The 144,179-nt window shown below is 43.7% G+C and overlaps 4 protein-coding genes across 5 annotated transcripts in view; 1 reads left to right on the forward strand and 3 right to left on the reverse strand.

Moving 5' to 3' along the window:
* Positions 1–19,674, reverse strand: part of WDFY1 (WD repeat and FYVE domain containing 1) — a 23,803-nt gene extending 4,129 nt beyond the window's left edge. The window contains exons 1-12 of the mRNA XM_075268886.1: positions 19,534–19,674; positions 16,012–16,079; positions 14,220–14,293; positions 13,124–13,178; positions 12,788–12,938; positions 9,430–9,542; positions 4,900–5,026; positions 4,333–4,438; positions 3,720–3,821; positions 3,490–3,620; positions 2,325–2,433; positions 1–1,677 (exon numbers count right to left, since the gene is read on the reverse strand). The exon at positions 1–1,677 is cut by the window's left edge and continues 4,129 nt beyond it. Coding sequence (XP_075124987.1) covers positions 1,618–1,677; positions 2,325–2,433; positions 3,490–3,620; positions 3,720–3,821; positions 4,333–4,438; positions 4,900–5,026; positions 9,430–9,542; positions 12,788–12,938; positions 13,124–13,178; positions 14,220–14,293; positions 16,012–16,079; positions 19,534–19,667 — 1,230 coding nt within the window. The 5' untranslated portion in view covers positions 19,668–19,674 and the 3' untranslated portion in view covers positions 1–1,617. The remainder of the gene's footprint in view (positions 1,678–2,324; positions 2,434–3,489; positions 3,621–3,719; positions 3,822–4,332; positions 4,439–4,899; positions 5,027–9,429; positions 9,543–12,787; positions 12,939–13,123; positions 13,179–14,219; positions 14,294–16,011; positions 16,080–19,533) is intronic.
* Positions 19,675–30,670: 10,996 nt separating this feature from the next.
* Positions 30,671–66,514, forward strand: LOC142196917 (dysbindin-like). Its single transcript, XM_075266896.1, has 4 exons — positions 30,671–30,793; positions 55,291–55,426; positions 62,033–62,170; positions 64,658–66,514. The coding sequence occupies exons 1-4, from the start codon at positions 30,671–30,673 to the stop codon at positions 64,852–64,854; spliced, it is 594 nt and encodes a 197-aa protein (XP_075122997.1). The 3' UTR covers positions 64,855–66,514.
* Positions 66,515–75,524: 9,010 nt separating this feature from the next.
* POLR2D (RNA polymerase II subunit D) lies at positions 75,525–81,425 on the reverse strand. Its single transcript, XM_075266739.1, has 4 exons — positions 81,336–81,425; positions 79,134–79,314; positions 77,499–77,594; positions 75,525–76,780 (listed from the first exon to the last, which is right to left on the reverse strand). Exons 1-4 carry the CDS (start codon positions 81,406–81,408, stop codon positions 76,702–76,704), a joined length of 429 nt encoding a protein of 142 aa, XP_075122840.1. The 5' UTR covers positions 81,409–81,425; the 3' UTR covers positions 75,525–76,701.
* A 2,532-nt stretch (positions 81,426–83,957) lies between these two features.
* Positions 83,958–107,213, reverse strand: AMMECR1L (AMMECR1 like). 2 transcript variants are annotated; one of them, XM_075268891.1, is made up of 7 exons: positions 107,094–107,213; positions 96,398–96,724; positions 95,744–95,854; positions 92,874–92,988; positions 90,647–90,737; positions 88,663–88,759; positions 83,958–87,496 (listed from the first exon to the last, which is right to left on the reverse strand). In XM_075268891.1, the coding sequence occupies exons 2-7, from the start codon at positions 96,709–96,711 to the stop codon at positions 87,385–87,387; spliced, it is 840 nt and encodes a 279-aa protein (XP_075124992.1). In that variant the 5' UTR covers positions 96,712–96,724; positions 107,094–107,213; the 3' UTR covers positions 83,958–87,384. The 2 variants fall into 2 exon arrangements, with proteins under 2 accessions (XP_075124992.1, XP_075124993.1); XM_075268892.1 differs by having other exon boundaries at positions 107,084–107,213.
* Between the last annotated feature and the right edge of the window lie 36,966 nt (positions 107,214–144,179).

Genomic DNA, 144,179 nt, shown 5'->3' on the forward strand with positions numbered 1-144,179 from the left:
TGCTGAATGCATAATGAGGATGTCATGGAGGATGTCAGATCATGTGGGACTGTACGCCTTGACAACCTCTTTAAGACTATGGGATGAATAAAGCCAGTTGACAATTGCAATCCATTCTGTACACATAATAGTGAATCGCAAGACCGGACATGATAGTCTTATTCTCAGGGATAGTAGCTGCGCTGCCTATGGCAGTCACCATTCGCTTTATTCTTGACTGTTCTGCCACCTAGCAACTAGCTGTGGAGGTAAAAGGAGAAATAAAATGTAACGCTTTAGATTGAGTGACCCTCTATAACATGCCCGGCACCATCCCAATATTAAATGGGCAATACATAGTATAGTAGTTTAGAACTTGGCAGAGAATATAGAGCTCCATAGGTTCTTATCCCCAATGACTGGAGGACAGGACTTGATCTTTATTGCAGATGTAGTGGGGAAGGTTTCTACTTCAGCAAGCAACTTCTCAACCTAAGACACTACAATATCCAGAAAATATAGTTTTACATGAACTACCATTAATCAGAGATAAACGCATGCCTCTTGGAACATCTATACATGGTAGATTTCAGTGTAGCAAATAAGTAGAGAAGTTGTGGACGACACATCGTGCTGACATATTATTAATAGACATGAGCGCGCTCATCTCTAATTATTAAGACATATAGCAAATGGAGTATTAAAGGGGCTTTAGGATAGGTCATCAAAATCGTATCAGTGGGGGTCCAGCGATCCTGGAAAACCCCTTAGAGAACACGTCCTGCAGATTTAGGAAATTTCGAGAATTTAGGCCTTTATAATAAGCAGGTAAAACAAACAGGATTAAAATGACAGATAGAAAGAGGTATTATCTTAGCAAAACCTGAAGACTTAATAAAGGAAGTGAACGTGTATGATTTCAGTTGGACGTTTTTCCATTGCGATATCGGGACAATACATTTCAATCAAAACATCAAACACCCACCTAGAAATCAGCCCGATAATGTAATAACTTCACAGTTAGGTAGAACGGAGCAGGTTACAAATATACTTCATCTACATTTGTTACCCAGCGATTAGGCTGATACTATATAAACTACATACAGTAGGCTACAACTGACATCACAAGCACTGGCATATAACCAACATATAAACCTGTACGTACACCCTCAGTGTGCAAATTTACTGGACTGTGGACTGTATATACACTTAAAAATATCTGTGAGGTCTATTGTAAGACTTGAGGGCCTTTGTAAAACAAAATAAGGTGTCTGAGCTCTTAGGGTGACTTTTGAGGTAATCCAATTTGTTTCACAATGAATACCATTGTATAGGCAGCAATGAAAGGCTGCTGGATCCATCTTACACAGCTGGAACTCCTCCCGTTGCTAGTGATCATATAGTAAACAGCTTGTAATAGTTCCAGCAGTGTTGGCTGAAGCATAGTTAAAGGTAATGGTGCGCAGGTATGTGGGAATTAAGGCACCTCCTCCTTGTTTGGGAGAGCTGTTGCATTGCTTTGCTTCCATACGTACAAAAGAAGCAGAGACGTTATGGGCAATGCCCAGGATGAGCCGATGTGCACGTATGGAGCAGTACATAAGGTGCTTTCTTCTGGACAAAACCAAGTCAACCGCATCAACGGGGAGAAAAGCCAGTTGCCAAACTGCAACCCACTGTCGGTGTCATGTCCCAGATCTACAAGAAATGTAATATATATTAGAAATAACCCAACATATCTCTTCAGTAAAAAGGGGATATTTTGAGATCCGGACACTTAAAGGGGTTATCCGATTCCTAACATTAATGGCCTTTCCATAGAATAAGCCATCAATATTAGATCTGCAGGGGTCCGACACCCAGGACTCCTGCAGATCACCAGTACGTGGTATAATTTACATACCGGCAGCCGAGCTACTCACTGCAGCGCTGCCACGTAGATTTCAATGGCACAGCACCGCAGTACCTACACTCGCTGCTACAGTTTGTACAGAGAGGGAGCAGTGACACTCATATTAATGACCTATCCTAGGGAAAGGCCATCAATGCTAGAAACCGTATAACCTCTTTAACTGCCTTCCCCCCCCCCCCAATAATATGGGAACTGCACCATGAAAATTACCTTTTGTGCACAAGGCAATGCATGCATGTGATTAGTTTAGGTTTCCTATCATGGGTAACATCCTGCTGGCGCACATGAATGACCTGTTTCTATTCCTCAATGACAAATGGCGTTTGTAGGCGGGTTAAAGTACCCGATCCCCAATTGGGGATCATGGCAGTTGATGGGTTAATGTTAAAACATACAGTATGTCTAACATACTAAAAAAACAAGAAAAACATACCTTGACTAACCGATCTGTGCCACACGTGACCATAAGCCCCCTAGAGATATCCATAGTCATAAAGCAGATGTTGTGTTTGCCCTCATGGAATGTGGCCAATGATGTTCGACTGAACAAATAAAAATTAGAGGCAAAAGGTTTTCTTATTATTACATGCACAACTAATACTATATATAAGAATATTTTCTATTCACATGAGTAACAGTATAGACGTCGTCCAACTCCCTGTATATCTCACAATATACACACAGGAGTTCATCTGCTCCATGATGTCCATTTATTTCCCCTTAAAATACAATTAGGCGTATCCTATAGACATATAAGGAAAATGTTTGTTTTTGTACCGTGTTAGCCAGTGGTTATGAAACCACCTCAGAATCCAGTCCAAAAAAACGGCTAGTCACAACTGGATTCCAGTGTAGCGCATACAGTGCACCGGGATCCAGTCGCGGCATTCCGCTCCGGATTAGGCCCAAATGAATCGGCCTAGTCGGGAGGGAGTGTCACGAGACGGACGTCTGCGGCTGAATTAGCCACAAAATCTGCCTGAAGAAAGGGCAGGTTGCTTCTTTTTTCCTGCGAACGGGAAAAAAAATGTTTGCGGAAAAAGTAAATGACCTGTTCTCATTGAAGTGAATGGGAGGCGTTTTTTTTTTAGCAGGATTTTGACGCTGATTACGCATCAAAATGCTGAACAAAAAACTCCTGTGTGAACTTGGCCTAAGCCTAGATTCACAAGCAATTTTCACCAGTGAGAATCAACAAGCACTGTATTTCCTGGCCTGAACAGTATGTAGGAAGAGGAACGCCAAGCATAATAGTCCTCTATGCTGCTAGGAGTCCCTACCTCCCAGTGACATACTGTCCCACACTAGAACTACAAAACAGTACATGACTGGGAGGCCAGGACTCCTCGCATTATATGTGACTATTATACTAGAAGTCCTTCTCCCGGCATACTGTTCAGGCCAGGAAATCCATTGCATACACAATACATGGATGAAACTCTGTTGTGTTAATCTAGATTTAGGCTCACCAGTAAAAGACACCAGGGCACCCCTTGGTATTTAAGGTTAAAACAGGTTTCTTTATTAGGAACAAGTTAAAAGACAAAAAAAACTGACATGACTGAAACAAAAAACATGCAGCCTTTCAGAATACTCACTCCTCATCTTTTATGCTCTCATAGCAGGCGTCACAGACCCGCACCTGGAACTCAAAACCCATAATAGGGTAACTGGATCTCTTGGAGCTGCACTTCCCACAGACTGCCTGCCCACATTTCCTGCAGTGATGCTACACAGACAGAAAATGGAGCACAAAGCCAATTCAGAGAAGTACGATACAGACATTTTTGTCAAAAGCAGTCAATGTCCTCTTTTCCCATCCCATTACCTGGCGTAACCCCAGAGTCCTTGTGTCCCACATCTGCTTTATGTTCCAAAAAAAGGGTTGGGCACACTTCTGGCAGGAGTCACTTTCTAACCATTGAGGAGCCTTGAATACAGAAAACATGGGAGAGTTTATTTTGTGAGTGTACTAAACACTTTTCAGACACTATGGAATATATAGGGATCCATTCCCATGTGTCAGACCCGTACGCTATGCAACCTGTTTACAACAAGATTTTAGGCTGTGAATTCCACACGGGCATGCAAAAGCTTAGCCCCACTGGTAACCCTATGTGGATCAGCAGCCCTTCAAATTGCACATCCATGGCAGAAATCCAAGTATCAGTCAACAGATCCTCTAGTAAATAAGTGCCTGGTTAGGGTGTGTTCACATGTGTCACATTTAATGCTGTAACAAACTTTCATAATATGATATTTTATGGCCTCATGAAAGAAGTCGTTATAGTTCCGCCACACAGTGACTGTGTACAATACTCTATCAGAAATAATTCTGCCCTATTGTCATGGACTGTATACAAAGACAATAATGAAAGAGTAAGACATATATTAAATGTGCAATAGTCAATGACCCAAAATGCACTGAAGTGTTCTGTTACCTCCTCCCTTTCGATATCCATATTCCAAACACAGATTCCACCATCGGCTGAACAGGAGACCAGCTGTCGGGTAAGTTGCAGATAACACAGACCTTGTACCTTATCACTAGAATAAAGAGGACATACATTATATACCGCCTTGACCTTCTAATGCACAGCCACTCTCCATCACTATATACATTTCTGTTACCTGTGAAACAACATGTCACTGAGTACAGGAGCAAAAATCCAATAATATATGATAAGTGACATTGCATCTTTCAGTCTGTGAAGCACAGATAATACGCGCTATGGACAATGACGTCCGTTGGCTTCACGCTCAGGTTCTTTGCTTCTTTAAGTCATTCAGTCAAACGTTGCAAACACGTAAGTATTGAGTAAGTGAACGTCATTCAACATCTTGAAAGTAGTTACTGAACTAAATTAAATGGACTTGGCGTATGGCCAACCAATGGTTGAAACTCTCATTGCCATCAGATAAAGCTCTATTACTTTGAGCAGTAATACTCCAGTCATGGTCACTCAATAAAAATGATATGACAAAGCATTGATCTGTAAAATGCTTACTGGTGTCCTTGTAGGATTAGTGTTCGTCCTTGCCTCCCGCCAATGTCCCACAAGATAATGCTGTGATCCGATGAGCCCGAAAACAGATATCGCTGAACGGGATCCCAGTAAAGACACGAGATGCTGCCTGAAAGAAGAAAATAAACGTGGCACAATGAAGTTAGTGCACGTCAGTAGTATGTGTACAGGGCAAGATCAGATGGCACATCTGTAAATCCCTTCACAATCCAGCCTATGTTTGTAGAAAACATCGATAAAGAGCTCAGGATTAAAGCGTGCGTGGAAAAACAACTTTAAAAGACTAATAAACCTAAAAATGGATGAAAAGTGTACACCAGATATATAGTTGTCCTCATAGTTTTGTCATTATCTGGACACCAACAGTAGAAATTAAAGGGGCTCTATCAGCAAAATCATGCTGATAGAGCCCCACATATGCGTGAATAGCCTTTAAAAAGGCTATTCAGGCACCGCTAATGTTATTTTATACCCCCTGCCCATTTTAAAATAAAATTATAAAAACATATATGTAAATCATACCTGAACGTGCACGCTGGGCGGTCGTGCACTGTCCGACGTCATCTTCGGTCCCTCCTTCCTCTTCTTTCGTCTTCCTGCGACGTTCTCCTGTACTGGCTCGTCTACGCCTTCATCTTCTGTTTTTCAGGCAGGTTGTGGTCAAATCTTGTGCGTGCGCAGTAGCGCTCCCTCCGGAGCGCTACTGCACATGCGCCGCCGCCATTTTTGTTGTAGTTCTAAGTATCCTTAGAACTACGTGAGCATGCGCAGTACGCTCGCGAACGTCTTCATATCCGGAAGAAAAGAAGTTGAAGGTGGAGAAGAGCCAGGATAGGAGGAAGTCGCTGGAAGAAGAAAGAAGAGGAAGGAGGGACCGAAGATGATGCCGGAAAGTACACAACCGCCCAGCGTGCACGATCAGGTATGATTTACATATATGTTTTTATAGTTTTGTTTTAAAACGGGCAGGGGGGTTAAAATTAGATTAGCGGTGCCTGAATAGCCTTTTTAAAGGCTATTCACATATATGTGGGGCTCATACAACATAATTTTGCTGATAGAGCCCCTTTAAAGATGAACAAGTACTATTCAAAACAGCAGTTTCGAATAGCACGCACTCATAGGAATGAATGGAAGCGGTCGGTTAACCCCCTACGTGCCGGCTGCGTCCATTCACTCCTATGGGTGCATGTACTCACTGTACTAGTAGAAATCCTGCAGATAACACACAGGGTTAATCTCCAGCTGACTTGCTCCATATTTGGTCAGTGTTGGGCAAAGTATGGACCTTCATGATCATCTGTCATAGTGCGGTCAGTACACAGCAGTAGGTTCCTGCTCCAGTCAGTTGTCTTACATAGGAGAAGAGCAGACATGGCGTATAGTTTTGTTTTTTTTCTCTATAAGACACAAATTAGGTCCAATGGAAAGAGGCGATGAAAGAAGAGAGTGTTCGGATATTTTTTTTTTTATTATTTATGTTCTGCATTAATAAAGTAACATATATATCGGTCTTCCATAGATTGCATAAAAGGTCATAAGCAAAAAGCTTTCAGCAAATTAGATTTAGTACGGATATTCTCAACTAAATAGTATTGCTTAGCAGGTTTAGGATATACCGGTAATAACCAGGCAAAACTTTATTCCTACTAAGCCTAAATAATCATTCTAGTGAATCAGTCAGGGCAATTTGGGAGACTAAACCACTCACATGTCCTTATAGACCACAGGTGTAGTGCCCCTAAATGGCCTGTAATAAAGCCACCTGTTTTACATTGGCAATTGTTTTGAATTAAAAAATAAACCCCAAAAACCTCATGGGAGGAAATGATTGTCTGAAGTTATGACAGCCAAAATGCTATGAAAAGTGACATTTCATGACGGATGCAAAGGACACTATCTGATGGTACTGTATCTGTTTTTGGATCAGATCCATGTAATGGACCAGTTAAAAAATACAAAAACCTTAAAGGGGCTCTATCATTGGAAAAAGTCATTTTTAACTAATCACATCCTTGCATAGCCTTTAGAAAGGCTATTCCACACCTACCTTGAGTATGTATATTGCCTCAGTTGTTTCTGAATAAGTCCGTTTTTATCCATATGTTAATTAGACTGGTGCACGATGCATTGTGCACCCCCTTTGCTATTGTTTCCTATGCACAGGCTGCTGCTGATGACTCAGCTTCCTGTTTGCACACACACATAGGAGATAATAGAAAAGACAAGTGCTGCTGGGAACTTCCTGTGCTGGCTGGAGGCTATTTAGTATATGAATAAAAACGGACTTATTCAGAAACCACTGAGGCAATCTATATACTAAAGGTAAGTGTGGAATAGACTTTCTAAAGCCTATGCAAGGATGTGATTAGTTAAAAATGACTTTTCCCAATGATAGAGCCCCTTTAACATCAGTGAGGATTCGGACTTCTGTCCAAAAAAGGCAGAGTAAGGAACAGTCCCAGAAGAGGTGATACAACGTACCAAATGTTGAAAAACATCTCCAGCAGGCGGCAAGTAGACTAGAGTAAAGCGTATGGAGTAGGGCTGGAGTGTGAAACCAATGCATTAGAATTTTACATTGGGTCTCACGAAATGTTATACATGTAGATGACTTGGCTGCATGAGACCAGTTGACCTGCCATTAACCGGGTGAGATCTGCCTGCCAAGGGCTTCAGTTCACTTAGCCATGTATTTGCGAGCAAAGGGGGTCTGTCCCTTTGGAGACGAGAGAAGCTTATACGTCTGAGATCAGGCCCTCTGTAATGGTAACAGCTGGGCATAATCTCTCAAATGCCATAGGGATGGAAACCTGCGTGGGCCCCAAACAGAGTGGTCATAAAATGTGCTATCTGCTGATAATGGAATCATTCAGAGGTGGATAAGTGCAAAGTAGAAGTAAAATAATCAAAGGGTCAGTTTCAAAGTCGATGGATCAATCAAGTCAGTGACATGGAATAGGCCAAATCTACTCCAGGGGTGCGCCATAGCACCTGAAAAGACCGAACTCCCCCTCCACACATACATACTTTGGGAGACGTGGGTTAAAGAGGAAAGAAACCATGGAAGGATGTTGTGAGGCCAGAACAAGTCTGTCTTTGTTAATAGACACAAAAGACCTGCGCCCTGCATTATTATGTCTGCTAAAGTAACGCACATGTGACGAATTTGGAGAAAACTGACAACAGTTCAAATCCCATTGAAATCAATGGGATTTTTAATTGATTTATGACAGATCTGTTAGTGTCCATTGTTAGCATTGTGTAAGGGACAGCACAACTGTAGTGTGAACGTCCCCTAAGAGTATTTTTGGTTCTGTGCTACTAAATTATACAAATGGTTGAAATTTGCACCACAATCCACACTGAAAGCTACAAAGAAACCTATGAAGCAATATTTTTTCCTCCCCCCTAGATTTGCTGTTGACTAGAGATGAGCGAACACTATTTGAAACAGTAGTTTCGAATAGCACGCTCCCATAGAACGATGCCGGCATGCAGGGGGTTAAGTGGCCGGCCTCCGGCAAAGTCTGCGTGCAAACCGCTTCCATTCATTTCTATGGGAGCGTGCTATTCGAAACGGCTGTTTCGAATAGTGTTTGCTCATCTTTACTGTTCACTTAAAGAGGACTTTTCATGGATTTGGGCACATGCAGTGTTATATACCGCTGGAAAGCAGACAGTGCGCTGAATTCAGTGCACTGTCGGCTTTCCCGATCTGTGCCTCAGGTGAAGAACTATCGGTGCCGGTACCGTAGCTCTTTACAGTCAGAAGGGCATTTCTGACACTCTGTCAGGAATGTCCTTCTGCACAGCAACGCCTATCGCGCTGTACTGTATGAGCGGGCAGGAACGCCCCCTCCCCTCGTGATAATACTCGTCTATGGACGAGCACTGTGAGCAGAGGGAGGGGACGTTCCTCCCCGGTCACACTGTACAGTGCTATAGGCGCCGCGAGGCAGAAGGACGTTCCTGACAGAGTGTCAGAAACGCCCTTCTGACTGTGAAGATCTACGGTAGATTGGGAAAGCTGACCGTGCGCTGAATTCAGCGTACTGTCGGCTTTCCAGCGGTATATAACACTGCATGTGCCCAAATTCATGAAAGGTCTTCTTTAAAGGAGTATTCTCATCACAGATGTTTATTGCATAACCACAGGAGTACCACCACAAAAATCTCACAAAGCAAATATGGAGTTGCTAGTAAAACAACAAGCTTGCTCCAAATAAAAAAAAAAAATAAAAAAAAGTGAGCCCATAAAGTATATTTTATATATCTTGGAATGGGCTGAAATCTGTTACATGGACCTTTTATGGCGGATATAGATTTTACCACAGCATAGAAATGAGTTAAAGGGGTATTTTCAGACTTTTATGGCATCTATGGGACATTCATCTGTCGTGTCTGCAGTGATTGGGGAGGTAGCCACATGTTTGGCTCTCTCCATTCACCTCTACTGGAGTTCCCAGAATAATGGAATAAGTGCAAATACCCGCTTTAACCAGAAATTACCTTCATGACCCTTGAGGGTGGAGATGACAGAACAGCTGTCTTTTTCCAGTTTCAGCAGTGTAATCTGGCCAGAGAAGTCTCCGACAAAAGCATAATTTGTTTCTTCATCGTACCTGTACAAGGTTTGTTAAGGATTATCTGGCTTAATACACACAAGGTACACATAACACAAAAGGATCTTACTGTGAACCAGGATTGTTGAGTCATGTCTGAGTCAAGTATTGCGGATTTCCCACAGCAATTTGCACAGAAAGTTCACAAAGGTTTCCTCTGCAGAGTTTCTGCTTCAATTATACCTATAGGCAAATCACCAGCATTTCCGTAGGTATGATTGACATTATGCAATTTCCAAAACCGCAAAGGGTGTCTGCTGCGGGTATTTTACCTCAAAGTTGGGGATAGGATCTGCTAGAATCCCATCCACTTTGCTGTGACTGTATAACACTGCATTTATCTCCACAGCGTTTCTGTGACAAACGGCGGCATTTATGCCACGTGGGGCCCCGGCCTTAAGTGAGGTCAGACGAAAAAGTCACAGAACCCGGCGCCAAATTAAATGACTATATTTTACCATTCTCAATCGCATATACTGTATATAAAAATTAGTTTCTGTCTGTCTGTCTCTTCTTTATGCTTCACCAAACGACTGGACCACTCTTCACCAGATTTGGCACACAGATACATCAGGTGTCCAGGGATGTTTTGCACCAAGTCTCAACTCTCTTGGACGTACCATTCCTGAGATCCAGTATTCCTAAAACAAGGACCTGCATTATATAAATTTTATAATGTATCTTATTAAGGAGATCTGTTTCCTTCCCCACTTACGAAGTTGTTCTCCTTCTCTGTATCTTTAATCGGACTGTTGTATACATTATATTTGAATCCCTATTCAGTCTCACTCACACAGCTCCATGGAGAAGGGTGGGGTGGAGAAGGATTCTCCTGTGAGCAGATTAAAGGGGCTCTATCATTGGGAAAAGTCATTTTTTAACTAAGCACATACTTGCATAGCCCTTAGAAAGGCTATTCCACACTTACCTTTTGCATGTTAATCCCCTCAGTAGTTTTTGAATGAGCCTGTTTTTATTCATATGCTAATTAGCCTCCTCCGTGCACCCTGGAAGTCTCAGAGAGCACTCTCCGCTATGTGTGTGAAAGCAGGGAGATAAGTCATCATCAGCAGCAGCCTGTGCTGTACACACAGAAGAGAGAGTGCTCGCTGAGACTTCCGGGGTACATGCTGGAGGATAATTAGCATATGAATGAAAGCGAGATCATTCAAAAACTACTGAAGGGATTAACATGCAAAAGGTATGTGTGGAATAGCCTTTCTAAAGGCTATGCAAGTATATGTTTAGTTAAAAATTACTCTTACCAATGATAGAGCCCCTTTAATTGATTTATTGCCTCATTCTGTGTACTGGAAGCCTCTTATTTGCAAACCTAGCAGTGTTAAAAGTGTACCTTATTAGAGTGTCTTTTCTATCCCACCCCTTCGTAGACTAATATGAAGAAAGTAACTCTGCCTGAAATTGATAAAGAAAACATATTTCTTTAAAAGAGAAACTTTTACATCCTCATTGATGTGTGGTATTCTATAATGCTAGAAAGCAGACAGTGCGCCGAATGGAGCGCACTGTCAGCTTTCTTGGTATGCTCCTGGAGCTGGAGATATTGGTGCCATTAATTTCAGGACTGATATCTCCAGCGCACTGTTGGATTTCTAGTGGTATTTAATAATGTACACCGATGAGGACTTGAAAAGTCTTCTTTAAAGTTTTTTATATTCACCTGTACCATTCAGGGCTCGTTCACATCTGCGCCCGGTCATCGTTCTGCAGGTTTCCGTTTCCCGCACAAAACAGGGCAGGAGACAGAAACCTGCAGGCATCTTTCAAACCCATTCATTTGAATGGGTTTGAAAAGTGTGCAGCTGTGAGCGCCGCTGAGACGTGTATGCAGAAGACGGAAACCTGATAACTGAGTGCTGAACGCTGGTGTGAACCCAGCATAATTTATGCAAAGTTGTTTATAACTGGAGGTACGCTGCAAGAACCAGCACTGTCAAATAGGAACCACAGAAGACAGAATGCAAGGTGCTCAAATTATAAAATTAATATTTCAAGAGATAGTAAAAGATTAACTAAAAACAAAGATAACCACAATCATATGCGACTGAGTCACCAGAAAGTATTTACAACCCATGTAACTCCTATATTTAAAGTGAACCTTTTGAGTGAATTCTGCATTCTATTCTGAGAGCAGGATCTCATAGTAGAAGAGAAGCTGAGTTTTGTGATACATAGGTTTATACCATAGGAGGAGAGAAGATGAGCTCTGTGTTATATAGGTTTATACCATAGGAGGAGAGAAGATGAGCTCTGTGTTATATAGGTTTATACCATAGGAGAGAAGCTGAGCTCTGTGATATTATAGGTTTATAGGATAGGAGAAGAGAAGCTGAGCTCTGTGATATATAGGGTTATATGATAGAGGGAGGGAATCTTAAGCTCTGTGATATGTAGGGTTTTATGATAGGGGGAGAGAAGCTGAGCTCTGTGATGCATAGGTTTATATGATAGAGGGAGAGAAGCTGAGCTCTGTGATGCATAGGTTTATAGGTTTCGGAGCAGGATTTCTGACTAGAAAGATAAAAATTTCACATTAAATATACTTGAACAATACTTCTAGCACTACTGTACCTGTTCTGTGAATTTCTGTACTGCATATTTAAAGGAGTTAGCCAGGATAAGAAAATAAAAGGTATATAGTATTTTCTCATAAAATATGCCTCTCTGGTATTACAGCATTTACATGAATAAGACTTGGCTGCAATATCAAGGACGGCCAATGAACAAGAGTGGTATTTTACTTGTAAAACAAGTAAGGGCGGGTTCACATCTGCGCCCCGGTCTCCGTTTTCAGGTTTTTGTCTTCTCCCGACAGGAGACGGAGACCAGCAGACAGTGTCCGCCCGTAAGCGTTTTGTGGTCTCCGTGGTGAAACCGTTTTTTTTAAAACCGGACACAAAGTCCTGCATGTCCGACTTTGTGTACATTTTTATAAAAAACAAAACAAAAACAACTGTTTCGCCGCGGAGACCACAAAACGCTCACGGGCACTCATGGGCAGACACTTTGCTAACCCATTCAAATGAATGGGTATGAAAAGTGACTGCCGGTTTCCGTCTCCTGTCCAGTTTCTCGGGCAGAAGACGGAAAGCTGAAAGCGGAGACCGGGCGCAGGTGTGAACCCGCCCTAAGACTTTTTTATTTTTAATAAACAATGCTTCAAGTTAAACTATTATCATCATCTTTACATTCATTCTTAACCCAGTGACCTGTGCAAAAGATACTGTAGGCAGGACGCCCAGGAGGAGAACGCGTGCCGTCCCACCAGTGATCCGCTCTGAGTGCACATCCAGGTGAGAAATTTATCATGCCCGGTGCTGATCACCCATTCAGGGCCAGGAGAGAAAATGATTTCTGTCACACGGCTTTGATGAGCTGGAAGGAGTAAGCACAGGCAAATATTCAGCTGCATATTACCAACTGCAATAAGAGGCATAAGTACATATAACTGGTATTCTTTACTAAACTTACATAGGGCAAATGTGATCTACAAATTTTCAACTAATGTCCTTCTATATGAATGTCTAGTAAAGTTTTAACAACAAGAATAGTAGGAATACCTGGGTACGTCTTCACAAAGTTCATTTTGTTAAAGTCATCAGAGATCAAAAACTCCTGCACATGAAGAAATATATCATAAAATATTTTAGCAAAAACGGTATAATAATGAAAATAATGCATAAAAATGTAGATGAGAAATTTGGAATCTTCATCAAAATGTGTTACATAAAATGAAGGATTATATCAGGGGGCGTTCACACTTCAGCCCGTGTCTGCCCGCCTGGTCTATGTCCTATGCCCCAGAGAAACTGCATATTACAGCTTCCTGCATGTCTGACTTTGTGTCCAGCCAAAATAACGCTTTCCCCGTAGAGAGGCTGTACATGGACACCGACGGTTTGCCTTTAAAAGCCATTCAAATGAATGGGTTTTAAAACGGACCGTTAGGAAGCCGTCCCCTATGCCGTTTTTCTGGGGAATATAACGGAGACTCGGCGGGCAGACACGGGCGCAAGTGTGAATGCCCGCTCAGACGTAAAGAATGACTGAAGGAAGTTACAAGAATACGAAGTATACATCATTAGGTTAGAAACAGCCCTTTAAACCCCAAAATAAGTGTAATATTTCATTCGCGCAGTCAAGGTTTGGCACGTTACAATCTGGAGAGGATCGTAAATATATTAAAAGTATCCTGGAAAATACAATTTTTTGCATCCACTCGACTTCTGAATTCATCATTTCAATTACTTGCCCAATCCCTATATGCATCTCTCATCACAGTCTCTAGAGACTACATTTTCTACAGAAACCTATACCCTTTAGCCCAATTCAGATAGCCAGGTTCGGCTAGGAAACAGAGTCCATGTGACAGCCATATTTTCCAAACCAACTATGGCTTGGCTGAACCAAACTCACTACATCCTGCAATGCTGCGAGTCCCAGTTTGACTATGGAGCTACTGTCTCATACTCAGGGTATCCTTTCAGTATGGGACAGAAGACCCACAGCTGGGCTGCATTTATAATACTGCAAGTTCAGTACAGCTAAGCCACAGATGGTCAGGACTGTGTTTTCCAGATCAAACATGTCTGAATTGGCCCTTATATCCAGTACATTTCTGTTTAAAAAGGAGCCAAAACATACAAAGGTACTTACCACAACAGCCCCACTATCCTGCCCCACAAAAATCCTTCTACTCTCATGGTGGTATCTCAGAGCTGAACAAGGCGCTGAAATAAAACATAATGGATATGTTAAGATAAAAAATAAAGTTCATGTGAGAATGCCGAAAGTTTACTTTCTTGTTGTGTGTGCAAGCAGTAGATTTGATTTTAACCCCTAAATGACTGCCATTAAAGGGATTGTGCCTTTAAGGATACTTCTCCACTGGAAAAGAGATAAGTGCCTGGAGTTATGGTCCCCGGGTCCCCTCAGCAATCAGGAGAACGGGGGAGGACCAAAAGCCTCCTTGTAAATGGAGCACCAGTACCTGTGTGTGACCGGCACTCCTTATGCTACAGTACCCGCAGCCCCGTAGAAGTGAACGGAGTGAATGGATTGCCAGTCACACCAGCACACTAGTGTCCAACTCACAAGGAGGCTTTAGGGAAATTTTTAGTCCCCAACAGCACAGTGGCTCAGTGGTTAGCACTTTAGCCTTGCAGCGCTGGAGTCCTAGGTTCAAATCCTGCCAAGGGAAACATCTGCAAGGAGTTTGTATGTTCTCCCCGTGTTTGCGTGGGTTTCCTCCGGGTACTCCGGTTTCCTCCCACACACCAAAGACATACTGATAGGGAATGTAGATTGTGAGCCCTATATGGGACACTGACTGACAATATCTGTAAAGCACTGCAGACTATGATGGTGCTGTATAAGTAAGCATAATAAATAAATTCTCCTGACCTATCTATCACCTGTGGGGCCAGTTAATATGCTGGGCTCTGGTGACAGACTCCTTTCAATATTATTTTAAAAATATACTAAAGTAATAAAAAAATAAAGTAAATAAAAAAACAAAGCAAAGCAATTTAACAGAAAATACATTTTCTTGAGCTCACAAAAAAAGGGGGAAATAAAACACACAACTCCTACACTTATTAGGTATCCACATATTCATAATAAGAATGAATGGAGCAGTTCAGATATGTAGCCCCATACAGTGCCATAATAAGAATACTACTTCGCCTACATAACACAAGCCATCATATAGTCATTAAACCTCAAACAGTACCCAGTCAATACAGGGTAAAAAAAAAAATAAAAAAAAATCAACAAATGTTTACTAATTTGAATATTCTGTAGCAGACATTTCCTGATCCCAAATCGGCAATTTCCTCCGGAAACATGCGGAGATCAAGCCGGGTAACAAAGCAGCGCACATTGTTATTGTCAGATAGCAGCAGTCTATAGACAGGGTTTCCAGAATCACACTTACCACCGAGCAATACACACACACACACACACACACACACACACACACTAGTATCTGCCTTATTTACACAGCCAGAGAGGCAGAGCTAATATTTACTGTGACATGTATTTCCGAGCCGGCTCCTACCTCCTTGTGGCCAACTATCAGTAACACCCCCTCCTCCTCATTCCTGACTATCCTAAGCATTGGTCATCAGTTATAAAACCCCTTTCATAAAGAGAGTAAAGGGGGGACAGCAAGGCTGAATATGTTACTATTATGTTTGATCCATATTATAACTAACGTATCCTAAAGAGAGCCCTGGCAAAAGTAAAACAAGTTCCCCTTTTAGATGAAGGGGCAGGGGAGCAACTGGTTTTGTGGATCAAATATACTGCACATACTGAGCAAAGAGCAAGAATAACTACATACGATATTAGAATCCATACAGTATAAAAGATCTGGGAAACACAGAAGAGTGCAGACTCATTATTACTACATTGTGGAGGATCAGGAATAACAGACTGGAGCACTTACATGACATGGTGTGATAGATGCTTGGCCAGTACTGCCCGCTGTCTCTCTTCAGCCATACTCGCAGTGTCCTAAAGATACAAAAGCCATTTATTTATACAATGAAGCTCTTATCCTTACAGAAATAGTCCAGAAATATTTCTTAAAATTTGCTACACGGCAGAGGACCCTGTAAAAAAGATAACTCATCTTCTAAAGGTTCTTCTGCTGCAGCGTTGTGAATCCAGTCCTCAGAGTTTACATTCCCTATTGGACTAGAAGTGGTGATGTCACATTCATGGTTCACGTTACTGCTCCGCCAATCGCTGGCCTCGGCAGTGACACTTACATGAACGAAAACAGTAACTCCAATTGGCTGCACATGAAAGTGACGTCATCACACCTGTCTGTCAGCGAGCAGACCCTACTGCTGGAACAAAGGGACCCTCAGAAAGCGAGTCACCTCTTTTTCTTCTGTTTTACAGGGTTCTCTGGATCTATAAAAGGATGAAGCTTCTCTTCCAAAAAGCTCCACCACGGCAACAACACATTTTTTACCTATACTATGGTACATGCTAATCGCTAGGACCCCCATTGTCTCTACTAAAATACTACGCCATTCCCTAAACCGTATACAAAAGAAAATGTTTGCTGCTCTATAGAATATACCGTGGATTTTCTGCTTCATTTTATCTATATGCTTATATGGCTTTATTAAACTATACAAGATGTTGGTTTTCTTCTTATTCCTACTTAAAATGGCCACCTCAGGGTACGTTCATACATAGAAATTTGGAATGGGTTTTGAGGCGAATTCCACCTCAAAATCAGCTCCAAGTGAGATTAAAATTATATGCCATGCTCATAAAAAAATAAGCATCAAGCTCAAATCTTCATGTGGATTTTCCAATTGCAATGAATGGGAGGCAGAAAAAAAAATACCACCTGGCCAGCTTGGAATTAGACGCAGAATTCGAAAATTCAGCAGCGATTTGATAAAATGGGAAAATTCTGCTTCTGAATCCCCGAAACAGAATATTTTAGCCTCTATACATTCTGCCATGTAAACCTGGTGTACTGACATTTATTTGCTGATATGCACAATAGCAAGAATCACTCGGATGTACAAGAGGATCCAGGTGCTCTAACTGAGCATGTGTGACCAGCAGAACTGGGTACAATAAGGGTATGTTCACACGGGAGAAAATGAAGAGGAACGCTTCTTCATTTTCCAACACCGGCATTTACGCCGCGGTCTAGTCACAAGGGGATGCTGATTCAGTGCATTAGTATCCTTTGTGGCTTCCCACTGCTGATTAGGCCCGGATGAATGGGACTAATTTGCAGGGAGTCTTGAACCGCGGTGTCCTGCTTCTTTTTACTTTGTCCTGCTGCGATCTTACTGCAGTTTCCTGGAGGAATCTGCACCAGATTCAGGGGCGAAATCCACGTCAGATTCCTCCATGTGAACACAGCCTAAGAGGATGTTCTGAGAGAATCAAAACACCAGGGGGCGCCATAAGTATGTAGCAACAATATGTAGACACAAGTATTTCTTACGCTAGGTTCACTCCTGCGTTCTGGTCTTCGTTCTGTGCTTTCCGTCTTCCGCATGCAAGACGACGGAAACCACAGACCGGGTCCGGCCGTGAGCGGCGGTGAGCATTTTATGCTCTCTGCCACGAAACCGTTTTTTTTAATCCGGACACAGAGTACTGCATGTCCGACTCTGTGTCCGGATTAAAAAACCCAGTTTCGCGGCGGAGAGCATAAAACGCTCACGGCCGGACATCTTTCTCACCCATTCAAATGAATGGGCGGGCATGAAAGAGTCCTGCAGGTTTCCGTATCCTGCTCTGTTTTATGCAGGAAATGGAAACCTGCATAATGGAGTGCCGGGCGCAGATGTGAACGAGCCCTTATCTGATTTAAGCTGATAACTAACAATACTTATTCTTGGTACAGCCCCTTTAAATAGGTTACAAGCCATCCCCTCTTATAAACACTTTTTGTAGTGCCGTAATGAATTCTGATACTTTCTTCTTAGTATATCGCCCCCCACTGTGGTTCTGACAATACAGAAGCAGTGCCCTTGACATGCCTAAGGGAAAGCAGACGACATATAAAGAAGATCACATGAAAGGGGGTTAAGGGTTAAGTGTGACTCCTCACATGTTATGAATTATACAAGAATCCCTTGTTCTTCAGGGAAGAAGCACAACACTCTCTTTATTCTCAGACATTTATGTCTCATCAATAGGGTAATTAAAAAACACTGAGAAGACATTGTTATAAGTCTCCAATGGTTTAAAAAACAGGATCAGAAATACCCGAAATAGGAGCGAGATAAAGTAGTTGTGTATCACATATGTCACTCTCCTGCAGCATCACAAGGCTTTCAGTAAAGCAGAGGGATTCTCTACATAGACGTGACCGGGTTATCTCAAAGCACCATTCACACTAGATGGAAATTTAATTAGCTAAGCGTTGTATTCACCAATTATAATCTGAAGGGCACTGGGGTGATATGCGTCAAAATTTAGACAAAAGTCCACACTATTCCTTAGATTCAGCACCCACTAGTGTCAGGTGGGTGGTCCTCTGCTGGAGCAGATAACCTGGAACCACCCACATGATCGGGTTTTGAAACTAGCAGCACTGATTGCTCAGTAACTGTGGGGGCTAGAGAAACAATTCCAACATATCATTGCCAAAACTAACACAATGTGCGGTGTAAATCCACAGCCTTGGCTAGTTCTGGACTCTTTTAGAGTGGAGGAAGCACGGCAATCTCTCCATTCACAACAGTCAAGAGATAAGAGGTCAGGGGACCCCTTTTCTCAAGATAGGTGTGGGTCCCAAAAGTGGAGTATGACCTATACATGTTGACTATCCCTATAAAATATCATGCACTTTGCTGCTACTGTAAAACACTGGATTTTTCACATAAAAATTCCACAGCTTTACAGGCCTGTATGATCATTCCCTTAAAACCTGCACTAAAGGACAATTTGCAGGTAAATACATTCCAGAAGACGTCAGGCCCCTCACCAATTCTAGTGAGAAGACGTATTAGCTCCTGTCCTCCAGCAGCCCCCATCACCATATGGCTCACACAAAGAGAGCAGTGATATGTAAACAAACCCCAGGCTCAGTGTCATGCCCACAGCTTTGTTTCCCAGCACCAGGTGCGCCCTCTGCTGGTCTCTATCACTGCATTCACCAGTGATCAATAGAAACCCTAGCAATATAACGCTGCTAAGCAGATTCCGGGCTCTGCACCGCAGCCAATCAGATTGCAGTTCTCAGCATATCAATCCTTTTCATAAATGAAAGCAGAAGCCTGATTGGTTGCTATGGACAACCTCTCGTTTCCTATGCACTAGTTATCACAAAGCTCCCCCGGGTTTCCCTGCACAGTTGGGGCTGCCCTCGGGCCGGGGCTCTGACCCCGCACACTTTAAGGCAGTGACGTCATTAGGTGATACAATAGCTCTCACCCCACATTAGGATGACTAGCGCCCTCTCAGCCCGGAGTATAATTACCGGTCTTCGCTGACTGTAATGACGCCGTCCTCTCGCGGGATGAGGCAAGCAGAGGTCACGTGCTCCCGGTGCCCGGGTATCTTCGTAAGGAGCACAGGGCCGTGAGGAGACCGGGAGTGGATCTCAGCCGCCATCTCGAGTCATGTGACCTGAGCAGGACCGTAGCCGTAATACATGACATAGCAGTGCACCATCACAAGGATTCACCGTATTACCTTGTGTAGAGGCGCCTCCTCTCTGCTGTAATTACTGAAGTATGATTATGAGAGCAGCGCTCTGAAGGGTGTAATGCAGTGACAAGTCCAAGTACATGGGGGGCGTCTTCTAGAACATTTAGCTACAGCATTGTATGAGGGGTTTTATGATCAGTTGATCAATTGACCTGCAGATTCAGAAATGTATTATATCAGGGTTGTCCAACTCCAACCTACAATAATAATAATATATTTTATTTATATAGCGCCAACATATTCCGCCGCGCTGTACAATTTGTAGGGTTCAAGTACAGACAAGAAAGATACATTACAAAGAAAGTCATTTCACACAATGGGACTGAGGGCTCTGCTCGCAAGAGCTTACAATCTATGAGGTAGAGGGGGTGACACAAGAGGTAGCAGGGGCGACAATGCTTATACAGTATTCAGACAATGCTGTAATAGAAGTTACTGTCATTACACAAACATAAAACTTTATGAGCCGTCACCAGTCATGTCCTTTAACATGTGGATGGAGCTTGGACAGATAAAGTTAGCATGAGATAGCATCATATCGTTTGGAGTAATGTGGGAGCGGGGACAGAGGAAGGTTAAATTTAGGGATTCTAATGACAGTACGGAAGGGTTTACGTTAGAAATTGTGATAGGCCTGTCTGAAAAGATGTGTCTTTAGTTTGCCCTTGAAGCTGAAGAAATTGGGAGTTAATCTGATTGTCCGGGGTAGAGCATTCCAGAGAAGTGGTGCAGCTCGGAAGAAGTCTTGTATACGAGAGTGGGAGGTTCTGATAATAGAGGATGTAAGTGTTAAGTCATAGTGAATGGAGAACACGGGTTGGGCGGTAGACAGAGATGAGGGAGGAAATGTATGGTGGTGCGGCATTATGGAGAGCCTTGTGAATGAGGGTGATAACTTTATATTTTATTCTATAATGAATAGGCAGCCAATGTAACGACTGACACAGACCCGAGGCATCGCTGTAGCGTCTAGACTGATAGATGAGCCTGGCCGCTACATTCAGAATAGATTGTAGAGGGGAGAGTTTAGTGAGGGGAAGACCGATTAGTAAGGAGTTACAGTAGTCAAGGCGAGAATGAATCAGAGAGAAAATAAGTGTCTTTAGTGTATCTCTGGTAAGGAAAGGGTGTATTCTGGAGATGTTTTTGAGGTGGAGGTGACATGAGTGTGCGAGTGATTCAATATGAGGGGTGAAGGAAAGGTCTGCGTCAAACATGAACCTGAGGCAGTGGGCCTGCTGCCTAGGAGTTATAGTAAGGCCTGAGACTGCAATGGATATATCAGGGACAGATCTATTAGATGGTGGAAACAGTAGTAGTTCAGTCCTGTGACTTGAAACCTATGACCTAGAATGGCTATGAATGCAGTCCAACAGAAAATTGTAAACTTTTTTGCATGTATTAATGGCGGCCAGCGGTTTCTGATGCGTCATCTTCCAGATGCTCTTGCGATTGTCAAGCTCTCACCACCTCCACCAACTCCAGCTCTTTGGATCCTTTAAAGGGGCTCTATCATTGGGAAAAGTCATTTTTAACTAATCACATCCTTGCATAGGCTTTAGAAATGCTACTTCACACCTACCTTTAGTATGTAAATTGCCTCCGTGGTTTTTGAATAAGTGCGTTTTTATTCATATGCTAATGAGCTTCCAGCCAGCACAGGAAGTTCGCAGCAGCACTCGTCTCTGCTATTATCTCCTATGTGTGTGTGCAAACAGGAAGCCGAGTAATCAGCAGCAGCCTGTGCTGTATACACCCATAGGAAATAATAGCAAAGAGGGTGCACTATTCATCGTGCACCAGTCTAATTAGCATATGAATAAAAACAGACTTATTCAGAAACCACTGAGGCAATTTACATACTAAAGGTAGGTGTAACCTTTGTAAAGGCTATGCAAGGATGTGATTAGTTAAAAATGACTTTTCCCAATGATAGAGCCCCTTTAATAGGCCCTGCACTTCTGATTCTGTCGCGGTAGTTGGAATTTTTTTGTTGAGGCCTGACCAAGCAATCATTTCTGTTATTTCAAGGACTCAACATGCTGAATAGGCGCTATCAGGTGGGTGGTCTCAGACTATCTGCTCCATATCAGGGCCGCCCACATGACATCAGACTACTTAATTAGCATATTGGATGCTTAATATAACAGCACAGATTGCTCAGGAATGGTGGGGACTAGAGAAAATTCCAACTGTACTGGAATTATTGAGTGGCACCTATTACAGAATGCAACAAGTTGGAGTAAGTGCAAGTGGTGTTAGGTCCTTTTTAACCCCTTTCTGACATCTGTTATGACAGATGCTAGGTGTTTAATGATAGTGGCCACTCTGAACAAGAGTGGCCGCCATAGCCACTGAGTCTCCGCTGCATTGTAATTGTATTTGCTGACACCCCCCAAAGTCAAAAAATTCCCCACAGGCCTGTGACTAGGCCAATGCAGGATGACTCACATGCGACAAGATTGTGGGAACTGTCCTGTTTCAGGACAGAGGCCAAATGAAGGCTCCCAGGCCTGTCATCGAATTACAGCTATTGAGGTTGGTCTATGGCCAGCCTCAATAGCTGAGTAGCAAAAGTCCCATAGACTGTAATACACTTATATTGCAGTCTATGGGATATTCAATTAAAAAAAACAAAAATAAACTAAAAATTCTAATCACCCCCCCCCCTTCCCTAGATTTGAAATAAAAATAAATAAGCAAAACCAAACATATTATACATTACCATGTATAACATAAGAACATAAAAGAAACATCACTCACTTCACCAGGCCTCTGCCACTTCTGTTCCTATGCTACTCAGATCCAGGGTTAGTCTGTACTTCTGCAGCAGCCATGTTGGGGGAGGCCAGGAGTAGTAGTACCTGAAATGGTCAAAGTGGTTAAAGGGGCTCTATCAGTAAAATTACGCTGTATGAGCCCCACATATTCCTGAAGGCTATTCAGGCATTGCTATTCTTAATTTAACCCCCCCCCCCATTTTAAAATAATACCCTAAAAACGATTATTCAAATGATACTTACCCGTGCACAGTGGGCGGTCGTGCACTGTCGGACGTCATCTTGCTGTCACGCCTTCCTCTTCTTCCAGTGACATCCTCCTGTCCTGGCTCTTCCACGCCTTGATCTTCTGTTCTTCCGGTGGCTTGTGTTCAAATCCCACGCGTGCGCGCACGCTCCGGCGCCATTTTTGTTGTGGTTCTAAGTACCCCTTAGAACTATGCTTGCGAACTTCTTCATTCCGGAAGAAAAGAAGATCAAGGCGTGGAAGAGCGAGAATAGGAGGGTGTCGCTGGAAGAAGAAAGAAGAGGAAGGCGTGACAGCAAGATGATATCCAACAGTCCGACAGTGCACGACCACCCACCATAAGTATCATTTGAATAATCGTTTTTAGGGTAATATTTTAAAATGGGGAGGGGGTTTAAAATAAGATTAGTGGTGCCTGAATAGCCTTTTTAAAGGCTATTCAGGCATATGTGGGGCTCATACAGCATAATTTTGCTGATAGATCCCCTTTAAAGGCTCAACCAATCCTTCCAGTTCTCCTGGGCTAGTGCAGTGCGGAGGGATCCTATAGAGTACCAAATGGTGATAGTAGTGCTTCTAATTGGGCACATAGAAATAGTCAGTTATCTTACATGTGAAGGAAGTTGGAGTGCCCATGATGGTCGTACAAAAATAAGATGTAGAAGACATAAGGTATGCAGGAACTGTGTAACTGGCAACTTGTACTTGACGTAGAACAGCATCCAAGTTAGGGGCAACATGGTTTCTCAGTGGTTAGCACTGCAGCCTTGCAGTGCTGGAGTCCTGGGTTCAAATCCTGCCAATCCAAATTTGCCAGGAACAACATCTGCAAGGAGTTTGTAAGTTCTGTGTTTGCGTGGATTTCCTCCCATACTACAAAGACATACTGATAGGAAGAAGAAAAAAAAAGTATATATGGGGCTCACAATCTACAACCCCCCCCCCCCCCCAAAAAAAAAAAAAAACAGCATCCAAGTTTGAAGGTACAATACTTGTAATGTTACCACTGTAAATTGGGCATGAGCTGGCAGTTGGTATATGTGTCTTACAGTCTGTGCTTACCTTACTGAGGTAGTCTCTACATAAATTTGTGTACCCCCCCTCTCTCTCACAAGAGTCCAACAAGTGTCTATTTCGCTAGTCCAGTCTGTTCTGTGGCTCTGAGGTCCATATAACTTTTATCCACAGATTTTAATATGACACGCGCTGTTATATCAGAGGACCTTCTGTCCTATCTCGGATTTCCGAAAGTGTTCAGAAAACGTAGTACAGAGTGTACTGTGCATACCTGATGACCTCACGTTACACATGGAAGCGTTGCATACATGCTGAGAGAGGACAGAGGGCTGGCCTTCATCCCTAGGAGAGAATTAAAGCCCAAGCTACAGATTACACACCCTTAAAGGGATTCTATCATTTGAAAATCATATTTTTAACTAATTCCATTTTGGAATAGCCTTTACAAAGCCATTCTACTCATACCTTTCTTCCTCTTGTGCTCCCCATCATTTCTGTGAAAAACCCTTTACTTTCATATGCAAATTATGCTCAGAGAGTACAGGGGGCGTTCCCCTTGTGCTCCGAGCACACCAGCATCACTGTGTTTCTGTAGCCCCCACATTTCCTGAGCAATCAATGCAGTTAGTTTTGGTGCCTCAAGTGGAGCAGCACCTATTAAATAATGAAAAGAGCTGGACTTGGCAGAGACAGTAAAAGGTTCCTTTAAACAGTACTGTAGGTAATTTTCTGATGACACATTGTCTGGGATTAAGTTTTTATTGGCCGTGTTACAGGCTTCATCCATAATGAAACACTTATTGCTGCCGATGCTGTGAAAATAATACTCAATTGTTTACTCTCATGGGACAATGTACACTCATCTGTGGTCAGCTCTATGCAGTCAGCGGTTATTTTCTTGTTATGGAACAATGCTATAGTGATATCTGCACCGCTATATTCTATTCCAAGGAGAATGAGTTTTTGGGTTAGATGGTTTCCGTTTGCTCTCCAAAATGTAGACTTACTAGAATTAAGATAAGATAATCCTTTAATAGTCCCACTGTGGGGAAATTTCAGAATTAATGCACCTACCAGCTAAAAATGCATCCAACAGCTGGAGGTTGTTTAGCCAAGATGGCTATTGCCACAAATAAGTGAAGTATTTGTCACAGATGAGGTATACTGGATTTACTTCCACAGATCCATATACTGATTTGCCCCATTCGGTGTGGCGAGTTAGCTTGTGGCTACCTGTTTATGCAGTGAAATTGCGGCAAATAGAAAGGTCAGCACATCATGGCAAATTTACTTATCATTAAACATGCCTTGAACCCATCCCCATGTCATCCTGCTTTGTCACACCCAGTCCCTTGCCCCAACACAACATAATGTCCCTGTAGTGGGCCTGACACAATATAATGCCCCATTAGTGCCCTACACATTTTCGTGCCCCCACACTATTTAATGTCCCTTTTGTGGCCAGAACACATTACAGCTACCTCCATACACTACAATGTTCCCCTTGTGACCACCACACAGTATACTGCACCCCTTGTAGTCCCCATAGTATAATGCCTCCTTCTTGTGGACTCCACACACTATGATTCTTCCTATTTGGCCCCCATTCTATAATGCTCCCACATTGTGGCCCTTAACTTATAATGCTCCCTCATTGAGACTCACATACAGAATAAATAATGCTTCCAACTTGTGGCCCCCACACAATTTTATCCCCTTCTTGTGGCCCCACGCTATATTAAAGAGGACCTTTCACCACTTTTGGGCACATGCAGTGTTATATACTGCTGGAAAGCTGACAATGCGCTGAATTCAGCGCACTGTCGGCTTTCCCGATCTGTGCCCGCTGTAAAGAGCTTACGGTGCCGGTACCGTAGTGCTCTATGGTCAGAAGGGCGTTTCTGACCATTAGCTAGAGACGTCCTTCTGCCTCGCGGCGCCAATCACGCTGTGCTGTGGAGCGGGGAGGAACGCCCCCTCCCGCTCCTGATAATACTCGTCTATGGACGAGCTGTGTGAGCAGAGGGAGGGGCGTTCCTCCCTGCTCCACAGCACAGCGCGATAGGCGCCGCGAGGCAGAAGGACGTCACTGGCTAATGGTCAGAAACACCCTTCTGACCATAGAAGAGCTACGGTACTGGACCGTAAGCTCTTCACACCGGGCACAGATCGGGAAAGCCGACAGTGCGCTGAATTCAGCGCACTGTCAGCTTCCCAGCAGTATATAACACTGCATGTGCCCAAAAGTGGTGAAAGGTCCTCTTTAAACAAAAAATTGTAATAGTTTCTCACTTTATTACCATAGAGCCACTATACTGTCTGCTGCCGGCTGCCTAGTGGCATTGAGTTGAAGCTGGTATATGGCTCTCAGGGACAGCAGGACAGCACCCAAAATCAGGAACTCCCCTGCTGAATCTGGAACAGTTGGGAGTTATGTCTACACCTCCTACAACAATTGATTTCTTTACATTAGACAAAGACTTGTCGCATAATTTCGTAGTGTGTGGCTCAGTTTCTTTGGTATAGTATACATTTTAATCAAGCTGTATAAACCTATTAGATGTGTCGTTGCATGGTATCCACAATGGGAGTGTCCCAGCCACCCAACAGCACCCCTGCTATCAGGCTAAGCCCTCAGGCCCTAAGCCACATCACCCCACAGGCACAATACTAGGTGTTAGGCCAACCAGTAGCCTTCCTCTCTGGCCCCATCTTCTCAATCACATTATAGGGGTCCCAATAATCAGATCTCTTGCAGTGTCTTTGTGCTGCCTGAGGCCTGCAGCTTTGTGTACATTGAGAGCAAAGGGAGCCTAGTCCAAGACAAGAGTCAGGCCACAGGCTACTAGAGATGAGCGAGTACTGTTCGGATCAGCCGATCCGAACAGCACGCTCCATAGAAATGAATGGAAGCACCTGGCACTTCCGCTTTGACGCCGGCCGGCCGCTTAACCCCCCGCATGCCGGCTACGTCCATTCATTTCAATGCGTGCGTGCTGTTCGGATCGGCTGATCCGAACAGTACTCGCTCATCTCTACAGGCTACAGATTGGGCCTCAGGACAGCAATCTGTTAATTGCTAAAATGTTACCAACATAAATTTATGTTGGTAACATTTTAGCAATTAATACATTAAACTAGTTGGCCCCCAGAATGAATTTAATTGGTGGGCACTAGGTACCCCATTCCAACACTGCCTCTCTGTATGTAGTACAGTGAATAGACCAAGCTTTGCAGTTAGTGGAGGGGCTAGGGTACTCTTGGTTCAATCCAAGTCTTGGCTTAGAGTTCTTTCTCTAAAGTCAAGTCATTACTTTGCCACGAAGTAGTAAATTTATTAACCTACCTATAGCAGTGTAATTGTGGCACAATTTTCCTACATCGGTGCCATACTCTGCAATTTTTTGCTAAAGTAGGTGAAGCAGGGAGAGAGCTGGGCCCGGGGCAGGGACACAAAACGGATTTACTATAGTTCACACTAGAAAACTGGTGTCAGCTAGAGATGAGCGAGTAGTTTCAATCGAATACCTCCCCTGCGCCAGGGAAGGTGGGAGGAGATTCGAATATTTACCGCGTGGTATTCGATCAAGTACACCAATAACTATGCAAAGGGAGGTATTCGATCAAATACTACTATTCGGTCGAATACTATTCGCTCATCTCTAGTGTCAGCCATACATGAAATCTACACAGTTACTGACCAGTCTAAACTTGAATTTTACTGCACAGAATACGCCTGGTTTATTAGGAGACCAGAGCCTCTTTCTAGATCTGGCACGCTATGCACCAGTCTGTGACTATATTAAGACTGGATATGCTAGTCCTACCACTGTCTTTCCTGGTATAAACTAGAATCTCACACTTAAAAAAACAGCAAGTAAGTTGCATGCGGTGGTAATAGTCAGATTATTTCAGTTGTAACGTCCCCAGATGGTGTCAGCAATGTGGCGGGATTGCTTTTCATCTAACCGGTCTTCTGTCTCAGACTCTTTTATATAAAGGTTATGCAAAATGTAAAATGGAACAAACACAATCTCAGTGAAACCACAGCCAAACTGGCGGAGTGCCCGGCCGTTCCAGACAGTGCAAAAGGCCGGATGCTCACATTCATTTAACAAAGGTCCTGCACATTGACTAAGCTATGTCCTCAGTATTGTGAGTAACTATGTCTGGGTTCATATCATGTGCCCAGCTTCAGGCATGTAACTAATAAAACACATATGCTGCAATAATATCTGTCTATAAAGATAGAAAGTTACATACCATTTTTATCAGTTTTATGGATCTATTTTTTTTTACGAGGAAGTGAACTTTTTTGACTTTTTTCTTCAAGGGTATCAAAATGTATACTGTAGAAATATCTATTTTAAATGGTCTTTTAATGGAATTTTAAATGGTCTAATAAAAGTAATTTTTTAAGTCGATACTATACTGGATGCTGAATCACTACATTTTCTGGGACTGTAGAAATATCTACCCATGTGAATACATCTGCAATTCAGTTAGGGCTAGTTCACACGTAAATTACGTGTGGGCTTATTTTGGTCCTGAAAAAAAAAGTGTCCTAATTAGGAAGTGTTTTTTTGGATCTTGCGCTTTTTGTGGAGCGTTTTTATTTCAAAAAACGTCAGGCGGATTTCCCCTCCCATAAAGTGATGCAAAAAAACGTGCGGAAAAAAACATGCATTTTTCGCTTCCCATTCACTTCGATTGCTTTCTTCAGATGGAAAATGCCTGAAGAAAGGTCATGTCGGAAAAAAACGCTAGCGGAAAAAAAAAAGCTAGCCCTCTACATAGACCGCCATTCTATGAAGACAGAGTTTGAGGCAAAATCCGCTGTCAAAATCCGCCTCCTTGTCCCCGTGTGAACTAGCCCTACAGCCATAGTCCTGATCAAACTGAGTTCAGAAAATCTCAGAAACTTCTATGTATGGGCAGAAAGTTCAGTATTCAGTGTAGGACTGCTGTCTGTAAGGATAGCCATTTGCTAGGGCATACCGATTTATTTAACCCCTCAATGACCAATGATGTACGTCAAGGGGATGTATGGAGAGGGCTCATAATACATATGCCGCAGTTAAACTTGACTGCAGCATCTAAATAATAATAATCATAAAAATGCTCAAAAATTTGCAAACTATTAAAATACAAAATATTTATCCCATACGCTGAACTTTGTAGTGGGGAAAAAAAATCAAAATAGTCAAATGGTGATTTTTTTCAATACTTTGTCTCCTAAAAAACTGAATAAAAAGTGATCAAATCATCAGACCTTCCCAAACGGTATCAATAAAAACTACATCTTGCCCCGCCTAAAAGGAAATTTAAACAGGATATATATAGGAAATGTTTGGAATGGAAAAAAAATAATTACAAATAATAACAATAGCCGTAAAAAAAAAAAGAATGTAAAAAGTCAGAAAACTAAAACTTTTGCTACAATTAGTATTTTATTAAATATTTGCAAGTCAACAAAAAAAACATATGTGGTATCCTAATAACCATAATTATTTGCATAATAAACTACAAAAAACTACAGTGGTCCCTTGACTTTCGCAGGGGATATGTTCCAAGGCCGCTCGCGAAAGTCAAATTTCCGTGAAGTGGAGATGCGGTGTTTAATCTCATGTTAGGGGATGTCCTGCAATACTGTTCATATCCAAAATAGTCTACGTACAGTACAGTACAGTATATGAAATGATATGGGTACTCACTATTGAAGAAGATACACAAAACTTTTCTGATGATATTGATGAGCGGCCGTGGGAAAACCCGTGGTGTTCAAACAAACAACGGAGTATCCTTCCATTAATATTAAAACCTGTGGTATAGCCCTTCCATGAAGGTCGGACCCGCGAAAGTCAAGAGACCACTGTATTTAGAATTATAATTAAACAGCATACAAAATAAAGTCAAACTGATTTTTTCATGCGTTTCCACATGATATTTGATGATTCATGTAACCTAAATGTTAACAAACAAAACAAGGCTTTTGAAATAAAAAGTAAAACAAATGATGATACAAAAATACAAATGCAGAACAGCTGTATACGCTGTCTAAAGTTGTGTTACACATCAGAAATATCTGACCTGAGATATTCGACCCCAGGCTATTTCTGCCATGGGTCAGCATGTTGATTAGCCCAGTTCAATGGGGTTAAACAGAGTCATGGCCACCCAAACAATAGGAATTCAATGTGGACATTTTTCAATTTGGATTTTTTGCATACGCTTTTGATATTAGCTCGAAAAACCGCATGAGACATTGTAGTAAACACTGTCTGTGGGATTCCAGTCTCAAGTCTTTTTCACACATCCACAAATCACATCTGTATGCCATCTCCAATTTTTGCACATGCCATATGTACCCATATGTATGTATTCAATCATCTGTGTTTTTGCAAAAATACAACAGAAGCACGTCTTATTTTTTCACTAATGATGTATCTCAGATGCATTACATTCACATCGATGAAAAACTATGGGTCCATGAAACAGACGGATGACATCTATGAGTCAGCTGTTTTTCACCGACCATAAAAAATATGCAATAAAAAGGGAAAAAAAAGATTTGCTTTTCACAGACGTGAAAAGTGGATCACCCACGCATAGTACCTCACCCACACGTGCAGGGTTGTGTGCTGGCCGTGGTTGGGATTCACAATGCTAGGAAATATTTGTTTTTTATTTTTTATATATTTTTTTAAGGAAAATAAAATTCCATAAATCCTCTATATGTGAACAAACTCTTAGAACGGTCTTAAAAACAGTAGTCCAGCAGGGGGCAACAGTAGGATGGATTAAAGTAAAGTACCTGGAAGTTGTCCAAGTATAAATGAAGAGTTGCTAGCTACTATAAGTGAATGGTGTTGCGTTGCACTATTAAGGATTCTAGTCACAGAAAATTCAAGCTTCAGACTAGGCCCCATGTTGCAGAAGACAGAAGAGATGGGAAATATGAACAATTACAGTCACAGATGTCACCCGTGAGTCACAACATATTTCCTGTACTGTATGGTCTTAATAGACGTGTGCTGCTATCTACCACCATAGGTCGCTCTATAGTGATAATATCAGTATGCCTAGACGTGTTTGCCTCACCCTGTGCTGAACCCCTAGCTACACCTCGGCTGTAGTGACAAGATGCCTTCTCCTCTACTGTGCTAAACCGCAGTTTTTTTCACTGTTTCGCCTCTGATAAAAATTTGAATAAAAAGTAATAAAAACAATAGACGTTCCCCAAAATGGTATAACTAAAATGTACACCTGGACCCACAAAAAAATGCCCTATGCATATGGCAAAATTTTATTTTTATTTTTGCAAAGTTTGAGATTTTTGTTAATGGGTTAAAGGACACGACTGGTGACAGCTCATACAGTTTTATGTTAGTGTAATGACAGTCACCTCTATCACAGAATTGTCTGACTATTGTATAAGCAATTCTACCTCCGATGCCGCCCCTGCTACCTCTTGTGTCACACCTCTCTACCTCATAGATTGTAAGCTCTTGTGAGCAGGGCCCTCAGTCCTATTGTGTGAAATGACTATTTCTTTGTAATATATCTTTTTGTCTGTACTTGAACCCTACAAATTGTACAGCGCTGCGGAATATGTTGGCACTATATAAATAACATTTATTATTACTATTATTATTATTACTGGATTAAAATATAACTAACACTATATAAATTTTACACATTTAGCATTCCTGGAATCGTACCAAAACATAGAATACAGGTGACATGTCATTTTGGCTGCACAGTAAATGCCGTAAAAACTAAGCCCTTAAAGGGGTTTTCCCATCTCCCTGTTTCAGCAGTTTGCCTGTTGTCTCTTCTTCTCACTTCCTGTACCCTCCCCCACAGCTTGCTCAACAGGACACTAGAGTATCACAATACTTATGCAAAATCAAATATGCACACGCTTGTAGAGAATGGACTCCGTGTTATCTGTGTGTTTACATAGAAAAATAACAGACTCGGCTTTATCAGCAAACTGCAATTAGCTAAACAGATTGTCATGCCAGCAGAGCAGTGAGTGACGTCACTTGTCCTATCACACAGGTCCAACACTATGGAAACACTGTTTAAACAATGGGAGGAATAAGTTCACATAGCAGGCAAACAAAGCAGCATTTTTTAAAGCAATATATTTAGGAAAAGTCTTCAATTTACATAAGTTACCCATATAGATAGGATCCTTGAGATGGGACAACCCCTTTAAGAAAGTCGCACAAATGCACTAATTCCACCCCATTCTGATTTTTTTAGAAGCTTTCTCAAACATTGTTCAGGATAATAAATGGTACCATTACGAAGCACATTAAACCCTAATATGGTTCTGTGGATGGAAAAATATACAAAGAGTTACAGGGTTTGGAAGGTGGGCAGTTAAAAATGAAAATCAAAAAAATGCCTCTGATGGGAAGGGGTTAATAACTTGTAATGTTTCTGTAGAGATGAGAATTATCTATCTAGTACACTTGAAGTGCTCCTTGTCTGCCTTTAAACTTACTTTCCCTCAACTGACTGTTTATATTTCATTGTCCTATCCCACAGTGACATCATCCAGTGCCAGCTGGAAGCTGAAAAGAAATCCTTTATGTTTCAGCCTGAATCTCGCTCAGTACATACCGTCTGGATGATGCAATCTGACCTGCTAATATAACCACACGTAACTCCCTCTGCAATAGATAACTATGGGGGAGAAATAGATATCTGCAGAAACAGGAGGGCTGACGTTGCCCTTTCTATAATACTCTTAAAGTTCAAACCAAGGTAGTGATCTTAATCCCTTAAAGGGGTATTCCCACGTCACATACTCATCACTCTTCGCTGCTGTAAAATCTTCTTTCTTCCTGCTTTGTTGTGTTGTTGTGTGGGTAGGGTTACATATGCAAACCCAACGGCAAGATGACGTCGCTTCTATGCCGCTGGCCCTGCATGTGCGCTCCCGATGCAGCTAGGCATTGGACGTACAGCGAATAGTGAGACCAGTCAGTTCCCCAGCCTTCACAATGCCAATACAGACCCGACATCCGCTATAATAGAAAGGCGGATGCCAGGGAGGGTTAGACACCGGCACAGGTGCCTGTGACATCGCTACGCTCCTGCCTTGCATGAAGCCAGCAGCGGCAGGAGCGATGCTGCTATTCCGCTCCTCCGCCCCCCCCCCCCCCTCCGGAATAGCAGCATGGCTCCTGCAGGTGGCTGGCTTCATGCAGGGCAGGAGCGTAGCCAGTGGCGTAACTAGGAATGGCGGGGCCCCGTGGCGAACTTTTGACATGGGGCCCCCCCGACACCGAAGATCTCGACCGAGTCCCTCCTACGCATTCCTGCGCGCTCTATTATGTCCCTTAGTGGCCCCTGCACACAGTATTATGTCCCTTAGTGGCCCCTGCACACAGTATTATGTCCCTTAGTGGCCCCTGCACACAGTATTATGTCCCTTAGTGGCCCCTGCACACAGTATTATGTCCCTTAGTGGCCCCTGCACACAGTATTATCCCCCATAGTGGCCCCTGCACACAGTATTATGTCCCTTAGTGGCCCCTACAGGACTAAATACTGTCACCGCTGACCGCTATACCAGGACAAATTGTGGATAAAAAAAAATCTGGTCCTGTGCATTACAATTTAGTAACTCCATGTGCCTCATATTAATAGCAGTTAACCCTATCATGTCCCTCACATTAAGCCTTGTGTACCTCACATAAGAGTTACTGATATGTGAGAGACATGGAGGTAATAATAAAGTATCTTCATTACTATTACCCCCAAATGTCTCACATATCAGTAACTCTTATGGTGAGGCAAACAGGGGTTAATGTGAGGGAGATGATGGGGTTAACTGCTATTACTATGAGGCACATGGAGTTACTAAAACACAAGTAATCCCCCCAAATGCCTGATAGTAATAAGTAACCCCAGTACGTACCTGTGTAGCTTCAGTTTCATTTTCCTGGAGCAGCTTCTTCCTCTTCTCTTCTGTGCTGGACGGCAGGGATAAGCCCCGCCTCCTCCTCTCATTGGTGGGCAGAGGACAGCAGAGAAAGGGAGGGGGGAGAGAGGGGGGGAACGTCCTGCAGCGCTGACAGGAGCCAGACCTGCAGCTCCTGTGTCTCAGCCGTTGCTGCAGCTTCGGGGCCCCCTGTTGGTGGAAAGTATTCCACCAACAGGGGGCCCCGATCATTATACTCGGGGGTCCGAAAAGACCTCCGAGCATAATGATAGCAGCTGTCACCGGGCCCCTAATGTCCCGGGCCCTGTGGCAGCTGCTACCGCTGCTATGGTGGTAGTTACGCCACTGAGCGTAGCGATGTCACAGGCCCCGGCACCTGTGCTGGCGTCTAACCCTCCCTGGCATCCGCCTCTCTATTACAGCGGATGCCGGGTCTGTATTGGCGACCCCTTTCCCCCAAAGTGTAAACTACCCCCCCCCCCTTCCAGGCTGGCTCCCGTGCACTTAGCCCCTCCTCCCTCCCCCCTGAGAGCAGCAGATACATCACTTGACTTTTCACTAGATAAGTCAAGGGTTGTGTCAAAATGAATTGAATAAAGTAAGATAGTGGACAAACAAAGCAGTTTTGCTGAAGCAATGTATTTAGGAAAAGTCTTACATTCACATTAACACGCAGTATAGATAGGATCCTTGTGATGGGAAAACCCCTTTAAAGAGAATGTGTTTTTTTTTTTTTTAAATCAAGTTGTAAGTTAAACATATTTTAAAGAATTTTTGGCTAGGTTTTTAAAACATTTTACGTCTTTTGTATAATTTTTTTAAAATTCCTAAAACTCCTGCAGTTTTGACTCTAGCCACCAAGGCAAATAAAATGCAGAAACTTCCTGATTTTTGTAGATTTCTTTGCAGCAGCCGCTTCACCTATGAGTTCACTAATGATCACAGCTATCATGTGATAAGACACAGAATCCACCAGTCACAATTGGTGATGGTCACAGCTTATCTATCTCTCCCCTCTGTGCAATGACCTCTGCACAGGTCACAGAGCATGCCTAGAAAATGCTTCCATAGAAGTCAATAGGGTCTACTTTAGACCATTGTGTCTATGACCTTTGGTCCACCTCCAGGAGACAGGATGTCACACACTATTTTAGGCTTAGCAGGGAAGCCTAAGAGGCAGGTGTCAGACCCTTGTAGATGTAATATTGATGACCAATCCTGAACACCGGTTTAATGGCCTGTTTATTTTCCTTACTATACAGACAGTATAGGAGCTTCCTAGGTCCCCAATAATGACTGCAGACAAGTCCCCCAGTCTCTTAACAGATCACTAAGAAACTCAGTGATCAAAGGGGGGTAACACTTTTGATTATACTGCATTCCTGAATGGCAGAGGTGAAAGGTCTAGCAGCTGAGACTGAGCCTGAAGCTTCCTCTCCTTCTGCCTGCAGAGAGGCAAGAAGCTCTAAGAACTGAGACTGCAATGTACAAATATATCATTGTACCGTATTAGCCAGTGGATATGAAATGAAAAGATTGAGAGGCCTCAGTAATTGATACCTTTTTTAATGGTTAACAAAAAATGATGACAGATTGCAAGCTTTCGGGACTACTAGGTCTCTTCATCAGGCATGGTATAACACAATATCTGAAGGCAAGCACATGATGTGTTATACCATGCCTTATGAAGGGACCTAGCAGTCCCGAAAGCTTGCAATCTGTCATCCAGTGGCGTAACTAGGAATGGCGGGGCCCCGTGGCGAACTTTTGACATGGCCCCCCCCAACTGTCACCGACGCCAAAGACCTCGACCGACCCCCTCCTCCACACTCTATTATGTCCCTTAGTAAGCCCTGCACACAGTATTATGTCCATTAGTGGCCCCTGCACACAGTATTATGTCCATTAGTGGCCCCTGCACACAGTATTATGTCCCTTAGTAAGCCCTGCACACAGTATTATGTCCATTAGTGGCCGCTGCACACAGTATTATGTCCATTAGTGGCCCCTGCACACAGTATTATGTCCATTAGTGGCCCCTGCACACAGTATTATGTCCATTAGTGGCCCCTGCACACAGTATTATGTCCCTTAGTAAGCCCTGCACACAGTATTATGTCCATTAGTGGCCGCTGCACACAGTATTATGTCCATTAGTGGCCCCTGCACACAGTATTATGACCATTAGTAGCCGCTGCACACAGTATTATGTCCCTTAGTGGCCTCTGCACACAGTATTATCACCAATAGTGGTCCCTGCACACAGTATTATCCCCCATAGTGTCCCCTGCACACAGTATTATCCCCAATAGTGGCCCCTGCCCACAGTATTAACCCCATAGTGTCCCCTGCACACAGTATTATCCCCCATAGTGGCCCCTGCACACAGTATTATCCCCCATAGTGGCCCCTGCACACAGTATTATCCCCCATAGTGTCCCCTGCACACAGTATTATGTCCCACTGTGGACACCCATAAACAATCATTATACTCTGGGGTCTTTTCAGACCCCAGAGTATAATAATCGGGGACCCGGGGGAGTAAAAACATAAAAAAAAAAAAAGTTGCTTACCTGTCCCCCGGCTCCTATGCTGTCGGCCGCCACTCTCGTCCTTCTTTAATGACGTTGGACGTCACATGACCCGGGAAGCAGGCCGGGTTCATGTGACATCAGAGACGTCAGACAAGTATGAAGGAGGCCTGGCAGGATCGTAGAGATGTAAGTAACAGTATTTTTTACGTTCCCTTACCTCTCCCGGTCCGCCGATCATTATACTTGGGGGTATGCACCCCCCAAGTATTTGTGGGGCCCACGGTGTCACTTGCCGATCCCGTTCCTGCCAGGATCGGCAAGTAAATAGGGCCCGTAACGGCCTATTAAAAAAAAAACAAAAAAAACGCAGCAGTAGCGGCTGTCACTGGGCCCCCTAATGGCCCAGGCCCTGTGGAAGCCGCCTCCGCTGCCTCTACGGTAGTTACAGCCCTGCTGTCATCATTTTTTGTTAGCCGTTAAAAAAGGTATCCACTACTGAGGCCTCTCAATCTTTACATCGCAATGTACAGGTCATTCTCAGAGCAGCAGTAAAAGACTCCACTGTAAAGTAAGGTCCTGCAATGTCTGTCATCAAAAGACAGTGGTCACTTATTATCACAAATGTCACAAATATATTAAAGGGGTTGTCTAATTCATTTTATTGCTACCCTCTTCACTGTTTACATCACACATCATTAGTTTCCTAGCAATGGAAGTACAGTCTCATCCCATTCAGTGTGGTAACAGATGAGTGCAGACCCCGATGTCTGAGGGGGGCCAAAGCTCCGTCTACCACATAATAATGGAATGTTATGTTGGAGCCCGTCAGTTGTGTTTATGCCTCTGTTACTATGGCCACCATTATATAGGGTTATCTGCAAAGCCCAATGACTTCATCATCTGAGAGACGTTGTCACCCTGAGCATTCTGGGATTTTCTTTATCCTAAGTCATTCCTAAGATATAAGCCCTTCTGCTGATGCAAATTTGTGTATAACAACCAAGTGGGTGGTAACACTGCAAGACATACAGCACACAGAGACCCTGCCTATATGTCATGCAGTGTTACCGCCCACTTGTCTAATATTTTCCTCAATACTAAAAAGGCTTATAACTTTGGAATGGCTGAATTAATTTAGATAAACAAAACACTAAAATGCTCAGAGTGACCGCGCCTGTAAGATGATGTATGGCATTGGGCTTTCAGATCTGGTAAAAGGACATTTTTAAGCGTCAGCTTGACAAATTGTTGTTTTTATTATTCTTAATATTACCATGGTTTATGACTCCATCATATTCATTGATACAATACATTGCAGAAGAGGGAAATGAAGAAAGAAACTTCCTAGCTTCCTTTCTTGCAGGAACAGCTTGACATTTGGGCAGATCTCTGACAAAGAGATTATGAGATAGTGATGGAAACTATGTCATGGGTCATGGCCTGTCAACCAGCCCAGAAATCTACAAAGTCTCCCAATGAGGTTCCCGCGATTCTATGCAGGTCATATGGTGTATATACAGTATAATGTGTATATATATAATGTGTTTCTCAGTTCAGTCCCATCATAGAGAGAGGGAGGAGGGTGATGATGGATATAGCAGATAATCATAGGGGGCACTGATGGATTTTCTGTCTTTCTGCAAGCAGCTGGAAACTCGTGAGTTACAGTAATTATTTGTGGAAATCATGCTTCATATTTTCCCATAGGCTTTAATAAAAAGCCTGACTGTCTATTGTAACTGAAAAGGCACTTAGAGAATGGACATTTTCTTCTTAATTCATTTGGATACTTATTATACTGTATGTAAAGAAAGAGTCAGTGTAAAGCCCGTAAAGCCCACTTCACACCACGTTTTATGCCTTTGTTTGACAAATATACTGGGAAAAGCTCTTGATGTATACATCTGAGGAAAGGCTTCAACATATCCCACTGTCTAGGCATACATCATCCACAGGTTCCAATTGTAATAATAGTATATGGCGCACTGTATGTTTCATTACTACATAACATTATATGGAATAGTACTGTATAGTATACTACATAATTTATTGCCTTTTTGAAATATACCAATTGTGAGAAGGTGACAGGCAGAGTGTTGGAGTCACAGTATATCTCTCCCAGATTCCTGACATACGTGTGGTTCACTGCAGGTCTTCAATAGGCCTCAGCCCAGGTGTGGGTCCTGGGCCCGTTACTGGGCCATAAAAGGCTGCAGAGCCTGCACTTCAGGGCAGATCCTGGGGGCGAGAAGAGGCGTCTGGGTCTGTCTTGACACTATAAATCTGGACCGTACTGTGCTTGTTTTGTTCTAGTTGTAAGCCACACATACAGTTAGTACATATTGTTTAGTTAGAGCTCGGACGAGCAGGGTTTTGTCTTTTGCATAAACTTAAGGCTGTATTTTATTTTATTCATTTGGTGCCTGAAGTGAAGGTTTATTTATTTTGCAGTTTGCACCAGATTTTGTGTCCCTGTTTCTGACTGGTTGGGTCTGCACCATTGCTGCTACAGAGCTACTTTCCCCACACAATATATTTAACAGAGTCTAAAAGGATACTCATTTTTCCTCCGTCAGGTGAACAGAGCCCTACAGATACTACTAACAATACTCAAAGCACAAACGTGTTATCCTAAAAGATGGACATTTGCAATATTACAATTATGGAACATTCTCAGCTACTCTATTGTATACAGAATGTAATTGTCTGAAACTATCACCAAATTTACTGAAAGTCACAATGTCAGAGTACATGCTACTGTAAATTGGGAAAAAATAGTATGATCCTGATGTAAAAGGGAGCGAATGTGCTGCCGATGATACATAAATATGTGCTGATGTGACCCCTTAAGGGTAAGTTCATATGAGTTTTTTTGGACTGAAACCTAAGGTGGAGGCCGCCTCAGGTTCTGGTTCAAAACACGGGCAGCTGCCATCCAGTCGCGCACTCCTCTCCGGACTAGGCCTAGTGAATGGGCCTAGTTGGGAGGAGGGAGTGTCTTCAAGCCGAATTGCGAGGCGAATCGGCCTGACGAATGAGCACCTCCCGGCTCCCGGAAAAAAGAACTGACCGGCTCCCATTGATTTCAATGGGAGCCGTCTTTTCGGTCACAGATTTTGAGGCAGAAACGGCCTCAAAATCCTGACCAAAAAAGTGAACTTACCCTTAAGGTTCTGGAATGATGGTGGAGTGGTGATGTCACAGCTGAGGGTGTGACATGCAATGACGTCATCAGAAGTGCCAGCTCTACAACTGAGCCCCAGATCTGCAGTTTTCTTGACAGCAGGGGTGTGTGTCCTTTTGAGGCTCCATAGTGGGGAGGACTTTATGGGCATAATGTCACTGATGTTGATATTAGTGCATTGGTGCCGTAAATCAGAAATGATCAGAAACATAGTCAGGTAGACCACTGTAGGACAGGGGTGGTCACATCATATTGGGAACTCATTGACTCAAATGTCTCTTTGTGACCGTAGAGATGTCAATGTAATAAGGATGGTCATAAAAATACCATGGCAGGTCCTTGAGTTCCAGTGCATGCACTGATATCACAAGGGTGATGAGGTCATGATGGACTATGTCAGTGACTTTGCTTGACAATTTTCCTTTAAAGCTCCAAACATGAGATAGTATCACAGGTGGGAGCAGGCAACAATGTCACTACTAATGTAAGCCCTATACATTCCTATAATAACAGCTGCTAGCTTGTGATGATGGATATCCATGAGTGCAGAGGTGGCCCAGGCCAGAACTATTTTATCTTTTTTCAAGGTTCCAAAGTTGTTGATGATGCGACAAGATCCAATGTCTTCACATTGGCGGTGTCACTGCTGATGACATCATCTGGGTCTATCATTAGAATCCCTTTTTTCAGTACTACCACATTGGAATAGCCTTAAGAAAGGCTATTCAAACCCTATCTGTAGAATTCTTCTCTGCGCCACCGTTCCGGTGATATTCCTGGTTTTCTCTGTTTGCAAATTACTCTCCAGACAGAACAGGGGGCGATTCCCCTGCGCTCAAACAGCCAACTTCTACAGCCACGCGCATCCTCCTGTGTCTTCTTCTTCGTAAGTGTTGCCGGTACAGAGCTACTGAGCATGCTCAGTATGCTCTGTACTCCGAAGAACTCCGAATGTGCAGTACACTCATGTAACGGCCACAGAAAAATGGCTGACAAGACATGCGCCGACTGAATATTTTATTATTATTACTCTAATAAAAATCTATGGCAACTGAGAACTATGGTACCCAGCAATGAGTACATTAATATACAACATCGGAATAAGATAAACTTAAAAGCAAATAAAAATGCAAAAAAATATTAGGAACAAAAATACTATATGTATCGGGGAAATGGCTGCACTTGTATAGTTCCTTATTATGTGTGTTGCTATTCTCTAGGGATTATAATCATAACTGCACAGGAAAGCTTTGCATGGGAATCCTCTAAAACATGAGCGGAACCTAATACCAATGAATACTTGGGAAACGTTTAAGACTGTTAAACTTTTATTGTTCACCAGTTCTTCTCATGAAAGCTAACCCAATGGTGTGTATTTGGGCAGTTAGTGGAATCTGGAGAAATCCACAGATACAAAAATCCGGTAGGTGCACATGTCACGGAGCAAAAGGTATACGTCCTTCCTCTGGAGGATACCTTAAATCAACACGGACGCAAGAGGTCGGGAGACAACAGCAATTTATTGTAATCCACAAAGTTAGTAGCCGGCGGCGGTCACATCAACCGTAATAACAATAAGTCCACAGAAGTCCCAATCCAATGATAGCTTTGGTTCCTTGGTCCTGTAACTAAATCCTGGCTCTCTGCAGAGCTGTGCACAGGCCGGCTAACCCATACTAACTGCTAGCTACAACTATATACTAACACTTACATCCTATATCTGTGGGTGGGAAGGGCTGAGTCACAGATCCTTCCCCCCTCACCTATACCAAGGAGAGCAGACTCCCTGTCTACTATGGACAATGCACCATCCAACATCTTCTTGGAGACACCAATCAGATTATCTCCACCCATTGTCCTCACTAGTTAGAGGTATTTACATACAATGTGCTAACACACTAGACCCTAATCAGCCAACTACACATTGATGTATACAACAGGTTAGAGAATACACTCCACATGAAATATATATTACACATGGCCTATAGTATAGACTCTAACCATCCCGTGACAACCCCTCCCCCTCTCAAAACATGTGCATGACACAATTGGCCTACACAGGTAAATTGGGGAATGCACATCAGTCTCTATAGCTCATATGTCCTCCTGCCGGGATAACCCATCCGCGTTCTGGTGTTGGTTCCCTCGGCGGTACTGAATGGTAAAGTTGTAGGGTTGAAGGGCTGGCATCTGGCAGAAAATCCGGTGGATCCATGTTGGCTTCTCCCTGAGCTTGGCTTCGGGTCACTGCTCCCACAAAGTGGCACTGTAGATTTCCAACATCGTTGCCTAACAGAACATTGGCCGGCAGCCCGCTCATCACACCAATTGTGCATCGTTTTGGTCCATAACCATAGTCGAGTTCCACGGTAGCTTTAGGAATACGTCTCCGAGTACCCCCTGCCAACTTGATAGAAATGCCAGGGCCCTCCTCTAGGGCCTCGGGTCGCACAACTCGGGGGTCCGCTACTGTTAGGAAAGCTCCCGAGTCCCGGAATCCAACAACTGTTCGGCCATCCAGTAGGACCTCCTGCAAGTGCTTCCGCTGAAGGTTTGCGGGATGTGTGGCGGAAGGCTGAATCCCATAGACCCCTGGAGGTGGAACAGATGGGTCATTCATGGAGTCATCTGGAAATGGGGCCAAACTTTCTGTCCTAGGGGTGGTTCCCAGGTAGTGAATAGGCCGGGATGCCACGGTGGCCCGTGCCCCCATGTTAACAGGGCAACTAGCTTGCAAATGTCCAGGCCGCCCGCACCCAAAACATCTGCGCTCTAGCATTCTTCCAGTAGGTCGTTGTCTAGGGACAGGGTTGTTCATAGCTGGAGGCCGATGGGCTGGGGCAGGGGTAGAGGGGGAATTGTAATCCTGAGGCCGGGCACGAAAGGTGGGTGGCTGGCTGAAGGGTGTCTGGCGGACTGTGGTAGTTTTCCACTCCTCTGCAAACAACCTCTTCCACTGCGGCTTGATGGTCAGGCCCTCATCTGCAAGAGAAGCAGCTTGCTTAACTGTGGCTGGGTTCCGTTCCAGCACCCACTCACGGATCTCAGCAGGGCACTGGGAAAAGAACTGTTCCTTAAGTATGACTTGGAGGACCTTATCGACTGTGACAGCCCCCTCTCCTTCTAGCCAGCGCTTGCATGCTTGCTTCAACTTGTGGGCGAACATGTGAAAGGAGCTTCCCCCATTGTAAGGCAAAGAGCGGAAATGAACTCGGTAGGTCTCTGGAGTGACTGCATAATACTTCTGCACCGCTCTTTTAATGGCCTCATAGTCCCGCTGATCACTAGGGTCCATGGCTCTGAGAGCTTCCGCAGCCCCATCTCGTAGGTGCCCCACCAGATACCGGACCCAATCCTTCTCTGGGACTTCCATCAGGTGGCACTGGTGTTCGAAGTCCTGAAAATATCCATCAACATCCCCAGCCACTTCATCAAAGGTCTTGAAGTGTTTATGGGAGACATATGGTGGTTCTCTCACTGTTGGGCTGGGGGTCGACGTTTGATTATGATTCCTCGTAGTTATCTCAGCCATTCGCATTTCATGCACCATTCTTTCCTTTTCATGCGCCATTCTCTGTTCCTCCTTCTCCGTTTCCTGAGCCCTCTGTAACGCTCTACTCCTTTGCTCTGCAGTTGCTCCTAGCCCCAGCACTGCCAATTCCTCCTCATACAAAACAACCCATCTGCTCTTTTGGGTCTGTACCTGCCACTCCCGTATCTCTACTGTCTCCTGGGGGCAGCCCTCCTCATGGTCGCTTTGCAGGGTCATCTCCTCCAGTGCCTCGATCAGTTGATCTTTCGTTCTTCCTTGGTAACTCAGGTTTAGTTCCCGGGCCCTTACTTGTAGACTTGCCATAGTCCAGTTCCTGTATTCTGAGGTTGTGGCTCCATTAATCGCTGAGCTGTTGTAGTCCATCTCGCTGTCCGCTGTTGATCCCACCGCTGCCAACCAGTTGTCACGGAGCAAAAGGTATACGTCCTTCCTCTGGAGGATACCTTAAATCAACACGGACGCAAGAGGTCGGGAGACAACAGCAATTTATTGTAATCCACAAAGTTAGTAGCCGGCGGCGGTCACATCAACCGTAATAACAATAAGTCCACAGAAGTCCCAATCCAATGATAGCTTTGGTTCCTTGGTCCTGTAACTAAATTCTGGCTCTCTGCAGAGCTGTGCACAGGCCGGCTAACCCATACTAACTGCTAGCTACAACTATATACTAACACTTACATCCTATATCTGTGGGTGGGGAGGGCTGAGTCACAGATCCTTCCCCCCTCACCTATACCAAGGAGAGCAGACTCCCTGTCTACTATGGACAATGCACCATCCAACATCTTCTTGGAGACACCAATCAGATTATCTCCACCCATTGTCCTCACTAGTTAGAGGTATTTGCATACAATGTGCTAACACACTAGACCCTAATCAGCCAACTACACATTGATGTATACAACAGGTTAGAGAATACACTCCACATGAAATATATATTACACATGGCCTATAGTATAGACTCTAACCATCCCGTGACAGCACACACCCTTGATAACAACAAATGGAGTCGGGCTGGCAAACAAACGACTTTTATTGATAACAGATGACGTGTTTCGGGGTACCAGTGCCAAACAACTAGCACCATCCCTTCCTCAGATCTGATTAAAAGTGACAATAAAAAGTTCAAATCAATAAAGAGGTGCTAATACAAATTGCACATATTGATCTGAGGTTTTTTTATTGTCACTTTTAATCAGATCTGAGGAAAGGGTGGTGCTAGTTGTTTGGCACTGGTACCCAGAAACACGTCATCTGTTATCAATAAAAGTCATTTCTTTGGGAGCCCGACTCCATTTGTTGTTGTCAAGGGTGTGTGTGCCTGCTGGATTTTTGTATCTGTGTAATTCTCCAGAATCCACTAACTGCCAAGTATCCCAGCAGCTTTTTACTCAAGGGGAGCTGTTTCCTCTAGGTCATGGCGACCCCCGCACTTGGCTATACAGCCTTATAAACTTTGCATCACATCCTCAAAAGTTGAAGTGGGAGGGGTATGTTCCCCAGAGGAGGAATCACGCAATGAACCATACCATTACCAGTGCCATTTCCTAGTTAAAAGGAAGCACGTACTCTTCTCTTGTTTTTTTCCTCAAAACATACCCAATGGTGTGTACATGTTGTAAGCCAATGGCTGGTCAGGTAATGGAGGGGGTGTACATCTCACCCAGACTACTAAAGTGGGTGAGATGAGAAAACTCCAGAAGGAATGTTTGTTCTCAGCAGACAACTTTCATCTGCTGAGCATTTTGGTAAATGCTCAGTACTGGGCTGGATTTTTAGGAATGACAGGTAGGATTGGTAGTGGGACCTGTCATTCTACCCCCCTCCAGTCCACACTTTGGGAATGTTCCGGCAGCGACTCAGCTGAAGAGAGTCTCCTCGTCAAGGAGGCTTAAGAAGTCAGCTCCAGCAGCAACACTTTGGCAGAGCTTGGCTGGAGAGCTGACAGAGAGGTTATATTTTTGGGAGCTGCGTCCTGAATGATTCTACAGGTTTTTTGGACTTCTGTTACTCTAGGTGATGTAACCTATTCTATGTTTAGTTAGAGCCTAGCTGGGCAGGTATTTATTTTTGCATTTTTTCCTTTTGTTGCTGCACTATCTTTTTGAGTGAAAATAAACTCTACCTTTGTTTTGGACTGCAGAAACTGGAGTTGTGTGTCTATGCCACCCCACCTAGCAAACCCAGGCCCTGACAACGTATACAATATTCTACACTGAAGCCAAAAAAACAAAAATTGCCCCACAGCTCAAAAGTGCCCATAAACAAAAATCTATGCATACACGGAAAAAGCTCCTCGGCTAGGAGTAAACCAAATGGAAAAAAAAAAAAAGTTTCCAGCAACACAACAGACCAAAAAATGTATAAAACTTAACTTTTAATGTTCCATAGCACAATCATTAAAAATAACACATCTACTGAATTAAAAATTCACATAGAAAAATGCACACAAAATCAAAAAAACATAAAAGTGAAGACAAAAAAAACGCCAAATTTTGGGCTTCTTACGAGTTTCAGGGCTTGTTGCCCCTTACTGCTATGAGTAAGGAGCAACAAGCCCTGACACGCTCTACTCCACAAGCTGTCCACAGAGCTTTCAAGCTAGCCTTGTCTCCTTGAGCAAACCCCAAAGCTTTCCTCCTCACCCACCGAATGTGGAAACAAATCTTTATAGGGGTATTCCCATAACTCTTTTTCTGCAGCCTGCAGGGCTCTGTGCTCTCTTCACTTCCTGAATTTCTTGGCACATTGGGTGGGGTTTCACTTGCTCTGCTATGTTTGCAGTCAGTAATGAGGGATTGGTTGTAAATGCATTATCACAGTATAAAGCTGATGTGGAAACTGATGTAGCAGAGCTGGATTTGAGTCAGCTTGCATTACATGCAAACGTAATGGGCTCCTTATCTCAGCCCTTATCAGCCAAATTCAATTAAACCAGCTGAATAGTGGAAGAGCTGAAGATAGACAGCACAGTAATCCTGGAGCTCTCACCTCCCCCCTCCCCTATCTGAGGAGCTCCGTTGCTTGTCAGCCCCTTCCTCTCCCCCTGAGAGCAGGCAGCTAAGTCACTTGGGAAATGAGCAGATAAGCCCAGTGGCCATAGAAACGAAGTGTCAACAATGAAGTGAATAAATTAACATAGCGGCCAAACAAAGCAGTTTTGATAAAGCAATGTATTTAGGAAAAGTCTTAAATCCACATAAACTATCATTATAGATAGGATCCTTGTGATGGGGCAACCCCTTTAAACATGGAGTCATTCCTACTCTCGTCAACCTCTGCAAAGCCTCACGTCAATGGTTCACATCACGAGGAGAGAAGCAAACAGCTTCTCTCATGGAGCAACTCATAGATGCAACCTGATTCTGCCTCCAGAGTCAATGCAGTTTCCAGAAAATACCAAAACGACTGACCGCACAATGACCTGCACCCACATAAAGTGATACTTTTCATATAACTCACTGCACAATCCAATGCAAACAATTCACAATGACTAATATAACTATATAATAATAAACCTTCTTGTGCTGCACCTTGCCTATTACTGCATGCACAATCTAAACAGGACTTAAACCCTTCCCAAGCTGACCGCCACAGTAACTATCCAATAGACCACAGGGAAACAGATACTTATTCAAACAAATTTTGGTTTTGCACCGTCTGAACCTGAAACTAAATGAATTTTAAGAAGGTTGCCCATCTCTACTCTGTATTAGTTTATGGGTCTGTGTTCAAGGAGCCTGAATGTACTTAGAAGTCTACCAAGTGTCTGTATTTAAGGAATTAATGGTTTGGGGATATCCTCAAAGGTCTGTTCTGGCATCTGTATTTATATAGGGGTTTTGGTTGGGGAGTTTGTTCTTGGGTTTATATTTATTTCAGGGTTCTTTTTCAGGATCTATATTTAGGGGTCTGGTCTAGAGACTGTAATAGTCATAATATAGGAGTTTGAGGTCTGTATTTGTTTAGGAGGGTGGTCTGTACTTTATCCTCGATGCAGCAGCACTCAAACTTGGCCACTACTCCACTCACACCACACAAGCGCAGTATTGAGATCTCATTTCCAGTAACTGGTGGGTGTCCAATTGGTTGCCATCCATTTACATCCTATTCTGTGATCTTGTGGGAAATCCACTTAACTTTCCACCATTATATAATGTGATGGTTTCTTGAAGTAATGGTGAATAAAAACCCAACATCAACTAGAAACAGTGGCAGGACCTGACTAGCCCACCAGCTTACCAAAGGATCCTGCAGTCAGCTCAGGCTTTGACACAGTAAAGCGGAACCCCATTTGAAGCCCATTACTGCTAGGGACAAGTCCTACAAATATTGTGACCTGTGCCCACAATGACTACATCATAGTATAGCATCCAGCTAAAGTAGGGTGTGTACATGCTTTGTAAAGCTTTGTATAGCTGGAGGAGGCGTCCTCAGAATCATTTCCTCAATAATTAGAAAAGACAACACAGATCATCCATTGTGTGCATGAATCATTGTAGCTCCTGTCTCATTCTATTCTATAGTGTTTGTGATTAGAGATGAGCGAACAGTGTTCTATCGAACACATGTTCGATCGGATATCAGGGTGTTCGCCATGTTCGAATCGAATCGAACACCACGTGGTAAAGTGCGCCAAAATTCGATTCCCCTCCCACCTTCCCTGGCGCCTTTTTTGCACCAATAACAGCGCAGGGGAGGTGGGACAGGAACTACGACACTGGGGGCATTGAAAAAAATTGGAAAAAGTCATTGGCTGCCGAAATCAGGTGACCTCCATTTTAGACGAATAGTGGATTTCAAATCCGGGTCATATGAGAATGTGAACTTTGTGACTATGAGACAGGGATAGCTGTACAGGCAGGGATAGCTAGGGATAACCTTTATTTAGGGGGGAATGTTATTAAAAATAACTTTTTGGGGCTCTATCGGGTGTTTAATTGTGATTTTTGTGAGATAAACTTTTTCCCATAGGGATGCATTGGCCAGCGCTGATTGGCCGAATTCCGTACTCTGGCCAATCAGTGCTGGCCAATGCATTCTATTAGCTTGATGAAGCAGAGTGTGCACAAGGGTTCAAGCGCACCCTCGGCTCTGATGTAGCAGAGCCGAGGCTGCACAAGGGTTCAAGCGCACCCTCGGCTCTGATGTAGGAGAGCCGAGGGTGCACTTGAACCCTTGTGCACCCTCAGCTCTGCTACATCAGAGCCGAGGGTGCGCTTGAACCCTTGTGCACACTCTGCTTCATCAAGCTAATAGAATGCATTGGCCAGCGCTGATTGGCCAATGTATTCTATTAGCCTGATGAAGTAGAGCTGAATGTGTGTGCTAAGCACACACATTCAGCTCTACTTCATCGGGCTAATAGAATGCATTGGCCAGCGCTGATTGGCCAGAGTACGGAACTCGACCAATCAGCGCTGGCTCTGCTGGAGGAGGCGGAGTCTAAGATCGCTCCACACCAGTCTCCATTCAGGTCCGACCTTAGACTCCGCCTCCTCCGGCAGAGCCAGCGCTGATTGGCCGAAGGCTGGCCAATGCATTCCTATGCGAATGCAGAGACTTAGCAGTGCTGAGTCAGTTTTGCTCAACTACACATCTGATGCACACTCGGCACTGCTACATCAGATGTAGCAATCTGATGTAGCAGAGCCGAGGGTGCACTAGAACCCCTGTGCAAACTCAGTTCACGCTAATAGAATGCATTGGCCAGCGCTGATTGGCCAATGCATTCTATTAGCCCGATGAAGTAGAGCTGAATGTGTGTGCTAAGCACACACATTCAGCACTGCTTCATCAAGCCAATACAATGCATTAGCCAGTGCTGATTGGCCAGAGTACGGAATTCGGCCAATCAGCGCTGGCTCTGCTGGAGGAGGCGGAGTCTAAGGTCGGACCTGAATGGAGACTGGTGTGGAGCGATCTTAGACTCCGCCTCCTCCAGCAGAGCCAGCGCTGATTGGTCGAGTTCCGTACTCTGGCCAATCAGCGCTGGCCAATGCATTCTATTAGCCCGATGAAGTAGAGCTGAATGTGTGTGCTTAGCACACACATTCAGCTCTACTTCATCAGGCTAATAGAATACATTGGCCAATCAGCGCTGGCCAATGCATTCTATTAGCTTGATGAAGCAGAGTGTGCACAAGGGTTCAAGCGCACCCTCGGCTCTGATGTAGCAGAGCTGAGGGTGCACAAGGGTTCAAGTGCACCCTCGGCTCTCCTACATCAGAGCCGAGGGTGCGCTTGAACCCTTGTGCACACTCTGCTTCATCAAGCTAATAGAATGCATTGGCCAGCACTGATTGGCCAGAGTACGGAATTCGGCCAATCAGCGCTGGCCAATGCATTCTATTAGCCCGATGAAGTAGAGCTGAATGTGTGTGCTAAGCACACACATTCAGCACTGCTTCATCACGCCAATACAATGCATTAGCCAGTGCTGATTGGCCAGAGTACGGAATTCGGCCAATCAGCGCTGGCTCTGCTGGAGGAGGCGGAGTCTAAGATCGCTCCACACCAGTCTCCATTCAGGTCCGACCTTAGACTCCGCCTCCTCCAGCAGAGCCAGCGCTGATTGGTCGAGTTCCGTACTCTGGCCAATCAGCGCTGGCCAATGCATTCTATTAGCCCGATGAAGTAGAGCTGAATGTGTGTGCTTAGCACACACATTCAGCTCTACTTCATCGGGCTAATAGAATGCATTGGCCAGCGCTGATTGGCCGAATTCCGTACTCTGGCCAATCAGCACTGGCTAATGCATTGTATTGGCTTGATGAAGCAGTGCTGAATGTGTGTGCTTAGCACACACATTCAGCTCTACTTCATCGGGCTAATAGAATGCATTGGCCAATCAGCGCTGGCCAATGCATTCTATTAGCGTGAACTGAGTTTGCACAGGGGTTCTAGTGCACCCTCGGCTCTGCTACATCAGATTGCTACATCTGATGTAGCAGTGCCGAGTGTGCATCAGATGTGTAGTTGAGCAAAACTGACTCAGCACTGCTAAGTCTGCATTCGCATAGGAATGCATTGGCCAGCCTTCGGCCAATCAGCGCTGGCTCTGCCGGAGGAGGCGGAGTCTAAGGTCGGACCTGAATGGAGACTGGTGTGGAGCGACCTTAGACTCCGCCTCCTCCAGCAGAGCCAGCGCTGATTGGCCGAATTCCGTACTCTGGCCAATCAGCACTGGCTAATGCATTGTATTGGCTTGATGAAGCAGTGCTGAATGTGTGTGCTTAGCACACACATTCAGCTCTACTTCATCGGGCTAATAGAATGCATTGGCCAGCGCTGATTGGCCGAATTCCGTACTCTGGCCAATCAGCACTGGCTAATGCATTGTATTGGCTTGATGAAGCAGTGCTGAATGTGTGTGCTTAGCACACACATTCAGCTCTACTTCATCGGGCTAATAGAATGCATTGGCCAATCAGCGCTGGCCAATGCATTCTATTAGCGTGAACTGAGTTTGCACAGGGGTTCTAGTGCACCCTCGGCTCTGCTACATCAGATTGCTACATCTGATGTAGCAGTGCCGAGTGTGCATCAGATGTGTAGTTGAGCAAAACTGACTCAGCACTGCTAAGTCTGCATTCGCATAGGAATGCATTGGCCAGCCTTCGGCCAATCAGCGCTGGCTCTGCCGGAGGAGGCGGAGTCTAAGGTCGGACCTGAATGGAGACTGGTGTGGAGCGACCTTAGACTCCGCCTCCTCCAGCAGAGCCAGCGCTGATTGGCCGAATTCCGTACTCTGGCCAATCAGCACTGGCTAATGCATTGTATTGGCTTGATGAAGCAGTGCTGAATGTGTGTGCTTAGCACACACATTCAGCTCTACTTCATCGGGCTAATAGAATGCATTGGCCAGCGCTGATTGGCCGAATTCCGTACTCTGGCCAATCAGCACTGGCTAATGCATTGTATTGGCTTGATGAAGCAGTGCTGAATGTGTGTGCTTAGCACACACATTCAGCTCTACTTCATCGGGCTAATAGAATGCATTGGCCAATCAGCGCTGGCCAATGCATTCTATTAGCGTGAACTGAGTTTGCACAGGGGTTCTAGTGCACCCTCGGCTCTGCTACATCAGATTGCTACATCTGATGTAGCAGTGCCGAGTGTGCATCAGATGTGTAGTTGAGCAAAACTGACTCAGCACTGCTAAGTCTGCATTCGCATAGGAATGCATTGGCCAGCCTTCGGCCAATCAGCGCTGGCTCTGCCGGAGGAGGCGGAGTCTAAGGTCGGACCTGAATGGAGACTGGTGTGGAGCTATCTTAGACTCCGCCTCCTCCAGCAGAGCCAGCGCTGATTGGTCGAGTTCCGTACTCTGGCCAATCAGCACTGGCCAATGCATTTCTATGGGGAAAAGTTAGCTTGCGAAAATCGCAAACTGACAGGGATTTCCATGAAATAAAGTGACTTTTATGCCCCCAGACATGCTTCCCCTGCTGTCCCAGTGTCATTCCAGGGTGTTGGTATCATTTCCTGGGGTGTCATAGTGGACTTGGTGACCCTCCAGACACGAATTTGGGTTTCCCCCTTAACGAGTTTATGTTCCCCATAGACTATAATGGGGTTCGAAACCCATTCGAACACTCGAACAGTGAGCGGCTGTTCGAATCGAATTTCGAACCTCGAACATTTTAGTGTTCGCTCATCTCTATTTGTGATCAGTATAATTCACCTGCAGGGTGTGTACTAGGCTCATTGGTAGCATTGCCACTGCCCTGCCATAATACTTTAATTCATGAATAACCTACTACTACTATTTTGTGAGGGAACCAGACTGTTACAGCTCCAAAGAAAGATCAAAAGTACATTGCAGAAATAATAACATAAAATTACACCTCATCCTGTTTCTCTCCTGACCATCATTGGCAGATGATGTCATACACACTTGTGTATACCTTACAAGACTAGTGCTGCTTACAGTGGACCACTCACCAGGTATGAAAAGCTAATAACATACATTATTTGGTATGCAATGTTACCCTGAACATTTTGGTGTCTTGCTTATCCAAATCCGGCCAGGCTTTCCTAAGCCTTTCTAGTGTTAATTTAAATTAGAGTGTACAGTACTAGTGTAGGGGTGCTGTATGTCATGCAGTGTTACCACCCACTTGGCTATTATACCTTAATTTGCATAAACAAAAAAGGGCTTATATCTTTGGAATGGCTGTGCAGATTTGGATAAACAAAACACCAAAATGCTCAGGGTGACAGCACTTGTAAGGTGTTTTGGGGTTTTTCAGACCTGGTGACAGATCACCTTTGAGCAACCTGTATACATTAGATATGCATTGGCTGAACACTTCAGATGTGTATGGCGGCCTCTTGACTCTCCTCCAATGGAAGATGGGAGAAATAAAAAGCAGCCTAATTCTTTCGTTCTTGGGAAGATAAGTGTCCGCCAGAGATGTATGGTCTCATCTTTGTCCCCTCTCCTTGCTCATGATGCATATCCTACTTGCTGAGTGTGTATGCATATGGTGAGGTTAGGAGAGATGGCTGTTGTCCAACAAATACCTGGCAAATATGGAGAGCATTAGTCTGGCAGAAGTCCAGTCACTTGGGATTGTCACATATACATTTTCAGTCAGATTCCTGTCTAATGCCCTTCAAGTATGTGAGCATCTGTAATGGAAGCCAGTATTCTGTTTATAGATCTGCCATTACTTAAATGGAGCTGTACCGATAATATGACTGAATTGTAGAGCTGCAGTTCATCCAAATCCCTGAAAAGATTGTGCAGGGGAAAACCTACAATGTAAGTGCTAAAATCCCCCTGTAGTGATAGGGTTAGGCACCATGTACATCAATGAGTGTGCAGTGTGATGAGGGGTCAAGTTTGCAGTGGAATGCACTTGCATGACACCCCAATGCATTCTGTGATGTACTTACCTCTATAGGAGCTTCTGATGTGTACTCTTCCGATGACCTGGTGCAGGATACGACCTACTCTATGTTCATGGACCTCGGAGGAACTTCAGCCTGCAGAAGCAATCCATAAAGTGAAATTGTATGCAGTGAAATGCTGTCAAACCTGCAGGGAACGTGACTTAGTAGATACTAAGTTTTACTATAAAGATCTGGCATATTTTACAAACAGAATAGTATAAAAACTGGCCTGTGGCCATGCTGAACACAGGGCTCATGGAGAAATTACCTAAAAATAGGTCATCATGACGTTTCTTTTATCTCTAGCCAAAAAAGCAGCTAGAGGAAAAAATCTGCTACTGACATCCATTGAAATCAATGGGCGAGTTGAGAAGCAGATTTTGAGTTGGATTTTGTGAACTTGTGGCCCCTTCTTTGAAAACTATAAATATGACAATGTATAGTCAATGTATCTAGTCCTCTTTCACTAATTACATACATGGCATGTCTATCTAAGGGCACAGGAGGAGACATGGGAAAGTCTGCAGACATCTTGAAACAAATTTGGTGGGAGACCTGGATGGAGGAAAGGAGGAGAGAAACAGAGAGCACCAGATATGTGTCATATATAGTCAAATATTCTGTGTTGACTGGAGGGTACCCATAAAGGTCTCGAAAACATGGCTGCTTTTTTCTTCTCAGGAAGTGACATCATGTACGTTGGCAGTGACACATCTCCATTTTAAATGAAAGGGACTGAGCTGCAGCATGGCCAAGTGACCAACAGACATGATGTCACTTACTAAGAAGAAGAAAGCAGCTGTGTTTTTGACGACTTACACAACCCCATTAAAGGGGTTTTCAGGTCCCAAATTATTTCAATAGGTCCTGCTTCCCGTCTCCTAACAGCTTCTGGCACCCAGAGATCTATATGGGGCCAGGGTCAGGGTGAATAGGTCACCAGTTTAAAAATCAGTTTGGGGCTGGAAAACCCCTTTAAGCTTCTTGATTTTAATGCCCCTTTAACAATTCCTTGTTTCTTCTATGTGATGAGAACTGAAAACTAATAAGAACCAAACAGTAATACACATACTGTAAGATATTAAAGGGGTTTTCCAATTGACATAATCCTATATAGGCCTTTTTGTAGACAATTAAAAGTTAAACATTTTTTCAAATATTAGAATTTTGAAATTTTGCAAAGTTTTTAAGATTTTCTCTAACCATCTTAGTGGTGACAATCTGGTGTCTTGATTCATTGTCAATGGATATGAGCATGAATGCAGGAACTTTCTATGGTCTGGCACCTGTCACAAACCCCGCCATGATTTCCTTATATATGGTCCTTTTTAAACTATCATGCCCTATAGAATTGTATATTTTCCATCAATGTATTTTCCATAGTTGAGTGTAACGATACAGTGAAATAACCATAGGTTTCATGCTTACATGTTGTTAGTGTGTAAACAGCTGGTGTGAGTGACGCAGTAACAGCGGAGCGCACATACACATGTAGCAGAGCTGAGTATACCATATGGTACAACTCACCATAATATCACCATATGCTAGAAGGGGTTTACTCAGAATACTAAATAAACCCACGTTATTATTCACTCTTACCCAAAGTCTTAAAGCCAATGTCCCGCAAAGAGTTAACTGAGCCCTCCAGCCCTGCTACATCTGTATATGTATAGCCAGCACAATGTCTGTGACAGTCATTCTCTGAGGATGAGTAATAAGACGTGAATGTTCCCGCCCAGTTCTGCTCACTCTGTACTGAGAACTCCTGACAACTTGTGGAGGACAAGGAGCTCCCACTCTGCACGCCCGGCGCAGACATGACAGCCAGATCCCAGGTCAGTACATCTATATACTGCCATGATGTTACTATATACCCTCTGTCCTACTCTGTCTTCTCTGTGTATGGGGTTTCCTGTATTATAGAGCAGCATGCACTTCACTTAGAAGAATTGGGTGCTGCCTGTGCCCTATAGAGAGCATTTATTGGGCTCACTATACCTTTACCACGTGTCTATCTCCGCCTGTGTAGTGACTTCACATTCCTTATTATGACCCAGACATAAGTATTACACTCGCCTTAAGATGTGGCCATAAGCAGGTGAAAGTTTTGGGACAATTTTCACACGTGAGAACATACACTCTAGTCTTACATTGTCCTAAATGGATGGAAAGAACTGTGGCAGCGGACAACAAATAAAAGACATCTTTGTGCATTACCATAATATTTTGCCTGTAATGTAACAAATTGTTTGTCACAGATACTTGGAATACATATTTTATTGTATCAGATTGTCTATATCCACCTTATAATGTGCAGCTGTTGTAACCCAAACCTCTCCCCTATTATACAGGGACATCCTGTTTTCCAGAGCCAAAGCTCCAGCACACAGCACCTGAGAGATCGCCAACGCTTCTTTGAAGATGTCTTAGAACATGAAGTAGACATGTACTACCCTCATATGCACTTGGTGAACGAGCGATGGAGACGTGAGTGCAGGGTGCTGGGATGTGACTGCTGGGAGAGGCTACTCTTAATGGATTAGCATGCTCCTCTGATACGGTCTTGTAAGACTATATACAGCTGTGGCATTCACACATTACATACTATGTTAGCTACATGCAAAGACTGGAAAGTGCAGATTTATATATGTACATGTGTTGTATTGTAGAATTGTGTCTATAAATACTGAAGATAAATGGATAGATAAACAGATTGATAGCTAGATGGATGGATAGATAGACAGATAGATATATAGATAGATAGATTTTCCTTCATTCGATGTATCCACATATATCTTTTGTTGAAATCTTTTTTCAACCAGTACATAAAGTATTACTTATTCTGAGAAGAGAATGCATCGCAGACACCTCCCATATAGCGCTGAATAAATAAGCACATGAGCTATCAGGAGTGAGATCTGGCGAGGAATCACTACAGTATATACTGGGACTACTCAGAATAAGGTGATGATATACAGGGATTTTACTGGAGCCTGAAGAAGTGCAGGCTAGAACAAAATTGAATTCCCAGTAAGACACATTTGTGAAAAATTTATTTCAGTGCATGTTCATGTTTGGCTTATAAGAAAATATCATGTACAGTCATTCCTATATTAGGGAACCTGTACATTATCTATATAAGCAGAGGTGTAACTTGAGGCTCCTGGGTCCCAATGCAAAATCCATAATTGGGCCTCTACCTACCTTATGTCATTTAGAGTAGTGGTATATGTTATGTGGCAGAGGGGCCTTAGGGGCCCTCAGGGCCAAGGGCATGGTTGTGACTGATACCGCTGCACCCTCTGTAGCTACGCCTCTGTGTAGGTATTCCAACTATTCTGAAGCACAAGGGGATTATGACCTTCATTCTGCACAGGGGCGTACACAGGATTTTCATAAGGTGGGGCTCACCCAACCTTGTCACCCCTAGGTTTCCAGCTGTTGCTAATCTGCCGCCAAATCACTTCTCCCCCTCACTGCACCAGACTTGTATTATCATGAGCATCATCATCATGAAATTCCCAGCTCACCAAGACAGTGACAGCATGAGATCAGAAGAGGTAGATGATCAGATCACTTTACCTGGACTTTGTAGGAAATCTGTGGACCACCAGGGACTGCATGGGCATGGTTTTAGTCATGTAACCATCCACCTGTGTACCTTTCTGATTCTGCAAGCGAAACAGCTGTCTGAACAGAGAGCTGGTATCTGCACATTTCTTTCTTGAAGTCTATAGGAACCCCTCTTCTTTAATCAGTGGAGTCCCAAAGGTGGAAAGCCCTACTGTTGCTTTCCACAGGATATTCCTTAACTATGCAATAGATGCGGATTCCGGGTCAAGAATTAGGGGTCACCTGAAATGAGAATTAACTTTCTGACCTAATTAACATACATGGGTGGAATATAACATTTGTCACCCATAAATAATGACTATATTTCTATGCCTCAGAAGGATTACAGGATAGACAGGAGAGGAGTGGAGGTAGTGTGAGATAGTGCCTAGGTTATTACACTGGTTATGCTTGTTATGAAAGTTGATAGCACTGAGTGGAGAGAGTACTTATAGGACAAACACACCAGTACCCGTAGTATGTCCGAGGTGTGTCTGTACTCATCACCGCTGCCATACTAGCTGTTACAGAGGTCAAAGCCACATCCACTCATTTATTGTAACATGATCTATTTTACGCAACTTGTGTACAGCTAAAGTGCATGATTTCTAGGTCGTACGTCATCAGTCTTTCCCTTATGAGTTGTCACTTCACCTGACGTTAGTAAATAATTCCACATAAGAACAATTTTGGAATATTGTTAAATTGACATCTGGATGTGTCCATAATCTTGTCTCCATACGCCTGACACTTAAGCTTAGTTCACACATCAGTATGCCATCCGTCCGTTTGAATTCAGTTCGAGACTAAAAACGGACTGATTGATACTGTTTGTATACTGACACCTTTGTATGCTGATAGGGAGCGTTCAGACTACCGTCGGTGTCTGACAGGTAGTGTCCGCTGCTAATGTCCGTTCAAAATCTTGTGCGGACATTAGCAGCGGTCGCTAGCTGTGTCCGTGACATTTCGCATTGATTTAAATGGACATCAGGTGCGTTCTTTTACTGTCTGTGGGTGTCCATTCCCAAAGATGTCCGACTTTTCAAGCAGACAGCAAAAACCTACATGTCGGGGACGGACAGCATTCTATCAGCATAAAAAGGTGTCAGTACACAATCAGTATGTGCATCAGTCCGTTTTTAGTCTCAAACTGAATTCATGGCATACTGATGTGTGAACCAAGCATTACACAGCAGACACTTGCAAGGTATGCCCATATGATATGTAATTGCAACAGAAAAGATCTGCAGTGGGCTTCAGCGAAAAAAGTGTTGCAAGAAAAAATGCAGACTTTCTGCTTCAATTATACCTATAGGCAAACCGCCAGCATTTCCGTAGGTATATTGGCATTCTGAGATTTCCAAATATGCAACATTTTGGAAATTTCCACTATGGGTATTTTTCGGCAATGTCCACTTTGCAGGGACTGTAAAATGCTGCTGTTTTTGTTGTGGCGTTTACGCCATGTGGGGCCCCAGTCTTAGAAGCAGATTTTGTTGTAGATTTGCTTTACATGCCTAATATTGTTTTCTCAAGAGAGATAAGCCAGAGGTGTCTGGCAGCAGCTTATTCCTCTCTCTCCTTAGAAAATACATGCATGCTCAACCAAACCAAGTGTGCATGTTCATGAGGAGTTTTAGGAATATCTGTCAGATGAACAAGCATTTGGACAACAGCTATGAAGCTTCAGATTGTGTTCAATTGCTTCTTAGAGGGAAACTGTTTTAGGCTAAGGCCCTATGTGGTGCCCGAAGCAAAAAAGCACTTTGGGACCCCGTCATTAAAGGGTAATTTGGGACATGAAACGACCCACAGGTCCTTATGGACTGGGAGTTTCAACATGACAGGTTCTCTTTAATTTGCACAAAGTATTTGGACATATGTTGTACTGCCACAGCCCATAAAATAAAGCAAAATTACAGAAGAATGTTATGAATTTAGAAAATATGCCGTATCTCAAATGATCCTGAACTTGAGAATATACAGTGTGCGGATGAGATCTACAAATCTGTAGGGGAATGTTGCTCTGCATGTAATTTTTCAAAGGATTATACTGGTAAAATAGTCTACTCATACATTAGTGTGATACAATACAGAAATCAGATGGAATTCTCCTGTGGATGCTGAGCTAGTGGTTTTCAGATAAACCAGGGGATCATTTCAGAAACCTGTAGACTTCTATCATGTATTTGTTTTATATATGTTACAGTTTGTGAAAATTCGCTCTAAACTTTTGGAGTCTGTAGTAGAAGGCTCTGTCCACTGTATAGCAGCCGTGCTCCTATACAACTGAATGAAAACAGAGCTGCACTACTCCAGCATGGCCGCTATATAGTGGATGGAACTTTTCTACTTCCTGCTCCATTCTTATATAGATTGGAGCCAGACTAAACCCCTTTTAAGCATTGTGGGTATATTTAGGTCAGTGAAGTGAAAAAACAGAAACTCAGAACAGGTCCTTTTAATGATAAATGAAAAAGAAAGCCCATATGGGATTTTTTTTTATCCCATCTACCTCAGTTTTCTGGGGTAGATGGTTGGTAATGTGGTACACATTTGGAGCAAGGCCCTTTAGAGCACCAACGTGTGCCACATACCCGCACTGTGTCTCGCTCACCACTTTCCACAAATGTTTGCAGAGCGGGGAGGCCCTGGGATTCCGCCTTCCAACGTTTTTGTTATAACTCATGTCAGCTTTCTAGAATGAGTTATACAGGAAATCTACGCCAGTTTCTAAGGCTAGATCCACATCTGCGCATGGGTTTCCGTTCAGTGCATCCACTTGGGGACCCCCCGACTTAAAGGGGTAGTCCCACGTCGCATACTCATCAGTCTTTACTGCTGTAAAATCTTCTTTCTTCCTGGTTTCTTGCATCATTTGGTGGGCGGGTTTCACATGCAACCTGCCGTTTAACTCCGCCCCCAAATTCGTGTGTAGCTCCGCCCACCCATATTGGACTATGAAGTACAGGCAGCAGCAACTCCATTCTGTGTTACATACAGAGACTGACTGTCTCTGCCATAATGAACACAATTGAGTTAGCTAACCTGATAACTGGGAGAACAGAAGAAATGAAAGCAGCTCCTCTCCTCTATCTGAGAGCAGGACCTAGGTCACGTGGTGCAGACACAGGAATAGCTAGATACACAGGCTCGCTTCCTGCACTTAGCCCCTCCTCCCTCCCCCCTGAGAGCAGCAGATACATCACTTGACTTTTGAGCAGATAAGTCAGGGCTGTGGCCACAATGAATTGAATAAAGTAAGATAGTGGACAAACAAAGCCGTTTTGCTGAAGCAGTGTATTTAGGAAATGTCTTGCATCCACATTAACAAGCAGTATAGATAGGATCCTTGTGATGGGACAACCCCTTTAATCCACATAAAAAAAGGAACACACAGACCCCATAGACTATAAAGGGGGTCTGTGTGGTTTCCGCGCGAAAATGCAGTGCTTTTCTCTCAACATCCCCAAATGCACATGTGAACCGGGCCTTAGTGTCGTAGATCTCCATTCTTGTTTGCACCAATCAAGCGCACTTTGCGTCTGTCAGGGCCTTTGTTAAGACTGCAAAAACCAGTCCTAATAAATCTGCCCCCAAGTATATGGAACGAATGCCTTGAATTTGTGACCTAATACTATTAACATTTGCTATAATGTATCCAGTCTAGTCCAAACCTCCTTGGCTTAACCTTTGCCATATATCTTTTACCCATGCTGATATATTAAAGGGGTATTCCCATTGAAGTCTATGGGCCTTACAGATAGAGCAGACCATGATGTTCTTTAGCCTATAGATGATAGGTTTGCTTTCATTTCCTAACAGCGAGCAGAAACCTTTCAAATAAGGAATTGAAACAAAAAGTTTATAGGAAATTTTCATAACTTAAAGTTATACAATCTGTGTTATGAATTCATTAGGTTTTTGTACAGGGCATTATACCGCGGAGAGTGCAGCATTTTCAGGACCTATTGTTCTCTCCCATGAGAATGCACTTCCTTGGAAACCACTATTTTTGCTTGTTTACGGGACATAATGTCATATCTAAAATCAGCTAGGAGATGTGCCACCCAGTCCCCTCTAATGGAATCATCTGAGGTTAGAAGAAAGGGCAACTTTTTGTAGAAACACCACCGCTCTTGTCCGAATACTTGTCTGGTATTTTTATAGTAAATAGGGTTGAGCTGCGAGACCAGATACTACCCCAAGAGTGGCTTTATTTTTGGAAAAGGGATGGATCACTTCCCAGTCTGATAAATCTCTTTCAATTGTTCTTTTAAAGGGCTCTTCCGGGAGTTTTCCTCTCCTCTATCCCCTCCCTTGTATCTCTGATTTTCCAGGATATTAATACTGATGTCCTTAGCATAGGTCTTCAATATCAGATCAAATAAGACAAAGCTCCAATACTATCCACAGACACTGAAAAATATATGGCCTCGTGCCTGCTTCAGGTCATATTCAGCAGTGCTGCAGCCTCGACAATCAGCTGATTCATGGGGGTGCCCCAAGTTGGACCCCCACCATTAATGTTTTACAGACCCTGCAAATCCCATCCAGACATTGCGGGAAAATACACGCCATGGACACAATGATAATTGCAGCATGTTAATTATACCTACGGAAATGCTGGTGGTTTCCCTATGGGTATAATTGAAGTAGAAAGTTCACAGAGGAAACCTCTACAGACTTTTCTGTGAAAAGCTCTGCAGGAAAAAAGAAGAGGATTTGCCGACATGGTTTTACCCGCAACGCTTTTTTTGCTGCGGCCCGCTACATGGGGCCTTAGCCTAAACCTGACATCTCACCAACTCCAGCTCTTTGTATCCTTTAATAGGTGCTGCCCCATTGATTTCAGTGCAGATGGGATGTTTTTCTTAAAGAGGACCTTTCATGGATTTGGGCACATGCTGTGTTATATACCGCTGAATTCAGCGCACTGTTGGCTTTCCCAATCTGTTCCCCGGGTGAAGAGCTATCGGTGCCGGTACCATAGCTCTTCACAGTCAGTAGGGCATTTCTAACACTTTGTCAGGAACGTCCTTCTGCACAGCAGCGCCTATAGCGCTGTACTATGTGAGCGGGGAGGATCGCCCCCTCCCTCTGCTCACAGTGCTCGTCCATAGACGAGTATTATCAGTAGAGGAGGAGGTGTTCCTCCCCGCTCACACAGTACAGCGCTATAGGCACTGCTGTGCAAAAGGACGTTCCTGACAGAGTGTCAGAAACGCCCTTCTGACTGTGAAGAGCTACGGTACCGGCACCGATAGCTCTTCACCTGGGCCACAGATTGGGAAATTCAGTGTACTGTCGGCTTTCCAGTGGTATATAACACCTCATGTGCCCAAGTCCATGAAAGGTCCTCTTTACGCCCCACCATTCCTGAGCAACAAGTATTTTTTATCTTTGGAAAATGACCTTACAATGGATTGAATATTTAATTTTGCACATAATAAAAAATATTTTTTTTCCTTTTTGCAGCTCCTCTGGACAGTGTATCATCCATGGAAGTGAATATTGACTCACTTGAATTGTCTGAACCACTGGACATTAGTGAACTGGAACCCAGTGACACTTTTCAACAATCAGAAGAACCCATGACTCCATTAGTTACTCCTGGTTAGTAGTACATCTTTCTATGTATCTGGACCACACCCTATAACATCAGTCTGGCCATGTAGCCTGGGCCTCCTCTTATAAGGGTCCATTCACATGGAGGAAAATGACACTTTATATGGCGCTGAATTTTGCTAAAAAAGGAACCCATTGAAGTCAATGGGAGGCTTTTTTTTCAGTGCTGAAATTCCACACCAAATTCCTCACCGTTTTCCTTCGTGTGAATGGACCCTCAGTGTGGAAAATTCCGCTAGTGGGAAAAAAAAAGCTATCGGAACCCACTGAAATCATAGGGAGGCTTTTTTTTCAGCGTGAAAAATTCAGCGCCAAATAAAGCACCATTTTACCACTCGTGAATGGACCCTTACACTAGTCTTTGTATTCTACTTCACTTCCTAGGACAACTGTCTTTGTAGTGTGGACTACCATATATAAGAGCTATGGAGAGTGGACCTAATAACTCTAAATATACATGGTGTATTTAATGTTATATAGCTTTGCAAATTCTACGTTCTGTTTCTGCTTACATTTCCTATGTCATTCCTTGGCTTAGTGTAGTTCTGGTTGCCTAGCAGGAAGACATCTTCTTTCTTGGTGACCATCATTTCAGTACATGTGCTTACAAATATCACAGTATATTCTGCATACTATACCCCTCCACACAGTTTTGCTAGGATATTTTAGGGCCATTTCACTTACACTAGGATTGTGCAAGAAATAAGACTGATTAAGGCTAAGTCCCTACGTAGTGGGCCACAGCCATAAACCACCGCGTTAGAGACCGTGCCGAAAATGCATCAGTTTTTTTTTCCGCACCATTTATCACAGAAATTCTGCAGACTCTGCTTCTATTATACCTATACCCAAAGAAACAAATGTAATATGAGAGGGACCAAGCTAGTAAGTTATGCATGCATTTATGGCTTTACACTTAGAGCAGTAGTAACAGATGTACCTTACAAGAATTTATTGGTCATAGGAATTTTTTTTCATTTTATTTTTGCCGCTTAATCACTAACACTAACTGCGAAGCATACTTATATCCTTCATCAGGCTAAGATGTTCTTGTATATACGTGATTCGCTTCTGAATACCTGGGGCGCCCAGTGCTTCCTCTCTGCGGTTGTATGATGTCCATATCCTTGTAATTAGATTACATAGCAGACCTTTTATACAGCAGGATGATGGAATTAGGCAGCATGAAAGGCACTTGCCGCACATAGAAGATATGCTTAGTGGTTTTAATTCCCAGTAATATGTTTTCTCTCCAGGACTGAATTCTACAGAAGATGACATCATTTTCTAGACTGATCAATATAGAATGATTCAAATAGACATTGGTTTATCAGACATGTATGCTATGTTGATGTTAGTGCATGCCCATCTTATCTCATTACTTTATGATCCTAGAATTTTGACTCCCACCGATTATGACAATAAAGGAGCAACAGCTCTGATTTAGCATGGCCTCCTTTTCACTGTTTTTACTCTATACAGCGGCTCCCCAACCATCTCCCGTGCAGGGAACTTCAGGATGGCAGAGGCGCTATCTGCAGTTCACCGCACAGCCAGATGTGCAGTATGACTGAGAAGGGGGCACTACTGAGTCAGTGCTGGAGCACCTTTATTTTCATGATTGTGGAGGTTCTAGAGTTGGGACTGCCACCAATCCTAGTAATGGCATATCCTAATAGTATGCCATTTTATGAGATAAGTATATTCCTTTAACTGCATTCACTGCAGAAGGACTTGCTTGCAGGAACGTAGCTCTGCATAGACCCTGAATCGAATCATGAAGAATTTTTATAGTCAGTCAATTACCACAGAAACAACTTTTAGTCTGTGGAAGGAACAGCCCATGAGGCAGTCATGTGCAGGCGAGGCAGCTCCCTTGTTTTGCCAATCTGGTTGTTAAAAATGCAGCCAGATTTTGAAACCCGGATTTGAAACTGAAAAGAGCAGGAAGTCATAGGGTTAAAGCCGACCACTACATTAGGCCAACAAGGTGCAGGAAGCATGAGTGCAGTACTTACCTCTCTGCTTCCTGCTCTGGACACACATGATACATCACAGCAGTGTGCCCATAACAAGAGCTTGGCCCAGGAGCAGTGAGGTAAGTACTGTACTAATTCTCATCTCTGTATAAGGGCAGTGATGAAGAAGGTCAACTGGTGGCGGCCATTTTACTGTATGGGGACAGCTTGTGGAGGCTATTGTAATATATGGCGTCACTGTTTAAGGCATTTTACTATAGGAGGCCACTATAAAACCAAATTTTTTCTACATGCAGCTTATTCATTCAGCTAAGTTTGAGACCCCGGGCCTAAGGCATATCCAGAAGTATAAAGATTTTAGCATAGCTAACCCATAACTCCACAACCGTTAAGCCGCCATGCATTTGATGACTTCATTCTGATATTATTTGGTTCTTCATTTAGAAGACTACCATGAAGACACTGTGTAAGATGTGTTTTTCCATCTTTATTCCAGGCGACCTCCAGGGAATTGACTATTTTAGACTTCACTTCCCGTTTTCTCCAAGTCCTAGCCAGCAGCATCCAGCACATGACTGTGGTGACACTTGCGACAGACAAGAGGAAGCTGCAGATGAGCAAACCAAAGAACAGACCCTCAATGCGGATTCTGAACCCAGCAACCACAAGACCCCCTTGTCTGAAGCACAATAACCTGCTGCCTCCTCTGAAAAGACTATGGTACTCGCCAGTGCCCACTACGGCTTCTCTTCTGGGTTAGAAATGTACAATAGTAGATTATAAATGAGACAAATGAACAGTGACTAGTTATTGAGGGTTGTATGGAAGCTGCTGCTGTGTAAGACGGGCATTCATTTGCTGTATTTAATAGGTTTTTAATGCATTCCAGTATTTTATTGCAGCACATTTATGTGTGATGGGTTTGTTGTTTAGTAAGGTCAAGCTGCCCTTTCAGGGGCCCCGTCTATTAATAATCATGTTCTAGGAAGAGAATGTTGATTGGAACAAAAGTGTAACATCCTTCTATTTCCGTCCGCGCCATGTGAAGTCAGATGAAGCAGTAACATGATCATAATCCTCTGATGATTATGTCAGAGATTATCATTTACCTATGGCGCCCTCTAGTGAAAGTACCGATGATGACAAGCTATCATCCTATGATCAGTTCATTTCAAGTCTGGCTGGTTTTAATTTCTATTGCAAAGCCTATTTGTGGCAGAGCATTCAGTGTTTTATATTGTATTTCTTCAGTACTCCATCGGATAGTCCAGAAAGTTTGATCATTTAATGCTAAAGCTAAGGCCTCAGGTAGTGAAACACAGCTAAAAAACACTGCCGCTCCATTTGAATGAGGAAATAGGTATACCTGTTCTTAAAGAAGTAAGCCCAGAAATCACATATCATGGAAGGCCGACATCCAGCCCCCCACATAAACTGACGGCTGCTTCTGAAGCTTGTATATATACACAGCACAGAGACAGAACCTACATGCCCTGTAAAGTATCCAGCGCCATCACTGCTGCTCAGCTCCCATTGACTTCAGGGATAGGTCGTAGAAAAATCCTGGGTAGTCCCTTTATGATCGGACACCAACAATCTAGTAAAAATTCATATCCGTGCCCTGATCCATTCTGGTCCTTCGTAGGACCAGAAAAATGGCTTAAACAGTCTGTCTAATAGCTGTCGGGTGTCCATTGTTCTATTCCTGACATCATTCCTCATCCTGTGCTGGGCAGACATCAGCCTAGATGCGAATGTAACCTAAATGATCAGAGGACAAGTGCTACAAAAAGTGACAACCTTATGGATACCATTCTGTGGCACTTCAGTGAATATCATTTCCATCTTACCCCATAGGAAGAGAACAGATTTTTTCATTTTAATTGTTTCGTCTTTACGATGCAATGCATTGAAAGTGAGCCACAGCAGCCTGCAGCCACGTTTTTTTTTTTTTCCAAGGGAGCTGGCAGTATGTTTGCCCCAGCCATAGGGTACTGTATCTTCAATTGCAGCAGATTTGTTGCAGAGATCTCAGTAACTATCATGTTCATTCCAATGGGGTTTACAGAACTTCATGCAGATCCCATTCGGATATATGGGAATGATGTTTCAATTGCAGCAATCTCTGCAAAAAAATCTATTGCATGTGAATTCTCATGATGCGTCGTATCCATGTGTAAATGCTGTAGTAATAGAATTTCTCTTTTGCATCTTTTATGATTACAATACACAGTGCAAAAGATATAGTCATAAAGACTCGCTGTATGAAGAAAAGCAGTGAAAGATTTGGAGAAAAATTGTGGAACAGTTTGGTAAATTTCTTAAAATGTCATTAAATGCTGTAAAATAAAATATAAGCTGATTATATTCAGTAGAAGTTTAGAAGTGTTCTTAATCTTTAACTATGACAATAGGTCAGATGTATGAAAACCCATCTTTTCCCACAGCAAACAGAATTCAGTGTGGGGGGGGGGATTCTAGCAAAATTTATGACTGGCACTATTTATTGGGGGTACTCCAATCTGACTGGTACTAATGGCTGCTTACTGTGTGAGCAGTCATTTTTCTTGTGGCCGGTGGGCATGCACAGTCGACTCTGCCCAAAGCCCGAGGCCTAGAAGTTTGAACCAAGCTCTGGAAGAAGATGTGCAGAGAGGCCGTTCCTGAAGAAGATGGAGGCGGTGCTGGAGAGTTCTCTTGCAGCATTGGGGATGCCCCCAGTGCTGTTTGAGCGCTGAGGGCCGCCCCCAGTGCTGTGAGAGAACTCATCTGCATATAAACGAAAACACGGGGAAGACATCTAAAGGTAGGAGATGAATAGCCTTTCTTAAGGCTATTCCTATGTGTGATCGAGAAAAAAATTTTGATTTTAATGATAGAATCTAGAGATGAGCGAACAGTGTTCTATCGAACACATGTTCGATCGGATATCAGGGTGTTCGCCATGTTCGAATCGAATCGAACACCGCGTGGTAAAGTGCGCCAAAATTCGATTCCCCTCCCACCTTCCCTGGCGCCTTTTTTGCACCAATAACAGCGCAGGGGAGGTGGGACAGGAACTACGACACCGGGGGCATTGAAAAAAATTGGAAAAAGTCATTGGCTGCCGAAATCAGGTGACCTCCATTTTAGACGAATAGTGGATTTCAAATCCGGGTCATATGAGAATGTGAACTTTGTGACTATGAGACAGGGATAGCTGTACAGGCAGGGATAGCTAGGGATAACCTTTATTTAGGGGGGAATGTTATTAAAAATAACTTTTTGGGGCTCTATCGGGTGTGTAATTATGATTTTTGTGAGATAAACTTTTTCCCATAGGGATGCATTGGCCAGCGCTGATTGGCCGAATTCCGTACTCTGGCCAATCAGCGCTGGCCAATGCACTCTATTAGCTTGATGAAGCAGAGTGTGCACAAGGGTTCAAGCGCACCCTCGGCTCTGATGTAGCAGAGCCGAGGCTGCACAAGGGTTCAAGCGCACCCTCGGCTCTGATGTAGGAGAGCCGAGGGTGCACTTGAACCCTTGTGCACCCTCGGCTCTGCTACATTAGAGCCGAGGGTGCGCTTGAACCCTTGTGCACACTCTGCTTCATCAAGCTAATAGAATGCATTGGCCAGCGCTGATTGGCCAATGCATTCTATTAGCCTGATGAAGTAGAGCTGAATGTGTGTGCTAAGCACACACATTCAGCTCTACTTCATCGGGCTAATAGAATGCATTGGCCAGCGCTGATTGGCCAGAGTACGGAATTCGGCCAATCAGCGCTGGCTCTGCTGGAGGAGGCGGAGTCTAAGATCGCTCCACACCAGTCTCCATTCAGGTCCGACCTTAGACTCCGCCTCCTCCAGCAGAGCCAGCGCTGATTGGCCGAATTCCGTACTCTGGCCAATCAGCACTGGCTAATGCATTGTATTGGCGTGATGAAGCAGTGCTGAATGTGTGTGCTTAGCACACACATTCAGCTCTACTTCATCGGGCTAATAGAATGCTTTGGCCAGAGTACGGAATTCGGCCAATCAGCGCTGGCTCTGCTGGAGGAGGCGGAGTCTAAGATCGCTCCACACCAGTCTCCATTCAGGTCCGACCTTAGACTCCGCCTCCTCCAGCAGAGCCAGCGCTGATTGGCCGAATTCCGTACTCTGGCCAATCAGCACTGGCTAATGCATTGTATTGGCATGATGAAGCAGTGCTGAATGTGTGTGCTTAGCACACACATTCAGCTCTACTTCATCGGGCTAATAGAATGCATTGGCCAATCAGCGCTGGCCAATGCATTCTATTAGCGTGAACTGAGATTGCACAGGGGTTCTAGTGCACCCTCGGCTCTGCTACATCAGATTGCTACATCTGATGTAGCAGTGCCGAGTGTGCATCAGATGTGTAGTTGAGCAAAACTGACTCAGCACTGCTAAGTCTCTGCATTCGCATAGGAATGCATAGGCCAGCCTTCGGCCAATCAGCGCTGGCTCTGCGGGAGGAGGCGGAGTCTAAGGTCGGACCTGAATGGAGACTGGTGTGGAGCGATCTTAGACTCCGCCTCCTCCAGCAGAGCCAGCGCTGATTGGTCGAGTTCCGTACTCTGGCCAATCAGCACTGGCCAATGCATTTCTATGGGGAAAAGTTAGCTTGCGAAAATCGCAAACTGACAGGGATTTCCATGAAATAAAGTGACTTTTATGCCCCCAGACATGCTTCCCCTGCTGTCCCAGTGTCATTCCAGAGGTGTTGGCATCATTTCCTGTGGTGTCATAGTGGACTTGGTGACCCTCCAGACACGAATTTGGGTTTCCCCCTTAACGAGTTTATGTTCCCCATAGACTATAATGGGGTTCGAAACCCATTCGAACACTCGAACAGTGAGCGGCTGTTCGAATCGAATTTCGAACCTCGAACATTTTAGTGTTCGCTCATCTCTAATAGAATCCCTTTAAGAGTGGCGTAGCAAATGCCAGTCCTAATATATTCCCCCAACCCTCCCCCCCATTTATTGCATCATATTTATTATTTATGTGTGTCACAATTTTGATGCAAAAGTAAATCTTCCAAGAGGTGCATTTTATACTTGTCTTCTCTTTATTTTAGACGCTGTTAATAAATCTGCCCTTATGTTTTTTAGCTTATGCTTAATGGCAGGTTTGGCATTACTCTATAATATTTGGAAAATCAGAGTATATTCACAAGTTCATTCAGATTTTCCATGGCAGCTTACAGTTACAGCACTGAGTCAGGGTGGAAGTAGACAGGAGAAAACAGCCGGATCTGAATTTCCTCCTTATACAATAAACCCCCATGAGGTTTGTGCAGTTTTTATTTACTCAGCTATAGTTAGGCGTCTGTTTCCAGCCACAACAAGAATTTGGAAGAGATACACGTGATTTTATCTGAAGGTGTCATAACCGTAATGGCTTTATTTTTTAAGGGTTAAAACCATAAATGACAATTCCTAAAGGGTAGAACCGACGCAAGGAATATGAGAGAGCAAAATCTACAATTGTGAGTCTATATCTCTTACACAGCAAAATACAGTAATGGGAAACATAATGGATATCATATTTGCCAACTTTTAGAAACTTATCAGAGAGAAAGGGGCCATATCAACTATTTGTGTCCCTGTTCACAGGTCACATCTTGCTGTGGTTTTTTGTCTGTTAAATGCCAGGTTTTCTATGCTGTTTCCCTTCATGTTTCACACAGGGCTATTGCACAAAACCTCCATATTGTATTAATGGACAAAGCTATTGATGGATTCCTAACCTTACTTATGTACCCTTTAGCCCTTCTCGGTCCCTTTATGCCCCCATACAGTAATAATGCCCTTTCTTGTGTAACACACAGTATATTACCTTTTAGTTTTTGACGCACAGTATAATGCCCCTTAGTGTCCCTCACCCCATCAGAGACTCTACATAGTACTGTGCTCCCTTAGGGTAAGTTCACACTGAGTTTTTTGGTCAGGGTTTTGAGGCCGTATCCACCTCAAAACCCTGACCAAAAAGACGGCTCCCATTGAAATCAATGGGAGCTGCTCAGGTCTTTTTCTGGGAGCCGTTTCTTCCGGCTGCCAGAAAAAGAAGCGACATGCTCATTCTTGAGGCCGAAGCCCCTCACGACATCCGCCTGAAGACACTCCCTCCTCCGGACTAGGCCAATTCATTGGGCCTAATCCAGAGCAGAATGTGTGGCTGGATGTAGGTGCAGTGCACCAGCTTTCAGACGCGGCTACCCAGTTTTTGGATCGGAGCCTGGGGCGGCCTCTGCCTCAAGTTCCAATCCAAAAGAACCCGTGTGAACTTACCCTGAGTCATCCACACATAGTATAATACATCCTTTGCAACTTTTATGCAGCTGAGGTTTGGGCCAAATATTGTAGCTTTGGTATTCTGTGTTTTGGCATGAATCTGATAATTTCTTACCAAAGAAAAGCTTAATAAACCAAATTTATTAAAGCGGGTGGGAATAAATGGTGCAAAATTAGTCCATGTCTACTCACAGCAGTGTAAAAAGATTTATTAGAAGGCATTTTTATGAACTTGGCACAAGTCACACCAGCTACCCATCCCTATGTGACTACATACAACACACCAGATTTATAAACCTGCCTACTGGAGAAAATGTCTTTATTGCCCATAACAACCAATCACTCTGCAACTTTAGTTTTTCACAGCACAAAAAGTAAGAAAAGCTGGGGCCACATAGTGGCTCAGTGGTTAGCACTGCAGCCTTGCAGCACTGGAGTCCTGGTGTTCAAATCCCACCAAGGGAATAAAACCATATGCAAGGAGTTTGTATGTTCTCCCCGTGTTTGCATGGATTTCCATCCCATATTCCAAAGACATACTGATAGGGAAAAATGTACATTGTGAGCTCTGTGTGGGGCTCACAATCTACATAAAAAAAAAGTCAGAAAAGCTGCGATTGGTTGCAGCGGGAACAAGGACAGGGTTACTTTTAGACCGTTTCATTGTAGGTTCCTCTTACAATTTTCATGATGACAAGTAGTGAATCACATATAGTCATACCAGGTGTACAATTTATGATGTTTCCTATATAAAAGACAAATGTTGCAGATGTTACTATTTATTTTGCACCATATATAGTGATTGTGTAGTAAGGGTGCACTGAATTTGGCAAACTTCCAGATATTTAGCATTGTTTATACCCGTGGCCATTATAATTCACTTCTAGAGGTTTCTACAGCAGTCTCTGATATTTCATCAGTTTTTGAACACTAAGCCCATAGTTCACGTTACAGGTCACTTCACAATAGAAACGTGCTGACATTGGATATATAAATCCAGCATTACAGATGGTAGGCTCCACAAATATTTACACAGCCATAATCCTGCTTACCTTTTAAGGAATTGTGGTTATGTCCTGGGCTTATGATTTCACATTTCCCTTGTAAATCTGGTCCAGTTTATTGCTGTTCTGCAGAAACATGGTTTGCTGACTGCAGAGTTTATGGCTTACACGGACATCGGTGTGAGCAGCAGTGATATACTATATACAAGGAGTAAGACCCTATTACAGCTCTATGTAATAAAACAATAGGTCAGCTATATAAAAAGACATCTGAAACCTTACCAATTTGATGTCAAGTATTGATTCAAGGAGCAACTCTTTTTTTTAAAGGGGTTATCTGGAGAATAGTAAATCTTACTAGTGTATTACTAATATATAACCATGTGACCAAAACCCTAAAGTTTACCTTTGCAGCTGGGGAGTCGGGAACTCTTGTCCCTCTGGAGAGGCAGCACTTACACAGATTCATGACATCTCTATACTCTCTGTAAAGGTAACTTCAAGACTCCTATATTAGCAATAAAGCTTATTCAGTGTACAGTGTGTGTCAGTGACAGTCTGCAGCTTTAAGAACAGAACAACTTTTCTTTCATAATACTGTAACTCAAATTGGTTGTCTAGACGAAAACATCTGGGTATCCAAGGGAACTCACACTCTAAGGTTGGTTCTACTTTTGTACAGGACTACCAGTGGCGTAACTAGGAATGGCAGGGCCCCGTGGCGAACTTTTGACATGGCTCTCCCCCCTACCGATGCCCTCGACTGACCCCCTCCTCCGCACTCTATTATGTCCCTTTGTGAGCCCTGCACACAGTATTGTGTCCCTTGGTGGCCCCTGCACACAGTATTATGTCCCTTAGTGGCCCCTGCACCCAGCATTTTACCCCATAGTGGCCCCTGCACACAGCATTATACCCCATAGTGGCCCCTGCACACAGTATTATACCCCATAGTGGCCCCTGCACACAGTATTATAGCCCATAGTGGCCCCTGCACTCAGCATTATACCCCATAGTGTCCCTGCACACAGTATTATAGCCCATAGTGGACACCCATAAACAATTACTATACTCTGGGGTCTTTATAGACCCCAGAGTATAATAATCGGAGACCCGGGGGAATAAAAACATAAAAAAACTACTATTTCTTACCCGTCCCCCGGCTCATGTGACGTCAGACAACTAGGAAGGAGGCCTGGCAGGATTGTGGAGAGGTAAGTAAGGGTGCATTCACACTGAGTAAACGCTAGCTTATTCTGAACGTAAAACACGTTCAGAATAAGCGGCGTCTAAAGCAGCTCCATTCATTTCTATGGGAGCGGGGATACGAGCGCTCCCCATAGAAATGAATGGGCTGCTTCTTTCACTCCGTGCAGTCCCATTGAAGTGAATGGGGAGTGCCAGCGTGTACGCTCCGGCATGAGCAGAGCTTGCCGTATACGCCGGCACTCCCCATTCACTTCAATGGGACTGCACGGAGTGAAAGAAGCAGCCCATTCATTTCTATGGGGAGCGCTCGTATCCCCGCTCCCATAGAAATGAATGGAGCTGCTTTAGACGCCGCTTATTCTGAACGTGTTTTACGTTCAGAATAAGCTAGCGTTTACTCAGTGTGAATGCACCCTAACACTGTTTTTTACGTTCCCTTACCTCTCCCGGTCCACCGATCATGATACTGTGGGGCCCGCGGTGTCACTTACCGATCCCGGCCCAGCCAGGATCGGCAAGTAAATAGGGCCCGTAACGGCCTATTAAAAAAAAACCGCAGAGGTAGCGGCTGTCACCGGGCCCTCTAATGGCCTGTGCCCTGTGGCAGCTGCCTCCGCGGTAGTTACGCCTCTGAGGACTACTATTTGTGCACTTACTGACATTCACCCCAATCTCCCTTGACAGGCAGTATATATTCTCTATTAAAATGAACTGTAAATACTTGGTATGTTTTTGTAGATCTATCTATTATAAAATGCATAGAATCCCTAGGGGCCTGGGGTCTACTGTGATACTGAATGTATTGCCTAATAGTGTAAAATTCTCAAACAGATTTGAAGACATTCAAATTCCTATTTGAAATGATGTTGCTGATCATGCAGTTCTTGAGAATAGATCTCTATGTTTATTAAGAAACAGATAGCTGAACTAGAATATCAACTGATCAAGTCACTATCTACCTAACGATGGAAAGATTATAAAGAGAGGGTCATAGTGGTCACAGCAAAAAAAAAAAAAAAAAAGTGCGGTTGAAAAAACTGTGGTGTAAACGCATTGCAGTTTTTCATGCAGCACTTTTCTCAGAAAGTCCAAAGAGTTTTCCTCTGCAGACTTTCAGCTTTAATTATACCTATAGAGAAACCGCTGGAGCTTCCATAGGTATAATTGACATGCAGCAATTACCAAAATGCGACTGTTTTGGAAATCACAGCATTTCCTCTGAGCGTATTTTTCTGCAATTTGTGGAGAAAATTTGTTAGAATCCCATCCATCATGCGGGGACTATATAGTGGATGGGGCAGCTGCCAAACCAGGGAGATTGAATGTTTAAAAAAAATAAATACAATATATATATATATATATATATATATATACACACACAGTGGGGAATCGCTCAGGTAGATGCTTGTAGCAGTGCAGGAAACAGGGACACAGACACTGGATTGCACACGAGTTCAGGATTTATTCACATGTAATGCATACACTGCCTTTGCAAAGCCACAGAATAAACAAAACAAAACCCTTCTCGGCTGAGAAACTAACTTAAACGTAAGGAAACTTTTCCCTGACTATACAGGAGACTGGCTACCAGTCTCCCACCTTGGCAACAACAACGGGTGGCACAGTACCTGCTCTGTAGGTTTGGTATGGAGAGATCAGCTCTGTCAGTGTGGTGCCACCCTGCTAGTCTTCACATATAGACTGTTATTAGGGCCTGATTACTCAGCTGACCCCCTGGTGTGAACCTTTACCAAACACTAGAGATGAGCGAGTACTGTTCGGATCAGCCGATCCGAACAGCACGCATGCATTGAAATGAACGGAAGCACCTGGTACTTCCGCTTTGACGCCGGCTGGCCGCTTAACCCCCCGCGTGCTGGCTACGTCCATTCATTTCAATGCGTGCGTGCTGTTCGGATCGGCTGATCCGAACAGTACTCGCTCATCTCTACCAAACACCCTTTAGGTGCCTGGCTGGGACATACACGTCTTCCCAGACCACACCCTTCACTCTCTCACAATATACTAGTAGAATACCCGCGGCTTTGCTCGCGGAATAGATGTTAAATTGTTGGTTATTCTCGCTAAAGTAAAATTTTCAGTGTTGCACTGAAATTAACATTTTCAGAGCGCTACAGTAAATCTTTTTTTCCACTAAAATTTATCAATCAATCAACATTTTGATTCATTTTTACATATTATGTAATATAAACTATTACAACTATTTATTAAAAATTTAAATTTATGCACCTTACACAAACATATAAAAACATTTACACCAGGGGCATGACTACCAGGATTGCAGAGATAGCAGCTGCCACAGGGTCTGAGACATTAGGAGACCCAGCGACAGCCGTTTGTTTTTTTTTAATAGACCGTTACCAGCTGGAGTTACTCCAGATGGTAATGGGCCATATTTACTTACAGATCTTGGCAGCGGCCAGGATCGATAAGTGACGCTGCGGGCCCCTCACTCTTATTATACTCTAGGGTCAGAAAAGATCCCTGATTATAATGACCGGAGGCCCAGGAGAGGTAAGGGAACATAAACTGTTTTACTTACCTCTCCGGGCAGGATTCAGAGTTCCCCCACCTCTGCAAAAAAATGTTTCTGCCTGTTATATCTACATGCTGTGCCCCCCTCCTCGTGTCCTCAGTCAGCGGTGTTATTAACATCACTTCGCACAGATGAATCACGAAAAGAGAAAGCCCCCACTAAGTAAATATAACCTTAATTTAATTAAAATATATTTACATTGCCTCTAGGTAGTGTGTGACCCCTATGGAGAACAAAATAAACTTCTTCACACCTACACCCCCCTATTAAATAAGTTGCTGGAATTAGCTCTCAATTGATAAGAGGGCTCTCCTTACTTCTGTGTCAGATATAGGCAGTGGAAATTAGATAGATGTTGCTGGATCGCACCAGATAAAAACCCAGCTACCGTCCATTAGTTACTTGATCATGTGAGGCAAGTATATGGATATATATCCAGCTTAGGATAGTATTTAAACGCTCAGTATTAAGAGCACAGTGTCAGGAACGGTATCGCAGACCTAGCCTAAAGCCAGCTGGTCTACGTCAAAGTGCTGTGCCAGCAACTACACTTGTGAATCCACTGCTATTAGTTCACTCTAGGTGGTTAGGGTGGAGAAGTAAACTAGGATGTCTCGTATTACTCTACAGCAGCTACGAGTGGTCAGATGCTTGATTAGCTGCTGTATGATCTGCACATTGTATAACATCTCGTCTCCAGACACCGAGGCCGGTGCCGGGCCGCAGCATCGCCATACAGACACATGCCGGGTGCGGGCCTGACCTTACGTGGCCACGTCACCCAGTGTGTGATGGAGTGGGGGAGGGGTCTGCGTTCTGGGCCTGCTAGCAGAAGTACTGCAAGTACTTCTGCAGTTTGAAATGGACAGCATCGCCACGCTCCTGCCAAGAGTGTGGCGATGTTGTGGCCCGGCACCCAGCCCCGGTGTCTATATCTATGATATTGCTGAATTACTGTAATAACCCGAGTATAAGCCGAGGCAGACTTTTTCAGCACAAAAACTGTGCTGAAAAACTTGGCTTATACTCGAGTATACTAGAGTATAGTATACGGTATATTGAGGATTTAAATTGTCCTCCTGGCCATCCTGTCTCATACTCCTAAAGTATGTCACTAGCTGAACCTATCCAATCATTATGTGAATAACCCAAACCAAAATTCAGTAGCATATAAACAGGTGCATGCCATGTAACAAGGGGCATGTCCCAAAATAACAAAAGCCACAAGTCTTATAAACAAACCATTTATGTACAAAATTTTGTTCCACTCATTTACATTCTTGTCTAAAATGATTTATATACACAATATGCAGATTCAGAAGAGAACAACTTCATAGTCCATTAACAGAAAAGCAATGTATGAGGTGTAGATAACACTATACAGAATAAAATACACAAGTAAAGAGTCTCTGATGGTAATGGAGATACAGCTGGGGGTAAAGGCTGTGGCACAGGGTAAGAATTGTTCTTCAGTACTGAAAGCTTCTCTTTGTCTGAATGTCATCTAATATCTGCTGGAGCTCCTCTTCCTCAAAACGCCCTTCGAGACTGGAGAGGGGAAAAAAAAAAAGAAAAAAAGTAAAGTTTATTATGGCATATTATAAAGATTAGCAGAACATAAAATACCGTCCCCTACCAAGGATTGGGCAGAAAGATCCTGAAAACTATATGCGATAGGACACGGGTATGTAACCTTTGGCTCGCCAGCTGTTGTAGAACTACAATTCCCAGCACGTATACTTTATTTATTGTTCATGGAACTCCCATGGAAGTGAATGGAGCCTGATGGGAGTTGTAGTTTCACAGCGGCTGGAGTGCCGGAGGTTGCTGACCCCTGCGATATGAGTTTTCTTGCCCATGTTGCATTTCTGAACATCTCAAACCTCCAAGCCATCATCACCTTTTTGTGGTTTTTCCATAAAATACCTCAAATGTTTATCGCCAGTAACTCAGCTGACCGACTCTTTAAAGTGACTGTCTCATCCCCATCAAAGGGCATTAAGACGCCAAACTTTGTAAAAATTTAATAATTAAGAGAGGTTATCTATCCACAGCATAGAAGGGCATTGAACTCAGCTATTTGTCAGTTCCATTGACATCAAATAGAGAAGCAATATGTATACGTGACCACTGATTCACAAATGCCTCCCTCCATGAAGTGAGGAGGGATAGGGGCTCACATTCCCACTCTAGTAGCGATCAGACATATATCACCTATAATGAGGTCTGGTCACTGATAAATTCTAAGAACAGACAGTCTACATACCTTGGAATTAAAGCTTTTGCCTCATCTGCCGTTTCTGGACACAGGTTGGCTAAACAAGCCAACTCGAACCTGTGCAGCTTCTTCTGTAAAAGCAGGCTGGAAGAAGACAAGAAGTGTCAATTTACGATGTCATCACTATGTCTGAAGCGATTCTAGATATCCAGCAACACGTAATTATAATGTATTGTTATTTCCATATAGGAGCAGTGGTCACTAACAGCGTGTAGTATCTATAGGCTGCTAGCACATCTGAGGCTAGGGCCACATCTATATCAGTTTATACCTAAAACAGCGGTGAGAAGTGTGCTTGTGTAGGACTTCTCTCTCCATTCATTCCTGTGTCAGAGTCTCCAACAGAGACTCCAGCTCAGATGTGAACTTAGGCTGGCTCACATCTGCGTTTGGGTTTCCAAATCTGCAACCCCCCCACCCCACCCAAACAAAAAAAAAACAAAACAAAAAAAAAACGGCTACCTTAGGAAACCCTCGGACTCTATAGACCAGGGGTCCTCAAACTGCGGCCCACATGCGGCCCGCCAAGCACTTCTGTCTGGCCCCGCCGACAAGCGTGCATTTATAATGAAGCTCCTGGGGAGCTCGGGCCAGGCCATGGAGCACACTTCACTTTACCTATTGGAGGGCACCGCTCCTGATGTCTGTTCGACCTGCTCTGCCTCCGGCCCACTGTTTGAAAAGTTTGAGAACCCCTGCTATAGACCATAATGGGGTCAGTGTGGTTTCCGCACGAAAAAATGTACAGAGAAAAGTGCTCCTTTCTCCCACATTTATTAGAGAGGGGAATGGAAAATATATATATTATTGTTTATTATTATTTATTTATATAGCACCATTAATTCCATGGTGCTTTACATTTGAAGAGCTCAACGGAAAAATGGCCTAAGTCCAAAAATCAATATTGTGAGAAAAACGAAATTTAAAGTTTTAGCCTAAAGCAAACGGGCATTATTGTGGAATATATCTATCCAATGTAATCAGCTAATGAACACCGTTAATCCTAATCATAAATTGTATTATTGATTAAAAAAATTGCAGCTTCATGTATAAATATTATTTATTTAATATTATTAATTAATTACTACTATTAATAAACGATGAATAATAATTACCTGCCTCCCTTTTCGGCGCTAAATAAGTGCAAAAGTCGATTTAGAGCCTTTTAAACAATAAGACAAAGTTTTTACACTAATATAAACAACAGACCGGAAGTCCCGATTTCAATGAAAAAATGACCAACGAGAGTGAAGTAAGTAAGTTTGTATTGGACTTAGGCCATTATTCCATTGAATGTAAATTCTTCTGCATTGAAATATATGGACTTAGGTCATTAATCCTAGGTACCTTGTAAACCCAATGCATAGAACGAGGTACAAAGAAGCTTTCTAGGTAATAATTTGAATAATGACAAAATGTGGACTTAGGCCATTTTTCCGTTGAGCTCTTCATTTGGAATAATTATATATATAAATAAACCTCCCCTTGGCCTGCAAACTGTCATTTTTATGAGGGCTAAGAGTCCCAAGTGAATAGAGCATTCCTGCAGGAAGAGCAAGATGTAGCAAAGATGTACAATTCCTAAAAGATGTGCATTCATTACAGATGTAGTGATGAGCGTACCTTCTGACACTGGCAATTGTCTCTCTGTTCTTGAAGCGGCTGAACCTGGCGGTGTAGTTGAGAGTTTTCATGAACACTTCAGACAACTCTTGTTCCTCTTCTGCACTTTCATTCTGCTGTTTTCTGTGCTCCAGTAACATGTGCACTTCAGAATTCAGCAGAGTCTCTGCACTTTCAAACTCTGCACAAAAAGGAATATAAGTAAATCCAAGAGAAATGTTCTCCAAACTTCTAATACACTTGTGTTTCCATTCATCATGCTTGCTGTCGTTGAATGGCGATATTACTAGTTACACTCTCCCTCACTTTTTCTCTGCAAGTATCAGCCATGTGTGTATCAAGCCTAAGCTAAATTCCATGTTAATAAACTAAACCTTCCCAGACACAATATAACAAACCGTCATGGCAGATATTTATGCACTGAATGTATTTAGCTCAGTCAGGACTAGACTGCTTAAAGGGGGTTTCCGCATGTCAGTTTCAGAAGTTTGCCTGCTGTCTCTTCTCACTTTCTGTATACCTTCCCCTCCTAATTTATTGAATGATACTATGAGGTATCAAAATACTTATGCAGATCAGATAATATGCACATGCTTGTAGAGAATGGTCTCCGTGTTATTTGTGTGTTTTAGCGTTGAGCGAATAGTATTCGTCGAATACGTGTGATTCGTGGAATGCGTGTAATCGGCCGAACACCAAGGTGTTAAACGCATCGAATCTCTGAAGCGGTTAACCCCTTGGTCTTTGACTGATTACACGCATTCCTATGCCAGCTAGGTATTTGATGAATACTATTCGCTCAACACCAATTTATATAGAGAGATAACGCACAACAGCTTTATCAGCAAAGTCACTTGTCCTATCTCATGGGTCTGTTATGGAAACAATGGGGGTAGCTCACATAGCAGGAAAACAAAGTGTTTCAAAAGCAATATATTTAGGGAAAGTTTACATAAGCTACTAGTATAAATAGGATCTTTGAAATGGGAATACCCCTTTAAATTGCATACAAGTTCACCATATTTTCTGGCGACTTGCACACAGGCTTTTCCAGTCTGGAAGCGATGGTCTGTATATTGCCTGTGGAACAGCCTACAACAATACTGAGTGGTGACCTGTTCTCTTCGCAAAATGAGTCTGTTTCTGGCAAACCAGATAACGTCCTTAAAAAAAAATTCATAAGGCGCCAGTCTAAATAATTAAACATTTAGCAGCATTTTAAACATTTTCTCTAAATATTTTGTGGTCACAAGTTGTTGTCCCGATGTGCTGCCAGTGGGTACAACCATGAATGCAGGAAAATCAGCCATGATGTCCTTATTGTGGCCGGGTATCTTCTCATACATGTAAATGTCCCTGCCAGAAAACCTGACTGCTATAAGGACCATCATGGCTGGGTTCCTGACAAGTCCCAGACTAAAGAAAGTTTCTACGTTTGTGGTTGTATCCATTGGCAACCGATCAAGACAACAGACTGTCACCACTAAGATGGTTAGAGGAAATCTTTAAAACTCTGCAGAATTTTTAACTATTTATATTTGCAAAACTGTTTAATTATCTACAAATATAGAAATGATTATGTTCATGGGAATACAATTTTAACTGTTTAAATGTTATTACTAATATACAACCCACGTGTATAACCTTTGCAGAGGCAAACCTACAGCCAACTCTCCCTGGGCCACAGGTCCAATGACTAGAGATGGTTCCAGGGCTCAGAATCAGAGCAGCTACAGCTGATACAGAAGAACAAGAGCTCCGGCCTCCACAATGATAACATATGGGGCTCCAGGGGAATGGGGTGTATATTAGTACTAGGGCTTATCGAGTACACTGGTAAACCTTACCATCCTCCATATATCCCGGTATAACCTACCATCTTTACAGCAGTTTATAGTGAGGATATGAACTGCTCATGAGAATAGCCCATCCCCCACAGTGCACTGGCTTACCACAGTACAGCCTCCATTTTCATATAAATGCACAGTCTGGACACTGGTGACCGCCGTTTCTATTGTGAACAATGGCAGGTAGGAGCAAGCAGTGCGCGCCAGAGGCCCCATACAGAGGATGCTGCGCAGACAGGTCGCACACTACAATGGTGTTCCAGAGACGGGCTGGACACTCGGAGTCGTCACTTTGAGCAGCACACACTTTATACACACTACTCCCAGTACAGCAGCTCCCGAACTACAGCCTTACCTTTTGGGAAGAGTAACTGAGAGGCGTCCTCCTCCACATCCCCGGCACGAGCTTCAGCACCACCGGCAGCCATCTTTACTTCACGCCAATAACACAACCGGAAACGGAAGTAGAGCGCTGCACTGTACGTATAGAGAAGACGGCCGGTCTTGAATGGGAGCTGGGCTTAGTGGTGATGACGTCACGAATAGGGCGGGGACTCCGGGAGAAGCGGCAGCAGTGTGATTGGCTATACGCGTGTGCTGGTGGAGGGAGAGGAGTGACGGGGCTGAGGTTATCTTTACATGGGGCTGCGTGTTGGAAAGGGCTAGGGAGGAGAGTGATATTTGACATGGGGCTGTTTGTTGGAAGGGAGTAAGAGTTACATGGGGCCATATTTGTGCTGGCCTGAAGAGAAGGGAACACAGTTTGGTACCCCAGACTGTATGTTGAAGGGGCTAAACTGGAATGAATTCTTTGGCTTACATGGGACTGCTAGTCCAGGGGGGAGGGGGAGGGCCATTAGGGTTCCAGAAGTACCACATTTATAGAATTTTGAGAAATTTTTTTAGGAAGAGGAAAATGGTAAAAGAAAAAGCCAATAAGCAATTTAGATCCCCCCCCCCCCGCAACATTGTTTACTGTGAAATATAATAAAATAATAAATATTCTTCTATGTTTGTGCTTTGGAAATTTTTGGATGTGAGATGCTTAATGTGTGTTTGTTTAATATGTTTGGGGCACTGGATAGATTTAATTTTTTTTTTCCTTCACTTGTTCACACGGCAGAATAGGTGGCAGAAACCTTTTCCACCTTGTGAAGTTTCCGCGCGGCATTCTACTCCTGATCAGGCTCAAATGAATGGGCCTAAACACGAGCATGTCTCAAGCCGCGGACGTTGCGGCTGACTCAGCCGCGGAATCTGTGGCAAGATAGGTCATGTTGCTTTTTCTTTCCGCTACTAGCTAGCAGAAAGAAAAGTGAGTGGCTCTCATTGAAGTCAATGGGAGCCATTTTAGCAAGTGGATTTTGAGGCAGATTCTGCATTAAAATCCGCATGCAAAAAAACTCCATGGGAACATACCCTAAGGGTCAGTGCACACAGAGTTTTTTTGGCACTGATTGTGACGCTGAATCCACCCCAAAATCAGCCTCCAAAAAAGCATTCCAATAGATTGTTGTAGAAAAGCAGCTTTTTTTTGGCCTGAGGTCATTATGCATTGGCATAACTTATTTTGCGCTGAATAGGACAGCCCAGTAGACTGTGCTTTCCTACACAGGAGGCCATCACTGAAACTGTATGCCAACTCTGCATGTGATAGATGTCTCTGTATGGCATCTTTTACAAAGCCTTCCTCTAATGTAAACATTATACAGCAGGCTCAAATGCAGTGTATACTGATCCTTGGGTATACTGTATATACACTTTTTGTTCATTTGTTTTTCTTAAATACATTATACCTGTAATGATAAAGCAATGTTTTCCTAAGTCAATGCTCATTTTGGTATTCTGTGCAACTGATTGTAATTAAAAAAAAATGCATGCCTTGCCCATCTATAAAATGGCAGAAAAACCTAAATTAAAACACCCTATGAGACTGTTACAGAAGAATACTCTGCCTAGAGCATAGCTGTAGTGTGCACCACTATTAACCAACTATGACCCCCGCCCCCCTTCCTTCACTAGTTGGATAGGAATGCATTCCTGGCTGCAAGGACAGTAGTGAGGAAAATGCCCATTGGATCCTCAGTAACCACCACCAATCGCTTATGGATGGTTTCTTCAAACCACAATTTTTTTTTCTGTTAAATCGATCGGTTTTTACAAAGAAACGTTATCAAAATGGTAACTTTTGACATACCTAGGCATCTAGAGAAACCCCCCCCCACATATGCTAGAAGTGCATACTTTTATATTTTGCATCCATTTTTTAGCTGGATAGGAAAGGTCTAATGTCTGCGCTACAGTCAGAAAACTTTTTTTTACAAAAATGAATGCAAATTGATACAACCGTTTTATATATATAATATATATATATATATATATATATATATATATATATATATATATATATATATGCCTCTCTATTGTTCTGGCCTGTCAGAGTGCTAAAATAACAGATACACATAATATCCAACGCAGCTACTGTGAAACTACAACTCCCACCAGGCTCCATTCACTTCCATGGAAGTTCAAAGAACAGCAGAACAAGTATGCATGCTGGGAGTTGCTTCCCTACCTAAAACAAAAAACCTAAGTAGTTAGATGAGGGTAACAAATGATGACCCAAACTGAAGGGTCAAGCAAACATTTCGAGATTCTAGAAAGGTTGTCACTAGATAGAAGGCTATGAGCATGCCTGAAGTCTTTCACCACCATGTCAGCTGCTGATGTCAAGTAGAAGGTCAACACAAGGTGGCAGATGAGATCCTTCTAAGTTATTTCAAAGTTTTGGAGTTGGATCTAAGCTGACAGCTTCAGAGGTATCTACCATATGGTCAACTCAGGTCATGAAGTTTGTGATCAGGCTGGGACTTTCTACCACAATCAGAATACAAAAACTCAGCCGTAATACATTTATAAGAACTGGCTTAAAGCATAGTGTTCATTGCAATGCAGATGTAATAACCACAGGACTACATTTCATTGCCTGATCCAATCAGTTCAGTTTATTCTCAGCAGCATGAAAGGAAAAACAATCTTCCATGATTCCTCAGAGGGAGGGAGGGGGATGCGCCTGGCAGGATACTTATCATTCTACTGCCAGAGAAGCCAGTAAGTGGTGGCTTCTCGGGTAGGACAAAGATGAAGACAAAGCTTGATATCAAGGAAGTCTGACATTTCATGTGCAAAATCCATCCTCTCTCCCTGTCTCTGCCACACAAGTTTACACTCTTCCCCTGAGCTGCCTCTCCAGTTTGCCAGCAGACATAAAAAATGTCATAAAAGATGTCATCTAAGACATAGAATTTATGGAGTGTAAATGATGTTCTAATGGTTAAAGGGAGAATAATTGTTTGGCTACCAGATTAGTGGATGTTTTATCTCGCTCCAATTACGGTGGACGGGAGTTTCCATGTTCCTACATTGGTTAAAAAAAAAAAAAAACAGCATTTCCTGCTAAAATCCAGAAAATATAAATCAAAAGATATAGTAAAAATCACCAATAAATGTAAATATTTCCTGTCAGCTATTTAGTTGTATCTGTCCCAGGGAAGCTGGATGACGGACAACCATTAAAGAGGACCTTTCTTTCACCAACTCTTTGTATTCTTCAATAGCTGCCACTCCACCGATTCTGGCACAGTTGGAATTTTTTGTCTAGCCCCCACCGTTCCTGAGCAATCATTACTGTATAGTCCAGTACCTCAATCGGATCAGTTATGCTTTCTACAGTCAGATGGACGGCCCTGCACTGGAGCAGACAGTATGGCACCACCACAGAAGAGAGCTTATATATCACATTGGGTGCCGAAACTAACAGGAATTATTTCTCAGGAATGGTGGGGGCTAGACATAGAAATTCTAACTACACAGGACTCAGTGGAGAAATGTCTATTGAAGGATGCAAAAAGGTTGAAGTGGTGAAAGGTGCTATTTAAATTAAATACCAAACATTTTTTTTTTTTTTTTTTTAAATTAAATAGGTCCAAAATGCTGACAATCTTAAAAGAGGACCTGTCATTTCTTCTGGCATGTACGTTTAGTTATGTTTCACCCTCCCTGGTCTCCTCTGGGATTGCTGAAATTCCTGGACAACCCCTTTAAGACCAACAATATAGTTAAAATCTTTTTGTGATTGCAATTTTTAGTCCCTTAGTACAAGACATGCTACAGTATAATGAAGGAAGAGATCACTCACATGTCGCATCATTCAATTTATTAGGGGATTCTATCAGTAAAATCTATTTTTTTTTTCTCTCCCTAGCACGTAGGAATAGCCTAAAGAATGGCTATTCTCCTACCTTTAAATGTCTTCTCCGCGCCCCCGTTTGGTAGAAATCCAGTTTTCGACTGTATGCATATGAGTTCTCTTGCAGCACTGGGGGCGGCCCTCAGCGCTCAAACAGCACTGGGGGCGTCCCCAATGCTGCGAGAGAAATCTCCAGCGACACCTCTATCTTCTAATGGAACACCCTCTCCCTGTGTTTTCTTCCGTCCTGGGTTTCAATCTTCTAGGCTTCGGGCAGAGACGACTGCGCATGCCTGTGGCCACAAGAGAAATGGCCACTTACACAGTAAACTGTGTAAGCGGCCATTTTCTTGAGGCCCGTGGGCATGCGCAATTGGCTCTGCCCGAGGCCCGATGGCAGAGCCGACTGTGCATGCGTAGAAGTTTGAACCCAGCTCCAGAAGAAGACGTACAGAGAGGCAGTTCCTGAAGAAGATGGAGGCAGCGCTGGTGATTTCTCTCGCAGCATTGGGAACGGCCCCAGTGCTGCAAGAGAACTTGCATACAGACGAAGACCGGATTTCTACCGAACGGCGGAGCGGAGAAGACATCTAAAGGTAGGAGAAGAATAGCCTTTCTTAAGGCTATTCCTACGTGTGATCGACAAAAAAATGTGATTTTAATGATAGAATCCCTTTAAGTCTCTAAATGGGCCCCCCAATTGGTAATGGGATTGGCAGACTGCCCTGATGAGCTCACATGTTATTATACTGCATTTGTCCCTGTACGAAAGGATTTTTTCCATAGATATTGTTTTGTTTATATAGATTTCCATAAAAATTAAGGAAGGGGGTTGTACTGGTACATAACTAGACAGATCTGCCTCTCGGGAATTAGAACACCACATGGTAGTCCCTGTAATGGCCTCCCATATTGGTCGTCAACCACCTTTGAAAAGTAATATGGCTGTGCTGAAGGGGTTCTATTAAGGTCATTTATCCCATGTGGAGGGGACAGATGTCCTAAATGGAACAAGCTCTTTAAGGCTGATTTCACACTGCCAGTTTGGCTTCCATTTATAATGGCAGCTACAGTGCTCCGCCAGATACTTCACATGATGAACACAACCAGGACTTGACTAACTTATAATGGAGATCACTAATGTTTCCATCAGCTTAATGGGAAGACTAGTGCCGTGCCATTCTTTCCACATCAAGTCTGCTGAGACTGCCATCAGAAGCTCTGAATGGAGCCTGTGACAGCGGTGTAAATGGCGCCTTACAGAGTGCATAGGTAGAATAATATATTTAGTACAGATTACACATCCATGTTTATATGATGCTGGATAGGATTATAGCAAACAGTCATAAAACATTGGTGGATGTGTTAACAGAACTGGAAAATAAGACTAAACAACTATGTGCATAACAAAAAAAAATGTTTAGAACCCATTTATGATCTAATCAAACCTACCAAAAGTTGAGTTTTTGAGGAATTGGCCCACAAAAAGGTCAACAGAGAGGCGTATATAGGGACATATGTAGACATTTCTATGTCATTTTGGGGTATCCTAAAGCAAAACAGGTCAGGGCTTAAAATGTCCCACAATTTGAGAATGAAATGTTGTAAAGTATGATACATGGAAACTGACGTCTCTGCATAAAGGAATTTTATATACTGGCAAACTGCTCCACTCCTGTTAATAGTTCTCAATGCTTTGTAAAGCAACACAATAAAGGCCATGTGGCCCCATTGCAGGCAAGTTCGGAAAATAAGGGAGCAGGTTTCACAAAGTAGGGCTTGTTCTGTAGGTTAAAAAAAGATATATTTATATATATATATATGCATATATAAAAAAATCAATATAGAATGTAAAAACCTAAAAGTGCTTTTTCCGGGGTGAGTGACCCCAAACACTGGAGGGGTTGAAGGAGACCATAACTTCCCATTTAGCTCTCCCTCCCACTCAAGGTCCCTGGAGAGAGCGGGGTGAGGTAAGGCTGCTTGTGTCTGCGAGTCTCTGGGCACTGCCCCCTCCTCTGGTGAAGCTCATAAGATGGTGCAGTAGTATAGGTAACTGGACCAGGAGGAGGGGGCCGAGGAGGAGTCAGATGTCAGGAGATCACAGGCATTGCCGGCGAGCGGGGGACAGGGCTGCGTTGTGGGCAGCGCTGTGTCAGGAGTAATGCGTATAATGAGGCAGTGCATGCACAGTGCCATTTTGCTGTGCGTTCTGGCGGGAGGCCATATATTCTGTGTAGCTGATTGTCACCTTCTCACTGCGGTATCTGCAGAAGAAAACAGTGTTACATCATGTTAAAGCCAAGGTCTGCTGTAAACCAAAAAATTCAGTTTACGTCAAGTTAACTAATCTCTAACCCCACACTCCGAGGGGTCCAGTAAACGGAGATATGTGGCGTTCTTTGGTAAGGGCCTCATATTAGATTCATTTTACTTCCCCTAAAGCTAGGTTCACACCTGCTCCTACAATGACATAAATACTGGCAGAAAATCATACATTGTTTTTTTTTTGTTATTGTGTCCGGGGGATTTGGTGAACATTTTTGTAATATATTTAAATTATTATCTAATGTTCTTTTAATAGAAAACTGGCTCTTACAGATGGCTGGATCCCCAGTTTTATACAACCTAGAAAAATGGTTCTGGTATCACAGGAAACCTGTTAGAAATATCTTACAGCTTTTCTTAGAGCTATAGATGGAATGATAGCATGTAAAAGAGGAATCACAGCTTCCAAATGATATCAGAAACACCCTTGTGACAGTGGGGAGATCTCGGCGCCGAAACTAACTGAATTCAGTGAACTGTCAGCTTTCTAGTAGTATATGAAACCGCACTTTCATGAAGACACAAAAGGTCCTCTTTAATATGTGTATTACAAAAACACCTCCTGGCGCACTCTAGGTGGCGCTCGTCCCGTGCTCCTTGGTGGTTTTAGTTTACAGCGATGACATCCCACCTACCCATGAGACTGACCACTGCTGCTGATCACTGCCTCTTTTAATAGCTTATACCATTTTCTTTCTGTTTTCAATTCCACTTTAATTCTGAAGATAAGCTACACTGAAGCCTCTTTTCTATAACCCACTTTTTCAGATGACCATTTACGTTACTCAGATCAGATTTCTTGTGACAGATTTTCAATTCATACATTGTGCACATTGGCCATTGTATTTTGACCATTTTATTTAATCCAAGTAACAAGCAGACACGGGACAGCTCAGATAGCTATGGTAGCTCTACTGTGTCAGCTTCTTACATCCAATAGCTCACATCTTTGCTTCCGGAGTATAGCGTAGTAACAGCAGATAGAGAAAGATTCAGGGATGAGGGGTGTACAGTAACCATCCATAAGATATAGCTACCAGAGCCTGCTTCTATTCAAATTGTCGAGATCAGACCCTTTAAAAGAAATGTATATGGCGCTCCTTACCTTGTGAGTTTGATGCTTTTCCTAAATTCATTAGTAATGGGAGCTTTGAAGCCACCTTTCCTGAGCAGAGAGTCTATTGTCTGAATCTGATCCCAATCTGAGAAGACAAACCAATACAGAAATATTAACACTGGTGATCTACAAGTGACGCTAGGTTCACACCTGTGTTCAGGTTTCCATTTCGTGGGTCCACTTGGGGACCCCCTGAACGGAAACCTAATCCACTTAAAAAAGCAGTTACCCACGGAAATCGGCGGTCCTATAGACTATAATGGGGTCCACTGAGTTTCCGCCAGAGAGAAAAGCGAATGGAGTTTAAGCGCTGGTGTGAGCCCAGCCTTACATGATACCAATGACTTGGGAGGCGTTCATACACATTACATGGTTGGCCAGTCTCTCTGAAATTGGTGGGCTCCACTGAAATACATTAATATGTATGGCTCGCTTTACATAGTGTCCAAACTCAGGGAATTTGTACTCTACTTTCTGCAACTGGTTTTACTTCTGTAGCGTGATATCTTATCACAGAAGACAACAATAACCAATGATACTGTAAGTCACTGACAAATGTTCTTAGGGGGCGTTCACACTACCGTTGGTGACTGTCAGCAGTGTCCACAGCTATTGTCTGTTACAAGATTTAAGCAATGGACACTAGCTGAACCATCAGAAATCTATTAAAATTTCCATTCATTTTAATGGGATTTTATCTCGTAACCATTTACATCCGTCAGAAGTCCATTTTTTTTCCAGCGGACAAAAAAATCCTACATGCAGGACTTTTCTGACCATTAGAAAAAAAACGGACAGCAAGCGTCTGTTATTTTTTAACATTGAAGTCTATGGCCAACGGACTTGTAACAGACAGTAACAGACAGCCATCAGGTACTGTCCATTATGTTGTATCCAGTTTTTTTTTTGCGCATGCTCATAAAGCAGAAACAAAACAAAATACAGACAATATAAAAAAAAACAGACACTAAGGGGGCGTTCACACTACCGTCATTGTCCGACAAGTAGTGTCCGCTGCTAGTGTCTGTTCAAAATCTTGCACGGACATTAGGAGCGGACACTAGCTGTGTCTGTGACACTTTTCATTCATTTAAATTGCGATCGGGTGTGTTCTTTTGCACTCCGTGCCTGTCCTTAACTGTCAGTTTGTAAAGATGTCCGACTTTTCAAGCGGACAGAAAAACCTACATGTCGGGTTTTGCTGTCCGCTTGAAAATTCAGACATCTTTACAAACTGACAGTTAAGGACAGGCACAGAGTGCAAAACAACGCAACTGAAAAGTGTCACGCACACAGATAGTGTCCGCGCGAGATTTTGAACACATACTAGCAGTGGACACTACCTGTCGGACAATGACGGTAGTGTGAACGCTCCCTAACTGACAATGATACTAGTGTGTCCGTTTTTTTAAATTGGTCCATTAAATGGATCAGTTAAAAAAAATATAGACACATTAACACCAGTTACTGTCTGTTATGATGGGCGTCTGTTTTTTTTGTTTTTTTTAACGGACACCTTCATAACAGAATCCAACGGTAGTGTGGCTTACAATGACTTTTCATTGTTTTTTCTTGCCTTAGGTAATAGGATATCACTCTGCATCAGTTTAATCAATTGCAGAAGATTGTGTTAATTCTTCTACATCTGTACATCCAGTTTCCGAAGTCTCTCCATGTTTGGCAATCCTTATATGATAAGTAGAGATAAATACAAAACCTATTGAATAGACAGCCAACTCTGACACCAGAGATTTCAATGACAGATTTAACGTTTCAACATATATTAAACAATCAGTACAAGTATTCTTTTTATTAGATCAGTTGGGGGTCACAATGTTCTATCTGTGGGACCCCAACCCAAAGTTAGAACAGGGAAATCCAGACTCACCTCCCAAGTTCTCACCCCATGTTCATGGTGGCCATGTATACAAGTCAAATTAAGCAATATTAGATTACACAAATAAAACCGTACCTTGTTCCTTGGCTACTTCTGGTAGGTAGGTGGCTGTGCGTTTTACCCCTTTTTCATTTAGGAACTCAATCCGGATCCCATGGATTCCGACCTGAAACGAGACATTGATAAGTTAGTCCCATTCTTACAAAACACACATGAATAAACCACGTAAAGCCATTATGGTATCTACTTTTAGGTTATGGTCAGGCTTCTCTAAAAGCATGTGCCTTGGTTTACCATTAAGGTCAAAGACGTAGAAATGACATACCCTATAAATTAAACAATAATCCGTTGTATGCTGAAGATGATCGCTATTAATAGGCTTACCGTAGAGATGCATTACAGAGTATAGATCACATTATGAGAACAATGGTATAGACATATAAAAAGGGCAGAGCAACATGACTGTAACGGTAAGTTCACATGGTGGATTTTGTAGCGGGACCCGTCATGCAAAATCCATTGCAGAAATCTTCCCGTCAGTGGCAGAGAGATTGTCTACTCTCATTCTTTTCAATGGGACATTTGGGTGGAATCTGCCTGAAGATAAGGCAGGACACTCCTAGATCATTTTTTCCAACTACCAGAGAATGAAATATTTGTCTCCCACAGAAGTAAATGGGAGGTGTAATTTTTGTGCTGCGTTCTTCCGTGTGACCCTACCCTAACACATCATACATAGCCACCCCTCCTGCTTACTCCCATGGCTTTGCTTGTAATGGCAAAATTATGGAGTTATTAATACTAGTAACACCCTCAAGATTTGTTACATTTACAACATCTTAAAAAAATCTCACCCATTTCTTTATGCATTGCCACCAAGCTCGCCCCATCCTCCAAATACAGAAAATGAGCTCACTGCCTCATCCAGGCCATATACAGATGATATGGACAATCTCACAGTGTGTCCGCAACATTGCAAAAAGCACACAACAACCACCTTCAAAGACTACAAAAAAATTCGGACTGCATTTTGAGGACACCATGTTAGACTCCAGACACTTGAGAATCCATTCTAATAGCAACCAATCGATCAGCTCTGATTGGTTTCTATAGGCAACACTGGAACATTTTGTTAGAATGGTTGTTTTGCACAACAGCCTTTATGTTCGCTTAAGGGAGTCTACTATCACCCAAATGACTTACAGTATATAATGTTGTAGTGCACTTAGTAACACAGTAAGGGTCAGTTCACATAGAGGAATGTGCTGCGGATTTGGGGGCGGACTCCGCTCCCCGAAACCAGAGTAGATTCCTCCCAAATCTGCCTCCCATTGTTTTCAATGGGAGGCACAGATTGCAACAGGTCCCGGAAAAAAGAAGTGTCCTGCTCAATTTTGCCACGGATTCCGCGGCTCAAGACTCCCTCCTGATTAGACCCATTGCATCGGCATCCTGTTGCGGCTAGCCCACGCAAAAATGCCAGTGGCGGAAAATGAAGAGGGATTTCCGTGTGAACAGACCCAAATAAACTAGTGCCCCCAGGACATGACTGAGTCTGCAGGAGCACCCTACGGCCGTTATTGCACATTAGAATCTATCAATTCTTTATGGTGGTGGTGATTTGTGGCAACCACAGACAAATACGGATGCTCTGACGGGTGTGGACACACCCTTGGGTGTTCCAAACAGTTCATTTGCATATGGATTAGAAATTGTGTTTCTTAGCAGCAAGATTGTACAAGACGCAACAACATAAGCGATTGAGAAGAGATTTTGGTGGTAGTAGACTCCCTTTAAAGTGCACCTTTTACCACCACTTCTAGCTTTTTACACCCCTTAATAGGTGTTGTTCCACTGATTCTGGTGGATATGAAATTATTTTTTTCAGCCCCCACCATTGCTGAGCAATTGGGGCTGTTAGTTTTGATGCCTGACATACTAATACTAGGCTCTTTACTGTCAGGTGGGCAGTCCTAGGCTGAAGCATAGACAGGGACTGCCCACCTGACAGTACAGCCTAATTAGCATATATAGCACTGAAACTAAAAGAAGTGCTTGCTCAGGAACGGTGGGAGCTAGAAAAAAAAAAAAATTCAACTGCGCCGGAATCAGCGGAACGGCACATATTGAGGGATGCAAACAGTTGGAGATGATGGAGGTGGTGAACGGTCCACTTTAAAAATGCAGAAGCAAAATGATAAGTGTGAAGATGCTCATACTTGTCATTGATAGTGCGACAATACTGGAATTTGAGCATATAGTGCGTTGTGGATTCAAGCCAAAGTCACATGGAACTTTTTACCTCCCAGTCCAGGAAATCGCCTACATCCTCAAAGTTGGTGAGCAGAGACACGGAGCAAGACAGCTTGGGCAGCTCCTCACGGGTTAGAGGAGGGAAGCGGCTGTCCTTAAGGGCACTGCAGGTTGACAGGAATATATGTTTTAAATAATACAAAGACTACAGCTATGGATGGCAAAATGTGCAGAACACAAGTCACCATTCACTTCTTAAAGTAAACCAGTCACATTGAACATGGTGTCTGATCTTCCAGCAGCCTGTTATAGAGCAGGAGGAGCTGAGCAGATTAAATATAGTTTTGTAAGGAAAAGTTCAGAAAAATGGCAATTTATTATTTGAAATCCTTGCTCTCTTTATGGAGTCCAGTGGCGGTGTCAATTAATGATCATCAATCACTGACTAGGACCGCCCACTGGACTCCTAAACCTAGAATAAGCAGGGATTTAGAGCAAGAAAGTTACTGGATTTTTTGCTACAATTCTTTATGTCAATCCGCTCCGCTCCTCCTGCTCTATAACATGCTGCCTGCAGATTAGACTGCTTATTCAGTGCAATGGCTCCCTTTAATGGTTTACCCAGTGCATATCAATCAGTACATCCACTGTCCACATGCCCACACAACAGTCATAGGAAATACCCCTGGAAAGAGAAGGAAGCCAAATTGTCGATACAAACAAATATATCTGGAGGGGTTACAAAACTTGACATAATTCTTAAAGGGATGTTCCCATGAACAGAACCATATTTATGTTTGAAGACAAAAGTTAAACATTTTTGCAAATTTAAGTAATTCAAAATTCTGCAGTGTTTTAACCCCTTTCCGTTGCAGACATTTTTCGATTTTCGTTTTCACCCCCCCACCCCTTCCAAACCGCATAACCTTTTTAATTTTCAGTTCACAAAGCCATGGTATCATTTAATATTCTGTACAATATACCGGGAAGCTGTATAAGAAAATAAAGAAACTAAATAGGAGAAACACTGTGTTAGAAGGATGCATAAGGTGTCTTTTTTTTCCATGGCCAGATGTACGGTACTTTTATTTATACCATTTTGGGGAAATGTTATGATCGCTTTTCACTCAAATTGTAATAACTTATATTTGCAAAAATGTTTAACTTATAACTGTTTACAAATCTAAATATGATGAGAGTATCCCTTTAAGAGCGCACAATACCATCATGTATACATCACCAAATAAATGTAATGTATATCTCCATCTCTCTAATCATTTTTCATGCATCTAAAATATTTTTCTTCTAAAAGGCTAGTTATAATATCCTGTACCATTCTGTGTCTACATTTGCAGAGTTTCCATATTCATAATAATGTCTCTCCATATTCCTAATCTCTTCCATGTGTATCTTGCTCTTTGCTAACTTAGGCGCGTTTCACATCTGTGCATGGGTTTCCGTTCAGGGAGTCTGCTTGGGGACCCCCCAAATGAAAACCAAATCCGAATAAAATAAAAAAAAGCGGTTACCTTAGGAAACCGGCAGACCCAATAGACTATAATGGGGTCCGTGTGGTTTCCGCATTAAAAATACGGAGAGAAACGTGCTGCTTGCAGGACTTTTCTCTCCACATTTTTCACGCGGAGATGTGCCCAAACGCAGATGTGAACTAGGCCTTACATGGAGCATATTAAAGAAAAGTAGGATACCTAAGAAAAGGCGTACGGCTACAAGATTGAAATACACAAGTTTTTTTTGTTGTTGTTGATAATGGAAACGTGTTTAAACATCTTAAAGGAATGACATTGCAAAGAATTGTGTTTTTTCTTCAGAAGAATGCATATTAAACTAGAGATCCTGTAGTCAGGCGGGTCTGTTTATTACCATAGGGAGAGGCAGATAAGCAGCTGCCAGATTATGCTCAACTTTTGGGTATGACAAAAACAACTAAGTACAGAAACAACGGAGTACATTGAATGAAGCAGCAATTTGCTATATAGGTTTATTATGCAGTTAAGTAATAACACAGCACTTAAAGGGGTTGTCCAGCCACAGCAAGTTACCCAAGTTATCCCCTGTCTACAGGGCAGGGAGTAACTTGCTGATCGGTGGGTGACCCACTGCTGAAACTCCCACAAATATCAAGAATTGAGGTGTCTTGCAACCCATCTTTGAATGGAGTGGCTGGTCAGACAGCACGCCACACCATTCATCTGCACGGAGACTGCCATAGAAAGCCTAGAGTGCTTGCTTGGCTTCCTAATAAATGGAGTTGCACATGCTTTCCAACCAAATGCTCCATTCAAAACTGAGGCACAAAGCACCCCAGTTCTTAAGATACATGGCAGTGCCAAGCAGGGTTACACCCAGCGATCGGCAAGTTACCCCCTATCCTATGGACAACACTCAGATTTAAGACGCAAGATAATAGATAGTGAAAAAACTGCTCTTCTCCTTTACTGTGCTAGTATGGTGCAGTGACAGAAACAGACTGGCTGCTAGGGATAAATGGACTTTGTATAGCTTTTATAGTTATAATGTGTGTTCAGGCCAAAGCACAATCCTCACTTAGCTTTGGAAACCTGGTAGCTACTTGTTTACCATCTCTTACTGCCGTATTAAGCCAATGGCAATAAAATTATATTTAGATGGATACATCGTCACCGATATTCATAAAATGTCTGCCATATCATAGTGACAAGTTAGAAGATTTGATTGTTGGGGATACAGGTGGTGACAATGATCACTGGCATAAGGCAGCACTGTCTATGAGCCTGTCACAATCGGCTTCCGCCCCTTTGATCCAGTGATCAACTGACATCCACCTACCAAAACTGACATGTCACCTATTGTGTATAAAATAACAATTACATTTTTATAGGTATTATGCACAGTAAAATTTGATGCCACCAAAAGTACCTGGTTAAGGTGTATTCCCTGAGTCCTGAGTGTAAGTTCATGGCGGAAAAAGTGCCAATACAGCCACGAAGACGCTTGTCACGTCCAGCCTTCCATGTGACAAAAAGAGGGCTATCGATGAGAAAAGAGAATAGAAAAGATGCACAAGATCAAATTATATATCAGCTTTTCCATGCCAGCTTCATCTGCAAAAGCAGTTGTTTCTTGAGACCACCCTTTGAAGCGCAAGGTAAATTTTAAGGCCTCGTTCACACGGGGCATGGGATCACGTATTTTGGTCCCGATTCTGATGCGGGCAGACGCGTCAGAATAGGACCAACATGAGCCTGCCACGACTTCCCGCTCTGGAGTAGGCCCAAATGAATGGGCCTAATCCGGAGGGTGCTGTCGCGAGGCGAATGCCGGGGCTGACTCAGCCGCAGTATCCGCCTGAAGAAAGGGCAGCTCACTTCTTTTTTCCGGAACATACTGCTCACGGAAAAAAGGAATCTAGTGGTCTACATAGACCTCTGTTGTGAGGGGGCGGATTCTGAGGTGGATTCGGCTGCCAAATCCACATAAGAAATTTTTACCCTTTATTTAGAAACCTCTTTGATCATTGTACTCTAACATTCTAAAAACTATGACCATTCCGGCTCTAGCTTTAATACTTACTAGGGGTCATTGGTGAAACGTGGCAGACGTGGCTGTGGGAAGCCATGCAGATGACAATAAAGAACATCAAAGCAGTAGCAGCCCATTTCAGCTGTCACCACCAACTGCTCCCTTCCGCTTGTGGTCCCATTAGGGCGGGAGAGTGGGGTGAGAGCACCTGGCCCCACCGTCTTGTCTTCGTGGGGTTGGCAGTTATGTGGGACTGGGGGCTGAACACTGCCGGCAGGAGAGGGGCACAGTTTGGGCTTTTTTACTCCACAGCAGCCTGAAGATGGCTTATTCTCTGTAGTTGACACGCAGCGTCTCTTCCCCATTCTGTGTTACACCCTGCAGATTACAGAATTTATAAAAGGTGAGTAAGATACATCCAGATTATTTCTATTTGTTTCTGCCAGATATCTATGGCTCAGAAAAATACCATTTATAGTACTTTACATACGTCCTTGCAGTTGATTTGAGCAAAAGTCAATGGTTGTCCTATGGCTATGAAATGTTACAACATATGGCATGACTTTATTAGAACAAGTGTATACCGTGGACATATTGGGGGTTATATCTATAAAAAAAAAAAAAAAAAAAAAAAAAAAAAAAGTGAAAGTTTGTGGGTTTGGATGTTTGTGTTCCTCAATCACGCAAATACAGCTGAATGGATTTGCAGAAAATTTGACACATGCATAGATAGGAACCCCGATTAAAACATAGGCTACTTTTTATCCCGGTAAAGATAAGATAAGAGAAGATAATCCTTTATTAGTCCCACATTGGGGAAAGACATCGCTACACGACCGCAGTGAAGGAATTTAGGTACACACAACACTAAAGGACCTGTGATGACATCATCACAGGTCCTTGAGCCATTCTAAGGTAGGATCATGCTAGGCAGTGGGCGGAGCTATATAGGATGAAGCTGGACAGTGTGAAAGTTGAAGAAAATGGAGTCTCATGGAAGATCAGAAGACTACAGAACATGCAAGCTGTGTGTGGGCAAGAGGAGTATATCGGGTGTAGAGTTTCAGTGAGTACTACAGGGAATGTGTTGTTCTGCCTCGGATGGGGGAGGGGGGAGAACTTTGGCACATTTCAGCAACATCCGTTCAGCCCTTTGTAACACAGAAGTTGCTCAGACAGTTACACAATCAAACCCCTGTAATCACAATTGCCCAATGTAGCAGAGCTTATGCAGCATTGTAGCACACCTCTGTAGGCTCTCCATATGCAAACATGTACATACAGCTGGGTATCCTACGCTCATGTAGCGATGTAGCAGAGCCAAGACGCGGGAGCAGGCTGATCGAACTTTGGCACATTTCAGCAACATCCATTCAGCCCTTTGTAACACAGAAGCTGCACACACACTGACATAAGAACACCCCTATAATCCAAATGGCCAGATGTAGCAGAGGGCTTAGGCAGCGCTGTAGCACAGCTGAGTACGCTCTCCATATGCAGAGATGTATATACAACTGAGTATGCTGCGCATATGCTGCGATGTAGCAGAGCAGAGACGCGGGAGCAGGTGGATCATCCACAACAGCAATTGGCTAAATATAAGCGGCTCAGCGCTAACACCAACCTGCAGACGAAGTTGCGGGCAGATGCTAGTTATGCTATAAAGGCAATAAACCCCATGAGCCTGATGCCAATTACCCCATTGAGAAAAATATTATTTCCCAACTCCATATCCTGCAGTCAGTATAAAACCCTGGGTGAGTTTGTCTTTACCAAAATATAAAACCCATAACCTTTAATATTTTCCTGTTCAAGAATGGCATCCAGGCCCATCTTGAACTTGCAGAATAAATCCACCATCACCATATAAGTGACAATGGGTCCTACAGCCTCACTGCTCTTACTGTAAAGAATCTCTAATACTATATAATACTGGGGCAATGTTCTTTCCTCCAGGAGTAGAGGATGTCCCTTTGGAGTGTTTTTTTTTTTTTTTCCATTCATTTTAATTTAAAAATGTGACTTCCACATTAAACGGTCTGCCGAAAGAAATATAATTATTAAAGGCGTTTCCCAGAATCCGCATATTGATAATATATCCTTAAGATAGGCTAACAATATGTCATCAGTGAGGGTCCAATACTGGGGACCCACACAAATCAGCCGTTTTAAGATGCCGCAGCACTCACGGGCACCATGGCCTCTCCGCTGTCTCATTGATCTCATGGTTCAGCAGCAACTCAGTCTAATGCAAATGAATGGGGCTGAGATACAAGACCAAGCATACACCCGTACAAAATGTATGGCACTGTCAATGGTATTCAGTGAAGAGGCCGCAGCACTCACCTGCTGTTACCTCTTCAACCATTAGATAAGTGCTTACCCAAGGTGTTGGACCTCACTATCCAGGGATAGGACATCATGTATGTATGTCTTGAAAAACTCCCTTAATAACTTTTAATGACTATGGATGTTAACAATAATTACATGTATTGTATATGGAATTAGTCTCCCGACTACCTCAAGCATAGCATGTGCATGTATCTCTCCTTCACAAATGTCATCTTATAATGAAAAATAGATTTCTAAGGATATGTTCACTCATGTCGATTTCAATGAGTTTTCTGTGACAGAAATGCTGTAGTGCCATTCCTACACACAAGGAACTGAATTCCAACATTTTACAATGAAGAAAATGGATGGTGACATGTAGAATAGCTTTTATCTGTGCGGACCCGAAGATGTTCAGCCACAGCAGATATCCAAGGTTTAGCCTCCGCTTTCTGCCCTTGGTTAGGGCACTTTCACACCTGCGTTATTAATTCCATTCCTCTGGCCCATTGAAGGACTAGAACAGGGGTAGGGAATGTACGGCTCTCCAGCTGTTGCAAAACTACAACTCTCAGCATGCATATTTGCTCTGCTGTTCTTGGAACTCCCATGGAAGTGAATGGAGCATGTTGGGAGTTGTAGTTTCACAGCAGCTGGAGAGCCGAAGGTTCCCTATCCCTGGACTAGAAGAATGGATGAAACAATAAAACGGATCCTGAGGGACTCATTAGACCATAATGGGGTCATTCGGGCATCTGTTATTACCTCCTTGACATCCTGCAAAACCAAATTTTCCATCCACAATTTCAGATAGGCACTGAACGTAACCTTACACTGCAAATAAACATCACATTCAGCTCAAAGGTAAATATTTCTATGAACGTCTTACCCAAATCAGGAGCACAGAAAAGCATATTAGCTTTCCAGATATATCCCAGAAGTGCCGTCTATGTAAAGAAAATGTTTTGTACATAAGAATATTTGACGTCTTATCAGCATTGTGAGTGCTTGCAGCTAAAAGCCTGCACTTCATCTGTTCCTGTGTCCCTATGATAAACTATCATGCTGGTGGTTATCGTATGTACACAACTACTGCTATTTAACATGGACTATGGAGATACATATGGATGAGAATTTGGTGCAACAAATGTCCCACTGAAGGACAGACTACCATTTTTAAGTTAGGTGCTAAATATTTGGCTGGTGGAATTCCAATTCCCAGGACCCCACCGATCAGCAATATGCACTGAAACTGCCTGGCACTACTGGTGATTTTGCTGATCGGCAATAGTACCAATAATGAAATATTGATGGCGTACCCCAAGCTATGCAGGGAACTGTAGCATGTCCTATAGAATTAGATAGGGGTATTGCTCTTTAGGGAAAAGTTGGAGCCCATTCTTTGGTTGGTAGGATTGCAGGGATCCCAGGGTTCAGATCCCCATAGTCATAAAGAGATCCCAAGAGAGCATAAATATTTGTACAGGGATTATCATAGTTTGTGCACACAAGTTATTTGTTGAGTGTTGAGAAGGTATATATTATATTCATCTGCAAACAAATGGTATATGTATGAAAAGTGTATCGATATTTCTATTGCATTTATTAAAGAGGACCTTTCATGTCCCCATCAATGTGCAGTATTATAAACCACTAGAAAGCAGACACGGCACTGAATTCATTCCACTGACGGCTTAACCTGTATGCACCCCGATTCCTGAAATTTCAGTGTCATGAATTTCAACACAGATATCTCCCTACTGTCAAAAGGGCAGGCCTTACCTACAGCCTGGGCTGTGAGGAACGCCCCCCCAGACAGTACTCTTCCATAGACTTGTACTGTCGGGGGCTTTCTAGTGGTACATAATACCGCACATCTATGAGAACATGAAAAATCCTCCTAAGAGGCTATAATTTACGTCCATTCCTGTTGCTGCAAAAAAAATACCCCAAATTTGCAACTTTTTGCTGATTTTTGTACACCACAGAATATTATCTGAGGGATGTACCTTTGCTAAGGCTTTTATAGGACTATAGTCCTCTAAAGGGTTTCCTGGGTTATCCCCTCAATTGATCAACTGTTCTCAGCAGTTCATTCGCAGAGAATGAAGCAGATAGCGCTGTTCCCTGTACAGAGTCCAGACCTGGTATTGCAGATTAGCTCCTATTCATTTGAATGGGAGCTAAGCTGCAGTGCCTCAGTTCAGCCACTACACAGAGAACAGCGCTGTCTGCTTCCTGCTCCAGTCTCTGTCAATGAGCTGGTGAGAATGGCTAATCAATGGAGGGCAGGGGTAAGACCCCCACTGATCTGATATTAGTGACCTGTCTTTAGGAGAGTTCGTCAATAGTTTTTAGCCTGGAAACCTCCTGAAGAAAAAATATAGGAGTATTTCCAGATTATATTTCTATCCACTCGGTATTTGTGCCCTGTCTAGTACACTATAGCAGTATGTAGCACAGAACATTACAGTACAGTGTCTTTAGTTTGTGTAACACTATGAATTCAGGAACCAGCATGGGTTTTCATACATAGTCTGGTAGGCCTCAGACAGACAGTGGAATTAGTTAGAGACTATTCTGGACACTTAATTCCTAGTGAGGTTCCCACCTAAACCAGAGCTCATAAGTCGGTGACCCTATGATATCGAATTTTACTCACTCAAATTGTGCTCATGCCCGATGGCTGACCAAAGGAAGCACAAACTAAATATTTTATTAATCAGATTTTTATTGGGTTTTTCAGTTATTTATAAATAAAATAGAAACAATATACATATTATATACATAGATATAAAATATAACCCTGTGACGTTAGGTTCACACCTGTGCCTGGGCTTCCTAAACCGCTCAAAAAGTGGTTACCTGCGGAAACCCACGGACCCCATAGACTATAATGGGGTTCACAGGGTTTCCGCCAGAAAAACGCAAAGAGAAAAGTCCTGATTTTTTACATGGATTCGGGGACAGAAACCCTGAATGGAATCCAGGTGCAGATGTGAACTTTGCCTTACACAGCACCAGAAAAGTATAAAGGTAGAACAATGCTACACATGCCTATCACCGATATCAAGTCACACTGAATACAGAGGGAAACTCTGGGGAGAAATGCAATGAACATGTTATAGCTGTACATTGCAAAAAAAGTATCCAAATAATGGAAAATGCTCGGAATAAAAGCGCTAAAAACAGATCACACCACAAGCCTAGCATACTTGCATCTCTGTTTTTGTAACTTGCCTAGTAGTGAATGCAAGCAGCCACACACCTCGGCATTCTGCCTCTGATCAGATGCGGCAACTGGGATTTCTGGCCATAGGTGCGAATTTCAGAGGTGGTATTCATAGCAAAGCCACAGAATATACCAGAAATATCGAAGTTGGGAATACCTTTAAATGGTGTCAGGATCTGTGCATGTGAGTGGGGTCAGCAAGGAAAGTCTTCAGAGGCTCCAGCAGTTAAAGAGTCCAAAACAGTTTATTTTTATCCAGCCAAGTTTAGCAGTCACTTAGGTCTGGCTCAAATCTGTGCTCAGGTTTCTGTTCGGGAAGTCCGCTTGGGATGCCCCCGAACAGAATCCTATACGCATAAAAAAGCGGCACTTTTCTCTCTGCATGTTTTGTGCAGAAACCACCACACAGACCCCATTATAGTCTATGGGGTCCACGGGTTTCTCTATGTAACCTCTTTATTTATGCATATAGATTTCCGTTTGGGGGGGAAAGGGACTCCTAGCATAATAGTTATGTGTGCTGTTCGGAGTCCGTCTCTCTGCATACTTTTCAGCCATACTCGGTTGTGTGAATGCCGGTTGGTCTTTCAGTCTTGTATTTATCCCCATAGTAATGAGTCCAGCAACTACACCTCGGCTAATCTCTGGCAGGCGAATGACATATAACGGAGGTGACTTATTAACTCCAGTCTTCATAACCCCATTGCCAGCAGGGTTGTCCCTAATTTGTGACGAGGTGCACATCTCTTCATAAATGAGAGTCACCCTTCATCGGACCATGTGCTTGCAGGGAAATTTATGCCAGCTCATAACTGGCAGAGGTCGCAATAACGCCTGTACAAACATCATAGATACTTGTATAGGCAAATGTACTAAGTGCATTAATACTCATGAGACTTTTTCCATCTGTGGAGCAGAACTGCGCAGATCACTGACAACACAGAGGTACTACTAGTGCCCGACACAAAGTAGCAAAGCTTCTTACTCACAGTCAAATATAAGTGGAGGGTAACGGGCATCCGGCAGCTGATAAGCCAGGGCCGGAGAGGACCAGCTGTGAAGAGGCTGAGGGGCATGGTGGTGGTGGAGTGGCTATACTTCTCAGTATTATGCTGTATATTTCTATTGGACTCAGAACAAGGCCCTTATCAAAAGTCTGTTCTGCTTCACTAAGTAAGGCCAGGTTCACAATTGCACCAGATTCTTTCGTTCAGTTCCATTGGGGGACCTGAATGGCGGAGAGCCCATCCACTAAAACATCAGTTATCCACAGATCCCAAAGTATCCTCCGTGCTGGACTTTTCTCTCAGATTTTCGGTGTAATCTGTGGCGGAGACTCCAATGAATATGAGAACCAACGCTAGCACAGTGATGTACGGAAGGTCACAAGTGGGTAGCGAGGGTCAGTATACCTACAGAGTTACATACATAGTAAGTGTAACCGCTACACCAGCACCCTGAACCACCAGTGTAGAAAAGATGGGATAATAGAGGGGCCACACAGTGGCGAAGTGGTTAGCACTGCAGCCTTGCAGCACTGGAGTCCTGGTGTTCAAATCCTGCCAAGGACAAAAAACCATCTGCAAGGAGTTTATATGTTCTCCCCGTGTTTGCATGGATTTCCATCCCATATTCCAAAGACATAATGATAGATGGGAGCAGGACTTTTCTCTTCGCTTTTTTTCCGTCCTTTTTAGGTAGAAACCCGATAGACCCCAATATGCTAATTTTTAAGCAAATAAGTTTTCCATTCATGGAGTCCCCAAGCAGATCCCACGAATAGAAACCCAAACACTTGTATGAACCTAGTGTTACATATGGAAATCGTGATCAATTGTAAAAGGTTATCTCCTATGTAGATGTTCTATAAATCCTGCTGATTTAAGGTTTTCATACTGTGCCACTTTACCAATGGTATAATCATATCACATGTTTGATTAATTTGCCATAAAATTCAGTCTTTAGATGGGGAGAAGATATCCCCTGCAGTCAGTAGTTATGTCTGAGGGGAGGGGGATTTTCCCTGCAGTCACAGTCACAGTCCCCCTATTCTTTACAATACTCCCTTAACACAGAAATTAATATTTATACCAATATAAACTTTATTAGATACAGGGAAAACCATCAACAAACCAGTGGGCCTGTAGGTGTAAGTCGGAATTACACCCCATCTTATATAAAATCACTAGCTGGTACCCGCGACTTCGTCTGCGGTGATTGTAGAAGTGGGTATATACAGGCGGGGGTAAGGTTTTTGTACTGTGTATATGGTATGGGATATGAAATGTAAGTTTGTATCTTGTTTTTGCTGTAATTCTAAGAATACGTGAGACTTTTGTGTTGAAGCTAATTTGTATTTGAGCTGCTATACGGTGTTGTGAGAAACTTTACATAGTGACTTTGGGACAGAAGTATTTGAAGTTAACCCTTTCCCGCCGATGTTTTTTTTTGATTTTCGTTTTTGACTCCCCTCCTTCTAAACCCCATAACTTTTTTATTTCTCCGCTCCCAGAGCCATATGAGGTCTTAATTTTTCCTGGGACAAATTTTTCTTCATGATGCCACCATTATTTATTCTATATAATGTACTGGGAAGCAGGGAAAAAATTCAGAATGGGGTGGATTTGAAGAAAAAATGCATTTCTGCGACTTTCTTACGGGCTTTGGTTTTACGGCGTTCACTGTGCAACCAAAATGACATGTCCCCTGTATTCTGTGCTTCGTTACGATGCCGGGGATACCAAATTTATATGGTTTTATTTACATTTTGTCCCCTTAAAAAAAATCCAAAACTGTGTTAAAAAATTATTTTTTGAAAAGTCGCCATATTCCGACAGCCGTAACTTTTTTATACTTGCGTGTACGGGGATGTATAGGGCGTCTTTTTTTGCGGGAACGGGTGTACTTTGTAGTTCTACCATTTTTGGGAAATGTTATTGCTTTGATCACTTTTTATTCAAATTTTTAGCAGAATCCAAACAGTGAAAAAATGGCAGTTTGGCACTTTTGACCATTTTTCCCGCTACGGCGTTTACCGAACAGGAAAAATATTTGTATAACTTTGTAGAGCGGGCGATTTAGGACGTGCGGATACCTAACATGTATGTATTTCACAGTTTTTAACTACTTTTATATGTGTTCTAGGGAAAGGGGGGTGATTTGAATTTTTAATCCTTTTTATTTATTTTTTTTATATTTTTTTTTACTTTTTTTTTGCATTTATTAGACCGCCTAGGGGTATTGACATGGGTGGGCGGTGTCGCGGATTGTCAGAGTGGTGGGGGCAAACATGGCTGCTCCGGAGCGTTAAAGAGCGCCTCCTAGAGAATCGTCAAGGTGAGGGGCAAAGTGGTAAAGTATATGTATGTGATTGTGTGGGGTTAGGGGCGAGGCTGTAGAGGGCAATATGAATTTTGTGGCTTGCTATGGTCCAAAGTGTTTGAGATTGCAGAGATGGTGGTGTGAGTTTGGGGTTGTGGGGGTCCTGGCACAAACGTATGTGCGCTATTGTGACGAAAAGTAGCCTATTGTTTAATCGAGTGTAGGGACTATGTTTGTGGAAAATTTCAGCCAAATTGGTGGAGCGGTTTTTGCGTGATTGACCGCCAAACATCCGAACATCCAAAGGGTCCTGGGAAAAACGTATGTGAGCTATTGTGACGAAAAGTAGCCTATTGCGCCATCGAGTGTAGGGACTATGTTTGTGGAAAATTTCAGCCAAATCGGGGTCCAAAGTGTGTGAGATTGCAGAGATAGTGGTGTGAGTTTGGGTTTTGTGGGGGTCCTGGGAAAAACGTATGTGCGCTATTGTGACGAAAAGTAGCCTATTGTTTAATCGGGTGTATTAACTATGTTTGTGGAAAATTTCAGCCAAATCGGTGGAGCGGTTTTTCCGTGATTGAGGAACAAACATCCGAACATGCAAACATCCAAACACACAAACCCACAAACTTTCACATTTATAATATTAATAGGACTACAAGCACAGACACCTGTATCTGTACAATAACATAAGATGACCCCCTATATAGATGTCTTATAAGTAATAAACAATGAAAAACAAAGCATACCCAAAAGTCACAACTGGACCACTATCGTCACCCCGATCCCCGTTCCAGGGCAACTACATTCATCTGGGGGTCCCAGTACTCTTTTCAGCAGATATCTACACTCTGGCTGACCCCTTAAAGGATCCATACGTTTTAAAGAAAACCTGACACCGACATGTTTTGGTAAATAATCACATTGCCCATGAAATAACAATTCGGATGCATCCTATCGCTTTATTCTGTGCTTGTGTGCTATTTGTCATAGGTATTTATGAAGTGTTAGCCAAATGGGCAGGGGCGTAGCTATAGGGGTGCAGAGATAGTAGTCACCGCCAGGCCCTGGAGTGTGAGGGGGCACAAAGGAGTCTTTATGAGAAAAGAAGACACCAGTATTCTAGATAGCTAGTGGGGGCCCCATTCTGATACAGGGCTTCATCTGCAACTAGGTGCCACCAGTTGGCGGTATGTCTCTGCACAGTCTAGCAATGTCAGCTCTTATTGGACAGTTTCAGACTGAGCAAGGGCACACCTCCAACTGGTAACACCCATTTGGCTAACTAGAATAACAGGAACACAGCACAAGGAATGTGATTATTTAGTAAAACAGATATATCAGGAGAGGTGAGCGTGCCCTTTAATGAAGCATGTAGTTATGATCCCCATACCAGCAGACTACTCCTTTAAGTTATGGTCACATCAGTACCGGGTGTCCGTTGTTCTGGCCCTCCGATGGGAACAATGGTACCTAATGGACCCCACTGACTATGGCAGGATCCGCCGGGTGTCTGTTATTTTAAACTGAAACCAACGGATGAAAAATTGGGACTTGCTGCACTTTTTTCGTACAGCGATTTTCAGCAGTCACTGCGATAATTTCCAAACAGAGATTCTGGTCTGTATGTGAACACAGCCTTAGACTATATAACCACAGCACAGAATGCAGAGGCCACAGGCAGGCCACAACCTATGGCTATGGTTAGGAGATTTGGTGCAGCACACAGTGGATTACACTACAGCTGGGATCACAGAACTCATGTCCACATCTGCCATAGAGCAGCAATGTCTGCACAGCCAGCTCTCACATGCACACACACATACATACATACATACATACAACACACATACAAGAGCTCACCCGCTCCACCCAATGCCGCTTCCGGTGTTTCTCCAGCCCCCAGGCCGGACTCTGCCATCCGCAGCCGAACCGAACCGGCCGGTAGATGCTCGATCCTAGTCAGCTAAAGGACCTTTGATGATGTCATGAGCATGTGGTCGGTCACATGTTAGGGAGGACGGAGCCCCGGGGCTGTGCTGGGTGATGCCTAATGTCAGGACAAGAGCAGAAAGAGGAGCTTGTGATATGGCAGGAACCTTAGGAGGAATGTTATGGGGCAATGTCCTTAGACGTGCAATGGCTGCTGCAGAGCTGTGTGTGTGTAATATACCGACTGCAGAGCTGTGTGTGTGTGTAATATACGGACTGCAGGGCTGTGTGTGTGTGTGTAATATACCGACTGCAGGGCCGTGTGTGTGTAATATACCGACTGCAGAGCTATGCGTGTGTGTAATATATGGACTGCAGAGCCGTGTGTGTAATATACCGACTGCAGAGCCGTGTGTGTAATATACCGACTGCAGAGCCGTGTGTGTGTAATATACGGACTGCAGAGCCGTGTGTGTGTAATATACGGACTGCAGAGCCGTGTGTGTATAATATACCGACTGCAGAGCTATATGTGTGTGTAATATATGGACTGCAGAGCCGTGTGTGTAATATACCGACTGCAGAGCTGTGTGTGTAATATACTAACTGCAGAGCTGTGTGTGTGTAATATACGGACTGCAGAGCTGTGTGTGTGTAATATACCGACTGCAGAGCTGTGTGTGTGTGTAATATACCGACTGCAGAGCTGTGTGTGTGTGTAATATACGGACTGCAGGGCTGTGTGTGTGTGTAATATACCGACTGCAGGGCTGTGTGTGTGTGTAATATACCGACTGCAGGGCTGTGTGTGTGTGTAATATACCGACTGCAGGGCCGTGTGTGTGTAATATACCGACTGCAGAGCTATGCGTGTGTGTAATATATGGACTGCAGAGCCGTGTGTGTAATATACCGACTGCAGAGCCGTGTGTGTAATATACCGACTGCAGAGCCGTGTGTGTAATATACCGACTGCAGAGCCGTGTGTGTAATATACCGACTGCAGAGCCGTGTGTGTGTAATATACGGACTGCAGAGCCGTGTGTGTGTAATATACGGACTGCAGAGCCGTGTGTGTATAATATACCGACTGCAGAGCTATATGTGTGTGTAATATATGGACTGCAGAGCCGTGTGTGTAATATACCGACTGCAGAGCTGTGTGTGTAATATACTAACTGCAGAGCTATGTGTGTGTGTAATATACGGACTGCAGAGCTGTGTGTGTGTAATATACCGACTGCAGAGCTATGTGTGTGTGTAATATACGGACTGCAGAGCTGTGTGTGTGTAATATACCAACTGCAGAGCTATGTGTATGTGTAATATACCGACTGCAGAGCCGTGTGTGTGTAATATATGGACTGCACAGCTGTATGTGTATAATATACCGACTGCAGAGCCGTGTGTGTGTAATATACCGACTGCAGAGCTGTGTGTGTGTAATATACCGACTGCAGAGCCATGTGTGTGTAATATACACACACAGCTCTACAGTCGGTATATTACACACACACGGCTCTGCAGTCGGTATAGTGACAAATTACCCGCCTCTTGTCACAGCACATCAAATGGAAAAAATACCGTATTATAAGAATGCTTTCAAAAATAGAAATATTATCAGTTTAATTTCTTTTAGCAAAATGACATGAATGAAAAAAAAAGAGAAATCTAAATGACATCAATATTTGGTGTGATCACTCTTTGCTTACAAAACAGCATCAATTCTTCTAGGTACACTTGCAGACAATTTTGAAGGAACTCAGCAGGGAGGTTGTTCCATCTTGAATAACTAAGGACAGATAATTTGTGCATGTATTTGGACTCTTCCTCCAAAGGTTGGCTACACCAAATATTTATTTGATTTAGATTCTTTTTTATTTTTTAATTGATGTTAATTGACAAAAATAAATTATTAAAGGTGTCATGCCACAAAAAATATTTATGGATAGATGATAACTGACTCAGGAGGGAGTGCGACCAGAGGCATAGCTAGGGGTTCTGCACAGGTTGGACATACATATAGGAGTGGGCTTCCAACTCAGGTATACCAATATTACCACCATATAGTGACAATATAGTGGTAAATAGCGGCTCTACATAAGGCTCTGCAAACCATTTGAGTGAATACAGCACAGGAAAAATAAGGTTTCTTACAGCTGATATCTCTACGTTACACTTCTATAGTCTTTTACTGTCAGGGGCTGTTCCTCACAGCTCAGTAATAATGCTGAGCTGTAAGGCCTGCCCCTCTGACAGTGCAGTGATATTGGTAATGAAACTAACTGCACCGATATCTCTACAACCACAGCAGTAAAAGTGCTTTGCAACGGTTTATTACATGACCAATGTTGCTGCCTCCCGATGTCCTTATTTTAGGAAGGCCCCATAAAATCAATATTGCCCCCCAACAAATATTAACAAATAATAATGTCTCCAAAGCGTGGAAAAAAATAATAAAAATTGTACTCACCTACCTTTGATCCCCTGTTATAGCCACCTCTTCTCTTTCTAACCTGTAGGCTGCAAGGCCCCATAGTCACATGTCTGCAGCCCGCCATAGTGATGTCATTGCGCCCATTTTTCCGTGGTGAGCTGCCGCGGAAAAGACTGGCGGAAACACATCACTTTTTTTTTGCAGCATTTTTTGCAGAAAATTCATAGAGTTCTCTACTAGAGATGAGCGAGTCAGCCAATCCGAACAGCACACTCCATAGAAATGAATGGATGCACCTGGTACATCCGCTTTGACGGCGGCCGGCCGCTTAACCCCCTGCGTGCCGGCTACGTCCATTCATTTCTATATGAGCGTGCTGTTCAGATCGGCTGATCCGAACAGTACTCGTCCATCTCTATTCTCTACAAAATACCAGTATTTCCGTAGGTTTTTGAAATTGCAGCACCAAAGTGTGACCAAAGTAGAAACGACCTTAAGAGAGAGGGAAAACGACTTAATTATTTTTTTTTTTTTTAGTAGCAATAGAAAAAAGACAAGAAAAATGGAACAAAACATTTTCCCTCCTTTTCTCTACATTTTCTCAGATAATAAAATAAAGAAAAAACGTGGAAAAATAAAAACATACCATATATACTCGAGTATAAGCCGAATTTTTCAGCCCAGTTTTTGTGCTGAAAAAGCCTCCCTCGGCTTATACTCGAGTCAGCAAAAAAAAAAAAAAAAAATTTTTTTTTTTTATTTTAGGAGGGTGAGGGGGTCTATGACCAGCCACAATATCAATATATAGAATCTCCCATAAAATTGTGCAAAAAAAAGATTAAAAAAAAATTTAAGTTCTTAATCCCTCCTTTCCCTAGAATACATACAAAAGTAGAAAATGACTATGAAACACAAACACATTAGATATCCCTGTGTCTGACAGTGCCCGGTCTACTGAATATAGGGGATCTGCAGTGCTCCTGTTCTATTGGGAAGGGATTAATAGGAGCACTGCAGATACCCTATATTCAGCCAGGCTGAATTCCAAGTGGAGGAAGAAAAAACTCAGTCCTCAAGCTCAGGGAAGGGGCAGACAGACAACCAAAACACCCCCTCCCCTTCCCCAGCACCTACTGCACCCAAAAACTCTGACCATTTTAATTTTTGAAATATTCCAGTAGCTGCTGCATTCCCCCCTAGGCTTATACTCAAGTCAATAAGTTTTCCCAGTTTTTTGTGGTAAAACTAGGGGGGTCGGCTTATATTCGGGTCGGCTTATACTCGAGTATATACGGTAATATTAAAAATTAAAATTATTTGACTAACCCAAAGGAAAACATTTTTTTGATTCACAGAAATATGATGAGGATAATAATCAAATCAATTGTCCTTCTATATCGGGTAATGAGTACAGTAATTTATTGTTCAGAGAACAGTGCTGTTTATTAGATCTGCACAGTCTAAATGATAATATTAACAACAAGGTCAGCGTTACCAGTACAGGTGTGAATGTGAAAAACCCTGAATTTTATCCTCTGAAGTCTAGAATTCCAGCTTTGGATGCTTTTCAAACAGTCATAGAGGAAAATTTAATGGTACTCAATCAATCTATAAGGAGGAAACATACAGACAATCTTGATTTAGGAGAAAGAATCAGTTTGAAAGAATTACAAGAGAACAAGGAAGTGATTATAAAAATGTCAGATAAAGGAGGTAGAGTTGTGATTCTTGACAGAAAGGACTATCTGCAGTCAGCTTTCAACATCTTAGATGATAGGGATACTTACAGAGTACTTCCAGAGGACCCCACTAAGGTCTTTACTGATAAATTGAAAACTCTCTTGACAGAGGGATTGAATTTAGGTTTCCTTTCTGATAAAGAATTTAAATATCTGTTCGTTGAATTCCCTGTGGTGCCCATATTTCATGGGTTACCAAAAGTGCATAAAGAGGGATTCCCCCCTCCACTGAGACCCATTATATCTGGCATGGGCTCCTTCAGTGAACGATTATGTACATGGGTAGATCAATTACTACAACCCATTGTCATCAAGACGCCCAGTTACATTAGGGATACGAAGGAGTTACTCAAGATTTTTGATGGGTTTCAGTGGAGGGGGGGATATACATGGGTTAGCTGTGACGTTACAGCCCTCTATTCTTCCATTCCCCACGAAATTGCAATTACAGCATTATCCTTCTTTTTGTATACCTATACGGATTTTGATCCAGAATTTAATGAGTATATTATACTTGTTGTCAATTTTTTGTTACAACATAATTATTTCATGTTTCAGAAAAAATATTACTTACAAATCAGAGGCGCCCCAATGGGTGCAGGCTTCTCCCCCTCCCTAGCCAATTTGGTTATGGCGTGGTGGGAGGAGAAGCACCTCTACAGTAATATCAACCCATTCAGAGACCATATAACATGGTACGGTAGATATATCGATGATTGTTTGTTAATCTGGATGGGTGATGAAGTAGAGATTGTGAAGTTTATGGAATATATTAATGACAACATGTATAATCTTAAGTTTACTTATGTGGTGGGAGGTCAGTCCATCAGTTTTCTGGACATATTGCTCACAGGGGATGAAGATAATGGAAAAATTCTTATTGAAAACTATAGGAAACCCTCAGCAGGGAATACATTGCTACATGCTGGCAGCATGCACCCCAATCACGTCAAAAAATTGCTACCTGTGGGAGAATTTCTTAGGATAAAAAGAAATTGTTCTTCGCAAGATTCTTTTGAGAGAGAAGCCTCTGTAATTAGGGAAAGATTACTACAGAGAAACTATCCTAAATGGGCTATAGATAGTAGAGATGAGCGAACAGTGTTCTATCGAACTCATGTTCGATCGGATATTAGGCTGTTCGGCATGTTCGAATCGAACACCGCGTGGTAAAGTGCGCCATTACTCGATTCCCCTCCCACCTTCCCTGGCGTCTTTTTTGCTCCAATAACAGCGCAGGGTAGGTGGGACAGGAACTACGACACCGGTGACGTTGAGAAAAGTAGGCAAAACCCATTGGCTGCCGAAAACATGTGACCTCTAATTTAAAAGAACAGCGCCGCCCAGGTTCGCGTCATTCTGAGCTTGCAATTCACCGAGGACGGAGGTTTCCGTCCAGCTAGCTAGGGCTTAGATTCTGGGTAGGCAGGGACAGGCTAGGATAGGAAGGAGAAGACAACCAACAGCTCTTATAAGAGCTAAATTCCAGGGAGAAGCTTGTCAGTGTAACGTGGCACTGACGGGCTCAATCGCCGCAACCCAGATTTCCCAGGATCCTGAATGGAATACACTGTCAGTGTATTCCCGTATACCCGATATATACCCCGATACCCGTTCCAACGGTGTGCCCCCCCACCTTCACCCCAGAAATACCCTGCAAGTCCCCTAGCAATAGAATTGGGGCTATATACACCCACAATTTTTACTACTGGTATACAGTGCCATTGTCTGACTGGGAATTCAAAGAATATATTGGGAATACAAATACCCTCATTTCTTGCTACTGCCATATAGTGCCAGTGTCTGACTGGTAATTCAAAGAATATATTGGGGTTACGTGCACCCACAATTTTTACTACTGGTATACAGTGCCATTGTCTGACTGGGAATTCAAAGAATATATTGGGAATACAAATACCCTCATTTCTTGCTACTGCCATATAGTGCCAGTGTCTGACTGGGAATTCAAAGAATATATTGGGGTTACGTGCACCCACAATTTTTACTACTGGTATACAGTGCCATTGTCTGACTGGGAATTCAAAGAATATATTGGGAATACAAATACCCTCATTTCTTGCTACTGCCATATAGTGCCAGTGTCTGACTGGGAATTCAAAGAATATATTGGGGTTACGTGCACCCACAATTTTTACTACTGGTATACAGTGCCATTGTCTGACTGGGAATTCAAAGAATATATTGGGAATACAAATACCCTCATTTCTTGCTACTGCCATATAGTGCCAGTGTCTGACTGGTAATTCAAAGAATATATTGGGGTTACGTGCACCCACAATTTTTACTACTGGTATACAGTGCCATTGTCTGACTGGGAATTCAAAGAATATATTGGGAATACAAATACCCTCATTTCTTGCTACTGCCATATAGTGCCAGTGTCTGACTGGGAATTCAAAGAATATATTGGGGTTACGTGCACCCACAATTTTTACTACTGGTATACAGTGCCATTGTCTGACTGGGAATTCAAAGAATATATTGGGAATACAAATACCCTCATTTCTTGCTACTGCCATATAGTGCCAGTTTCTGACTGGTAATTCAAAGAATATATTGGGGTTACGTGCACCCGCAATTTTTACTACTGGTATACAGTGCCATTGTCTGACTGGGAATTCAAAGAATATATTGGGGTTATAAATACCCTCATTTCTTGCTACTGCCATATAGTGCCAGTTTCTGACTGGTAATTCAAAGAATATATTGGGGTTACGTGCACCCACAATTTTTACTACTGGTATACAGTGCCATTGTCTGACTGGGAATTCAAAGAATATATTGGGAATACAAATACCCTCATTTCTTGCTACTGCCATATAGTGCCAGTGTCTGACTGGTAATTCAAAGAATATATTGGGGTTACGTGCACCCACAATGTTTACTACTGGTATACAGTGCCATTGTCTGACTGGGAATTCAAAGAATATATTGGGAATACAAATACCCTCATTTCTTGCTACTGCCATATAGTGCCAGTGTCTGACTGGTAATTCAAAGAATATATTGGGGTTACGTGCACCCACAATTTTTACTACTGGTATACAGTGCCATTGTCTGACTGGGAATTCAAAGAATATATTGGGAATACAAATACCCTCATTTCTTGCTACTGCCATATAGTGCCAGTGTCTGACTGGGAATTCAAAGAATATATTGGGGTTACGTGCACCCACAATTTTTACTACTGGTATACAGTGCCATTGTCTGACTGGGAATTCAAAGAATATATTGGGAATACAAATACCCTCATTTCTTGCTACTGCCATATAGTGCCAGTTTCTGACTGGTAATTCAAAGAATATATTGGGGTTACGTGCACCCACAATTTTTACTACTGGTATACAGTGCCATTGTCTGACTGGGAATTCAAAGAGTATATTGGGAATACAAATACCCTCATTTCTTGCTACTGCCATATAGTGCCAGTGTCTGACTGGGAATTCAAAGAATATATTGGGGTTATAAATACCCTCATTTCTTGCTACTGCCATATAGTGCCAGTTTCTGACTGGTAATTCAAAGAATATATTGGGGTTACGTGCACCCACAATTTTTACTACTGGTATACAGTGCCATTGTCTGACTGGGAATTCAAAGAATATATTGGGAATACAAATACCCTCATTTCTTGCTACTGCCATATAGTGCCAGTGTCTGACTGGGAATTCAAAGAATATATTGGGGTTACGTGCACCCACAATTTTTACTACTGGTATACAGTGCCATTGTCTGACTGGGAATTCAAAGAATATATTGGGAATACAAATACCCTCATTTCTTGCTACTGCCATATAGTGCCAGTTTCTGACTGGTAATTCAAAGAATATATTGGGGTTACGTGCACCCACAATTTTTACTACTGGTATACAGTGCCATTGTCTGACTGGGAATTCAAAGAATATATTGGGGTTATAAATACCCTCATTTCTTGCTACTGCCATATAGTGCCAGTTTCTGACTGGTAATTCAAAGAATATATTGGGGTTACGTGCACCCACAATTTTTACTACTGGTATACAGTGCCATTGTCTGACTGGGAATTCAAAGAATATATTGGGGTTATAAATACCCTCATTTCTTGCTACTGCCATATAGTGCCAGTTTCTGACTGGTAATTCAAAGAATATATTGGGGTTACGTGCACCCACAATTTTTACTACTGGTATACAGTGCCAATTTCTAACTAGGAATTCAAAATGCGCAAGGCTCCCGGAAAGGGACGTGGACGAGGCCGTGGGCGAGGTCGGGGGAATGGTTCTGGGGAGCAAGGTAGCAGTGAAGCCACAGGGCGTCCCGTGCCTACTCCTGTGGGGCAGCAAGCATTGCGCCACTCCACAGTGCCAGGGTTGCTTGCCACATTAACTAAACTGCAGGGTACAAACCTTAGTAGGCCCGAGAACCAGGAACAGGTCTTGCAATGGCTGTCAGAGAACGCTTACAGCACATTGTCCAGCAGCCAGTCAGACTCTGCCTCCTCTCCTCCTATTACCCAACAGTCTTGTCTTCCTTCCTCCCAAAATTCCGAAGCTTTACAGAACAATAACCCAAACTGTCCCTGCTCCCCAGAGCTGTTCTCCGCTCCTTTCATTGTCCCTCAACCTGCCTCTCCACGTCACGATTCCACGAACCTAACAGAGGAGCATCTGTGTCCAGATGCTCAAACACTAGAGTCTCCTCCATCTCCGTTCGATTTGGTGGTGGATGACCAGCAACCCACCCTCATCGACGATGATGTGACGCAGTTGCCGTCAGGGCATCCAGTTGACCGGCGCATTGTGCGGGAGGAGGAGATGAGACAGGAGTTGGAAGAGGAAGTGGTGGATGATGAGGACACTGACCCGACCTGGACAGGGGGGATGTCAAGCGGGGAAAGTAGTGTGGATGTTGAGGCAGGTGCAGCACCAAAAAGGGTAGCTAGAGGCAGAGGCAGAGGTCAGCAGCTTAGGCGAAGCCAGGCCACACCCGGAATCTCCCAAGATGTTCCAGTTCGTACCCAGCCCCGAAAAACTCCCACCTCGAGGGCACGTTTCTCGAAGGTGTGGAGTTTTTTCAAGGAATGCGCCGAGGACAGATATAGTGTTGTCTGCACAATTTGCCTCTCGAAATTGATTAGGGGCTCTGAGAAGAGCAACCTGTCCACCACTTCAATGCGCCATCATTTGGAATCCAAGCACTGGAATCAGTGGCAGGCAGCAACGGCAGGACAAAGGCCGCCTGCCGTTCACGCCACTGCCACTGCCTCTGCCACTGCCTCTGCCTCTGCCACTGCCACTGCTGACTGTGCTGGCGATGCACTCCAGAGGACGAGCCAGGACACCACTTCATCTGCCTCCGCCACTTTGTTGACTTCTACCTCATCCTCCCCTGGTCCTGTCTTATCTCCTTCTCCTGCACCATCAAAGGCACCATCAGGCGTTTCTTTACAACAACCCACCATCTCTCAGACATTGGAGCGGCGGCAGAAATACACTGCTAACCACCCACACGCGCAAGCCTTGAACGCCAACATCGCTAAACTGCTGGCCCAGGAGATGTTGGCGTTCCGGCTTGTTGAAACTCCCGCCTTCCTGGACCTGATGGCAACTGCGGCACCTCGCTATGCCGTCCCTAGCCGTCACTACTTCTCCCGGTGTGCCGTCCCCGCCTTGCACCAGCACGTGTCACTCAACATCAGGCGGGCCCTTAGTTCCGCGCTTTGCACAAAGGTCCACTTGACCACCGACGCGTGGACAAGTGCATGCGGACAGGGACGCTACATTTCACTGACGGCACACTGGGTGAATGTAGTTGAGGCTGGGACTGCTTCCCAAACTGGCCCGGTGTACCTCGTCTCCCCGCCTAACATTCCTGGCAGGGACACGAGAAGAACACCCCCCTCCTCCTCCTCCTCTACCGCCTCCTCCTCCGCCACCGCCTCCTCCTTCGCCACCGCCTCCTCCTCCGCTGTTAGATTGACCCCAGCTACGAGTTGGAAACGTTGCAGCACTGGCGTTGGTAGACGTCAGCAGGCTGTGCTGAAGCTGATCAGCTTGGGGGACAGACAGCACACTGCCTCCGAGGTGAGGGATGCCCTCCTCGATGAGACGGCAATATGGTTTGAGCCGCTGCACCTGGGCCCAGGCATGGTCGTTTGTGATAACGGCCGGAACCTGGTAGCAGCTCTGGAGCTTGCCGGACTCCAACATGTTCCATGCCTGGCCCACGTCTTCAACCTAGTGGTGCAACGTTTCCTAAAGAGCTACCCCAATGTTCCAGAGCTACTGGTGAAAGTGCGGCGCATGTGCGCCCACTTTCGCAAGTCGACAGTAGCCGCTGCTAGCTTAAAATCTCTCCAGCAACGCCTGCATGTGCCACAACACCGGCTTTTGTGCGACGTCCCCACACGCTGGAACTCAACGTTTCAGATGTTGAATAGAGTGGTTGAGCAGCAGAGACCTTTGATGGAATACCAGCTACAAAACCCTAGGGTGCCACAAAGTCAGCTGCCTCAGTTTCACATCCATGAGTGGCCATGGATGAGAGACCTTTGTGACATCCTACGGGTCTTTGAGGAGTCCACAAGGAGGGTGAGCTCTGAGGATGCGATGGTGAGCCTTACAATCCCGCTCTTGTGTGTTCTGAGAGAATCCCTGATTGACATCAGGGATAACTCAGATCACACAGAGGAGTTAGGGATAGCATCCGATCCGTCACAGCTGGAGAGTAGGTCCACACATTTGTCCGCTTCACTGCGTTTAATGGAGGAGGAGGAGGAGGAGGAGGAGGAAGAAGAGTTGTCCGATGATGTGATGGTGATACAGGAGGCTTCCGGGCAACTTCGAATCGTCCCATTGTTGCAGCGCGGATGGGTAGACATGGAGGATGAGGAGGAAATGGAGATTGAACTTTCCGGTGGGGCCAGAGGAGTCATGCCAACTAACACTGTGGCAGACATGGCTGAGTTCATGTTGGGGTGCTTTACAACCGACAAGCGTATTGTCAAAATCATGGAGGACAACCAGTACTGGATCTTTGCTATCCTTGACCCCCGGTATAAAAACAACATCTCGTCTTTTATTCCGGTAGAGGGGAGGGCCAATCGCATCAATGCTTGCCACAGGCAATTGGTGCAGAATATGATGGAGATGTTTCCAGCATGTGACGTTGGCGGCAGGGAGGGCAGTTCCTCCAGTAGGCAACCAAGTTCTCACCGGTCCACACAAACGAGGGGCACACTGTCTAAGGTCTGGGACACCTTGATGGCACCCCCTCGCCAAAGTGCCGCCACGGAGGGTCCTAGTGTCACCAGGCGTGAGAAGTATAGGCGCATGTTGCGGGAATACCTTTCCGACCACAGCCCTGTCCTCTCCGACCCCTCTGCGCCCTACACGTATTGGGTGTCGAAGTTGGACCTGTGGCTTGAACTTGCCCTATATGCCTTGGAGGTGCTGTCCTGTCCTGCCGCCAGCGTCCTATCTGAGAGGGTGTTCAGTGCAGCCGGTGGCATCATCACTGACAAGCGCACCCGTCTGTCAGCTGAGAGTGCCGACCGGCTCACTTTGATAAAAATGAACCACCACTGGATAGAGCCTTCATTTTTGTGCCCACCTGTGTAAAGCACCCCAACATGAAACTCCATGTCTGTACTCAACCTCTCCAATTCCTCCGCATCCTCATACTCATCCACCATAAGCGTTGCACAATTCTGCTAATACTAGGCTCCCTCCAACATGATTTCCCCCAACTCTGCTGGTTAGAGGCTCCCTCCACCCTGATTTCCACCAACTCTGCTGGTTAGAGGCTCCCTCCACCCTGCTTTCCCACAACTCTGCTGGTTAGAGGCTCCCTCCACCATGAATTTGCCCAAACTGGGCTGGTTAGAGGCTCCCTCCACCATGAATTGGTCCAAACTGGGTTTTTTAGAGGCTCCCTCCACCATGAATTGGTCCAAACTGGGGTTTTTAGAGGCTCCCTCCACCATGAATTGGTCCAAACTGGGCTGTTTAGCGGCTCCCTCCACCATTAATTGGTCCAAACTGGGCTGGTTAGAGGCTCCCTCCACCATGAATTTGCCCAAACTGGGCTGGTTAGAGGCTCCCTCCACCATGAATTTGCCCAAACTGGGCTGGTTAGAGGCTCCCTCCACCATGAATTGGTCCAAACTGGGTTTTTTAGAGGCTCCCTCCACCATGAATTTGCCCAAACTGGGCTGTTTAGAGGCTCCCTCCACCATGAATTGGTCCAAACTGGGCTGTTTAGAGGCTCCCTCCACCATTAATTGGTCCAAACTGGGCTGGTTAGAGGCTCCCTCCACCATGAATTTCCCAAAACTTGGCTGTTTAGAGGCTCCCTCCACCATTAATTGGTCCAAACTGGGCTGGTTAGAGGCTCCCTCCACCATGAATTTGCCCAAACTGGGCTGTTTAGAGGCTCCCTCCACCATGAATTGGTCCAAACTGGGTTTTTTAGAGGCTCCCTCCACCATGAATTGGTCCAAACTGGGCTGTTTAGAGGCTCCCTCCACCATGAATTTGCCCAAACTGGGCTGTTTAGCAGCTCCCTCCACCATTAATTGGTCCAAACTGGGCTGGTTAGAGGCTCCCTCCACCATGAATTTGCCCAAACTGGGCTGTTTAGAGGCTCCCTCCACCATGAATTTGCCCAAACTGGGCTGGTTAGAGGCTCCCTCCACCATGAATTGGTCCAAACTGGGGTTTTTAGAGGCTCCCTCCACCATGAATTGGTCCAAACTTGGCTGTTTAGAGGCTCCCTCCACCATGAATTGGTCCAAACTGGGGTGGTTAGAGGTTCCCTCCACCATTAATTGGTCCAAACTGGGCTGGTTAGAGGCTCCCTCCACCATTAATTGGTCCAAACTGGGCTGGTTAGAGGCTCCCTCCACCATGAATTGGTCCAAACTGGGGTTTTTAGAGGCTCCCTCCACCATGAATTGGTCCAAACTTGGCTGTTTAGAGGCTCCCTCCACCATTAATTGGTCCAAACTGGGCTGGTTAGAGGCTCCCTCCACCATGAATTGGTCCAAACTGGGTTTTTTAGAGGCTCCCTCCACCATGAATTGGTCCAAACTGGGGTTTTTAGAGGCTCCCTCCACCATGAATTGGTCCAAACTGGGCTGTTTAGCGGCTCCCTCCACCATTAATTGGTCCAAACTGGGCTGGTTAGAGGCTCCCTCCACCATGAATTTGCCCAAACTGGGCTGTTTAGAGGCTCCCTCCACCATGAATTTGCCCAAACTGGGCTGGTTAGAGGCTCCCTCCACCATGAATTGGTCCAAACTGGGGTTTTTAGAGGCTCCCTCCACCATGAATTGGTCCAAACTTGGCTGTTTAGAGGCTCCCTCCACCATTAATTGGTCCAAACTGGGCTGGTTAGAGGCTCCCTCCACCATGAATTGGTCCAAACTGGGTTTTTTAGAGGCTCCCTCCACCATGAATTTGCCCAAACTGGGCTGTTTAGAGGCTCCCTCCACCATGAATTGGTCCAAACTGGGCTGGTTAGAGGCTCCCTCCACCATGAATTTCCCAAAACTTGGCTGTTTAGAGGCTCCCTCCACCATTAATTGGTCCAAACTGGGCTGGTTAGAGGCTCCCTCCACCATGAATTTGCCCAAACTGGGCTGTTTAGAGGCTCCCTCCACCATGAATTTGCCCAAACTGGGCTGGTTAGAGGCTCCCTCCACCATGAATTGGTCCAAACTGGGGTTTTTAGAGGCTCCCTCCACCATGAATTGGTCCAAACTTGGCTGTTTAGAGGCTCCCTCCACCATTAATTGGTCCAAACTGGGCTGGTTAGAGGCTCCCTCCACCATGAATTGGTCCAAACTGGGTTTTTTAGAGGCTCCCTCCACCATGAATTTGCCCAAACTGGGCTGGTTAGAGGCTCCCTCCACCATGAATTGGTCCAAACTGGGGTTTTTAGAGGCTCCCTCCACCATGAATTGGTCCAAACTTGGCTGTTTAGAGGCTCCCTCCACCATTAATTGGTCCAAACTGGGCTGGTTAGAGGCTCCCTCCACCATGAATTGGTCCAAACTGGGTTTTTTAGAGGCTCCCTCCACCATGAATTTGCCCAAACTGGGCTGGTTAGAGGCTCCCTCCACCATGAATTTCCCAAAACTTGGCTGTTTAGAGGCTCCCTCCACCATTAATTGGTCCAAACTGGGCTGGTTAGAGGCTCCCTCCACCATGAATTTGCCCAAACTGGGCTGTTTAGAGGCTCCCTCCACCATGAATTGGTCCAAACTGGGTTTTTTAGAGGCTCCCTCCACCATGAATTGGTCCAAACTGGGCTGTTTAGAGGCTCCCTCCACCATGAATTTGCCCAAACTGGGCTGTTTAGCGGCTCCCTCCACCATTAATTGGTCCAAACTGGGCTGGTTAGAGGCTCCCTCCACCATGAATTTGCCCAAACTGGGCTGTTTAGAGGCTCCCTCCACCATGAATTTGCCCAAACTGGGCTGGTTAGAGGCTCCCTCCACCATGAATTGGTCCAAACTGGGGTTTTTAGAGGCTCCCTCCACCATGAATTGGTCCATACTTGGCTGTTTAGAGGCTCCCTCCACCATGAATTGGTCCAAACTGGGGTGGTTAGAGGCTCCCTCCACCATTAATTGGTCCAAACTGGGCTGGTTAGAGGCTCCCTCCACCATTAATTGGTCCAAACTGGGCTGGTTAGAGGCTCCCTCCACCATGAATTGGTCCAAACTGGGGTTTTTAGAGGCTCCCTCCACCATGAATTGGTCCAAACTTGGCTGTTTAGAGGCTCCCTCCACCATTAATTGGTCCAAACTGGGCTGGTTAGAGGCTCCCTCCACCATGAATTGGTCCAAACTGGGTTTTTTAGAGGCTCCCTCTACCATGAATTGGTCCAAACTGGGGTTTTTAGAGGCTCCCTCCACCATGAATTGGTCCAAACTGGGCTGTTTAGCGGCTCCCTCCACCATTAATTGGTCCAAACTGGGCTGGTTAGAGGCTCCCTCCACCATGAATTTGCCCAAACTGGGCTGTTTAGAGGCTCCCTCCACCATGAATTTGCCCAAACTGGGCTGGTTAGAGGCTCCCTCCACCATGAATTGGTCCAAACTGGGGTTTTTAGAGGCTCCCTCCACCATGAATTGGTCCAAACTTGGCTGTTTAGAGGCTCCCTCCACCATTAATTGGTCCAAACTGGGCTGGTTAGAGGCTCCCTCCACCATGAATTGGTCCAAACTGGGTTTTTTAGAGGCTCCCTCCACCATGAATTTGCCCAAACTGGGCTGTTTAGAGGCTCCCTCCACCATGAATTGGTCCAAACTGGGCTGGTTAGAGGCTCCCTCCACCATGAATTTCCCAAAACTTGGCTGTTTAGAGGCTCCCTCCACCATTAATTGGTCCAAACTGGGCTGGTTAGAGGCTCCCTCCACCATGAATTTGCCCAAACTGGGCTGTTTAGAGGCTCCCTACACCATGAATTTGCCCAAACTGGGCTGTTTAGAGGCTCCCTCCACCATGAATTGGTCCAAACTGGGTTTTTTAGAGGCTCCCTCCACCATGAATTGGTCCAAACTGGGCTGTTTAGAGGCTCCCTCCACCATGAATTTGCCCAAACTGGGCTGTTTAGCGGCTCCCTCCACCATTAATTGGTCCAAACTGGGCTGGTTAGAGGCTCCCTCCACCATGAATTTGCCCAAACTGGGCTGTTTAGAGGCTCCCTCCACCATGAATTTGCCCAAACTGGGCTGGTTAGAGGCTCCCTCCACCATGAATTGGTCCAAACTGGGGTTTTTAGAGGCTCCCTCCACCATGAATTGGTCCAAACTTGGCAGTTTAGAGGCTCCCTCCACCATTAATTGGTCCAAACTGGGCTGGTTAGAGGCTCCCTCCACCATTAATTGGTCCAAACTGGGCTGGTTAGAGGCTCCCTCCACCATTAATTGGTCCAAACTGGGCTGGTTAGAGGCTCCCTCCACCATTAATTGGTCCAAACTGGGCTGGTTAGAGGCTCCCTCCACCATTAATTGGTCCAAACTGGGCTGGTTAGAGGCTCCCTCCACCATGAATTTGCCCAAACTGGGCTGTTTAGAGGCTCCCTCCACCATGAATTTGCCCAAACTGGGCTGGTTAGAGGCTCCCTCCACCATGAATTGGTCCAAACTGGGGTTTTTAGAGGCTCCCTCCACCATGAATTGGTCCAAACTTGGCTGTTTAGAGGCTCCCTCCACCATTAATTGGTCCAAACTGGGCTGGTTAGAGGCTCCCTCCACCATGAATTGGTCCAAACTGGGTTTTTTAGAGGCTCCCTCCACCATGAATTTGCCCAAACTGGGCTGTTTAGAGGCTCCCTCCACCATGAATTGGTCCAAACTGGGCTGGTTAGAGGCTCCCTCCACCATGAATTGGTCCAAACTGGGTTTTTTAGAGGCTCCCTCCACCATGAATTGGTCCAAACTGGGCTGTTTAGAGGCTCCCTCCACCATGAATTTGCCCAAACTGGGCTGTTTAGCGGCTCCCTCCACCATTAATTGGTCCAAACTGGGCTGGTTAGAGGCTCCCTCCACCATGAATTTGCCCAAACTGGGCTGTTTAGAGGCTCCCTCCACCATGAATTTGCCCAAACTGGGCTGGTTAGAGGCTCCCTCCACCATGAATTGGTCCAAACTGGGGTTTTTAGAGGCTCCCTCCACCATGAATTGGTCCAAACTTGGCTGTTTAGAGGCTCCCTCCACCATGAATTGGTCCAAACTGGGGTGGTTATAGGCTCCCTCCACCATTAATTGGTCCAAACTGGGCTGGTTAGAGGCTCCCTCCACCATTAATTGGTCCAAACTGGGCTGGTTAGAGGCTCCCTCCACCATGAATTGGTCCAAACTGGGGTTTTTAGAGGCTCCCTCCACCATGAATTGGTCCAAACTTGGCTGTTTAGAGGCTCCCTCCACCATTAATTGGTCCAAACTGGGCTGGTTAGAGGCTCCCTCCACCATGAATTGGTCCAAACTGGGTTTTTTAGAGGCTCCCTCCACCATGAATTGGTCCAAACTGGGGTTTTTAGAGGCTCCCTCCACAATGAATTGGTCCAAACTGGGCTGTTTAGCGGCTCCCTCCACCATTAATTGGTCCAAACTGGGCTGGTTAGAGGCTCCCTCCACCATGAATTTGCCCAAACTGGGCTGTTTAGAGGCTCCCTCCACCATGAATTTGCCCAAACTGGGCTGGTTAGAGGCTCCCTCCACCATGAATTGGTCCAAACTGGGGTTTTTAGAGGCTCCCTCCACCATGAATTGGTCCAAACTTGGCTGTTTAGAGGCTCCCTCCACCATTAATTGGTCCAAACTGGGCTGGTTAGAGGCTCCCTCCACCATGAATTGGTCCAAACTGGGTTTTTTAGAGGCTCCCTCCACCATGAATTTGCCCAAACTGGGCTGTTTAGAGGCTCCCTCCACCATGAATTGGTCCAAACTGGGCTGGTTAGAGGATCCCTCCACCATGAATTTCCCAAAACTTGGCTGTTTAGAGGCTCCCTCCACCATTAATTGGTCCAAACTGGGCTGGTTAGAGGCTCCCTCCACCATGAATTTGCCCAAACTGGGCTGTTTAGAGGCTCCCTCCACCATGAATTTGCCCAAACTGGGCTGTTTAGAGGCTCCCTCCACCATGAATTGGTCCAAACTGGGTTTTTTAGAGGCTCCCTCCACCATGAATTGGTCCAAACTGGGCTGTTTAGAGGCTCCCTCCACCATGAATTTGCCCAAACTGGGCTGTTTAGCGGCTCCCTCCACCATTAATTGGTCCAAACTGGGCTGGTTAGAGGCTCCCTCCACCATGAATTTGCCCAAACTGGGCTGTTTAGAGGCTCCCTCCACCATGAATTTGCCCAAACTGGGCTGGTTAGAGGCTCCCTCCACCATGAATTGGTCCAAACTGGGGTTTTTAGAGGCTCCCTCCACCATGAATTGGTCCAAACTTGGCTGTTTAGAGGCTCCCTCCACCATGAATTGGTCCAAACTGGGGTGGTTAGAGGCTCCCTCCACCATTAATTGGTCCAAACTGGGCTGGTTAGAGGCTCCCTCCACCATTAATTGGTCCAAACTGGGCTGGTTAGAGGCTCCCTCCACCATTAATTGGTCCAAACTGGGCTGGTTAGAGGCTCCCTCCACCATTAATTGGTCCAAACTGGGCTGGTTAGAGGCTCCCTCCACCATTAATTGGTCCAAACTGGGCTGGTTAGAGGCTCCCTCCACCATGAATTTGCCCAAACTGGGCTGTTTAGAGGCTCCCTCCACCATGAATTTGCCCAAACTGGGCTGGTTAGAGGCTCCCTCCACCATGAATTGGTCCAAACTGGGGTTTTTAGAGGCTCCCTCCACCATGAATTGGTCCAAACTTGGCTGTTTAGAGGCTCCCTCCACCATTAATTGGTCCAAACTGGGCTGGTTAGAGGCTCCCTCCACCATGAATTGGTCCAAACTGGGTTTTTTAGAGGCTCCCTCCACCATGAATTTGCCCAAACTGGGCTGTTTAGAGGCTCCCTCCACCATGAATTGGTCCAAACTGGGCTGGTTAGAGGCTCCCTCCACCATGAATTTGCCCAAACTGGGCTGTTTAGAGGCTCCCTCCACCATGAATTGGTCCAAACTGGGTTTTTTAGAGGCTCCCTCCACCATGAATTGGTCCAAACTGGGCTGTTTAGAGGCTCCCTCCACCATGAATTTGCCCAAACTGGGCTGTTTAGCGGCTCCCTCCACCATTAATTGGTCCAAACTGGGCTGGTTAGAGGCTCCCTCCACCATGAATTTGCCCAAACTGGGCTGTTTAGAGGCTCCCTCCACCATGAATTTGCCCAAACTGGGCTGGTTAGAGGCTCCCTCCACCATGAATTGGTCCAAACTGGGGTTTTTAGAGGCTCCCTCCACCATGAATTGGTCCAAACTTGGCTGTTTAGAGGCTCCCTCCACCATGAATTGGTCCAAACTGGGGTGGTTAGAGGCTCCCTCCACCATTAATTGGTCCAAACTGGGCTGGTTAGAGGCTCCCTCCACCATTAATTGGTCCAAACTGGGCTGGTTAGAGGCTCCCTCCACCATGAATTGGTCCAAACTGGGGTTTTTAGAGGCTCCCTCCACCATGAATTGGTCCAAACTTGGCTGTTTAGAGGCTCCCTCCACCATTAATTGGTCCAAACTGGGCTGGTTAGAGGCTCCCTCCACCATGAATTGGTCCAAACTGGGTTTTTTAGAGGCTCCCTCCACCATGAATTGGTCCAAACTGGGGTTTTTAGAGGCTCCCTCCACCATGAATTGGTCCAAACTGGGCTGTTTAGCGGCTCCCTCCACCATTAATTGGTCCAAACTGGGCTGGTTAGAGGCTCCCTCCACCATGAATTTGCCCAAACTGGGCTGTTTAGAGGCTCCCTCCACCATGAATTTGCCCAAACTGGGCTGGTTAGAGGCTCCCTCCACCATGAATTGGTCCAAACTGGGGTTTTTAGAGGCTCCCTCCACCATGAATTGGTCCAAACTTGGCTGTTTAGAGGCTCCCTCCACCATTAATTGGTCCAAACTGGGCTGGTTAGAGGCTCCCTCCACCATGAATTGGTCCAAACTGGGTTTTTTAGAGGCTCCCTCCACCATGAATTTGCCCAAACTGGGCTGTTTAGAGGCTCCCTCCACCATGAATTGGTCCAAACTGGGCTGGTTAGAGGCTCCCTCCACCATGAATTTCCCAAAACTTGGCTGTTTAGAGGCTCCCTCCACCATTAATTGGTCCAAACTGGGCTGGTTAGAGGCTCCCTCCACCATGAATTTGCCCAAACTGGGCTGTTTAGAGGCTCCCTCCACCATGAATTTGCCCAAACTGGGCTGTTTAGAGGCTCCCTCCACCATGAATTGGTCCAAACTGGGTTTTTTAGAGGCTCCCTCCACCATGAATTGGTCCAAACTGGGCTGTTTAGAGGCTCCCTCCACCATGAATTTGCCCAAACTGGGCTGTTTAGCGGCTCCCTCCACCATTAATTGGTCCAAACTGGGCTGGTTAGAGGCTCCCTCCACCATGAATTTGCCCAAACTGAGCTGTTTAGAGGCTCCCTCCACCATGAATTTGCCCAAACTGGGCTGGTTAGAGGCTCCCTCCACCATGAATTGGTCCAAACTGGGGTTTTTAGAGGCTCCCTCCACCATGAATTGGTCCAAACTTGGCTGTTTAGAGGCTCCCTCCACCATGAATTGGTCCAAACTGGGGTGGTTAGAGGCTCCCTCCACCATTAATTGGTCCAAACTGGGCTGGTTAGAGGCTCCCTCCACCATTAATTGGTCCAAACTGGGCTGGTTAGAGGCTCCCTCCACCATTAATTGGTCCAAACTGGGCTGGTTAGAGGCTCCCTCCACCATTAATTGGTCCAAACTGGGCTGGTTAGAGGCTCCCTCCACCATGAATTTGCCCAAACTGGGCTGGTTAGAGGCTCCCTCCACCATGAATTGGTCCAAACTGGGTTTTTTAGAGGCTCCCTCCACCATGAATTTGCCCAAACTGGGCTGGTTAGAGGCTCCCTCCACCATGAATTTGCCCAAACTGGGCTGGTTAGAGGCTCCCTCCACCATGAATTGGTCCAAACTGGGTTTTTTAGAGGCTCCCTCCACCATGAATTTGCCCAAACTGGGCTGGTTAGAGGTTCCCTCCACCATGAATTGGTCCAAACTGGGGTTTTTAGAGGCTCCCTCCACCATGAATTTGCCCAAACTGGGGTGTTTAGAGGCTCCCTCCACCATGAATTTGCCCAAACTCTGCTGGTTAGAGGCTCAATCCACCCTGATTTTCAAAACAAATGTTGGTGCCAACCTCAACTTACTACAAGGGCCAAATTCACTGCTGGTGACAAGCTCTCCTCACTGCAAGTGCCAAATACACATGTTTCAATGTGTTTTCCTACTGTCAGAGAGGTGGTATTGAGTGTGTAAAGTGTGTAGTTGTTAGGCTGTGATGTTGGGGTAATAGAGGGTCTTTGGTGTGTTAGATGCCCCCAGACATGCTTCCCCTGCTGTCCCAGTGTCATTCCAGAGGTGTTGGCATCATTTCCTGGGGTGTCATAGTGGACTTGGTGACCCTCCAGACACGGATTTGGGTTTCCCCCTTAACGAGTATCTGTTCCCCATAGACTATAATGGGGTTCGAAACCCGTTCGAACACACGAACATTGAGCGGCTGTTCGAATCGAATTTCGAACCTCGAACATTTTAGTGTTCGCTCATCTCTAATAGATAGAGCTTACAGAATTGCTGCTAACAGAAGTAGAAAAGATCTTTTATACAGCACAAGAAATAAAGATAGTACAAGATCTAAAATACATTTCACTACTCAGTATAGTCTTGAGTATGATAAAATTACCAGAATCCTAAGGGACAACCTTCCCATCCTTAATCAAGATACGATACTCAGGGAAATTATACAGGAAGGATGTGATTTTATCCCGAGGAGAGGTAGAACTCTAGGTAATCGTATATCTCCTAGCCTTCTGAGGGAAGAAGATAGTTGCAGGGGTACATGGCTTAAAACTCTTGGTTTCTATCGTTGTGGGCAACCACGATGCGGAGTATGCAAATTTGCAGAAGGAGGCAACAAATTCGGTAATACTGATGGTAGCCAAAAATATGAGATAAAAAATTATATTAACTGCTCAACCAGTCATACAATATATTTAATTACCTGTAAACAATGTAAGGTTCATTATATAGGTAGTACTACTAGAAGCCTAAAGATACGTATATCTGAACATTTATACAGTATTATGAACATTGATTGTTCAAAAAATACAGGTGTATCGAGACATTTTAAAGATCTTCATGCTGGAGACACTAACAATTTTAAGTTTATGGGTATAGAAAAGGTCAATAGACCATTAAGAGGTGGTAACTGGGAACATCTATTACGTATACGGGAGGTATATTGGATATGGAAGCTCAATACCCGCTTTCCCAAAGGCATGAATAACAGGAATGATGTGTCATATATTTATAACATCTAAAAATTTCTTTGCACATCAATTAATCAATTATGCCGTATGAGAGAATATACAACTATGGTAATCATTGATATTCCTGTTTGGGAGAAAGTTTAAGTGTAATACAGGAAAAGAGCATATGTATATTCTTTGATAAATAGTCAACATCTGTCATGGATATACATATATATATATATTTTTTTCTGTTATTTACCTGCTTCTTGATAAAATTCTTGTTTTTATTTTTCCTTTCTTCTCATTTGTAGTGTTCGGTTTGTTGTTCATCTAACCGATGATACCCGCAGATAGAGATTACAGCATCCGAACTAAAGCATGCGCAGTAACTTCGGTGAATTGGAATTCTCCATCTTTAGTATGGGCATAGTGTGTTACTACTTTTGCTTCAAGTGTGGGCATGGCGGAATATAATTGATCATATCGGAATATACTATGGAAATCTTGTTTAGCTTATCTTTACCCTCTGAAGGATCCTGGCCCGATGATTACTTGGATATCAATATCATTATATAGAGATCATCAGTCCGTAGTGAGCGCATGCGCAGAGAAATAAAACAATCATGGACTATTTCGGGTGCTATACGATATAATCTTTATTATTAGAGTGTGTCCAGTGGAAAGTAAAAGTACAACATGTGCTGGGGTAGATCAGTCTTGATGAATACATGTATGACGATTTTCTGCATAAAAATCTAATTTGGTTTTAATTTTGGTTTCGTGTGTATACATTTTTTGTTTTGTTCTTACTACAAGTTTTATCAATGTGAAACGTATGCTTTTCATATGTTTTCTTGTTTGTTTTAAATTATTTATTGTGGGTTATCGTGGGTTTGTAGTATATTCAAATGTTATTGTGTTTTGTCTAATGCACACAGTGCGGATTGAGATCATCACGTTTTCCTATAACTGATGTAGGATACAACACCTGATCACATCAGTTACAGGTGGTGTCTTATTGACATGGGTTTAAATAGGCGTGGTGATCTCAATGTCGGTAGTTCAGACTTTGATAAAGGACGGAAAAATCCGAAACACGTCAGTCTGACGCCATCTGCTTGCAATGTTTGTGCCAATTGCGTTTTTTTGACATGAAGATGTGAATAAATAAAGAAGGAAGTTTCTCCATATTTTCAACTAACCATCACGGCTCTTGCTGGATCTTTTTTATCGTTGATATTTGTGTGCATCGCTCCGAGTCGAGGGAGTCTACTTTTCCGGGCATAGCCGTATCGTATACACCTTGGTGTGAAGGAATTCAATTGAGATTCAACTTCCATTTGGGCTGAGTATTTAACTCTTTTTTCTTTTCTATTTTTTCATCTATTATACAAAGGAAAATAATGTTATAGCTCTGAAAACTGCATGTTTTGAACCAGGAAAAATAACCTGGTAGTGATGTGGTTAAGGCCGGAGCACCACATTGTGAAAATGCAGCGTTTTGGCTGTGGTGGAAACGTCATGGCATAAATCACAGCGTTTTACATTACCTGCAAAGTGGATGGGATTCTGGTTAATCCCATCCACATCAAAATGTTTGCGAAGATAAAACTGTATATAGGTGAAATACAGAGGCTGTATATAAGTGTTAGGCTCTCTTCAGATGTCATAAAATGAAGAGGAGTTCCTCTTCATTCTCTGTCAGTTGACTTTCCGCTTCTGACTAGGCCCAAATGAATGGGCTTAATCTGGGGGAGTCTCGAGGAGTGGGCTGTGCAGCTGAATCAGATGTGTAATCTGTAGCAAGATCGAGCAGGACGTGCCTCTGTATACACTAACGTTGTCATTCAGAAATAACCGTACACTACCAGTATATGAGTACCAATCAAAGTGCCATACAGTCACCATACATTGGTTAGTTGAACAATGTACAGATATACAGATAAACCTAGTGTCAGTGGCGTAACTAGGAATGGCTGGGCCCCAAGACGAACATTTGACGTAGGCCGACCCCGACTGACCTGACCCCTCCCCAACCCCGGGTATAATGATAGCAATGTCTGTGGGGCTTCGCGGGTCCGCAGCCTCACTTACCGATCCCCTCAACTTATCAGAGCCTCCTCCGCAGAATGGGAAGCGCCGGTGGCCGTGAGCAGGAGCGAGGTTCGGTAAGTAAATAGGGCCCGTTACTTGCAGGCCTATTAAAAAAAAAATCACGGATCCACCGGGCCCCCTAATGTCTCAGGCCCTCTGGCAGCCACTACCGCTTTTACCCCAGTAGTTACGCCCCAGCCTATTGATTTTATTATTTATTTATGCGTCACTTAAACGACATATATTTCATAAATAGTACATAAAACTAAGGAACTGCACCTTGACATTTATTGTCTTACTAGCTGGTACCCGCGACTTCGTCTGCGGTGATTGTAGGAGTGGGTATATACAGGCGTGGGTAAGGTTTTCGTAGTGTGTATAAGGTATGGGATATGAAATGTAAGTTGGTATCTTGTTGTTGCTGTAATTCTGAGAATACGTGAGACTTTTGTGTTGAAGTTAATTTGTATTTGAGCTGCTATACGGTGTTGTGAGAAACTTTACATAGTGACTTTGGGACAGAAGTATTTGAAGTTAACCATTTCCCGCCGATGGCATTTTTTGATTTTCGTTTTTGACTCCCCTCCTTCTAAACCCTATAACTTTTTTTATTTCTCCGCTCCCAGAGCCATATGAGGTCTTAATGTTTCCGGAACAAATTTTTCTTCATGATGCCACCATTGTTTATTCTATATAATGTACAGGGAAGCAGGGAAAAAATTCAGAATGGGGTGGATTTGAAGAAAAAAGGCATTTCTGCGATTTTCTTACGGGCTTTGGTTTTACGGTGTTCACTGTGCAACCAAAATGACATGTCCCCTGTATTCTGTGTTTCGTTACGATTCCGGTGATACCAAATTTATATGGTTTTATTTACATTTTGACCCCTTAAAAAAAATCCAAAACTGTGTTAAAAAATTATTTTTTGAAAAGTCGCCATATTCCGACAGCCTTAACTTTTTTATACATGCATGTACGGGGATGTATAGGGCGTCTTTTTTTGCGGGACCGGGTGTACTTTTTAGTTCTTCCATTTTCGGGAAATGTTATTGCTTTGATCACTTTTTATTCAAATTTTTATCAGAATCGAAACAGTGAAAAAATGGCGGTTTGGCACTTTTTACCATTTTTCCCGCTACGGCGTTTACCGAACAGGAAAAATATTTGTATAGCTTTGTAGAGCGGGCGATTTCAGACGTGGGGATACCTAACATGTATGTGTTTCACAGTTTTTAACTACTTTTATATGTGTTCTAGGGAAAGGGGGGTGATTTGAATTTTTAATCCTTTTTATTTTTATTTTTTATATTTTTTTTACTTTTTTAAACTTTTTTTTTTGCATTTATTAGACCGCCTAGGGGTATTGACATGGGTGGGCGGTGTCGCGGATTGCCAGAGCGGTGGGGGTCAGCAAACATGGCTGCTCCGGAGCGTTAAAGAGAGCCTCCTGGAGTATCGCTAAGGTGAGGGGCAAAGTGGTAAAGTATATGTAAATGTGATTGTGTGGGGTTAGGGGCGAGGCTATAGAGGGCAATATGAATTTTGTGGCTTGCTATGGTCCAAAGTGTGTGAGATTGCAGAGATAGTGATGTGAGTTTGGGTTTTGTGGGGGTCCTGGCACAAACATATGTGCGCTATTGTGACGAAAAGTAGCCTATTGCGCAATCGAGTGTAATGACTATGTTTGTGGAAAATTTCAGCCAAATCGGTGGAGCGGTTTTTCCGTGATTGAGGAACAAACATCCGAACATCCAAACTCACAAACCCACAAACTTTCACATTTATAATATTAATAGGATTTCTCCTGTGTTTAGAAATATTTTCGCTTAGGGAGTAATCTGCTGCATGGCCACATGGCGGAGCGCAGACCTAAAAGAGGACCCTATGGCTTTTACCTTTTCACCATTCTATAAAAAAAAAAAAAAAAAAAAAAAAAAAAGCCCAAAAGAAATTTATCAACAGCCTAGAAAAAAAAAAAAATTCTCAGGAAATTATTTGAGCTTGCTTTTATTCTTTTATTCTTCTCACGCAGTTTTGTACTGTATCTAGTGTGCAATAGACACTTCCTTTGTTATGACACCCAATGAAATATTCATCTAGGGGTGTGATGAGAATTTTTAAGGAATTGATGTAGGGGAAATATGGTAATAAAGGCAAATATAATGAAAGCAAATGAGATTGCTAAAATAGAAATGACAAAATGACAATACAAAATGAATGGTGGGGGCTTAACAAATTCTTAAACATTTGCAGATACAGAGATCTGGTTTTGAGGGGCAGATCTTGCAAGGTAGATTGTGTATCTTTTAGGACATGCTCTACACCACTTTTGGGGCCTTCTATTTGTCTCTGTGGGGGAAATTATTCCAGGAGAGTGCTGGGCTGGCACAATTTTGGACACTTTTTTAACCGGACACAAAGTCCTGGATGTCCAACTTTGTGTCTGGCTAAAAAGAACGGTTTCCCATTCTTCTCAGGCAGAAGACGTACACGGGTGGTCACCCTTGCAAGCCCATTCAAGTGAATGGGTTTTAAAACTGACCAACGGGTTTCTGTCACCTCTCCAGTTTTGCGGGGCAGAAGACGGAAACCGTCCAGATTGCACAAACTAGACAACGAGCGTAGGTGTGTAAGCCCTTAGCCGACCAGATCAGCCTTATACTCCTAGCCGCCCAGATTAGTTCTAACCATCAATGGGGTGACAGATGTTGCAGCCAGATCTTCCTCACATCTGGTACAAGATGCTTCACTTATGTGTGAGGCCTGGAGAGGTGACATTTAGCTCTCCACAAGGCACCTGTACTGTACTGTACAGGGCTTTTGCCCCTGCCTTGATTCATACTGTATAACTGAACACTTATCTGTGTATTTGACCGTTTTACCTGTATGACTATTGTATGTCACTGCTATTATAGCTATAGTGGATGGATATCATGTCTCACTATACATTGGTCACATTCTGATAAATTATACTGCTACATGATGGCAATAACCTTTTAAGCCTAAACACACAAAAGACATCCACAGCTTTCAAAAGCAATTCAACTGCGCTGGCAATACCCAGGTGCACAGGAACCAAAGTCCTCCGGTCAAGGTAAGTAGTATAGCACAAGTAGAAAAAGTTCCAGCACAAAGGGCAATATTCAATAAAACTTCACATTTATTCAGGAAACTTGTTCCGTAAAAAAGAAAAAGCTAAAAAAGCAGAAAAAACATGCATCAGACAAAGGGAATCAAAAAGACATGGACAAACTCACATTATGTATGTGCATGACATCCCAGCACAAGAAGCCTACGCGTTTCGGGATATCTATCCCTTACTCATGGCCATGGGAAATATCACTGCAAAATGTCTGTTAGAAACCTTTTTTATTATTCCTTTATCTGCACGAACCTGTCTGTGCTCTGAATTAGGCACAAATCTCTTCATAGTATAAAGATCATGGTTAAGTGTTTGTGAATTATCTAATGTTTTCATACTAATACATTGCACTATTTGATGCTTTTTTGGCAGCAGAGAGATCTTTTTTTTCTCATATTGATTGAAACCTGTGGCCTGTTTAATAATGTTGAATGTCTTTCTTAGGCTAAAGCCCCACGTAGTGGGCCGAGAGAAAAGAAGCAGTGTGAGAAATACCACGAAGGCAACTCATCACAGTTTTTCTCCCAATAGTTTTTCGCAGAAAGTCCGCTGAGGTTACCTCTGCAGACTTTATGCTTCCATTATACCAATAGGGAAACCGCCACCATGTCCGCTGTGCGTATTTTTCCGCAATGTATGGATGGGACTTGAGATGGCCTTGAATCCTCCCTGAAAGAAAGATAAATATGATGGGGCACTCCTTCCAGTATTATGGAGGTGATAGTGTAGCGGGCATTCCCACAATACAATTCCAGACATGGCGCCCACACAATATGCACATTAGCTTTATACCTGACTGATATACCATTGATAAATGTGAAGGAATGACTGATACGTTTGGTCGAGGTTATGTATTAATACTATACATTGACTTTTTTTCTTTTTGCCATAGCTAGTATCGATTCTTGATACATTTTTTATGAATCTATAATTAAATTGCGAAGAATTTGCATACACTGAGCAGTGCTGTGAATTTTCCGTTATTGAATCCTAAGAGCTTATTCACACGGCAGTGAATAAATGATGTGTGATGGCAGTTTTTTTCTAATGTCCGTCACATGTTTGTATTTAAAACAATGAAAGTGAATGAATGTATTAATGTGGCTATTTTTTCATAGATGTTAAAAAAAACAACAACGATCCTTACAAAATGGACATGTTCTGTATTTGCCCGTTTAAGACAGACACTCGGATCTAGCAGAAACTAATGGGTCCATTTTTAATGGATGTGAAAATTGATTATTTTAGCTCTGAAAAATGCATTTGATGCTTAGAGAGTCACAAGGGTAGGGAAATCCCCTTCAAAGCCTAGTGTGATAGATTGTAAGCTCTTGCGAGCAGGGCCCTCAGTCCCATTGTGTGAAATGACTTTTTGTAATGTATCTTTCTGTCTGTATTTGAACTCTACAATTTGTACAGCGCTGCAGAATATGTTGGCGCTGTATAAATAATATTTATTATTATTAGTGTGTTGCTGAAAGTAGGGTAATAATCACACACCGAGAGGACATGTTTTCTATAGTCTTTAAATGTGGACAATGCCTTGCTATACTTCGACACATAGCCCTGGTCCATGAGTGACCAGCAATATGGACAAGAAAAAATATATATACCGAGCAACCCAGATGATTCCCAAACATACACTTAAATATATTTGAAAAGATCGTGTACCAAACACAAGGGAGATTTACAGCAGCATTAATAACATCCAAATACCCCTTAGGGAACGATAAATGAAGAAGAAAGACCGATGGATGCGAGGATAAACTGCGCTACTCTCTTGAGATAAAATACGTTCTTTATTCCACTTTTCTTAAAAACACGACGCTACATACAGCGTTTCGGGGGATTCCCCTTTCTCAAGTGTTACAGAAACACACAATGTACCAGACACAAAGTCAGGAGCAGGGATCAGGAGCAGAAGCTTCCCTGCTGGAGTATGGTTGTGATACACAGCGTGGAGTGAATCCACCACGTGTGTAAAGCGGGCTTTTACCTACTACGCGCGCTGGTAGGGAGGGTCACATGTATCTAAACTGTTACTCCCCACCAGCTGCTCAAACTAATTGAGAACTGCTATCCACAGATGATCCCTGCTATCCCAGCAATATGGAGTAGCGCATCAGATGAGTATCATGACCACACCTGGAATGACAAGGTATGGGAGGAGATTGCCAGTGTCGTGTTCATCCAGGAGTGGTTCCAAGGCACGTGACCTGGTTTGGAAATAATTTTGACGCTTCCCTTTTCGTATTTTTGCCCTTGATTGACAGTTTAAGCCCCTATTTGTTATTGTGTGGACATACACAGTGGATAATGCGTGTTATGAAACAAATGCAGTACAAGACAGATAATTAATCCAAGGAAACCGGACACCTTTGCACACTGAGCGTCCAATAACCTCTGAATCAAAGCAGAAGCAGGCCCCAGAGGTCTTCCAAATGTCAGCACCACTCTGGAGTCATGTTATAATAAAAAATAAGAAAAAACAAACAAAATGAAGAAAATTTTTTTTTCAAAAATAGAAAACAACATTGTTGCTGTATTCTTGTGAGTCCTGAGAGCTTTTCTATGCACCTCGTTGTCTGTTCCAGGAATTGGACTATGTGCTCATACATGGTGAACTGAAATGCGACTTTTTGTTTTAGTTCCAGAGGTCTTCACCAGAGCTCCTGATGGTGGAGATGGACTTGGCTGCTTCTGTGGGGCAGTACAGCAACTTACCCAGAGACCAGTCTTCCCCCTGAGGCAGCCAGAAGTCTCGGGCCGGGGACCACAAGGGGAGAGGGTTGGAAACTGGGCTCCGGCCTGACTCCTAATAATAGGGTCCCAGAGCATCATTTTCTACGCCACTCCCCTAGCCTCAATGAATTGTTTGATGATTGTTTTAATGGCAAAAAAAAAAAAATCACACTCCACTTTCCCGGATTTCTCTTTTATAAAACACATTGATAATTCTCCACCATACAGCTATACATTTCTCACTTCCCTTTTCTTTAGTAACTGTTCAGACTGATTCCCTGCAGCTACCACTAGGGGGAAGTCTGTACATAGCAATTAATGCAGCTACCCTTGGACTCAATGGAAGCTGTAAAAATGTATTTGCACAGCGCTCCCTCTAGTGGCACTGTTAAGAAACTATGATGTATCATATGTTGTATCTATCTTTGTCAATAGCAGGAGTTTAGTGCCAAGTCCACGCCAATCCACTCCAAAGCCCACTTATCAGCTGCATGGTTTTCATGAATCTGGGGGCAGAGATGGAGGGGACATGGATCTGGGGGCAGAGATGGAGGGGACATGAATCTGGGGGCAGAGATGGAGGGGACATGGATCTGGGGGCAGAGATGGAGGGGACATGGATCTGGGGGCAGAGATGGAGGAGACATGAATCTGGGGGCAGAGATGGGGGGACATGAATCTGGGGGCAGAGATGGAGGGACATGAATCTGGGGGCAGAGATGGAGGGGACATGAATCTGTGGGCAGAAATGGAGGGGACATGAATCTGGGGGCAGAGATGGAGGGGACATGAATCTGGGGGCAGAGATGGAGGGGACATGAATCTGGGGGCAGAGATGGGGGGATATGAATCTGTGGGCAGAGATGGAGGGGGGACATGAATCTGGGGGCAGAGATGGGGGGACATGAATCTGTGGGCAGAAATGGAGGGGACATGAATCTGGGGGCAGAGATGGAGGGGACATGAATCTGGGGGCAGATGAAGGGTGTATATGAAGCTGGGGGAGAGACGGAGGGGGGACATATAATTTACGGGTGACTGTAGGAGGATTATACTGTGTGCGGGTAAATGGAAAATTAATGAGTGGGCAGAGTCAACATAACAGTGGGTGGGGCTAAATTTCCTGCGGCACGCAAAGCGCGCCACACATTTTGTCCCTCTTTTGGTTCTTCAAAAGTTGGGAGGTATGGGTACAGGGGGCAATGGAAAAATGTTAGAGGGTGGACGGGGGGGATTGTTGGGACATCGGGTGCGCGGCACTGTGGAGAGGGAACTGGGGCAATAATATATAATATATAAGTTTTTAGCTGGAGAATAATAATGATGTAGGCTGCTATGCTACTTGCATAGCAGCCTGTTTGGGGGTGGGACTTTCACTTTAAAGGAGTGTTCACATTGCGTTTTTGGCCTCCCTTGCCGGGATACGTTGGTAACCAGTCACAATCAGCTACCCACTTATCCCTGCACGGATCCCTTTTTTTTAATGGCCAATTCTTCGTGCAGGGATAAGTTGACAGCTGATTCTGACTGGTTACCAACGGATCCCGGCAAGGGAGGCCAAAAACCCTGAGGATTTATTAGGAGGGCTCTTATAGATGGTGTTGGCTCTCTATAGGCGCTGTCACACGTAGCAGATTTTACCTGCAAATAGAATCTGATTAAGCCTTGTAATGCTGCTAAATAAAGGGAAATGTAATACAGAATTGGTATGACGCAAAATAAGGTAGTTTTAAAATGGCGGGGGAGGGGGGGGCCCAGACACTTAGGCTGTATGGGGCCCAAAAATTCCTGATGGCAGCCCTGAGCCCAGGTGAAGATCCATATAATTAAGGGTGAGCTGGATACATTTTTTCTATTTTTGTAACACTTTATTTCTGCCTGCTGATCTGGGAGGGTGTCAAGAATTATGAGGTTGTAGAAGTTCTTATACGTAGTTGGAGCCTAAGTTGTTCATGGATTTAATGGTCAACAAGCCAGTGCAGTGAGCTGAGTATATGGGGTATGGGAGTATGTCAGGGTTGCTTGGTTATTAACCTTGTTGCGGCAATTTGGACTTGTCTGGTTGGTCTATTTATAGGGCATTACAGTAATCCAGAATTTGGCTTCAGCTTGGCCAGCAGACATTCATCTATTCTTGTAGTTCAGCAAAGCACTAAATTATGGCTGAAGATGGGTCATTGTTCCTAGTCCTAAGGCTAAAGCTCCAAGTAGCAAGCCATAGCTAAAAAACGCTGCGGAGTAAACTGCGGCAGAAACAGTTTCCGTAGGTATTTATTGCTTGCTGCGATTTTCAAAAATGTGTGGATGGGATTTACTACAATCCCATCCACTTTGCAGTGACTGTAAAGCGCCACGGTTTTTGCTGCCGTGTTTATACCACACAGGGCTCTGGCCTAAAGGACATATACAGTATAATTGGGTATCATCTACTTAGCAGTGATAAGCCATGTGATGGCCCCCCCTCAATGAAATCATGTAAACTGCAAACTGCATTGGGGGATAAAACTAAGGGCTAGTTCACACGGGGGCAAGGAGGCGGATTTTGACAGCGGTTTGTGAACGAGCCCTTAATCCAATGGTACAACATTTATTTATTTTTTTACATTTTTCATAGAAACACTAAGAAGTAGAACCTATAGAAATGTATAGTAACAGAATCTGATAATAATGCTGAGACAGTAGGGAAGGGTCACAGATTCTGATTTTACTGATGATTAGGTTTTTCAGTCGCAAGTCTTCTGTGGGTAAATCTGGAGATCAGTGTGTCACTTTAAAGAGCAAGGAGGTGAATCTATAGCATATCTAGATGGTGCAAACCAATAAGCAGGATGGGGAGTTGTCTCCACTTTCATAGCTGCTGAATTGAAATAGAAGAGAAATCGAGTACAAACAAACTATATTTTTAATCTAACAGAAAAATCAATGGGATTAAACAACACAGACAGGGAGGGAATATATATGTATGTATATATATATATATATATATATATATATATATATATATCTCCCTATATTATAAAAATGAATTTCTGTCTGTCTGTCTGTCTATCTGTCTGTCTGTCTGTCTGTCTGTGCTCTAATGTGAACCAAACGACTGGACCGATCTTCACCAAATTTGGTACAGAGATACTTCAGATATCCGGGAAGGTTTAAGACGAGACTCCAACTCGCTTGGACGTACCGTTGCTGAGATACAGCATTCCAAACACAGTGCCCCCCCCCCCCTTAGCCAATACAAACCTGCAAGACTTTCACTCATATTCCAACTGCAATACACACGGTCACTCCACATACACAACCCAACACTTATATCCAAACTGAGATACATGCATCAGAGGATTAGATACACAGATCAACACACAGTATCACACACCAGAGGATTAGATACACGGGTCTGCACAGAGTCCCACAAACCAGAGAATTAAATACGCGCTTCTGCACACGGTTCCACATACCGAAGGATTAGATACAGGCGTCTAAACACAGTTCCACACTCCAGAAGATTAGATACACGCATCTGCACACATTTGTACACGCCATAGGATTAGATACACGCATCTGCACAGAGTACCACATGCCTTAGGATTAGATATACGCGTCTACACACAGTTCCACACTCTAGAGGATTAGATACGCGCGTCTGCACACAGTTGTACACGCCATAGGATTAGATACACGCGTCTTCACACAGTACCACATGCAGTAGGATTAGATACGTGCGGCTACACACAGTACCACATGCAGTAGGATTAGATACGCGCGTCTACACACAGTTCCACACGCTGAAGGATTAGATACGCGCCTCTTCACACAGTACCACACAGGGGAGGATTAGATACATGCCTCTGCACACAGTACCACAAGCCAGAGAATTAGATACGCGTCTCAGCACACAGTACCACATGGGGGAGGATTAGATACCTGCATCTACACACAGTACCACATGCCATAGGATTATATATGCACGTCTGCACACAGTACCACATGCCGGGGGATTGGATACATGCTTCTACACACAGTTCCACACACTGTAGGATTAGATACGCACCTCTTCACACAATACCACACAGGGGAGGATTAGATACACGTGTCTTCACACAGTTGTACACGCCATAGGATTAGATACACGCGTCTGCACACAGTACCACATGCCGTAGGATTAGATACGCGCGTCTACACACAGTACCACATGGGGGAGGATTAGATACGCGCGTCTGCACACAGTACCACATGCCGTAGAATTAGATACGCGCGTCTACACACAGTTCCACACTCCAGAGGATTAGATACGCGCGTCTGCACACAGTTGTACACGCCATAGGATTAGATACACACGTCTGCACAGAGTACCACATGCCGTAGGATTAGATACACACGTCTACACACAGTTCCACACTCCAGAGGATTAGATACGTGCGTCTGCACACAGTTGTACACGCCATAGAATTAGATACACGAGTCTGCACACAGTACCACATGCAGTAGGATTAGATACGCGACTCTTCACACAGTACCACACAGGGGAGGATTAGATACGTGTGTGCACACAGTACCACACTTTGGAGGATTAGATACATGCCTCTGCACACAGTACCACAAGCCAGAGAATTAGATACGCGTCTCAGCACACAGTATCACACGGGGGAGGATTAGATACGCGCCTCTTCACACAATACCACACAGGGGAGGATTAGATACGCGCGTCTGCACACAGTACCACATGCTGTAGAATTAGATACGCGCGTCTACACACAGTTCCACACTCCAGAGGATTAGATACGCGCGTCTGCACACAGTTGTACACGCCATAGGATTAGATACACACGTCTGCACAGAGTACCACATGCCGTAGGATTAGATACACACGTTTACACACAGTTCCACACTCCAGAGGATTAGATACGCGTGTCTGCACACAGTTGTACACGCCATAGAATTAGATACACGCGTCTGCACACAGTACCACATGCAGTAGGATTAGATACGCGACTCTTCACACAGCACCACACAGGGGAGGATTAGATACGTGTGTGCACACAGTACCACACTTTGGAGGATTAGATACAGGCCTCTGCATACAGTACCACATGCCAGAGAATTAGATACGCGTCTCAGCACACAGTTCCACATGGAGGAGGATTAGATATACGCATCTGCAAACAGTACCACACGCCAGAGTCATTAGATATGCGCGTCTGCACACAGTTTCACTTACTGGAGGATTAGATACGCGCCTCTTCACACAATATCACATGGTGAGGATTAGATATGTGCATCTGCACAAAGTACCACACCAACAAGAATTAGACACTTGCATCTAAACACAGTACTACACGGGGAAGGATTAGATACAGCTTTACTCCAGGTATCCATAACAACTGATCACAGGTTTTTCACTGACATCCAAAATGAGATACACATAATCACATTACGCTTATGGACATACACACAAACAACATACAAAATACACCAGTGCAAAATTGGACAATTCTTATGGGGCCAGTACACAAACATAAAATGTAATATACCCGTGCGAAGCCGGGTCCTCCCTCTAGTATATATATATATATATATATATATATATATATATATATATATATATATATATATATATTCCCTGAACTCCAAGTTAACAATTGGCAACAATCTTAAATTCCTGGAAATAAAAACTTTTTTTGGTGTACAGCAGTAGTAGACTCAGGACTTAAAAATATAAAATTTTAATCTTCAAATATATCCAGACTTCCAAAGTTCTGGTTCTCCAGACAGAACTGACACATTGTTATGTACATGCTGCTAAGACCACATCAATCAATGGTCTCAGTGTATATGTGAAGAGGCTATTAACATGCAGCGCCGGCCCTTTTGATGTTATCGACACAATGCCATCTATTTAATTTAAACAACACATAACAATACAGGCGGCATTAACGGGACATTTGATTAATAGAAAACAATCAAAAATTATCCTTTTGGCTACAAATTTAAAATTTTCTGGTGTTCAAAAAATTTTTTTTCCCAGCAGCACAACTTTGGAATTGGAGATCGGAATTGTTGCCATTCACATCCACTCTCTCTACGCCGTAACACCACCCTTCACCATCTGTCACCCCACTGCCCCTTGCCCAGAGTGTATACACAGCAGTTAATTTGCTTGTCATCTGTAACAACTGAAATAAATAGCCATATACCCCAAAAAACATTGGATAATTTTTTGAAGTACATTTATTGGCATTTTTAAATCACTCTCGCCATTTATCCTCCAGTGGTACAGACATGTATGGAAAATACAGCAAATTCACTGTTTGACAAAGAAATAACACAGACAGAAAATACAGAAAAAAGAGCTAAAAATAATGGTGTCAGTCATATATTGATGGTTTATCTGTAAGGTCTAATCACACAAGGGTACTCCATATCTGTAAGGGCAACATGTTAATTAAACTGCCATCATTCAAAGAAGTTCTCTCCATGGGGTTTCCTTCCAACTACCAGTCTCCACCTAGTCTATCTTCATAATAAATGAAATCTTTTTTAGGCCGGGGCCCCATGTGGCTTAAACTCTGTGATTTGGCCGTGGCAGAAATGTGGCGGAAAAAAAATGCAGCGTTTTACAGTCCCTGAAAAGTGAAAGGGATTATAGCAAATCCCATCCACACATTTCAGAAAAACACGCTGAAATTTCCAAAACGCAGCATGTCAATTATACTTACAGAAAACAACAGCAGTTTCACCGTAGGTATAATAAAAGCAGAAAGTCCGCAGAGGAAACCTCTGAGTAATTTCTGTGAAAAATGTTGAGGGAAAAAATGATGTGGTTTTTCCATCAGCGCTTTTTTGAAGCTTTAGCCTAAAAATGGATCATTAAATTTTGCTCTCTTTTTTTACTTGCCAGACAACACAACTTCCCCATAAAG

This window comes from Leptodactylus fuscus, chromosome 3 (assembly GCF_031893055.1).
Source record: "Leptodactylus fuscus isolate aLepFus1 chromosome 3, aLepFus1.hap2, whole genome shotgun sequence".
In the NCBI taxonomy this organism is placed as follows: domain Eukaryota; kingdom Metazoa; phylum Chordata; class Amphibia; order Anura; family Leptodactylidae; genus Leptodactylus; species Leptodactylus fuscus.

Bases quoted from the DNA above. Each gene is read 5' to 3' on its own strand.
- LOC142196917 (XM_075266896.1), top strand. From the start codon at position 30,671: ATGGTGTTGCGTTGCACTATTAAGGATTCTAGTCACAGAAAATTCAAG. The intron at 55,427-62,032 runs GTGAGTGCAGGG...TCCTTTTTGCAG, and splicing joins GGTGAACGAGCGATGGAGAC to CTCCTCTGGACAGTGTATCA. The intron at 62,171-64,657 runs GTTAGTAGTACA...TCTTTATTCCAG, and splicing joins GACTCCATTAGTTACTCCTG to GCGACCTCCAGGGAATTGAC.
- POLR2D (XM_075266739.1), bottom strand. From the start codon at position 81,408: ATGGCTGCCGGTGGTGCTGAAGCTCGTGCCGGGGATGTGGAGGAGGAC. The intron at 79,315-81,335 runs GTAAGGCTGTAG...CTTTTTGTGCAG, and splicing joins TCAGTTACTCTTCCCAAAAG to AGTTTGAAAGTGCAGAGACT. The intron at 76,781-77,498 runs GTATGTAGACTG...TCCCCTCTCCAG, and splicing joins GCAAAAGCTTTAATTCCAAG to TCTCGAAGGGCGTTTTGAGG.
- AMMECR1L (XM_075268891.1), bottom strand. From the start codon at position 96,711: ATGGGGAAGAGACGCTGCGTGTCAACTACAGAGAATAAGCCATCTTCA. The intron at 88,760-90,646 runs GTACGGTTTTAT...TTGTCTTCTCAG, and splicing joins AGAAGTAGCCAAGGAACAAG to ATTGGGATCAGATTCAGACA. The intron at 87,497-88,662 runs GTAAGGAGCGCC...TTTCTTCTGCAG, and splicing joins AAAAGCATCAAACTCACAAG to ATACCGCAGTGAGAAGGTGA.